The sequence below is a fragment of the Pinus tabuliformis genome, chromosome 6 (assembly GCF_031772625.1).
Source record: "Pinus tabuliformis cultivar Carrire ecotype Pingquan chromosome 6, CPIR1, whole genome shotgun sequence".
Classification (NCBI taxonomy): Eukaryota; Viridiplantae; Streptophyta; class Pinopsida; order Pinales; family Pinaceae; genus Pinus; species Pinus tabuliformis.
The window spans coordinates 2,075,576,636-2,075,720,814 of NC_142292.1; the positions used below are offsets into that span (position 1 = coordinate 2,075,576,636).

Here is a 144,179-nt window from a genome sequence, read left to right on the forward strand (position 1 = left end):
GTTATGTGTTCAAACAGCTCACTGAAGAGCTTCCCCAACCAGGCAATTTCATACGAGATCATAGCTGTAGATATGTATCCGGTCTCGGTGGTGCTTATGGCAACTGACTTCTGCTTCCTGCTCATACACTATATCGAAGCAGAATCCAAAGAGAAACAACACTAAAAAGTGCTCCAGTGATCCTCCACACTACCTGCCTAATCAACATTCGAATAATCACGCAGTTTCATATTTCCAGCAGTATATCTCAATCCATGAGAGATTGTGTCCTGAAGACATCTCAAAAGATTCTTGGCACCAATCTAGTGAGGCTCAACCAATTATGAGCTCACAGTGCTAACTGCAAAACATATGTTCGGACAGAGGTTCACCAAGAACATCAACGCGAATGAGTTTTTGAAACTCAGAGGCATTTCCCAAATCTGGTCCGACATCACTACCATATAACTTCTGAAAGTTAAGATCCTCGAGGTAGTCAAAGGCTTGCAGTCCACCATACCAAATCTTTTCAGAATATTCACCACATATTTTCCTTGAGATAGGAAAATTTCCCTTGGCTTCTGCCACACTTTAAGTCCTTGGTTCTTCATTTCAAATTCAGAAGCCAATTCCCTCTTACATTTGTAAATGAGAGGGCATGCACTTGTTAGAAAGAGGTCATCCACGTACACAACCAACCTGAGAGGCTTGTCATTTCCAACCTTAAGGTAAAGGTTAGGATTGGCTTCACTCCTAGTGAATCCCAACTTCATCAAGTAGCTATCGATCCTCTCATACCATGCTCGGGGTGCTTGCTTCAGCCCATAGAGAGCCTGCTTCAACCTGCATACATGAGATTTTCAATTATAAATCTCAAATCCTTCAGGTTGCTCCACATAGACCTCTTCTTTGATTGAACCGTGCAAGAACGCAATCTATCCATTTGATGTAGGTTCCATCCTTGTGAAGCCACAAGGGATATGATCAAGCGGATGTTCGTATATTTGGCAATAGGTGCAAATATCATAGTCTATACCTTCCTTCTGGGAGAAACCGCGTGCAACAAAACGAGCCTTATACTTTTCCATACTTCCATCTGCTGCATGCTTTATCTTGTAAAGCCATTTTGAAGTAACAATTGTCTTGTCTGGGGTCTGGGAACTACTTCCCAGACATCATTCTCCATAATAGACTCATATTCTATGGTCATAGCATCCTTCCATACTTAATGCTTAACAACATCTAAGAATGACGAAGGCTCATTTTGTATGATTGTGCTCATACTGGTCATGTATCCCTGATACCTGTTAGGTTTCTTACTTTCACGAAAGGTTCCTTGGGGTGCAACATGTCCTTTAGAATCATCAAGTAGCCCCCTAAGCCATGAAGGCCTCTTCCTAGAAGGCTCATGTGGAGGAGGATCAATCAGATCCATGGGTTCTTCTACATCAGGCATTGATTCATCATCCTTTTCTTTCGGTTCCCTGGTGTCGGCTTCTTGAGAGCTCCTCAAAGTCGGAAGATTGTCCACCTTGCTGAGAGCCATATCTTCGTCAAAGGTGACATCATGACTAATCACGACTTCCCTTTGACCGGCTACATAGATTCTATAGCCTTTAGTATTTTCACCATAGCCCACGAAAATTCCCTTCTTTCCAGATGCACCCAATTTATTTCTTTTCTCTTTCGGCACATGAAAATATACAGGGCTTCCAAAAATTCTAAAATGAGAAACATCAGGTTTCTTACCGGTGAACTTTTCTTCAGGAGTCTTGGAACCCAATGCTTGATGAGGGCATCGATTTTGTACATATACGACGATGTTTGTAGCTTCAACCCATAGAAACTTTAGAAGTCTTTGATCATGTAGCATGGCCCAACTTCCATAATTGTGCAGTTCTTCCTTTCCGCCACACCATTCTGCTCAGGAGTATGTGGTGTAGTAGCCTCCCTCTTAATGCCAGCCTCATATATGCCTAAGTGAACCAACTGTAATATATTAGAGGTCTTGCTTTGGCTTGAGGGGAATGGTCCCCTTTTGAGCTTTCCTTCGACACATCCTGGACATACACCTTCTTTCTCTACTCGGAATTCGGGCATCCCTGTCACCATTTGTCTTACACCGAGTAGAGCTTTATAATGAAGGTGGGCAAACCTCCGATGCCAAAGTTTGGACTAAAGAGATGTGTCATAAGACATGACACGTAGCGGACTTCCATCGACCTGCTATAATGAATCAACACGAAACCCAAGAGTAAAGGCATCTTTAACATTATTTTTTCATATACGTACCTTGCCATCGCTGTAGGTTACCTTGTAGCCTTTGTCTTCCATTGCCGAGATGGACACCAGGTTCTTTTTGAGGTCAGGTTCATTTAATACATCCTGGAATTTCTAGCCTTCTTGAATGCTTGTCCTCTTCTCTTACCTTTGCTATTGAATTTGTCATTCCTTTGATTGCCATCAAAGGGATATTGATCATCATCCCGGTGTGAGTCCTTTTTATTAGGGCATTCCCTTGCATAGTGACCTACTTTATCACAGATTTAACATCATCCTTTTCTTTCCCCCTTAGGTCTAGCCTTTCCCTTTGATTTAGTCCCAAAATTATTTCTTTTCTTAGCATGAGAAGAAAAGGCAGCAGGAGGACCTTTAGGCAAGGGAATTTCTTGCTCTTCTACCCTTGTTTCTTCTTGAATGCATCTAGCCATTAATTTTTGAAACCGGGAATTACATTATTGTTCAAAAGAGTAGTCCTGAACACGTACCGTTCGGATGGTAATCCTCCAAGAGTCGTGAGTGCCATTTCTCTGTCAGTAATAGTCTCCCCAATAGATAGGAGATCGTTCTTGATCTCGGTGATTCTTAAGAAGCATGCTTGCATACTCTCATCTTTACCCTTCTTGATTTCCCTCAGCTTATTTCTAAGAAACAAAACTTGATTAGCATCATTAACTTTAAATAAACTCACCAGTCTATCGTAGATTTCCTTGGAGGTGTCCAGTTCTGAGATGTAGGCCACCAAGTGCTTGTCGATAGAGTCCCGGATGATCTTCTATTTTGACTTCTTCGGTTTTCCATTTGTTCCATACAACAACGGATGCATTTGATGGAGGCTCAACAATATTGCCTCTTACATGGTCCAGCACTCCTAGATCTTCTAGGGTTAGATCGATAGACATATTCCATTCATGATAGTCAGCTTTCTCATGAAGCTTATTTTTAGCAGAGTGTAGAGGACCCCATAGTTCTTTTAGGATAACCTCGCCAATCTTCTCTTTGATGATTGCTCTTGCTCTTGCTCGGGCTTTATCTTCAGCTCAGCTCTGATACCATGTTAAGTTATGGTATGTTCTATGCTTATAACAATTTACTTATTTTCCTTATTATATTCCACAGATTAGAAATCACATGTACATAAAGTAAAATGCAGATACAACATTAAACGATCGACATAAAACAAGGCAAGACAAGAGACACAAGATGTGGCTGCTAGCCAAGGACAAACCCCACAATGTGTGGGGAAACCCTTTGATCAAATCTTCTTTTATCTTCAATAATCCAGCAGAGAGAAATAGTACAATAAATATAATTTATATCAACAATAGCAAACCCTAGATCAACAACATCAACATGAGCATCTTCATCATCAAACTAGGGCAGACGATATCTCACAAATCGACCGTCGGATCGACATGATTCCACCACCAAAAGTTGTGGCTTCCAGAGGAGGTTCAGATGAACCTACAACACAGTTCAGATGAGGAGATCTTCTAGTCCATGAAAGTCAAACTTTACTTCCGCAGTTGCAGCTTCAGTTTCAACAACTTCCTTCAAACTAGGGCAGTCGATATCTTGCAAACCGTCTGTCGAATTGACTTGATTCCACCACCAAAAGTTGTGGCTTTTAGAGGAGATCCAGATGGACCTACAACATAGTTCTAAGGAGGAGATCTGATGGTCAACGCTGGTCGAACTTTGGATCTGCAGTTGCAGCTTCAGGTTCAACAACTTTCGACTTCACATGTGTGAGAGAGAGACCCTTTTCTGCGTAGTAGAGAAGAGACTCTTTTCTGCACAGTAGAGAGAGAGATGTGATGAGATGTGTGAGTGCAAATGAGGAAAAGTCCTCCTGTATTTATACACAAATGATGATGTTTGAATAGATGCGTCTGTTGGGCTTCTGAGCCTACATGAGTTGTAGGTCGGCTTGATAATAATTCCATAATCAAAATAAATTCATATCTCCATGAATACTTATCGGAATCAGATGATCTTTATATCAATCCCACACCTCTTAACGAGAGGAATCTAATAAAAATATTATTAGCCATGAATAAGATGACCCACATGAATTTTTGCCCTAGTTGCCAATTTTAACATAAGAAAAGAGAGATTTTTTTTTCATGTATTAACATAAAAGTATAGTATTCTAAAAATTCTTATAAGCATCACTTCTATAAAACATATACACACAGACAATTTTATATCCAACTATCTCAAATCACTTAATCACTTATTTAGGACATATAAATAACTTTAAATCCACTTAAGTCAAAGCATAGGTGTGAACTTTTATCTTATAACAAAGTGAAAAATTAATAAAAAGTATAGATTAAATTGTAACTTAAAACTTACTATAAGGAATTGTTGCACTTAAAATATTTTTTAAAGTAAAAATAAAGTGAGAAACAAATAAACCACCAAACAACACATTATAAGCAAAGTTACAACTCTAAATGTGGTGTTGGGTGACTCATGGTAAGCAAAGAAGATTTTAAACTAAGCCTAGCTAAAAATAAAACTTATAAGCAAACAAAATTCATTTATTTTAATATTTTTAATAAATAATATTATATTTATATATATATTTAATTATTATATATTTATTCAATTAAAATATAAAATAATAATTTATAAAGTTGAGATTTATGCAATAAACTAGTTCTTCACCGTGCTTGCTTATTTCTAAAAATTGATATTTATGCAATAAACTAGTTCTAACTTCTGCTATGCACTTAATTATTTCTAAAAATTGTTATTTATGAAATAACCTAGTTCTTCACAATACACTTACAAATTCAAAAGATCTTAAATATGACATATTATTAATTGATACCCAACATCTAAAACTTTAAGCAACTTCTAATTTATCAACTAACAATATGATGGCTTGATAGTTTGTGTCATATGTATGTGTATATGTTATCTTGATAATTTATTCATCCCTTAAACAATCTAGCTATTTTGGATTTTTTACAAATATAAATTATATATTTTATATGAAAAATATATGTATATGGTTAATATTGTCAATACTCATAAAGTTATTTGTAATTTTTTTTTTTTTTTCTCTCTTTCTCTTAACTATTCAAAATAACTTTTATTAATATGATTTCTTTTAACTAACACCTAAAAAAATTAAACAAATAACTCATTAAAAATATACTTAATAATACACTCATTCCCCATAAATTAAAAATCAACTAAATATTACTAAAAATATTTTTATTTCAATAAAATAACACTTTTTATTACACTTACTCTTCTATTAAAATAAACATCGTTCCCTAAGTTGAAATAAAATAAAATTACATTTCATGATACAATAAGGGTTAAGTGAACCTTGATAAGAGTAGAATTTAATCAAGTAATTGTGAGTATATTTTTCCATCTTCTATTTTATATTTTATATTTTAATTAAAAGAATTCAAACCAGAAGAGGAAGAGCCACTCGCATATTTATTGACAAAAAAATATTATATGTATATACATAGTGTATATACATATTTAATAATTACATTAACATATTTTGTGTATATAAATATGTATATATATTGTGGAAGAGCATATGGTGAAAGGTGAAGAGGGTTGTAAGTAACAGCAGCAGGAGGGCAAGAAGACAGGAAAACGAAGTATGAAGGATCCAGAGAGCGCTACCAAATTAGTGCTGCGGCACCTCCCGCCAACCTTATCGGAAGCTGCTCTCAGAGACCGGATCGATGCCCATTTCACCGGCAGCTACAATTGGCTTTGTTTTCGACCACCCAACTCTAGGTACACCTCCAACTCCTCCACCTTAGGGTTTTTTTTATCGATTTCTGTATTTCTTTATTACTATTATTTTCTGTTTTGTGGAACGAATTTTGATTCTTTGAGCAATTCGTGAATGAATTCAGCAGCCTGAGTCACAGGCACCAACTCTATTCTCGGGCGTACATTCAATTGAAGACCCCCAGGATGTTTTCGAATTCGCTGACATGTTTAATGGCCATATCTTTGTTAATGAGAAAGGTATTTAACTTGATTCCTTTGTAACAGATTGAAAAAATCTATAAATTTGAGGTTATTGCCACATAATTCGATGCTATAGAGGGTAATTTAAATGATCCTGACAATGTGCACTTAGGGTACTTTCGCTGAAACTGAATTTTTTCTCCGAGATTAAAAAAATGTTTATCTATATTGGAAGTTGTTTCAAGAAAATCGCCTTGGGTTCGGGGCTGCACCACATAACACAAACGCTTTTTCCTACGGCATGACTGCCAGGTCTGAGGGGTAGCAGTTCCATCAAATACTTGCACCTTGACTCACATAGCACAGACATCCCTCATCCTTCTGCATGGATGATAGGTCTGAGTGGCAGCTATTCCATCAAAGACTTGCACCTAAACTCACGCCTTTTTTATACATACCAGTACTTGCACTGGGACTCGCACCTTTTTTAGGCATGCTATTCCGGTGGGGCTGATCACCGTGAGAACGGAACCTGGTGGATGATGCCTTAATTGTCGTGGACCTTAGCAGTGAACCAAGACCCTGTTGGCAGGAGTTAAATATTCTGTCATGCATCATTTGAGACTTTGCATGCTTATCTCACATATTTGTCTTATTTTTTATCTTTCCAGGAAGTCAATTCAAAGCCGTGGTTGAGTATGCTCCCTATCAATGTGTCCCTGATACATCTAAGAAAGATCCGAGAGCAGGCACAATATACAAAGGTAAATAAATCTTTATGCTTATTATTGATTCCCGTTAATTCCTTCAATTAGCTTCAATAGATCTCTGTGGCGTTTCTATGCATTTGCATGTTATATTGATAAAAAAATTTATACTTTATCCACGTTATTTTGTTTACAGTTTCTTCAAACTTCTTAGGAATCGTGGAAGTTGGTTTGTTTTCTGTGAAATGTAGTTAAATTATCACGTTTAATTTTATGGTTTCATTTGATTTGAGTGACTTTTAAATGAAATTGCCTGTTATATCGATGAAAAGTTTTACTCTATTCTTGCCTTATATCATTTACAGATTCTGCTAACTTCCCATCAATTTTGGGACATGGTTTATTTCTATTTGATATGTAGTTAAATTATTATGGCTTCATTTGCTGTGCTAGATCCTAAATACGTGGAATTTCTCGAGATGTTATCAAAACCCACTGAGAATCTCCCAAGTGCAGAGATACAGTTAGAAAGGAAAGAAGCTGAAAGAGCAGGTCAGTGATTATAGTTTCTTGGATATTTAATGTTATTTAAAAAAGTGTTATTGTTACCACAACCACCCATTAAAAAAGGTGCTTATTCTTTTGAAAGTTCATTATATCAATTTTTATTTTTCTGATTTTTTTTCCCAATTTTTATTCTTCTGTTCTTTGCTGAGTTATTGGGGTGCTCAGTTTTGTATCACCGTTTTAAAGTTTTTTTTTATCTTTATTGTAGTTGCAGGGAAAGGTGATGCCATTGTCACCCCATTGATGGAATTTGTTAGACAGAGACGGGCTGCAAAAAGTGGGCCCTCGGTATGTCTTGATTTTGGAATAAGTTGGTTTAAATCCATGTTTTCTTTTGATGTTGATTAGTGTTTGCTATTGCACACATGCATACACAAAACTTACCTAAAGCGATTAACCTTAAGTCGAATGTTAAGGTGTCAAAGCAATTTAGTTTAGTCAGTTAGATATCTGTCTCGACTCTTGAATAATTGGTAAGTGAAAAAAAGTTAAATCTAAGTCGTGGGGTTCGACGAATTTTAAGGTTGAAATTCGAAATTCGCCGAACATAAAACCAAATAGAATTTGTGTTTAAATTCTTTGGGAAAATTCAAATTAGACACAAGCGCAAACCTGAAAATAATATTGAAATGGATTTAGCAAGATTTTAATCCTATTTAAAATTTGTTCGTTTATATTCGCCAGCAAAATTCAAATTGAACACAAATGCAAACCTGGAATTTCTGTGTAGTTCAAATCGAAGCATAGATATATGTAAAAAAATCATGTACATAACTTAAAAGGTTTTTAATAATCATAGTTTAAATTGAAATTGAAAGGCACCTGAACAATTTCAGTTGGGAAGATGGGTTTCAGTTAAGCCAGTCTTGGAAGCCTACTATACATTTTTTGTCCTCTAATATCAATCCTAACCATCCTTAAGCTCCTCCCCCCTTTTCCGGACTCTTTCTTATTGTTAGCCCCCCTGCTATCCTATATTATTATTAATATTAAATAATATTGTTAATCCCTATAATCTCAAATTTATAATGTTTCTATCTCTTCCTCTCTTTCTAATCATAATTTAATCTAATCTGATTCTAAATTCTAAATTAATTTTTGTACCAAATTATAATCTAATTTTTGTTCTAAATTTTTAATTAATTCTATTCTATTGTTTATATTAGTTTATAGCTTGAATCAAATTACTTACTAAATACTTTCTAATATTCTTTAATAGTTCGAATCCAATGACTAGCAATTGGTCGAGATCTACTCTATTCTAATATTTTTTTTCAGCCTTTAATGTCAATTTGACCAAATCTTGAATATATCAATCTAACTCTAATTTATTATAATTTACTAAATTTAACTTTATTATATTTTTCTTCCCCTATTTAGTCCAATCTTTAATATATATTTTTAATTTTCTTCCCCTATTCTATTCCATTTCCAATCTTAAATGAGATTAATCTATATATTCAACCTGAATATTCTATATATTTCTTCCCATATACTAGCCATTATGTACTCCTTTTTATTTTGGTTGATAAGTGGGTGAATCCTGAAAATCACGCTTACCCTGTGGCTAAGAGGCCACGACTCAGGGGCATCTAAGCCGTCAAAGTCACCCGGGGATCGCACACGGCTTGAGCCGCACCAGCGGAAACCATGCTGGATTTTTGGTATTGGCAAGACTAGAACCGGTGACCTTTGCTTACGGAGCTCTTTAACAGCGCGTTCCTTCACCGACTGTTCTCCATCTCTTTGATGGCATAATTTACTCACTATCAAAATAATATTAATTTAAAAATATATTATTCTTGATTCCAAAATTTTATATTCATTGTAACAATAATATCAATTTGGCCATATCATAAGATTCAATATTCAATATTTAATAACAAATAAAAATAAAATAAATTAACTATCAACATTTAAAACCTTTTCTCTATCTCCAATGGCTACATCCCATCTCTAACAGTTATGTTCTTGCCCCATTTATTCATGGTCTGACACTCTTCGTATCATCAATTAATCTTGCTGTCCTTGAATATGGGTAAACTGTTCAACCAAAACGTTGGACATCTCCTTGAGAACACAAAGTTGTGAAGAAATCTTCAGCATCATCATCAAATTATGAATAGTGGCAATCTGCATACTAAAATTTTAATAGTTATATATAACAAATTACACATAATAATTAAAATTTTATACAATCATAATATAAATTTATATAATTTAATTTTTATTAATATATAATAATATATAAATTTTAATCTGTTTATAATATTAAGTTATAAAAGTTAATAATATGAATTATAATATATAATTAATATTAAAATTATTTAATGTTTGACTTCTGGTTTGGTGAGACTTCATTTAAACAGCCATTGCCAATTGAGCTATCCCAAGCAAATTTCTTAGATACAATTTTTTTTGTTGTGTTTTGTTTTTACGAAAACGGTTATACTTTGTATTAAAAGAAAGTCAAAGCCTGCTCGCCAGTTACATTCAGATAGCCCAAGAACTGGCTGTCCTCAACAGATAGATAAACTAATACTGTAGCCCTAATGTACTGGATCTTCTTAGCTCCGTCAGCCGAGTCGATTTCCTGAATTTCCCCAAGCTTGTGAATACAATTACAGACAAACTGCTGAAGTAAAAGGCAGTAGAACATGAGAAACAGAATCAAGGGATTGGATCCCAATCTTCAACCCCGTCTCTTATCCGAATGTTGACAGGAAGGAGGACAGCTTTGTTAGCTTCCGCATCCGCTTCCTTATTATTTTGCCGAAGAACATGGAAAAAGTTCACCTGAAGAAAAGAGCCAACTAGCTTTCTTATTCTGGTAACCACTCTTGCTAGCCGAAAGTCACGAGGGGACGAGTTATCCACGAGAATTTGAATCAAGGATTGGGAGTTACCAAGAATAGTCTTTCTCGATACCAAGACCCTGTAAATGCTTTGGGCTCTGCAACAGGGCCATGGCCTCTGCTTGCATGTTGGTACTATGACCCAAACCCTGGGCATACCTGTTCTTTATGCTGCCATCTGCATTCCTGATGACACCTCCAGCCCCGGCAATCCCCGGATTGCCTTTGGCAGCCCCATCAAAAAACAAGGAGGAGCTTGCACGCTTTGTGGAATTTGCCCTCAGCAAGCCTGATCTGCCAGTCTTTCCTAATGTTGTACTGTCTCTCATCATCAGAACACTGGAGACCAAGTTTGCTCCCCCACGCCAGATCTTAAGGATTTAGATTTTTATTCTCCAGCTTCTCAAACTTCTCACCGAGAAATTCCTTGAGCAGGCCATTAACTTTTGACAAAACTAGCTTACCCTTCTGTGCTTTCTCTTGAAAAATCCTGTGATTGCGCTCAATCCAGGTGTGCCAAAAAATGAATTTCGGATAGGCCAACCAGGCTGCCTTCAACCAATTGTTCTTGGGGAACTTCCCGGGATAGAGGTGAGCCCAATCGGCAAAGAAGCCAGTAATAGTGTTGGGCAGAGAAACAGTGGATCCCCATGGGGAAATCGCTTCTGCCCAAATACTTTTGGCGAACCTGCATTCTATTAATAAATGAGAGGCATTTTCCTCGTTTTCCAGGCAAAGGGCGCATCTGGAAGGGCCCAGGAAGCCTTTCTTCTTAAGCCTGTCATCTGTTAGTATGCTGTTGTGACACAATAGCCAGTTGAAGAAATCGTTTTTTGGCACACACTTCTGCCTCCAAAGACCTCTCCAAGTCGCAGGGCAGCAAGGAACATGGGGAATTTTTTTGAGCCGTACATAGCCTTGCGCAACTGTGTAAGAGCCAGTTTGAGAGCCCCATCCTCTCTTATCTTGTTTTCTGAAATTAATCGGGCTCATTCCTTTCAGTTTAGTCAGCAGGAGTGACCACGCTTGATCTAGAGCAATCGCCATTTGAGGCTTCTTCCAGCCTGCCCACGCATTGTCCTTCCAGCTAGAGATATCCCACAGTTTTGATGTCTCTGTTCAATGTCCTGCTTCGAAGCTCAGTGAGCTCTTGGACACCACCTAATGGTTCTTCGTTCATAATTCTGTCTTTCCAGATATTGATGCGCTTGCCATTACCAGGAATCCAAAAGGAATGTTTTTGTATCAGAGGTAAGGCCTGCATGCAAAGCCTGTGAATTTGAAAACCCTTAATGATGGGAGTGAGATCATCCAAGCTTCGTTCCCTCTGACTCCTGAAATATTTCTTCCATAGCGCCTTTTGAGCCCAGCCCAGTTTCGGGGCTATTTGTCTCCACAGAATCTTAGCCCCCATAGCACAATTTTGTTTCCTCAGGTCCTTGAAGTTCAGACCTCCTTCTAGCAGAGGCTTAGAGACTTTGTCCCAACTGACTAGGGGGATCTTCCTGTCATTTAGCTTGCTGCCCTTCCAAAAAAAACCTTCAAATCCACTCCTCCATCTTCTTGAGAATGCTGGTGGGAGCCAACATGGCCGAGAATTGGTAGATAGGCAGGCTGGTCAGAACAGACTTAATAAACACCGTCTTCCCAGCAAGATTCAGCCATGAGCAACCCCAAGACTGAATTTTATTCTTGAATTTCTCAACCATTCGCAGCCAATCTTTGCTAGAGTGACTTTTTTGGAAGATAGGAAGGCCCAAATAGATGAAAAAATTCCAACTAGCAGAGCCAGCGAAGCCCAAACATCTGGATATTGAGGAGAGATCGCTGTTGGAAATATTCCAGCCATAGAAATGACATTTCCCTTCGTTTAATTTACTGCCCGAGGTACCACAGAAGTCATCCAACACTTTCTTGAATCTGGGGTTAGAGTATACAGAGGAAGCACCCAGCAGAAGAGAATCATCAGCGAACAATGCATGATTAATATCCTTGACACCTCTAGCAATCCTAAGACCCATAATCTCTTGATCCACCTGACACTTTTCTAAATAAAAACTCAAAACTGAAGCTTGCAAAACAAAAAGAAGAGGAGAAAGAGGGCAGCCCTGGCGCAGCCCTCTAGAGGCTTTAAAGAACTCCGTTGCTCTTCCATTCACCAGAGGGGCAATCCATGGTTTAGAGATGCAAGCCCGGACCCATCTAATAAACTCCTGACCAAACCCAAACTTGTGCATCACATCAAAGAGGAAATTGTGACGAACTCGATCAAACGCATTAGCTAGGTCCAGCTTGACCACCATACCTTTTTCTTTCCGTTGCAAACTAGAATGAATAGCCTCTTGCACGAGGATTATGTTGTCCACGATCTGCCTACCCTGAACGAACCCCCCTTGATTTTCAGGTATAATGGAGGGCAAGAGGACCTTCAATCTGTTGGCAATCACCTTTGTTATGAGCTTGTAACCAATGTTGCATAGTGAAATCGGATGAAACCTATTAAAAGTGCTGGCTCCCTTCTCCTTTGCCATGAGGGTGGGAAAGGCAGAATTCGTGCTGCCTCCAATTTTCTGGCAGTTTTGAGATTTTAAAACCATTCTATGCAGGTCCTTTTTCACTATTTGCCAACAGACTTGGATGAATCTGGCTGTAAAGCCATCTGGACCCGGAGCTTTGTCCGGCTCCATTTCATAGAGCGCAGCCTTTATTTCTTTTCTGGTAACTTTAGCTTCCAGCTGATGATTCATACTTAAAGAGATCTTGGAGGGGATAACATCCAAGAACTTTGTGTCCTGACTCATAACCTGGACTTCACTGTAGAGTTTCTCAAAATGGGAGAAGGCAGCCCCTTTGATACTTGTGAAATCCTTGTGGGTAATGAGATCTTCCTTTATTTCAGATATTGTGTTAAAAGACTTTCTAGCCTGGGCTTGCTTGTGAAAGGAGGAGGTATTTCTGTCTCCTGCTTTCAACCACAGACTATGGGATTTCTGTCTCCAATATTCTTCCTCTTGCAAGCAAGCTTTGTGGAAGTTTTGCTGCAGGTTTCCTTCTTTGGCTATAGAATCCTCCGAGGGGTCCTCCTCTTCCATCTGCAGTTGGTGCTTCTTGAGGGAGGCATGGGCCATCTTCCTTTCATCAGCCGGCTCTTAGATACAATTTTAATCACTATAGATAGTTTTATTTTCCTAGAGACAAAATGCAAACTATACAAATATATGTGTAATATATATAAAATACAACTATTAGTATAATAAACTTCTGTCCTATGCTTGAAACTTTTCTAGTTATTTTTGCAAATAATTCACCAAAATTTGCATGTGTTTTCATTTATATGCATATATAGGTATCTAGAGTTTGTGATCTCAAAGTTAATTGGAAATTCAGTATTACTTTGTGTCATAAGTCTGGGTAACAAATTTTTGCATAAGCCTTGTTATGTTGTATGCACTCATTTATCGGGAAGTTTTATTAAAACTTGTAATCTCTACTGTTTCTTGCATTGTGTAAGTTTTTCCTAGAATACAGGATTTTTGAAACTCTTTATGTTATTTGCACTCATTTGGAAGAAAGCATTTGTTAAACATGGGTTTTCATTTGGTTGGTTGCTAATATGCAAGGGTTTATCTTCAATTTCCTGCACACATGGTTGCTGTGATTACAAAATCCAGATTTAAATATGTTAACTCTGCTGTATCTTCATATTTAACTCTTTTAGCTAATTTAACTTTTTGCTTGTGGTTTAGAGACTAGCAACTTCAAACAGGAGGTCAGGGGGAAGGGTCAGAGGAGCTAATTCACCTTCAAGTCCTTCAGTTATTAGAAGGGGTTCTGAAAGGAGCAAAATGAGCAATGTTGCGGTAGGTCTACCTGTTTTCTTACCTGCAAAATAAATTAATGCAGTGTAGTAGACTCTCAAGAAAGTCCCAGCTTTCTGCATGATTAAGAAAATAGTAAATAAATTAACTGTAGCATGTGGAGGCATGCATGTTGAAAACTTGTGACCTCTTTTATGGTTCTTCTACTAAAGTAGAATCTCAAGTTACAACTCAATAGCTTGTTCATTGCAATTGTAAAAAAACTATCGATGTGTACATGTTATTTCACCTTGTAATTGAGCATCCTGGGAAAGAGATGACAGAGTTGCCATTATGAATCTTATTGATTACTCTATGTTTTGGTTTCCCCCTGTAAACAATTTTTGCATGATCTGTAGTAGTTGTAACCTCAACAGAATTTTTGGAGTAACACATTGCATTTGTAGTGTAAAGCAATTTTTCTTGTAATTAGCTTAATATTGTAATTTAGGTTAATATTGAAGGTCGTCTTGATTGATCCTGGCATCTTTCTTTGACTGCATTATATCCACAATGTTCTGCTCCTCGTGCTTAATCTTTCTGGCTGTTCTTCTTCTCTCCTGTCCTCGTCTCAGACTCCTAAATTTCATAGATGTGATTGTCATATTTTTGGTCAATATGGTCCAGTGTTCCTTCCAGCTGGTTCAGTTTATTGAAGACTTCAATCTGCTGAGTTTGTCCTGTCTCCACTCTCATGGCTATGGTGGTCTTTGTATGCCAATAGATTTCCACCATTTTCAAGAGTTTGATATCTCTGCTCATTGAAAAGCTGGTGTCTGGAATCCATTTCTTGATCGACCTGCTGAGAGAGTGATTCGTTTCTGTTCTCTTGCCCTATCCTCAATTGCCTACTGCCCTTTTGATGTTGTCCTATGAATATGCTGTCATAGATTGCTTCTACCACCTTTTCTGCTGTCTGTGCTCTGCATTTCCTTGGTCGGCTTCTGCACTAGCTGTTACAGCTGTCCCCATGCTCAGGATGCCTTTTACGGTTTACCTGCCATCTTGACATGTTCTAGATGATGGAATGAGTTTGGTTGCGGGGAGTGGGTACCTGAAATCCACAGGATGTGAGATCAATTCACAGTTTGGAGAACCTCGTTTGGATTATGTAAAGCCTGATACAGTGGAGCGTTGTTACCCACTAATAAATTTATCAGAAGAACAGTCTGAATCCTATGATCAGTGATTGCCCTGCATCTGAGGTAAAGATCACCATAAATGCTAAGGCTGGAGCCATGGAACCACAAAACCGTCACGAAGATGTGTATTGCTTTTTTTACAAGGCACAAAGATCTTCATTGCTGCCTGCATTTACTCACCAGATAAATTCAATGCTACAGGTACCTGAATGAGCCTGTTGCAGGAGGTTAGACTCTGGTTTGCCTCCTGGAGGACTGTCCATTATGGTACCTGTCATCTTCTCTATAAACTGAAATAGTTCCCCATGTTCTTGGTCTATGTGTCTTCTACAGTGAGAAGTAACTTTACATTTTAACCTTCGCATTTTCTTTAAGAAATAAGTTCTGAAATTTTCAATTGTGTATGTGATAGCCCCTAAGCAGCATTAGTATTTAAATGTGTTAATTTTTTGAATCTTTTTTAATGGACAATATCCGTTTACATCTTGTACTGAGGGTTTGTAAACTGATAAGGGTTCATCTTTCTTTAGCTATAGAAAGAAGCCTTCTCATTTTTTTGTTAAAGAATAATAATAAAAAACATATTGACTCTCGACTTACCTTGGCTCTCAGAAAAGCATTTTGCATTTAATATCTCTAAATCTTTTGAATCAATTTTTGGCACTTTAACTCGTTACAATATTTTCTGTCTTATTTAATTTGTTTGATTATTCTCCGAACCCAATACATTTAGGATAAATATCCAGGTAAGTGATAGAAATGGAATCTTGGGAAAGGTGAGAAGGTTGTTATCTTCTTTCAGTGAAACAGCTGAGCTTCAATCAAAGACCAATGAGGAAATGATTATAGGTGGTGTTAGAATTCCAACGAACTGTTTCTAGTCTTGATTTATGTTATGATATCAAATATTAATACATAAATGATAATACGAGTGTGAATTTCACTTTTAAACGGGGAAATTGATTTTCAAATATCGCTTGAGAGAGCCATTTAGTTGGGGAACCATATAAGATGAGACACACAATTTACTTGATTGTGTGTTTTTCCATACTCCATGACCTTTATTTTTGAGTTCGTGATGGTGCTATGCTTGAATATGCCTTGAAAGTGCTGTAGGACTTGGTACTTCTTTTGAAGAATACTTATCCTACATAAGTATCTCTTGGATTGGAACTATGCCAAGTGTTTAACGAATGCAGTGTATTTTCCTAGCATTGCAACTCATAATGGTGAAAGTGATTGAAAACCATACAAACTTTAAAGGGTGAATGGTGAATTGAGACGTGTGGTGCTTAGGGTGTACACTGTAAACATATTTACACGCAATAGTGGAGAGGAAAAATAAAAAAAAAAACATATTTTTCTAGCAACATCTTTATTTTTTCTCGGCTGTGAGGCTGACTCCTCATTCTTCCCATTACTAGGACCCTTCAAACCCTTGTTTGACTAACTAGGGCCAGGTTCTCGTCACCTTCTTTCCTGTTGGCTTTAGACTCCTCTTGAGTCTCTTCTTGGACATATTCATCCCAATGCCTTGTGATCTTCACGAGGTAATTGATAACGGAATCTGATGTGGACGTCTTCTTAGATCTGAGCTTATTCCTTAATGCCATCTTCTTGTTTATGTTCTTGCTCTAGTTGAGACCTTATCAAGGTTTTGAACATCTCCTTTGCCATCTTCTTCTTGGACTTGTGAGGAATCAGATGACCCTTCACTGTATCCAAGATTACCTACATGGCTTCTTGTCTCCTCCTCATGAGCTGCTAATTGCTGTGGATTTGTTGATGAAGGAAGAACTTTGTCAACAATCTCCCATTTCATTCTCCTTCAAAAGCAAAGTAGCTTTTGCTTTCCAGGGCAGCAAGTTCGAAGCTCCATCCAATCTATTTTCAAACCTGAGACTAGTTGCTGCTATCTTTCAGATCTAAACAAAGCTGCCCTGCAAATGTTCTTAATCTTTCAGGCACACATTATCATATTTCAGTATCGATATCTCATGTATCACTTGCCATCTCATATATCGATTTTATTTTCATATTTATGTAGCAATGTCTTTGTTTGATGTTGATGTTGATGTTGTTTTTTAAATTAAAAAAATTGAAAAAATGACATTTTTGTATTTTTTAAGTTTCTCGATAATTTCTGATCCATTTAAATTTTGGATGCATGGCGATAAATTGCCGATAACGATAAATGTAACATTGGTATATACAACCCTGTATTCTTAATACAACCTTTTGTCTTCTCACATGACAAGATCAACAAGTTACTAGCACGAGTGACTGACAACAACCAATCAAAAGCTGGGACAGTGAAGTGTGGAAATGATGACAAATGTTGAGTATGGATAATGTGGAATGCTACCATCAGCAGAGCCTCCTATTTGTGATTGCATATTAACTCCCCACACCCAACCCTCCCTCTTGGACAGGGAAAGAAAGGCCCTGGTCCCTAAGGAAGGTCACATTGGACTAGGGGCAAGTAATAACCACCAAGGTGAAGCAAGGGAACAAGTATACAACCAATAGCAACATATCATCCAATTCAATCTGCGACCCATACTATAATGCCTTCGAACAGTAAATGAAAGCACCTGAATGCAAAAATGGTTGAGTTACCTCACAATACATTACCAACCCTCATCGGATGAACAAGCTGGATGAATGAATGCACTGACAGGAGAGTCAGTGAAAGGCAGTCGAGGCTGGCAATCTGGATCATGTTAGGGCTGCTGGTTGGCAAATTGCATCATAGGAGAAAAAAATCATCTAGGGTTACCCACAGATGTGGGTGGGTAACAGGGATCTAAAGACTGAGATGAGACTAGGGTTAAGGAACATTGGCATCCCCATAGTCAACCACCTCAAGGTCTTCATCAATGGATGCAAGGGTTAAAAAAAACTTCCCTGCACCCCTTTAAATGTCTTTTAAACCCTAATACTGTCTACATCCTTGGGGAAGCCTTAGACATCTCTCCTTTCACCTATTTGCTGACACACTTCTTATCACTACTCTTGAGAGCATTAAAGTCTGGATGTATGTTTCAAGTGGACTTACTCAACAGGTTGACAGCATTTCCTTGCAGACCATTCTCTGTCAAACTCAAATCTACAAGGGCTTTGTGTGGCAACCTGTTATGCTCTGATAACGTGAAAGGAAATATGCGCATAAACCATAGCTGTGCATAAATATGACACATGGAAAATTCTCTTCAATAAAGTATCATGCTTCTTCTAAATCATCATCATGAAGGTGAAGTATTTATATTATTCTGCTACAACTACCTTGAGGGACATCTAAGTCTGACACTCAAACCTCAAAAGTGGTGCCCTTGGGCTCATCCAGATATCTCTCAAGCCCTCTTTATACAAGCGTGCACTTCAATATCAGTTCTATATGTATAGTGTAAGGCTATCAACATTCGTAATATTACTAATCATGTAACGAGTGTTCGTCACAACTAACATGTGAAAGTATTTAACAGGAACTCACCATCACCCTCAAAGACCCCACAAGAAGATGTCTTTAGCTTGTTATTGGGGTTTACAAATAATAACAGAAGCTGCAGAGTAACTGCCAGCTTCATAAAACAGGGGCAACAGATAATATATACAATGACACTTTGATCAGAGAAAGCAGCACTAACACACTTACCACGGGCACTATCACTCTCCTTTGAAAATTAAAGTTGAAGTTTTATAACATTATGATACAACTTCATTGAGGGACATCTAAGGCTGACTCTCTAATATTTTTCTATGGCAAAGGTGGTACCCTTGGGCTCATTCAGATATTCCTGGCAATGGGCAATATCACGCTTCTTCGAAATTTTAATCACAAAGGTGAAGTAGTTGTAGGATTATGCTACAACTACCTTGAGGGACATCTAAAACTGACTCTATAACCCTAATATTTTCCTATGGAAAAAGTGGTGCCATTGGGATCATTCAAATTTCAGACATCTATCAAGCCCTCTTTATACAAACATGCACTTCAATATCAGTTCTTTAACTAACATGTGAAAGTATTTAACAGGAACACACCATCACCCTCAAATACCCCACAGGATGATGTCTCTATCTTGTTATTGGGGTTTACAAATAATAACAGACGCTGCAGAGTAACTGCCAGCTTCATAAAACAGGGGCAACAGGTAATATATATGATGACACTTTGATCAGACAAACCAGCACTAATGGGCACTATCATGTTCCTTTGAAAATTAAAGGTGAAGTTTTTCTACCATTATGATACAACTACCTTGAGGGACATCTAAGGCTGACTCTCTAATATTTTTCTACGGCAAAAGTATTGCCCTTGGGCTCATTCAGATATTCCTGGCAATGGGCACTATCACGCTCCTTAGAAATTTTAATCACAAAGGTGAAGTAGTTGTAGCATTATGCTACAACTACCTTGAGGGACATCTAAAACTGACTCTACAACCCTAATATTTTCCTATGGAAAGAGTGGTGCCATTGGGATCATTACTACCTTGAGGGACATCTAAAACTGACTCTACAACCCTAATATTTTCCTATGGAAAGAGTGGTGCCATTGGGATCATTCAAATTTCAGACATCTATCAAGCCCTCTTTATACAAACATGCACTTCAATATCAGTTCTTTATGTAGTGTAAGGCTATCGACATTCCTAATGATACTGATCACATAACCAGTGTTCCTAACTACAAACACGTGCCAAAGTATTCGACAGGAACTCACAATCACCCTCAAAAGCCCCACAGGATGATGCCTCTAACTTGTTATTAGGGCTTGCAAATAATAACAAATTCTGCAGAATAACTGCCAGCTTCATAAAACAGGGGCAACAGGCAATATATAATTGATCAGAGAAACCGTCACTAACACACTTGTTACCATCAGCCTTGAGTGGATTACAATACAATGCTGGATATTCCTCAACAGATTAACAGTACTTCACTGCAGACCTTTAACCATCAACTCAAACTACAAGAGCTGTGTGTGGAAACATGGTATTCATTGATAGTATGAATGAAAATATGTCTCAAGTGCATAAACAGAACATGTAAAATTTTATTTCATAAACCATCACACTGTTGGAATATTTACCAATACTGGGGGGGGGGTGAACCGATAATGGGCACATTTTACCAATTTAGTTATTTCATGTAAACAATAAACAGTGAACAACACCATTCAACAATGCATAATATCATATAGACAGCACACGAGGTTTTTACGTGGAAACCATTTTGGTAGAAAAACTATCAAATCTTTTTTTAATATACGTCTTAAGCATTACATCAACAGGAAACTCCAACCTCCAAAATTCTCCAGCAGTAACTGGAAGGATGCTCCAACCCCCTGGTTTTATCAGCTCCAATTGAAATGATGTCCCACCACCCTGGTTTTACCAGTTCCAACAGGAAGGATGCCCCGACACCCTGATTTTATATTATCAACTCCAATTGAAAGGATGTTCCAACACCCTGTTAGCATCAATCTGCTGCCTGATAACCACTCTGCCACCTTGAAGTGTTCTCCGGCTCCAACCTGAAGGAGACTTCAATTTCCGCGTTGTACCACCCTACCACCCTGAAGATAGAAGATAAAAGAATAAGATAGATCACACTGGTCACACTGATCAGCTATCACTCTCACTGCTCCAACCACTGCTGTCAATGAAGTTGGTGCCTCTGCTGTCAATACTACTGCTGCACTTTCTTTGCTGTCATTATATTGTTGTAAATGCTACCACTGTCACTGCTAACTTTTATCCACTTGCACAATCCAATGTGCCACAAATCTGTCCTGTGCCCAACTTATGAATTCAATAACATCCTGTAGAACAAACTCTGTCCAAACCCTAACAACAATCTGATCAGCCACAATTCAGGATACTTTTACTGCTCAACAGTGTCAAGCGCTAGCTTGACAATTCTCACACATGCAAACTTGACCATTACTGACAAAACTCAGTCACATATAAATATTTGCAGCAACACTGACTCAACTATACACATCTATACTCGTTTTGCCAAACTTTGGGCATTACGATGCTCATGACAATGAGAGCTAAAGCAGTGCTCTCCGATACCAACCTCAGTTACACTCGAGATTGTAGAAATTTCTATTTTCCCACCCCGGTTTTCAGTTTCTCCTTATTTCTCCCATATAGTTAAATGCCCTTTCCCATAACCATACATTTAACAAGCTGAAAAAAATAAATTTGCTGAAAACACAAATTCTGGAAATTTTACAGAATGCTGGAAAAATCAGCAGTAATAAACAACCATTAAAACACATTTAAACACTGAGATTTTTGGTCAATGTGACTCTGGAAAAACCCCCTACAACTCTTGGGGAAAACCAGTTTGAGAGCTCTTTTTTATTTCTGAAAATTGCCTTTTACAGTGAGAAATTTTCAACAAAAAATCAACAAGCAAATTTACAACTTATCTCTTTTCCCATGCTTTACAACGAACTGAAAATTACAGCAAATAGGACAGCAATAAATGCTGTACGGTCTCCTCGATTTTCGTGCCCACTTTCAGCATTAAATGCTGCTGTATGGCCCTCGTTTTGCGTGCAGAAAAACCAGCGAACTGCTCCTCAATTTTTGTGCAAACCTCTCCTCGAAAATCATGCCAAAATCTGCCTTTCACTGTGTGCTGAATCAGCTGTACAAATCTGCTCAACTACTGCCTTGGAATGTGTGCCAAGCTGCTGTCTCCTTCTCCTCCCTGATCAGAAATCTCTCTTGCTCTCCTTCTCCCAATCTGCTCATGAAAGAATTGAATCGAATGTGATCTTTTCCTTCTTTTCCTCCATTAATATAACTCCAAATGACTTTTGGGTGATCCAAGTGACTTTTGGGTGATCTCTAAATCCAATGGCTGAAATAGATTTAGATCAATGGCTGAGATTAAATGCTCATTTAAATCTCACTTTTTATTTTTTAATTCACCCCACTTTAATAAAGACCCACTTAGTCATTTATTTCCAAAGTCACTTTTCCTTTCTAATTTTTCATTGACTTTATAAAAGTCACTTTAAAATTAGACTTAGTGACTTTATCACTTAAAGTCACTTTTAAATTAGATTTAACTTTATAAAATTATAAAGTCACTTTAGGAGAAAAATTAAATTCTTTTGGACACTTTTCCCTAGGCCAAAGATCAAAGCCTAAGGGAACCACCTGTCCTTCGGTACCAAATTTCAACAGAGATAAGACTTTAGCAACAAGTGCATGGCAATGATGAAGACTCTCTGCAATGTGTACCCTAGATATCATAAGGAACAATGAGCAACTGTTTTCGCTGATTTGTCTTTACACATCATCAACACATCATCAAGTCATCAGGCAGTATAATAGGCTCAATACAACCATGTTATTAGCCCTGTCTATACTCGTTTTGCCAAACTTTGGGCATTACGATGCTCATGACAATGAGAGCTAAAGCAGTGCTCTCCGATCCCAACCTCAGTTACACTCGAGATAAGGCTTTAGCAACAAGTGCATGGCAATGATGAAGACTCTCTGCAATGTGTACCCTAGATATCATAAGGAACAATGAGCAACTGTTTTGGATGATTTGTCTTTACACATCATCAACACATCATCAAGTCGTCAGGCAGTATAATAGGCTCAATACAACCATGTTATTAGCCCTATCACACTGTTAATAATCTAATCAATTTTGGTTTCAATAGTACAAGTAGCCATCATGTGTAATCAGCTCTGCTACAGTATGATCATACTACTGCCTATGTTCATATAAGATGACTGCTGTAGATTTAACCCTTCACTTTAATATTTTCAAAGTACAGTACAAATAACAAAGGGCTCATACCTTAGATCAAATAGTATGGTCATCATGGATTTGGATAGGCTGTCACTGTGCACGTACTTTAATCTGCCCTTTCAAGCAAGCCTTAATCTGATCTTAGTCCCTTTAACTATGACCTTAACTTCCTCCTTTTCTGCTGCCAAAATCAGACCTGATATGCCTGTCAGGATCACTGTGATCTGAGATAGATAATCCTCAAACTCAGCTGCTAATCGGTAACTTATACTGCAACCTAATATGAAAATAATGTGGCCTTTTTCTCAGGATTAGGATGACCTTTAGACAGTAAAAATTACACTTAAAAGATGCCCTTAGATCTGTCATAGATAATCGATTGTATGCCTTTTTCATCTGCCTCAGATATGCCCTAAAATAGGTTTCAAAGCGGCTCAAAAGAGGTCCGAAATCATGCTTCAGATCATGCCGAAGATAGGCCTCAGAACCAGCCGAAGTGTGGCCCAGAACTAGCCTCAGACTTGGCCTTCAATAGTCTTAGAGATGGCCAAAACAGGCCTCAGAAAGAGGGCCGAAACTGAGCCTCAGAATTGGTCTAAATTTGCTTGAAAAGGCCTCAGAACAGCTTCGAAAATTGACCTTAACACACCTCTAACTCAACCTCAGGAACTGTCTGTCCTGACTGCCTCAGAGGGGCTGAAATTGTGCCTTAGAAGAGAATTGAAATATGCCACAGATTGGCCTCAGGACAGGCTTGAAATATTGCCTCAGGAAGCCCGAAAAAATGCCTCAGTTGGGATCCGAACCAACCTCCAATTGTGACCTCTGACCAACGGAAACTACCACAAAAATAATAAAACGTTTAAGCCCATAAACCCTTAAAGAACTTGGCCTACTTCTCAGATTAGTGTGACTACACCAAGCCTTAGAAATATCAGATGGAATTTGCCAGAGACGAATGTTGAATCGAATGCCTTTGAGGGGAACTAAGGCCCAAATTTATACTAGATGAAGGGGCATGAAAGGGGGCCGACTTGCCCTTGAAGCAAGGAGCTGACCTGTCCCATAAATTCATTTTTTTTGAGAAACTGACTTGTATTGCAGCAATATACATCATGTTTTCGAGGGCCATAATTAATCCTTCTCGACATCATTTTCAAAATATGAAAAATTCCTTTTTGAGGGCTGACTTTATTGATACTCAAGATCCATAAGCAATATTTATGAAGTATCTTACGCCAAATTTTGACCAAGCAGAAAGCAGCCTTTTATCATTCATTTTGGGCACCATGGCCACACTTTTGGGGCTTCATCTTTGAGAAGACAGATCTCCTCAACTGTGAGGAGTTACCTGGCATGCCACCTACTGTTGGAAATGGAATGACGAGTACAATCACCCTGTGATGGTCTTGCCAGCAAAACTTATGATTCTTCCCATTCAATTTCCTCACAAATGTGGGGCATCTTGATTTCATTGGTGGGAATAGGTTTTCTTTTATTTTTTCCAAGGTTCCTTGTCCATTGGAACTTCCAATTGATGCAATCCACTGACGTACATTAAAAGCATTCAAGATAAGTCGAGACTTTCATTCACTGGTTCCAAGGAGGATTGACATCAATGACAACAGTATTCAACACACACTCCTTCAAATTTTTTATTACAAGTTGTAGTATTTATAGTATATTGCTACAACTTGAAGGACATATAAGATATTCTTTTAGTAAATTAAAACTGGCCCTTTAACTATAATATTTTCCTATGGAATGTTTTGTGCCCTTGGGTTCATTCCGATATCTTTTAAGCCCTTTTTATACAAACACACTCTTCCATATTAGTTATTTGTGTATACATTCTAAAACTAAAAACTCGTAATATTATTGACAACACGACCAATGTTCCCAACAATAGACATTTGCCACAGTATCTAGCATCAACTCACCTTCTGCCATACACATTTTATCAAGAAGAAATCTTCAAGCCGATAATAACTGTTTAAATGACCTTCATAGATGACAATATATTGATAATATTAACTCGGTTCCAAAATATCTGATTTCTTCCATTTTTTGGAACTTTATTGAAATTTTCAGGTCTGGTTTTTCCAATTTTGTTAGTGTTTTTAGTATGAGTTTATGCTGACTGAGCCTTGCCAATTTTGCTGATTCTCTTAGTTGATGGCCCCTGCCAATTTTTTCACTGATGCCATGTTTTGCAACACAGTTCAATACTCACAGAAAATGTCATTCAACCTTAAAACTGGATGAAAAACCATAGCAGATTTTAATTGTAATTTTTGTTTATTAGAAAATCTTCATAGTCAACAATTCGAAGACATTAAATGATCACATGGCATTTTTTTGTTTTGTGGCACAGGTTCAGTTTTTTTTTCCTTTTTCTTTTTTTTGTAATATAGTTTTAGTTTGTTTCTTTGTAAATAGTAACTTATTTGATGGTCTGTTATATGTAGTATGTCCTGAGGGATAGTGCAAAAATTGCAAGCAACAAGGATAAGTCAACATATGTTTTAGCTTCACAGAGAGAACAACAGCAATGTCGAGAAAATGAGATCCTGATTGAGAAGAATAGAAGAGATGCTGTTGAAGGAAAAGACCGACATATTAGCTATGATTCAACTATTTCCCTTCCAAGCTGGACAGAGATGCTTGAAGACGAGGCTGGCGTTTCTGTAAAAAATATCCAAGACCCAACAGGTAGTGAACCCAAATTTATTGTTAGAACTTATGATGTTTCAGTTTATTCTCTGGACATGCAAACCTGTGCATTTTTTTGGCTTCATATATTCGTTATGATCTTTACCATAAAGAAGTTAAAAAGGTCACAAACTGTTTGCCTTGTTTCCCTTGCAAATGGGGGGCAAATCGTTTGTGCTAATTCTTATTTCTGCAAGTTCTCATGTCAGTGAATCTTTTTTTTAGTTAAACTTTTGAAGAATGTTTATTATCTAAGGGGAAATGGAGAATTATCTTCGGAGGAAACGAAGACTAGCCTTTTATCTGTGCTAGATTTTATGTTCTACATGTAGACTTGAATATATGACTGAAATGATCGACTTTCCATGGGTATTGTGGGTGGCCTTGTAAGATAACAACATTTTTGCAAAGCTTCTTGGGGTTCAAAACAGTTTTGGCCATACACCTCGATTGCCTCCTTGTTTGTTAGTGTATACAATAAAATACTTCTGACTGCAAAAATTCATGACAACGCTGATCATTGTTGAGAATTATCTTGTAGAGTTGTCTTTCATTACGATGTAATTAATTTGTTATGATTACATTTTTAAGAATTCCTCATTTTTCGGTGTTTATGATTTTTTGTGAACATGATTTATAGCTAACATGTTGGCCGATTTAATTTGCTTTTGTGTTTACTTTCCTGTTCAGTTGACCATTTGTTTGCTTCTTTGGTTTTGACTACCTTAAACTCTTCATCCCTAGCTTGTTCCTTACAGCTTTTGGTTAGCCTGTTCTACTTGCTTGGCTGGCGTACAAGTTGGTCACCATTCTTCATATTAATAAACCTTAACAGGTGGTTTCACTTAGTACCTCTTTGACCTCTTTATTATAAGTGTCTCACATTTTCATGTTGACCAGTTGTAATCAAACAATTTAGCTTCAAAGGTAGACTTAAATTTTAACTTGCACTGCTGTTTAGTTGAAAATTGCAGTCAGAAGACTATTGGTTATCAAGGTGCAGGATAGTGTTTTATTGGTATCAGATGTGCACTGGGTAATCACGTACACATTTTGTCTAGCAATTGATTCCCCAGTCAACTCAAACTTGAATTGCTGTATCAATAAATCTATTAGCAGAGGAAGACATACTTGAGCATGGGAAACAGATGTAGATTAGACAAATATTATTTGGTTGAAGAGAATGCTATTTGAAATATTAGTCACTTCTATCCTACTTGATGGCTACAAACTTTGGGGAGGAATCTTATTAAAAGTGATATTGCTCAGAATTGAGCAATCCCAGAATTTTTGATATTCAATACCATAAAATTCAAGAGCAGCTCAATTGACAGATACTGCCTGTTGAAGCTGATATATGGAAGTCAAGTAATCTGCACTATCATAAAAATTAAGAGTTGTGATGAAAGAGGACAAACTACTAACAAATGTATCAGCATGAAGCCTTGAGCAGATAGTCTCACTCAATGATGGAGTAATGTTACTACGGAGTGGTCGAACAAATAGGGACTTCTTTTTGACTTCCGTGAATTGACAAGTTGACTGACCTTCATGAGACTTTTGCGGAACTCCAATGCCAGATCTCAGAAAAGATCCTGCCTGGCCAGTAGACATCCCGACATTTGGTGGCCTCATAGCTGGACTCTTTCAGACATAGCAATGCTAATCAGGTTGGATTGGGCTTCAACCTTGTATTTGGAGATTCTCTAATAATAATAATAATAGAAGATTGTGCTAATAAGCAAAATATTGTGCTAAGTAAGAGAACATGCTCTAATAATAATAAGAGAAGATTGTGCTAATAAGAAAAAGTAAAAAGTACCTCACAAATAGTTATCATTGTCAGAAGAATCTCATCATAACCTAGATGCCCTAGATTCTTCAACATGGTATCAAAGCTAAGGTGACACATCAAGGAAGGGCATCTCAAGAACACAAAGGTTGAAGCATCAAGCTAGGGTTCCAGATCCATCAAAATAAGAAGGACTACCATTATGGGAACAAAGAAAGAAGAAAGCCTTCCATCTAAAGGCATCTACAAGAAGGATCATCCAAGAAGAGTCTCCATCAAAGATTCTTCATCTTCAAAGGAAGGCACCCAAGATCAAGGCCTATCAGTGAAGATCTCTAGAACTACATATTGAGAAGTCTTCATCACCAAGCTGATCTCTCATAAGGCACCTTGAAGGAAGCATCTTGAAGAACTCCAAGATCTAAGAAGTCAAATCATCAAATTTTCAAGGAAGCTGCAAGATCTCTTCACAACAACTCTCTCAAGTATTTTTATGTCCTCTTCTGAACATATCAAAATGTCTTTTTGCAAGGAAAGCAACAAATTGGTTGGGACTACTAATTTCCTTGCATGGAAAAAGAGGATTGATCTACTTCTAAAAGAAAATGAAGTTATGGACTACATCAAAGGGAATGTCACTGTTCCTGCAAAGGAACAAACTCAAGCCCTAGCAAAGTATAATAAGGATGAAACAAGGGCTCAAAGGATTATGATAGAATCCATCAAAGACCCTCTCATTCCGTATGTTCCAAACTTGAAACATCTAAAGAAATCTATGATAAGCTAGTGGAGCTATTCTTAGTTAGTACAGCTGGAGAAGTGATATCGTTGCGTAATGAATTATATAAAATGAAGATATCCAAAGAAGAAGGAATAGCTCCCTACTTCATGAAGATCTCTGAGATGAGAGACCAAGTACAAGAACTAGGAGAAGTTATGTCAGACATAGAGAGGACAATTGTGGTGCTCAATGCATTACCTGAGGAATGGGGCAACTTCACATCAAGTATATATGCCAAGAAGAAAGCTAGCTTGCTGAATGAACTTTGGTCTCTATGCGAAATTGATGAGACTAGACTTAAAGCCAAGGATGATGTGGGATCAAAGGAGCAGGCATTTGCTGCTATGGCCAAGAGAAAAGGGAAATTTGGCAAGTTTGGTCCACAGAGAAAGGGTAAAAGAGACATGTCCAAAGTCCAATGCTTTCACTGTCAAGAATATCAACACTAGAAGAGGGATTGTACTAAGTTCAAGAAGGACAACAATAAGAGGAAACAAGAAGAAGCCCACATTACCCAAGAAGTGAAAGAAGAAGAGAAGAAGCAAAAGAAGGAAGCCCCTCCGGATCTCTACTATGACTGAGATCAACTTCTTCACATAAGTTCTCTTTAAAATTATGGATATCATAGGAATATGTAGTAGCAAGATAGAATACATGATTTATGAGAATGACATCTTTAGGAATATAGGAGTATTATGCAGAGACAACTCAAATAAAGAACATTCAATATAGGAAGGATGTCGCCATTGGATGACCGAATCAATGCATAAAGGAATGATCATGATCAGGAAGAATCATCTTAGAAGGCCACTATCATCAACAGAAAGAAGCATTTGCAAGATAAGGATTATAAGGATCCTCTGGTGGAATCTTCAATAGAAGGTTCATGATTTTCAGAAAAGGCAGATGTCTTAATGGGAATTCCACTTATGGGGATTCAAGAAAGGATGATATGTAGGAAAGGAAGATACAACAAAGCAAAGGAGATTGAGGTAATCTCAATCTAGGAAGTTGTCAAAGGAAGCAGAGATGATCAAGGAAAGAACTAAGATGAGGTATGTATGCATCTATGTTTTCAGTGAAGTCATGTCATCATTTGTGTTAATGAGCATGGGAATTGCTCTGGTAGCATGGTCAAGAAAAAGGATAGATCTCTTTCATTAAAAATATGCATGAAAGACATGGTTCACACTCTGATAAAGGTCAATATGATAAATGTCCTCATATGAAGTATGAGGTGACTGACAATAGAACCTATAAAGAAGCACATGAGATAAAGAGACCATGGACACTAGGAATAAATATCCGATAGATGTGTTAAGACATCTCTTGGAAGAAGGCACGAGAATTCTGACAAAGGAAGAAGAAGATCAAAGGACCATTGACACCTGGAAAGGCCTTGGAGATGAAAACACGCAGGATGCGAATTCAAGCCAACAAGATGTCATGATGAAGAGCCATCTTGAAAGGTACTGTTTGACTCAATGTTATATTTTGATTTTTCTTTAGTAATATCTGGATGGGGTCATGCAAGGACACTGGAGAAAGAGTTGTAAGTGTAAGTACAACTAGCATTCATGTGGTGTATGGAAATTCCTGAAAGGAGCATGATGAGAAAGAAGTAGCCATATGAAGAAGGTTCCAGATATGTACCAAGAAGGCCACATTCCATGAAGAAAGGAATGATATGACAGACCAAGAAGGAAAGTGATCGATGGCTGATGCCCTACAAGGAAGAAGCTCAACTAGATTTCATGACATCAAGAAGAGAAATTGATCAAACAACTGAAGGACCCATAAGAAGAAGTTGCTGATGAAAAAGGAGAGTCCCTAGTTGAAGAGGGAGCTTGGCAAGTTCCTAGTCAGAGGGAACTTAAGTACATTCCTTTACAAGAATGGGCATATCTTCCCTAGTTGAGACTCGAGAGCGAGAGATAGACACAACATTATTGTCTTCATTTGGGAAGAAAGAATGGAGGATTGGGTAATCATTTGGTATTCGATGCTGTTTGAGGATGTGTAGGGCATCCAAGATAAGAGTAGGCAAGAGGACCAATATTCTTTGAGGGTTGGGAACCCAAGATAAGAATAGTCCTAGAAGGTCATACTCAGTGAACACTGGGGTGAGAATGTACCTTGAGAGACAATGATGAAGGTGTCTATAGTCATTGGTCTCACCAACATTGTGCTCTGATCTAATGAGAGATAGAGCCGTCAGTCAAGGCCTTGCTATGGAAATAGTGTTGGTTACTATGATGCACTAACAAATGGATTGCCAATCCAATTTCTCTTATGTGAACTCTTCAGATTGAAAATGTCCAAACACCTTGTAAATGATTTATGAATACCTCCCTAATTAAGAGGGAGTGTTGAAGAAAGTGTAACTAGGTTCGATCTTCATAAATGTAATTTTGACCTTTTTACTCATAAAAGAAAAGAATTATTATTTTTGTCATTATCAAGAATGGGTTTCTTGCCCATTTGATGGGTCAAGCACATGTTTAAAACTTTAATTGCTTCTAGGAAAGTCAAAGAGTCAATGTAATTGTTAAAGACCCACATGGGCATGTTACACTATGTATTAGAGTCAAAGAAAGATGTTAAAGGTGATCCTCCAAAGCAAAGACAAGTCTCCTCTCCAAGTTGGCTCAAGAAATGAATTTTTGGTGCACTTAAAGTCAAGTCAACCCAAATAGGAGGGGCAAACTCCTATATATAGCGCAGTTTGACCTCACAAATGAACCACCAAGTGATCTTTGAAATCAACGAGAAAGAGAGTCAAGAAAGAGGTGCGAAAAAGAGCAAGAAGGTGCTTCTAGGCCAGAGAATACGAAGAAAAAGGAATCCGAGTTTTGGAGGACTGTTTTGGGGCCGAATTCTGTCACACATGTGAATAAAGAAGGTTATTTCTGCGGTCACATCAAATCCACAAGTGCAACAACATAATAGAGTTCGATTGGGCTAAGAAGAGGCTCTTAATAGGCCTCCATCTCAAGCGAAGTAGGTCCCACCTAAAGCAAAGGAAGGGAGTAAGTAAAAGGGTTTATTTCAAGCCCTATATCAACTACACGTGTGAAGAAATCAGATTAGGGTAAGAGGATCAACCTCTAGCTCAGAGATATACCGGAAGAAGAGCCTCATTCTCTAGCCTAAGTATCAAGGAAAAGGAAGATTTACAAGTGAGGTAAAGAAGGAAAGGAAGACACCCAAGAAGAGGTCTCTAAGGAGACCTAGGGTTTCTGCAGTTGCCGGAAAAAGAGCTATCAGTTGCCTGAAAAAGTGCGAAAGAAGAGACCAATATGCAGTGCAGAAGGAGGCATCAGTTGAAGGACAAAAGGAAGAGGGACTGTGTCTTGTGAGGGACAAATAATTAACATCGCCAAAAGAATCTGATCATAATCTAGATACCCTATATCAATGTTTTACAAAACGGAAACGGATTCGGACTCGGCCGAGGATCGACTCGGAAACGGAAACGGAAACGGCAATGACTCGGCCGGCTCGATTTCAATGACTCGGTCGTTGTAAAAAATACATTAAATATTTATTTTTTTTATAAAAAAACATAATTTTAAATAGTTTAAACATAATTTTAAATATTTTCATTCAAGTTTCCAAACACACAACATTATAATATACATGGAAGACAACATATGATCAAAGTAGGCTCATGAACCAATCCATTATATCAAAATGGTACGGTGTACCCAATGGCAATAGTAAATACATAGTCAACTGCATAATTGGAAGTTCGTTGTTTGGTTATGATCTTGCTCATGGCATCAATGCAATGATCTCCACATTGACATGTCTCTTGCTTCAGTTATATGTACGTTATCAATTCTCAGATAAAACAATATTGGTCTAGCTTCCCATATTGGCAAGGATGGGTATCATCCTATATGCTCAGACTTCTTCATTCCTATATGCACTCAGAGTCATTTGAAATTCTTTCTGCTCCTATCATTTCAAGAAGTCTTGTATTCTATCTGCTCTGTAGCGGGTTTTGTCTAGGACTTCTGTCCAGCTTGTTCTTAAAAGAAGACTTGTTGATGACGCCCTTTAACCTCTGCTTCAAATCTGACTGAAAGAGTTTTGATTTATGAAACAATGAAGTATATTTTGAAAAATCTATTTGGAAACTTTATCTAAAAGCTCCTCATGCAGATTTGTGGAACAATTAGCAGGATCTGGGCAAATCACTGTTCAGTATTCATGATGTTTTTTCATTGGTTATTTCTAGGCATTGGCACAACATTATGAGCAATCATCTTCATATGGTTTTATGTAAGCGTCATTGGCTCTATACAGACATATTTCTGTGGAAATCAAGAAATATAAGATGTTGAAGTGTCAATCTGTCCTGAAGATTACCTTGCATAAGTCCCAAAGCAAATTCAGAATTGGACTCTTACATTAGATATCTATTAGTTTGATTCTTGGAATCAGTTATCTGCATTTGAAGGAAAAATATTTTATTCTTCTTTTGTTAAGAATTCAGTCCATAAATCATGTTGAGCCTAGAATAATTTCAGAAAGCCTTGGTTTTATTCTCCTCAAGGGTATACTCTAATAAATTGTTTCAGGATTTGGCTTATGGATGGGCACTTATCTTCTATAATAGCCACATTAGCTAATATAAGTGTCAGCAAAGTCTGCAAAGTAGTAATACTGATGAGTCATGACTCATGTCCGAATCTTTTCAGATCTCTTGATGTACATTGTATAGTTACCTTGGGAGTGACCTAGTTCATAATCTTCAAACCTGACTGTAATCTTTATTATTCCATGACTTTAATCCTTGATAAAAAGGCTCAGCAAGGTTTAGAAGTGACCCGGCCGTTTTTTGAAGTGACCCGGCCGAGTTGACCGGGTCAGCTATGACCCGGCCGAGTCATTGGCTGACTCGGCCGGGTCATAGCTGACCCGGTCACCGAGCCGGGTCAATAGGCCGGGTTGAAATTTTTTTCATCAAAACGGATTGAAACGGCCGTTTCCGGGTTGACCCGGCCGTTTTGTAAAACAGTGCCCTATATTCTTCAACAAATGCTGCACCATGGAGGTCAGAACTGCTCTTTGAATGGGGTACAATGACCTCTGGAGTGCTGTTAAAAAGGATCAAGCCCATCCCTTAAGGGGTCTCTGCTGTTGATATCAATGTTATTAGAACTGGACCGAACCAATTTGAATTGACTGGTCTAATTGATTGGAAGGAGAAACTGGTTCAGACCGGTGAATTCGTTAATTTATGGTATGTTCTATGCATAGAGCCGTTTACTTCAATTCTTCTTATTAGCCATTGTTTAGAAATCACATAAACATAACGTGCAGATAGAACATTAATAGATCGACAGAAAGCAAGCCAAGAAAAGAGACACCAGATGTGGCAGCTAGCCAGGGACACCATTGTGGGGAAACCCTTTGATCAATTCCTCTTTAATATTCAATAGTTCAGCAGAGAGAGAAATAGTACAATAGTACAAATCTGTAATTTTTATGATAGCAGTAATAGAAGCCCTAACCAACACTTGCAAAGTGGATCAAATGATTCACAAATAGCTTAGAGTCAACCTTAGTCAATTCAACCTTCAACAACAATGAAGGACAGCCTGAAACAACCCAAAATAAATGGTCAAAACTGGTCAGCATCTAGGCAGCCCTGTGGTCAGTCCTAACCAGTTAATGCTAGTCACTTCGTGAGCCAAATCAAGTCCATGGACAGTAGATCAGGATTGCGGCTTGCTTGAGGGAGACTCCTCACACTAGGCTGCAGTCAAAATGGCCCCTTCGCTGGTCAACGCAGTCCTTTTTTGCTTGCTGCACCCTAGGTCAATGAAAGTCAACGCAGAACAGACCTGCGTCCTCCTTGCCTTCTAGTTGCGTCCTTCTTCTCCCACGTTAGCTGCTCCTTTTTTAACCCAATCAAGTAAGGAGAGTGAGAGAGAAGAAGACAAGATGAGATGAGATGATATAATGACTCAACCTCTCATATTTATATGAAACGCTGGGCATGTGTGCCACACACTTAGCTGCTGGCCGACCTTGACAATTTGTCAAGTAATTAGAAATAAATTCATATCTCCATAAATACTTGTCGGAATCGGATGATCTTTAGATCAATCCTACACCTCTCGATGAGAGGAATCAAGGAAAAATATCAGCTGCCATAAATAAGATGACCCACATGGAGTTTGGCCCTAGTTTCTAATTTTAACAGAAGTGGATCGTTTTTTGGTGTGTTTGATACCAAACCAACCTTTTTTCATTGAACTATTTGGATCACTACCAGTTTGACTCGTTGGAGGAAAAAATTGGTTTGGACTGGTGAACCAGACCCTTTTTGGCTGCTCTTTGATACCAAACTAACCTTTTTTCATTGAACTGTTTGGTTCGATGTTGAACTCGCTGGTTTTGTACAATGCTATCAAGGACCTTTGAACACAATTTTTTTTTAAAATAATGATTTATGATTGTGGAAGCTTAGTATTTGACAATATTGCCCTACTATCACTACGTAATTAACGGTAATGTTAAATTTTTAAAGTAAAAGTGACATTCTCCTTTATCTTTCATTTTCATCCTTTTACTTAAATTTTTAACATCACCATGAATTGACTCAGGATTTTTAAGAGTGGTGGTTTCGAACTCATTGGATTTCATATGGAGAAAGTAAAATTTTAGATCCCACTCAAAATCCAGTAGGCTTAATAGGTTTTTAGGATTTTAGGATTGGGTGGATTGCATTGTTTCCATTGAATTTTGTTATGTATGAGGGTATGGAACTAGCATTTAGTCAAGAGCATCAATCCCTCTATGTACCTTGACGTTAAGAGCATTGATTATTGAACTCCTCTATCATGATTCTACTAAAAATGTACCCATCACTTAAACAAAATCTTGAATTGACATGCTAAGCATTTTCTATCTTATTTTAATGTTTAGAGGGTGATATTGTTGTTAAAGATCCCAATATAGGCAAATATATTGATGATATGTAGGTATTTGTTGTAGCGTGATTTTTGTGGATGCTAGAGGCCATCAAGGGCCTATTTGTTGATGTACTTTCGGTTTAGAGATGGATTGCACTTGGTGTTATTTTGGGTATATGCACCCTTACATGCTATATAAATGAGAACTTTTGCTTATGCATATAAATGGTTTGGATTCTCGGAGACACACATCTTATTTGATATTGTTTGCTGATTTATGGTTATACGAGTGTTATTGATTGTGAACTAATATACAATTTGTAAAGAATTATGTTTCTCTGTCTATGTATCTTGATTAATGCTTGCTAACAATCTTTCTTTGAGATTCATGTACATTTACTTAGTTGTTGTTATATTTTTTGTATCTTTTGCTATTATATTTTTTTTTGTATCTTTTCATAAAGCTGTTCTAACTTGCATTCTATCAGAAGTCCGATCCAAATTTCCTTTGTTGCACTCACTTCGTCCAAAACCAAATCTCGAACAAACATTGTGGCAGTTGGGCCCACATACCGGATGGGACTCTTATCCCAAACGGTGTAAGTTCTGGTTGGGACTTTCTACTAGGGAGACCCCCTTATTGTTGGCAGTGCATTTCTGTCTGTCCACAATATTATGTTTTTCTTTAAAATATGAATATTTTATGTGTTTTTGGTTGAGTGGTTTTTTGGTTTCGTTTGTTTACTAGTTTTGATTGGTTCATAGTCCGGGGGGTGTACTGGTTTGATGACTAGTTCGATTTTGATAACATTGGTTGAGATAACACCACCTCACAAAAGCCACTCTCAAGATCAAGTGAGATCAATAATCATTAGGGGCATTAAACATTCAAGAATCATAGTGGATCATATCCAATGCTAAAGGCACAATAATACTTCACACATAACTCACCTTCAAATGTCTAACTAGATCAGGACTTATAAACAAGTTACCTCATTTAGATTAGATTGACATTAGTGATGATTAGGTCATTGACACTATTAGATGTTTCTTGCCCCCAAGGGTAGTAACATGTCTCAAGTTAACCCATCAATCCATATGTGGTTGTGATATGATGATTACAGAGTGAGAAAGACTTAATGCAAGTGCCACAACCATGTGACCAATTAATAGGGGTCCAACATCCTAAGTGTATAGATGTAAAGTGGGAGCAATGATTGAGGCATGAGTTAGCTCTTTCCTTTGCTTGCTTTTTCCACCCCTTCGGTGTGCCTTTCTCTTTTAATGATTTGTTTTTATTTGGTGCATAACTTAGGAGCCCAAGCTTGCTTTTGTATCTCAATACCTCTTTAAGATGTAGTGGTTTCTCAATTATCAAGGTTGGGACTTTTAGGAGTTTCTTTATTTAGATGGAGCATTAAATGCTATAGGAATTGGGTGATGGGTAATAGGGGTCCAACCATGTGACCAATTAATAGGGGTCCAACATCCTAAGTGTATAGATGTAAAGTGGGAGCAATGATTGAGGCATGAGTTAGCTCTTTCCTTTGCTTGCTTTTTCCACCCCTTCGGTGTGCCTTTCTCTTTTAATGATTTGTTTTTATTTGGTGCATAACTTAGGAGCCCAAGCTTGCTTTTGTATCTCAATACCTCTTTAAGATGTAGTGGTTTCTCAATTATCAAGGTTGGGACTTTTAGGAGTTTCTTTATTTAGATGGAGCATTAAATGCTATAGGAATTGGGTGATGGGTAATGAGGAGAGTAGAGATCATGCTAGGCTTTTGCCCATGCGCTAAATAATGTCCCAACCGTATTTTTCATCTTGCATTTTCTTTCATTGTGGCTATATATGCATTTAATTTTCCTTTAGTTGCATCAACCTCCGAGGCTAAGTTATTGGGCCTTGAGATGTGGATGAAGGGTGCCAATTCCAATGACCAATCTATCAGTGCAAGGAGTGGAGATGGATAAGAGGGAGAGATGGAGAGTGGTATTTATAGATTGTATCAGACATGCTTCCCCATTAGTGCCTTAGCTAAACCCTTAGGACTTAGAGGAGGTCCAATTGGACTAGAGTCAAAGACTAACCTCTCAAGTCAAGTGTGGGAACTAGAATACAATTAAGATTGGTTAATCATCTAGTTGCCTTGTGATTCATATTAGTATGCCCATAACACTAAATGAAAATACATGATTGTAAGAATGGGTAAATGACCTACTGTTAGATGACCCCTTCCTTCACAAAGAAATGATAGATGGGAGAGAGATCTGGTTGGAGCAATAGGTGGAGGATACAGACACAATGTTATATGTTGACCATCATAGGGCTGCTTGTTGGCTGGTTGTGCGAAGAGGAGAAAATTTTTCTCCTAATAAAGTGGGTAACAATCCACTTGTGATCTTCTTACATGGTATTGATTTGTTTTGAGAGATGAACTCTATTTTTCATCAAGATTGATGTAGCTTACTACATTTGGGAGAGTTTGTATTCTTATTTGGAATAGATGTATGTTATTTTCATGATCAAGTGTGTTTGTTGTCTCAAGTACTTGGAAAGCTTCAAAATTTTCCTCTATATCTGAAATCAAACCCATGGTGCTTCTAGTATCAATCTTGAAGATTTAAGATAACTATTCCGTTTTGGCCAGACTTGTGCGCTGTGGAGAAATTCAAATTACTACATCTGGGAGAGTTTGTATTCTTATTTGGAATAGCTGTATGTTATTTTCATGATCAATTGTGTTTGTTGTCTCAAGTACTTGGAAAGCTTCAAAATTTTCCTCTATATCTGAAATCAAACCCATGGTGCTCCTAGTATCAATCTTGAAGATTTAAGATAACTATTCTGTTTTGGCCAGACTTGTGCGCTGTGGAGAAATTCAAACTGTTCCATTGTTTTCATGGAAATGTCTTCTTATGTCTAGAATTTTAAGATTTATGTTTAATCAATCTGGGCATTAATTATTAAATGGGTAAAACGACTTCAAATCACAATGCCTTGTACAATTTAATAACAGGCGATGACAATTATAAATTATTAATATCTTGTGTCATTAATTATTAAATGGGTAAATTATACAGGGCATTAGTTATTAGTAATTAATAATTACTAATATAAGACATTAATTATTCAATTGTTAATATTCTTGGCTAGTTGTGGTTTAGGGTGATGTTATTAGAACTGAACCGGTCATCGAACAGGAAAACCTTGTTGATCGGGAACTGGGAAAAAACCGGGGAAAAATTAGTTTACCAGAAACACATAAAATGTTCATATTTGAAAGAAAAAACAGATATATTCATGTGCATCCATATGAATCCAAACCATTTATACACAAATATGAAAAAGTTCTCATTTATATAGCATGTAATAGTGCATATAACCAAAATAGCACTTAGTGCAAAACATCTCTGAACCAAAAATGTTATGAGCATCAAGAAGCAGGCTCTAAAAGGCTTTTATAGTCCAAAAGAACATGATAGATCATACTATTATACTACAACCTACAATACTACAAGCTACAACTACAACAAATCAATGATCATATCATCAATCATCATCAAAATCATCATCCAATTCTTGATCATCCTCCTCATCCTCATTTGAAGAATGAGTAGCATCCAAGTCTGCAATGGGATTATGGCTTGATTCCCCTGGCCTTGAAGCTACTACTGGTGCTTTTGATATATCTGCCTCTGAAGAAAACCCAAAGATCTCTGGGAATTTTTTTTTTCTTTGAAGTAGCTCAAAACTCTGCCAACCCAACAACTCCCCAAGACTCCAATCAACTCTTCAAATCTGCAAAAAATTCTCCCTCAGAACAGCCCTGCAAAAAACTCTTTGAATTCTCTTGAGCGACTCGAATGAATAGTGTGAGTGAAATAGAGGAGGTGGGGCGCTAGAGTAGCATTAGAAACTAGGAAAAATAAAAATAAAATAAAAAAACGCGTTTTTTGTTTTGTTTTGTTTATATTCTATGCCCAGGTTGTGCGGCAGGGCCTTGCAGACCGGTGGAACCGGTCTCCGAACTAGTCTGGACCGGTTCAGTACTAAACTGGTCTTTTCCAGTTCAGAGGGTGGTTCAGACCAGTTTTGCCTCCAAACCAGTCGGATTGACCGGTTCTATTGCAATGTCTCCTCCACATTCATTATCTATTGTTATTAGTTACCAAAGGTTGTTTCCGTACTTGGATACCTCTCTAGCCTTGGAAGCTATGCTCTCGGGTTGTTACCCAAGGGCCAAGGCCTTGTTAGATTAGCTCTTGGCGTCTTGCCAAATAATTGTGTGCCTTTGGTATTGTTCTTGTCCTCAGCTTTGGAGTTCATGCAATTGCATGGCCCTTTATAATCTTGCCATGTGGACTATGGCTCGTGGACATGCGGACTTGTCACCTTAGTAGATTGAAGATATGCCCCTTACCACACAAATAGTGCCAAATCAACACAATGCAATGTGTCAATTCCCATGCTAGTAATGCCTTGGCAGTGACCACATTTTTCTTGTCTAACCAACTCCAACATCTTACCACCTTGGCAGGTTCGGCTTTGTTGGCACTTGGATTTTTGAAGATAAGATAAGTATATTAATTTCCATCAAATGAGCACAAAAGTAAGTCAATGGCTGGGTACAATGATGTCAATATAAAGCAGGAGTACTAAGAGGTCTCCCAAATAAAGAACAAGATATAAGTAGAAACAAGAAGTCTATAGGCGAAACATGAGAAAACATGAGAAAATCACAGGACCGAAGTGCAGGCCGCCGCAATGGGAGGGAGATGTGCAGAGCGAAAGGTTCTAGGGACAGGGCCATGATCCATGAGATCTGCTTCTCCTAACAGCTGAGTTCGGATGAAGAAAACACAAGATATGGTGATACCTTGAGGAAGCACTATGGGAAAGTCTGGATCATCTCTTGGGCTGCTGCCTGGTTGCTATAACTCGCTGCGGACGAGTGATCTGGTCAGGTGACATCTCTGAGGTCTCTGGGGAGGGAGAACCCTGAGGTCCACATTGATCCAGAGTTAGAATTACTGCTATCAGTAGCCTTTCTCTTAGTGCCCCTAACTGATGGAAGCACCATAAACAGGAGGTGATCTGCTGAACAGGATCTGGCCTAAGAGGAGGCAGGAGAGTGCGGGTGCGAAACCTAAGGGCCTCCTGCATGTAAAGGGCTAGGCATCTCTGGTCTGAGTACTGGAGGAAACTGGAAAGGCTCTGGATCCCCCTGAACAGACAACGAAATCTCCTACAAATCTCATAGTAAATAGCCATCACTTTCTGATTTTGAATTTGTTTTTAGTGTGTGTTTTTGTAGAGTATGTGTGTGAGTATGTGTTTGCTTATCCTCTACACCAGTGACCATATCCAGTGAGCTCACTGATACAAATCAAATGATCTGCACCATGGAAGCACCATAAACAGGAGGTGATCTGCTGAACAGGATCTGGCCTAAGAGGAGGCAGGAGAGTGCGGGTGCGAAACCTAAGGGCCTCCTGCATGTAAAGGGCTAGGCATCTCTGGTCTGAGTACTGGAGGAAACTGGAAAGGCTCTGGATCCCCCTGAACAGACAACGAAATCTCCTACAAATCTCATAGTAAATAGCCATCACTTTCTGATTTTGAATTTGTTTTTAGTGTGTGTTTTTGTAGGGTATGTGTGTGAGTATGTGTTTGCTCATCCTCTACACCAGTGACCATATCCAGTGAGCTCACTGATACAAATCAAATGATCAGTGATTCTCTTTTCCATTATACATCTAGAGTTTGTTGAACTCCCTCATTTCCTTGTACATAAAGAATAAGATCTAGTGCCAAATAAATAATAGCTTGCTTAGAAGTAATGTAAGGCATAACATTGGTAAATTGAAAGCTACATGCTTCTGCCTTGTATATCTCTCTATTTCATTTTCTTATCTCATTCTATTTGTTACATTATTCCATTGTTTGACAAAACATGGTATCAGAGCTCATTTGAAGATCTGTAGCAAGCTTCCATTATCGATTGAGATCCTAACTGTGTTGTTGCATGCATCAAAAGGTTTCCATGTTTTGCTATTTCTGTGCATTTCTATGTTGAGTGTACTATTCGTTCGGAGTTGCTTTTAGTGGGAAACACTGTTTGTTTCACTCAGAAAGGATTTTAGTGTGCCTAAGATACAACCTTTTGCCAAATATAGAGGTATGAAGTTTTGATTATTCTCTTATTTTATTTTATTTTATTTTTCTTCGGAGTTAATATTTTGGTTTCACTGTTTTTATTCCCTGTTTGCTTCTCCTTTCCATATGCATACCTCTTAGCTGTGCTGTGATCTCAGCAAATCAGAAGCAAAGTGGAAAGTATTTTCTTTTGCATATGCTCTTTGCTCTATGCTTTATGACAGGGTATATCTCTGCTGTTATCTCTGGGACGTTCCCTAGAAGAAAAATCTCTAATCTCACCCAAGGGGGGAAGCCTAAGGAAACTATCTAGTGCATCACTACCTGTCACTTAATGAACCTTCTCCACTCTTTAGGCTTGAAAATTTGAAACCACGGGTGGAATCCTTGTACTAATCCTAATTTTATTGCTGGTATAGAGAAGAAAACTGCCCAGGACAAGTATGCTTAACCCAACTGACTCACTCAAGAATGAAGGAGACTTCAGTGGTAGCTTGATGATGTTCAATATCCAATGATATGATTAAGAGATGGTTCACGGGTACAACCTTTGTGACTTCATGGTATACTCACGGATTGGCCAGTTCCTATCTGGAAGGTTGTAATTTCCTAACTGCCGCAGTTTCTACTCCTGCTAATAGTTTAGTACATTCTTTGCTGCTATTATGGGGTCCCGAAGCACAAGGAGATTTGACTCGTTGGTGTCAATTCATTGATGCAAATGTAGTAAATGAGCACATACGTGTAATCTGAATGGAAATTGCAGTGCAAAATCAAATTTATTAGAATATTTTACATGTGTATTTCATGAAGGTACCCAAAGTTTAAAAGTAAAGGTCTCATTCATTCATATGTTCAGTTCATGATACAACTTTAACCATAACAAAAGTGTGTTGTCTTTAGTGGAACATATGGAAGAGGACTACAACTATTTTAATTTATCAGAAAGATATATCGAAAGATCATTGCATGCGATTAATGTGTCGTGGAACATGGTACAGTGAAGTATATCATATATGCTCATGGAACCCACGCATTGAAATGTAAATGCCACTTTTATGTTAAGAGATCATTCACATATGAATTTATTAGTAATCAACCGATCTATAGATCCATTAGCGTTGCCAAAAAAATAAAGTATACTAGTGTATCATAGATTAGTCAGATGAAATGTGCGTAGGACTCAAATTTGTTGAACCATTTAAACATTTGCCTTGGTCGGAGAAGTGATGCAAATATTAAACTGCATTATCATCATACAAATGCCATTAGGATTTGATTTAAATTTACATACCCTTCCCCAAAAGAATTGGCGTCAACAAATTAATTACCACTGTTTATATCCATTTCGATCATAAAAAGGAATTTAGGAATTGAGACCATGAAATCTGTAGGCATATGAAAATGGAAGAGACCAGTGCCTTGATCTTGACAAGCAAATGCAACAATTGGTTTAAAATAGAGATCGTTCCAGATTACAAATGTTAATTCATTTGAAGTATCATCAGGAAGCATGTATTAGCCTTGACGTTAGCAAAAATTATTTGCTTATTAGAGGTATCATGTGGTCTAGAAATGAAAAAGAGGTTAATGTGTGACAAAAAAAATACCAGATTCTTAGCAATAGCATCATCCGCTATTGCCTTAGATTATGCGTGAGTTGGTTTAACCTTAATAAATGTAATCAAACATACCATTCAAGAAAGTAAACAAATTCACGGGTTTTGCAGAAACTAAATAAACCTTGTCCTGAGTGTTATATGTGTGCAACGTTTCTATCAACATCAAAGGTTGTTCCATACTTAAACATTGAGCCACAATAAAATACCATTCCGAAATGTGTAAACCCTAGCATGCTTCAATAACAATTAGAGTTAAAAGCTAAAATGTGAAGAGATGTTGACTTTAGGCCATGCTTCAGACTTGTCTTGATGATGGGTTCTGGTTTGGACTTGAAATGTGTAACGAACAAAGTTCATATACTCAGACGAATGCTCTGATACCAATGTAATGAACAAGGTTCGTTATAGTAGGCTAAACACTCCAAAAGGCTTGGAATATAAAGATCTCCATTGAAGATACAAGAATATATATTAAAATGTATGAATGTGAATAACGATACAAATAAGAGTGAGGGTCTGCTTATATACCCTAGGCAGGTGTCCCTTTATGAACAGTCGTGTCCTTAGGGACGTACCTCTTCATTAACTAATTAATCACTATTTATTATGTGATATTATTATTTATATTTATATTTTATTCATAACATTGCCTTCCTCCTCAAAAAGCTTTGTCCTCAAATCTTGCTGATGAAAAAACTTGATTTCTTTTTTTCTGGTTCAAATGTCTTCTTGTCTCGGAACTGTTATCTTTGTTGATACAAGTTGATATGATCCTTGGAGTGATATATAAAATTGTTGCACAGAGGAAGGATCTGACCATCCTAAATTAATCTTTTGTGGAATCATTCGATTACTGGAAATTTGTTACGAACTATCATCATAGGATTGGATTGAGCTTACTTAAATATTCTTCGGAACATTAGTTTGTTATTTCTGCTCTGAATGATACAAATACATAGCTTGATTGATTTGTCTACTCTCGTGATTTGGATGTCGATAGGTAATTCTTTTGGTTTGAATTTCCCTTATTAGGTGTGTGGCAATTTTTTGATTTTCTTCTGGTATTATTGTTGTTGAGTTAGGTACAAAATCTTTGCTTGGAATTTTCATCATCTGAATTGCAACATGTGAGTGTGTTTTTCCTTCAATTGATTTATCCTCTTCTTGAGTTGCAGTATTGACTGGTTTGGTATTCATTCTTTTATCTTTAACTGGAGCTGTTACGATTGATGACTTCGATACTTTCTCTTGAATACAATGTTTTAACTTGTCTTTTTTTTAATGAATTCTTGTCCTTCGTAAGCCTCTTAATTTGTGTTAGTAATTTTTTGCTATGGTCCTTAAGTCAAAAGACTTCTTCATTTCTATCAGCAATGATTTTATCAATTTCATTTTGCATATTTTGTAGTGATTTTTTACCTTCTTGAAAAATTACTTTTGAAATATCTTGTATGTTTTCTGGTGTTACTGAATTCGGCTTTAATGTAACATCTTGTAGTGTTATTTCTCTTTTTTTGTATGAAAATGTCAAAAACTTTCTTTTTTGTATTCAAGATGAAGGAACCTAGGGTTTCCATCTAGGGTGAACTTAAAGTAATGTCACCTTGATTGCTTCATAGGGTTTGAACTGAAAATTGTGATATGAATGCATAATCTCCAATGTTTAATTGCAAATTGGTTATGTCATATTTTTTGTTGTCATACCAGTCTAACTTTTCGATTATATTTGACCTGGGAATCACTAATTGGTTTGTGATTTTTAGGTTTTATATAATTTGTATCTTCGGTTGGCGAGATAAAGATAGTAACATCTTTTCTCGCAATAGACCCTTTAATTCTAAATAGCATTGGGGCATAGTTATATGAAGTTTCTTGGAATTTTCTTGTTGTTATTTCCGAATTAGACTCCATTTATTTCAACACTTTATACGAACAAGACAATTGTAGTGAATTATCAAATTTGAATGCGAGTGGTCAATTAATTCAGTGGCTTGTATAGATAGGATGAAATTGTAGTGAATTGTGTTTAATTTCAAATTTATACTCTAACAAGATGGGGATGGTAAAATTCAACGATGGATTGAATTTGGTAGGTGTGATTACACTGGTGCACAGGGGTGTGTGTGACTAGGCGACAGGATGGGAACTTAGGAAGTTTTGGCGACAAGGCAGGTTGGTGGTAGAAGAGGAGAAAACGATTGCTTGTGGAGAAGGTTGTGAAGTTCAGTGGTAGTCACGACTTTTTTGCGACGAGGAGCAAAGATTGTGGGACAGTTGTGCAATAGGATGGCGCAGGTTGTGGGTGTAGGTAGAGTGAATGCAGTGTTACTGCGGTTACATTGTCGGAATTCAGTGGGTGGCTCGGTAGCGGTGGTAAAACATACGACGGTTTGTTGAACGACATACGAGCCAGTGGATGTGGTTGTGTCATGGGGTTGGTAGTGTTGCCGGTCGAAAATTGAGCTGTGGCTAAGCACTTTTGGGGGAGAAGGCGACTGTTTGTTGAGGCGTTGGCGTGGAGCGGAAGCACTGTGTTTTTTGATGGGCTGCAATTGGTGGTCTCCAAGCGGTAGTGAACAGGACACGGGATGTTGGCGACAACGGCTACGAAGTGGAAGGTGCGACTGCACGATATATGATTTTTCCCTTTTTTATTTTGTATTTTTTGTATATAATGTTTTTTTTAATCCCTTGATAATTTGTTTTGTTTTTATTTTTATAAATTTATAATTTTTTTACCTTTTTAATTTTTTTTACCAATTATTATTTTTTAGTTTTTTTAAATTTTTTCTTTTATGGCTAAGGACCAATTGGTGAAAATGGAGAAACTCCAACAGCTTGTAGAAAAATGCTTCAGTTGTGGCGACAACAAGGTTGACATATATTAATGGCCAAAGGCCGGAACAAACTAGCTCTGTGCAATGGTTGTGGCCAGAGGATCGAACAACTCTAATACCAATGTAACGAATAAAGTTCATATACTCAGGGGAATGCTCTGATACCAATGTAACGAACAAGGTTCGTTATAGCATGTTAAACACTCGAAAAGACTTGGAATATAAAGATCTCCATTGAAGATTCAAGAATATATATTAAAATGTATGAATGAGAATGATGATACAATTGAGAGTGAGGGCCTACTTATATACCCTAAGCAGGGGTCCCTTTATGAATGGTCATGTCCTTAGGGACATACCTCTTCATTAACTAATCATTATTTATTATGTGTTGTTATTATTTATATTTACATAATTTATATCTATATTTTAGTCATAACAAAATGTCTATTTAAAAATCAAACTGTGGAGCATATTCCAAATTTTTCTTCTTCAAACTCTACCCACAAAAACCTACAAACAATTTTTTTTAGAACTTTCATTTGCAAATTAGTTATTGAGCGAGGTGTAATGCCAAGGAGTATATGCGATCACACTATGAAATTCCCACCTCAAGCATTACAATTTCACTAGATCAATTCCTTTTAAACGAAGCTAATTTGAAGATCAATAATAACCCTAACTTAGGTAGAGCAAGTTACTTAAGAAATTGAACTTACAAAATTCACACTTGTTCAAAAAAATTCAATGAAGGGAAAGAGTAATGTTGGTTGAAGAAGAGAGGTGAGGTTGGCCTACCATTGGGTCATGGAGTCCATTCTCTCCTTGAAGATGCTTCCTTGTAGATGTGTTGAAGTTTCTCCCACTAATGGAGCCCATTCTTTCCTTGAAGATGCTTCCTTGGAGATTGTATTGAATTTTTCTCCCACCCAGGGTTAGAATTAATGTAATTATTGTCATATTTAATGGTCATTTATGAATTTTAGAAACTTTCCTTGTTTCTTAGTTTACGATTGTTTCTCTTATAGAAACATCATTATGTAGAAACTTTCCCTATTTCTTAGTTTAGTTCAGTTTACGATTATTTCTATTTCTCTAATAGAAATCTTGTTTTTAATTTGTTATTTAAGGAGCCTTTCATCTCCATTGTTACATATCGAAATACCATTTCATGGTATGAGAGTCGTTTTTATTTTCTTGGTATTTTTTAAAACAAAAAAATCGTGGTTGCGACCTGTTCGTGGTTGGTTTGTGTTGCAAGTTGTGCTTTGCAAGATCATGTTTTTTCAAGCTTCTCGAGATCTATGCCAATTAGGATTTGACTAATTTTGACTAGAAGAATCAAACTTTTGTCGAAGTTTGTTGTTGGAGTTTTCCTCGTTTTTTGTGCATTGGAAAATGGGAGGGATGACATTATTGATCAACATCATGTTGAAAAGCAATCAATGCTTGAATGGTAAGAATTACTACACGTGGAAACAACACATGCTCATAATTTCGAGTACTGGTGCTTGGATTAGATCATTTTGGGTAAAATTGCTCGTCCCATGGTGGCAAATAAAGACCAACACAAGTTTGATGAACAAAATCGGGAAGTAGTAATGCACATCAAGTTGTTAGTGATCGGTGAAATGCTTCCAAAATTGTCTTTTGGCAAGACAGTTGTGAATATTTGGATGCATCTAAAGAATCTCCAAGAAACGTCATACAAGGGCGGAGCATTCCTTCTGAAGAATATGTTGTTTTCAATCATGATGGACAACAAGATGTCCCTATAGATCAACTGGAGGCCATTGGTTGCAAGGTGGAAGAAGCAGATATGGTGGTCATCACTCTAAAAAGCTTACCATGATCCTTTGAGCACTTCATTGAAACATTCAATATTACGCCCACAATTGTTGACCTGAAGTTTGATGAGCTATGCAACAAGCTCCTTCAGCATGACAGGTGGAAGCAACAATGAGACAACCATTGTTGAACAAGCGTTTACTACCAAAGAGAAGTAAAGGCAAAGCAAGTCCTTCCAACAAAATGGACAAGGAAAATCTGAGGAGAGTTCTAAGAAGCTTATCACATGTCGTTATTGTGGTAAGCTTGGTCATATGATGAAACACTATAGAAAGCGGTTCGCTTATGAGAAATCCAACCAGGGAGAGTCTCAATAGAAGGCCCATGTTGCAGAGCATACAAAGCAGAAGGAGTTCCATTTATGCATTTATGGCCAAAAAACCTGCGGATCATGTCAAATAATCTGCCTTGTACATTGACTCAGGAGCTTCTTAGCATTTTAGACACAAGAGACATTGGTTCTTGGAGTACAAGGCTTGCTTCGATTTAGTGATCTTTGGCGGAGTTGAAAGTATATAGTTGTTACCAAGGGTATTGTTCAAATTACATTTGGTCGGCGAAATCTTATACTTCTCAATGTATACTATGTTCGGACCATGGAGCTCAATCTACTTTTTTGTGAGTTAGATTATGCGACATTGTCCGAAGTTGGATGTCGTCTTTAGCGCATAAAAATGCCACAATATTGACAAGGAGTCCAAGAAAACAATTGCAGTTGGCCTCGAAAGATCATGGATTGTATAGGTTGGTTGATAGCAGAGAGTTTGAGGAGCTTGCAATGGCTACAAAGAGGTCATTAGCAATCTATGGCATCAACTGTATGGGCATCTCAACTTATCATATCTCTCTCAGTTGGCTCAGGAGAATTTGGTAGAAGGCTTGCTTGAGATTTATTTGCAAACACATAGTGTGTGCAGAGCTTGCTAAGCAGGGAAGTAGCATCAAACTCCATTCTCAGATGGACAAGCTTTGAGAGCATTCAGAGTCTTGCAATCGGTGCATGCATAGGTTTGTGGACCAATGCATATTGCATCAGTCATTGGATCTAGATATTTTTGTCTATTTGTTGATGATTTCAGTAGGAAAATGTGGGTGTTTTTCCTAAAAGCAAAATCATGTGTTTTTAATGAATTCCAGAAGTTTAAAACATTAGTTGAAAGAGAGTCAGGATATCAAATCATAACTTCTAGGTGAGATAATGGGGGATGAATTTTGTTTGTGAGTTCATGTATCAAGCATCAACTTACCACACCATATACCCGTCATCGCAATGGTGTTGGTGAGCAGAGGAACCGTACCATTACGGAAATGGCTCGTTGTATGTTGGAGAGCAAAAATATTCTGAAGAGGTTTTGGGTTGAGGCAATGTATACTGTAATGTACCTTTTGAATTTGTCTTGTTGCTACACAAACTAGCAAGCCTTGTAAAGAGGCAAGAGCTAGAGGGCACAAGAACATCGTGGGACATAGGCCCACTGTCACCACAACCTACGTCCCCTTCACTTCTCAGATTTTCATTGATGGGAGGAGTCCCAGTATTCCTCACTCGTGATAGGTATGTCTATGATAGGCTTGGAGTTAGGCAATGCGGCTGATTCGATGGAAAGGTTCAACAATATGTGAGCTTTGGGAGAAGCTAATAAGGCTTTCCGTGAAAAACACCTTGGAGAAGAGTCTATACTAGACCTAGGGTTGAGATATATTTCGAGATATGGGAACATCCAAGGTCAAGATAAATAGGAGAAAAGACAATAAATGATCTACTCCAATGAGTACTAAAGGAGATGCCTTGAAGAAAATAAGCAAGTTAAAGAATTAACTTCTAGGGTTACCACTTGGTATGGTAGCTAGGGCATCAATTTTATGGTGATTCCATCATTGGAATTCTTTCGAAACTCGAGGATGCCTAGAGGAGACACCAAGGAAGAATCTTATCCAAACAAAATTTAAAATCTCCTCCATGGGAATTTGCACCAAGCCGTAGAGAGGCCTCCTTATCCTTAAAGGGATGAAGAAGAAAAGTGAAAAGAAACTTAGCTATCCTTTATGGAGACAACTACACAACTACTCTAGACTCTTACACTTCGATGACACTTGCTATGGAGTTTCAAGGATGTAAATGCAATCAACCCTCTAGGAACATTCATTCATTCATTATCTTATGAGTAGCGCATGCAAAATTTCCCAATAGTTTCAATGTTTTAAACAATTTTTCATCAATTAGGGCACATTAATAACCATGAGACATATTCCATGCATTAAACATTCATCAAATTATAAATATAGCATAAAATAACACTTACAAGACAATGAAGAATATATCCATCCACAAAAATACCAAAGAGAAGATCCAAGAATGATAGTGAAATTATACAAACATCAAAGTTCATCAATAACATCTAAATTCATCCTCTAATTGTAGGTCCGAAATTCTCAAGAGAGATTGAAGATCCAAGTGATGATGTTTGACATGAGATTAGCTCTCATCTATTTATACATGTGCTATGAGTTCAAATTATGAAACATGAAGCCCCTCCAATGCCTAAAATGTCAAGTAACCCACCCATGGTTATGGGCCAACCATGATAGCCCAAAAATTATATCGAATAAGCCTTCTTTAGCCCACGCAAGGATGACGTGAGGCCTAGAAAGCGTTGAGGCCTCATGTGCTAAGTATGAGAGTGAGGGTGTCAAAATAGATGATAAAGAGGGGGATGACCCCTCCAAATGATGCAAAACATCTCCAAACCCCTATTTGGGCCTGTGGGCTCTAAATGGGTATCATGGGTCTCCAAGTGGCTCATAATCAAGTCAATGCTCAATCAATGAGGGCTAGAAGATGACACATGCTCTCCCATGTCTCCCTAGGAAAGACAACCTCCTATGGGGCCTGGGTCAGTTGCCAAGTGCTGGGTGTAATGTGTAGTTGGTTGGGGACCATCATCTTTGTATAACTGGGGCACAAACAAGCAAGTGGTGGTGCAAGTGGTGGTGCTGTAGAAGCTCATGGTATGGCAATCAATGCTTTGCATGGTTGGAGGCCCATGGCTCTCTATGCTCACACTAAAAATGCCATTGTGATCCTCTAGGGGCTTGGATCCTGTATAGGGAGGCCAAGTCCAAGAAGCAAACACATCTGCAATCTTGTATACGATCCAATGCCTCTCCTCACCTTTGGATGAAATGATTCATTAGTGCAATTGAGTAAATAAGCTTGCCAATCAAGGGCAGAAGTGGACACTTCATAGTGGGTTTCCCTTCCAAATTTGGGGTTTTAACATGCCCTGGCATTTCCTTTCTTGGCAAGAGAGGTTAATAGAGGACCTTATTAGGTGGTTTCAACCTCTAAGGGAATGACAGGTCCAAGGCACACCCATCAAGTGGCAGGTGTCATGTGAAATGATGATGGAACGAAGTGGGGACAAAGGGAATACTCCAAGCCACATGCCATGGTACAAGGGTAGCTATGATGAAGGAGGCCCACAACTTGGGTGTACGAATGTAAGGAGGGAGTAATTGTGGTGCATGAGATACGAAACCTTTGTTTTTCCACCCTTCTTCATTTGCCTTTTACCTTTTATTGATTTTTCTTCACTTTATTGCTCGGGGATCAAGGGGATGAGAGCATGATGTGTAAGATATAGCAGTGATTACCCCCTTGAGGTGAGGCAGTTCATCGCCCATCAAGGGTTGGGACATTCATGGGTTCCTTAATGGTGCAAGGGGCACTGATAGGGGCCCTAGGAACCAGGGTGATGGCCATAATGATAGGGGGTAAAGCTCATGTTTGGCTTTTGCCCACTTGCTAAATTTATTGCGCTGGCCATTTTTTGCATTTTGTGGTACATTTCTTGTTGTATGTGGCCATATCATACTTTATTTTTCTTTTTAGCTGCATCAACCTCCGAGGCATCGTTCCTGGATTTACCCAAGGTGTGGACAAGGGTAGCGGGAGGCTAACAGCTTGTGGACCCAATGGACAAATGTGGACCCTAGATGGGGAGAATGTGAAAATGGTTTGTAATGAGCGGGGGGGATTGAGATATATGGTATTGGGAAGTGGGACCACACAATCAAAATCAAGGTTTCCCATGTAATGCCACTCCTAAAGCTAGTAGCCAATAAAGGAGATTCCATGACCCTATGTTACAAGATTAACCTCTAAGTTGAGGTAAGGAAACAAGAGTACAGTCGAAGCCCTTCCTTCTTCAAAGTCTCCTAGTAATCCATGCCCAAGTGTGTCTAAGAAAAACAAGCATAAATACCCAATTAAATAATGAAAAACCATACCTTCGGGATTGGATAGCCCACCTTCAAACATACCATGATGACAAATGAGTGAGGGTACATAGTGGTTGGCTCAAGTGGTGGAGAATGGTAGCACTTCATAACTATCAAGTGGCTACAAGGGGTTGCTGGCTGATGACTGAAGACAAATCTAGGAGAAATTTTTTCCTATAGGGGTCACCCACTGGTGTTGGGTAATAGGTCTCCCACATAGGTTGTCAAGAAGGTGACTCATGAGGAAGCATGGTCTAGGAGGAAACAAAAATCAGCCATCTCAAGGTTTTTGGTGTGATTGTATATGCTTGGATTCTAGATGCAAAGAGGACCAAACTGAATTCCAAAAGCCATAAGTTGATGCGATACAATGACAACCATAAGGCCTTTTGATTGATTGATGTGGACATTGATTGTCTCGCATACAATAGAGATGTGGTTTTTGATGAAGAAGGTGGCCCCTTTGGCCTTTCTACTCCCATCCACCGTCCTGAAGATTAACCTCTGTAGACAGAAGATTTGGGTGTTAAGCTTCCATTCCACCTGATAGGAGGGATTTTGATGATTCTGAATCTGAACTTGTGGAATCTCTTAGGCATAACATTGTACTGCTAGATTTCCCTCAGGACAAATTGGATCAACATCCATATGGTTTGATAAAGAGGGGGATGCCCCCTCCAAATGATGCAAAACATCTCCAAACCCCTATTTGGGCTCTGTGGGCACCAAATGGGTCTCATGGGTCTCCAAGTGGCTCATAATCAAATCAATGCTCAATCAATGAGGGCTAGAAGATGACACATGCTCGCCCATGTCTCCCTAGGAAAGACAACCTCCTATGGGGCCTGGGTCAGTTGCTAAGTGTTGGGTGTAATGTGTAGCTAACTAGGGACCATCATCTTTGTATAATTGGGGCACGAACAAGCAAGTGGTGGTGTTATAGAAGCCCATGGTATGGCAATCAATGCTTTGCATGGTTGGAGGCCCATGGCTCTCAACGCTCACACTACAAATGCCATTGTGATCCTCTAGGGGGCTTGGATCCTGTATAGGGAGGCCAAGTCCAAGAAGCAAACACACCTGCAATCTTGTATAAGATCCAATGCCTCTCCTCACCTTTCGATGCAATGATTTGTTAGTGCAATTGAGTAAATAAGCTTGCCAATGAAGGGTAGAAGTGGACACTTCATAGTGGGTTTACCTTCCAAATTTGGGGTTTTAACATGCCCTGGCGTTTCCTTCCTTAGCAAGAGAGGTTAATAGAGGACCTTATTAGGTGGTTTCAACCTTTAAGGAAATGACAGGTCCAAGGCACACCCATCAAGTGGTAGGTGTCATGTGAAATGATGATGGAACGAAGTAGGGGCAAAGGGAATGCTCCAAGCCACATGCCATGGTACAAGGGTAGCTATGATGAAGGAGGCCCACAACTTGGGTGTACGAATGTAAGGAGGGAGTAATTGTGGTGCATGAGATACGAAACCTTTGTTTTTCCACCCTTCTTCATTTGCCTTTTGCCTTTTATTGATTTTTCTTCACTTTATTACTTGGGGCTCAAGAGGATGAGAGCATGATGTGTAAGATATAGCAGTGATTATCTCCTTGAGGTGAGGCAGTTCATTGCCCATCAAGGGTTGGGATATTCATGTGTTCTTTAATGGTGCAAGGGGCACTCATAGGGGCCCTAGGATCCAGGGTGATGGCCATAATGATAAGGGGTACAACTCATGTTTGGCTTTTGCCAACTTGCTGAATTTATTGTGCTGGCCATTTTTTGCATTTTGTGGTACATTTCTTGTTGTATGTGGCCATATCATACTTTTTTTTTTTTTTTTAGCCGCATCAACCTCTGAGGCATCGTTCTTGGCTTGACCCAAGGTGTGGACAAGGGTAGGGGGAGGCTAACACCTTGTGGACCTAATGGACAATTGTGGACCCTAGATGGGGAGAATGTGAAAATGGTTTGTAATGAGCGGGGGGGAATTGAGATATATGGTATCGAGAAGTGGGACCACACAACCAAAATCAAGGTTTCCCATGTAGTGCCACTCCTAAAGCTAGTAGCCAATAAAGGAGATCCCATGACCCTATGATACAAGATTAACCTCTAAGTTGAGGTAAGCAAACAAGAGTACAGTCGAAGCCCTTATTTCTTCAAAGTCTCCTAGTAATCCATGCCCAAGTGTGTCTAAGAAAAACAAACATAAATACCCAATTACATAATGAAAAACCATACCTTCGGGATTGGATGGCTCACCTTCAAACATACCATGATGACAAATGAGCGAGGGTACACAGTGGTTGGCTCAAGTGGCGGAGAATGGTAGTACTTCATAGCTATCAGGTGGCCACAAGGGGCTGTTGGTTGCCGAATGAAGACAAATCTAGGAGAAAATGTCTCCTATAGGGGTCACCCACTGGTGGTGGGTAATAGGTCTCCCACATAGGTTGTCAAGAAGGTGACTCATGAGGAAGCATGGTTTAGGAGGAAACAAAAATCAGCCATCTCAAGGTTTTTGGTTTGATTGTATATGCTTGGATTCAAGATGCAAAGAGGAGCAAACTGAATTCCAAAAGGCATAAGTTGATGCGATACAGTGACAATCATAAGGCCTATCGATTGATTAATGTGGACATTGATTGTCTCACATTCAATAGAGATGCGGTTTTTGATGAAGAAGGTGGCCCCTTTTGCCTTTCTACTCCCATCCACTGTCCTAAAGATTAACCTCTGTAGACAAAAGATTTGGGTGTTAAGCTTCCATTCCACCTGACAGGAGGGATTTTGATGATTCCAAATCTGAACTTGTGGAATCTCCTAGGCATAACATTGTACCGCTAGATTTCCCTTAGGACAAATTGGACCAACATCCATATGGTTTGATAAAGAGGGGGATGCCCCCTCCAAATGATGCAAAACATCTCCAAACCCCTATTTGGGCTCTGTGGGCTCCAAATTGGACTCATGGGTCTCCAGGTGGCTCATAATCAAGTCAATGCTCAACCAATGATGGCTAGAAGATGACACATGCTCTCCCATGTCTCCCTAGGAAAGGCAACCTCCTATGGGGCCTGGGTTAGTTGCCAAGTGTTGGTTGTAATGTGTAGCTGACTGGGGACCATCATCTTTGTATAACTAGGGCACGAACAAGCAAGTGGTGGTGCTGTAGAAGCCCATGGTATGGCAATCAATGCTTTGCATGGTTGGAGGCACATGGCTTTCAACGCTCAGACTAAAAATGCCATTGTGATCCTCGAGGGGGCTTGGATCCTGTATAGGGAGGCCAAGTGCAAGAAGCAAACACACCTGCAATCTTGTATAAGATCCAATGCCTCTCCTCACCTTTTGATGCAATGATTCATTAGTGCAATTGAGTAAATAAGCTTGCTAATCAAGGGCAGAAGTGGACACTTCATAGTGGGTTTCCCTTCCAAATTTGGGGTTTAACATGCCCTGGCGTTTCCTTCCTTGGCAAGAGAGGTTAATAGAGGACCTTATTAGGTGGTTTCAACCTCTAAGGGAATGACAGGGCCAAGGCACACCCATCAAGTGGTAGGTGTCATGTGAAATGATGATGGAACGAAGTGGGGACAAAGGGAATGCTCCAAGCCACATGCCATGGTACAAGGGTAGCTATGATGAAGGAGGCCCACAACTTGAGTGTACGAATTTAAGGAGGGAGTAATTGTGGTGCATGAGATATGAAACCTTTGTTTTTCCACCCTTCTTCATTTGCCTTTTGCCTTTTATTGATTTTTCTTCACTTTATTGCTCGGGGCTCAAGGGGATGAGAGCATGATGTGTAAGATATAGCAGTGATTACCCCCTTGAGGTGAGGTAGTTCATCGCCCATCAAGGGTTGGGACGATCATGGGTTCCTTAATGGTGCAAGGGGCACTGATAGGGGCCCTAGGAACCAGGGTGATGGCCATAATGATAGAGGGTAAAGTTCATGTTTGGCTTTTGCCCACTTGCTAAATTTATTGTGCTGGCCATTTTTTGCATTTTGTGGTACAATTTCTTGTTGTATGTGGCCATATTATACTTTTATTTTTCTTTTTAGTCGCATCAACCTTTGAGGCATCGTTCTTGGCTTGACCCAAGGTGTGGACAAGGGTAGGGGGAGGTTAACAGCTTGTGGACCCAATGGACAAATGTGGACCCTAGATGGGGAGAATGTGAAAATGGCTTGTAATGAGCGGGGCGAGTGAGATATACGGTATCGGGAAGTGGGACCACACAACCAAATCAAGGTTTCCCATGTAGTGCCACTCCTAAAGCTAGTAGCTAATAAAGGAGATCCCACGACCCTATGATACAAGATTAACCTCTAAGTTGAGGTAAGGAAACAAGAGTACAGTCGAAGCCCTTCCTTCTTCAAAGTCTCCTGGTAATCCATACCCAAGTGTGTCTAAGAAAAACAAGCATAAATACCCAATTACATAATGAAAAACCATTCCTTCGAGATTGGATGGCCCACCTTCAAACATACCATGATGACAAATGATCGAGGGTACACAGTGTTTGGCTCAAGTGGGGGAGAATGGTAGCACTTCATAGCTATCAGGTGGCTACAAGGTGTTGTTGCCTGCCGGCTGAAGACAAATCTAGGAGAAAATTTCACCTATAGGGGTCACCCACTGGTGGTGGGTAATAGGTCTCCCACATAGGTTGTCAAGAAGGTGACTCATGAGGAAGCATGGTCTAGGAGGAAACAAAAATCAGCCATCTCAAGGTTTTTGGTCTGATTGTATATGCTTAGATGCAAAGAGGACCAAATTGAATTCCAAAAGTCATAAGTTGATGCGTTACAGTGACAATGATAAGGCCTATCGATTGATTGATGTGGACATTGATTGTCTCACATTCAATAGAGATGTGGTTTTTGATGAAGAAGTTGGCCCCTTTTGCCTTTCTACTCCCATCCACCGTCCTAAAGATTAACCTTTGTAGACAAAAGATTTGGGTGTTAAGCTTCCATTCCACCTGACAAGAGGGATTTTGATGATTCCGAATCTGAACTTGTGGAATCTCCTAGGCATAACATTGTAAGTTTGTAACACTAGATTTCCCTTGGGACAAATTGGATCAACATCCATATGGTTTCATACTAGGCAACCCAAGTCATGTTGATCCTCCTCATTTGGAAGAAGATGGATCTACTTTCCGGCCTTTGTGGTAGGAAAAGCTCATTGGTGATGTTTGGGATAATAAACTTGTTGAAGGTAGATCATCTTGAGGCGAGAGCAAGAACACAATGAACTTTGCTCTTATGGCTAACATTCAGAGTGTTTATGAGCCCCAAAATTATTCAGAGGCGAAAGGTCAACCTAAATGGGAAAAAGCTATGGAAGCTGAGCATCATAGTCTTTTGAAGAACAACAGTTGGACTTTGTCAGATCTTCCAACAGGGAAGAAATCCATTGGCTGCAAATGGTTCTATAAAGTGAGGTACAAAGCTGATGGAACTCTTGATAAAAACAAAGCTCGGTTGGTTGCTAAAGGTTTCTTGCTGAAAAAGGCATCAACTGTGAGGAGACCTTTACTCCTACAACAAAGATGAGCACCGTTTGACTGGTTCTAGCCATTGCAGAACAATTTGATTTGAAAGTCCATAAAATGGACGTGAAGAGTGCCTTCCTCAATGGCGTTTTGAAGGAAGAGGTCTACGTGACACAGCCTCAAGGTTTCAAGGTTGCAGGTGAAGAGCACTGAGTATGCAGACTGTTAAAGGCTCTTTATAGCCTAAAGCAAGCCCCCAAGGCATTGTACATCAAGATTGATCAGTACTTGGTTGCACAGGGCTTTCAGAGAAGTCCTTTAGATCCTAACTTTTATGTCAAGAGTGCTGGTAATGACATAATTCTTCTTGTCATCTATGTGGATGATATCATCATTACTGGTAATGGGGCACAATTGCTTGAGCAAATCAGACTGAATTTGTGTTAGGTGTTTGAATGATAGATTTTGGATTTCTGCATTATTGTCTGGGTGCATTATTTCTCAGTCGGAGACATCAGCCAAATCATATTCACCAATGGTGAATGAATCCATATTCAAGCAACTAGCTGGCAGTCTCATCTATCTTACGGCCACTAGATCTGATCTTAGTTATGCTGTGAGCTACATATCTCATTTCATGACAGCCCGTAAAGCAGAAAATTAGGTTGCAGTGAAACATGTACTGAGATATGTGAAAGGGACACATGACATTGGCATTCTGTACATCAGAAGTAAAGATCCTCAGATGATTGGTTTTACAGACTCAGATTGGGTAGGTTCTATTAATGATAGGAAGTCTACTTCTGGGTATGTCTTTAGTCTTGGTATGGGTGCAGTCACATGGACCAGTAAGAAGCAGCAGGTGATCGCTCTTTCCTTGACAGAAGCAGAGTATTTGGGAACTGTACTGCTACGAAGGATGTTTTCTGACATGAAAATGTCTCAAGCAGGGCCTTCACCATTGTTTTGTGACAGTCAAGGGGTGCTAAAACGGCCCAAGAATCTAGTCTTCCACGAGTGCACTAAACATGTAGAGCTACATCGTCATTTCATCTAAAAGCTTGTTGAAGATGGCACCGTGATGTTGCAGTATGTTTAAACCAAGGTTACTTTCAACATTCACGAAGCATCATATTCATATTCATAATTCATTACTAATGAGTTATAGTTGCCAACTTCAAACTTCAAACTTAAATTGTCATATATTGTTTACAAAAAATATCATAATAAATATGAAAGAGTCAATAGCTATAAAAACTATTAGAAACTAGAAAATACATGTAAAATCTATTATCTATTGCTAATGCTTGGGCCTCTTGCCGCCACTAGAAATGTCTATTTTTTTAGTCATGTTGGAAAATCAGGATCTTTGTCATTAATATCACCCTCTAAGTATTATTATCTAGAGGTATCTTTGTCGTTACCTCTGGATCTGTATATGGATCTTTGTCATTAATATCACCCTATATGCATTAACATAAGATAGAAAAAGCATAGCATGTCAAGTCAATATTTTGTTTGACTGATGCGTGCATTTTTAGGAGGGTCATGATAGAGGAGTTCGACAACCAATGTCACTAACATCAAGGTACATAGAGGGATTGACGCTTTTGATTAAATATGAGTTCCATACCCTAATACATGACAAAATCCAACGGAAACATTGCAATCCTGAAATCCTGAAAAACTGATAAGTCTGTTGGATTTTGAATGAAATCTGAAATCCTACTTTTCTCCATATGAAAGCCAATGAGGTTGGAATCACTCTCAAACACCCTGAGTCATAAACATTACCATGAATCACATACCAATACTAGGGGCATAAGCTTGATCATTAGGCTGCCCCACTCAAAACTTATTTTTTCTTTGAAAAAAAATTGCATTTGGAATATTACTGCAAAAAAGTGCAAAAAAGACTAAACGCTCCCAAAAAACCAGGGAGTGTCTATTTTGCTGGGAGCACGCTCCCGACTAGCTCTCGAGTCGCTCCTGCCTAGAGCGCGAATTGGGAGTGGGGGTGTGGGGGGGCACTCCCCTGCAATCCTGGTGCAAACTGAGGACCAGACTGCTGATATTCTAACCAAGTCTCTGACCTCGGACAAGTTTGTAAAATTTAGGGGGCAACTTGGTGTAGTTAGTAGAATGACCATTAAGGGAGGGTAATAAATAATGTAATTATTGTCATATTTAATGGTCACTTTTGTATTTTAGAAAGTTTCCCTGATTCTTAGCTTAGTTCAGTTTATGATTGTTTCTCTTATAGAGACATTGTTATATAGAAACTTTCCCTGTTTCTCTTATAGAAACATCATTTGTAATTTGTTGGAGCGTTTCGTCTTCCATTGTTACATATTGAAATACCATTCCAGTTAGAAGACGAACATCAAACATGAAATCGATGCTGCTAGCACTTAAAGAGGTTTAGATCTAGTTAATTAAATAACCAAAATTTAAGCAAGGTTTCTAACTTAATTATGAAGTATCAGGACAGAATCTGAATGATATTCCTGTTAAATACTTACTACAAATTGATCTTAAAATGTTTGGAAATGCAAAGAAATAGAAAGCTTCATACCTGTTGGGCACTTCCTATCTTTCCATTCCCTTGACCACTTCAAAATACTGGAGCTAAATTAATCTCCTTCAGAAAATGTGAAACATTACATAGGACAAAGTCCTGGAGACAAGGCAAGCTTCTCTCTCCAACAAGTTAAAATGAGTGAGACGACTTCTTTTATAGGAGAAGAGGGGTGTAAATACCATACAATACAATGTGCTTTGATAATACCATTCGCTCAAACTAGTTGTCTTCTAATCGACTATAATTTACTGACGTGAATGTTGAGAAAAAGGGTACTAAAGTGTTTCCTAGAGCTTTTGCCTTTCTGCCTAGGAAAACACGTTAAAACACCTGTTTAGTGAGTGACTTTATGAGTTATTAATGTTATGTGACTTACCTCACTTTATGAGGTACTTTATTAAAGTCACTTTATGTTTTTAAAGTGACTTTATGAGGAAAATGTACAAGGTAAAACTTAAAGTTATAAGAGACTAGTGAAATCATTAATGAGGGGGAACACATGAAAAAGGGGGTCAAGTAAAGATTTGATTTCCACCATTGATCTATGAGAGCTGAGATCAAAAGGGTTAGGGTTTCTCCTCATTATGAGAGACTGAAAAGGAAAAAGGCAAGGAGAGCTCATTCATTCTTCAAGTGTAGAGTTGGAGAAAGAGAAGAGGAGGCTGAGAACGGAGAGTTCGAGGGCCTGAACTCTGTCAGACATGCCCAAATTTCATTGGTTAAATTGCTGACTGTGGTACATATTCCTAGGTCTGTAAATTCTGAAAAGAGGTCTGATTTTCAAGGCAGAGAGTGCTGGAAAGTGTGACACGAGTTTCCAGAACAACGGCTTGAACATCAAGGAAGCTGGAATGCAATTCAAGGGATGAGATAAGTTCGTTGAAGTGATTTAATGCTGTAATAATTTCCTGAGAAAACAAATAATAAAAACTCCTTCTAGACTGGTTTTCCCCTTGTGGGTTTTTCGAAGGTCAAAATTGACCAAAAATCCTAGTGTCTTCTTTGTGTGAATGCTTGTCTCCATTTTCTATAAGCTGAAAAGAAAAAGTGTAGTGGTAGTCCTGTAATGTTTCTTTTAAATTTGCATGAAGATTATATATATACATGATGTGGCGCTGTGGGCATTAAATCATATGCAAAGAAACTGAAACAAGGGATGGCTACAGGAAACCTTACTTTTTTTCTACATTGAAAACTCCACAAGAGGAAGGATCTGGTAGTGTATCCAACAAAGTTCTAATCCAACCCTCTAATAGTCTTTCATACCCTGGAAAAGTTTATAAAAGGAGAAAAGAAGTTTCTCAAGTTTCCTCTAGCAACATTCCTGTGGATCCAATCCCTTCTGTAACTCATACAAGAACATTTATCGTGGCTGATAAAACTTGGGTTAAAAATGTCTACAAAGCACGTGATATGATTGGAATAAATGGGCTTCCTCATGATATGCTCAAAAGTATGATAAATGATTGCTAAAATTTTTAGGTAACAATATAATTTTAACTGGTGTGCATTCAATTCCCAATGAAAGAAAAGATGTTGTTTCTCATATTCCTATAAGAGTGGCAAAACATGGCACAATAGCTTACCAGACAATAGTATCACAAATTAGGATTCTTTCCTTGATGTTTTCATGTAAAGCTGGGCTCTTAGGAAAGATGTAAGATTAATGTTCACATAACTTCATGAGAAGAAAAAAGAGGATTGTGAAATGGTTAAAGGGCTTTGATGAAAAGTTCGATAAATTATTGGGGGATTTTCCTCCTATTCTAAATTCAAATGATGGGATAGTCTTCGAATTCAGGTTTCTGTGATCCATACTTCGAATAGTGAGAAATCTTTAGGCAATAATCACATTAGAAATATTTTGTCGACGTGTTTCAAACCATATACTGTGGTTGATCGTTAGGACAAGATGGAGAAATCAGATCTTGGCATCAGATTAAATAGAGAGAGCAATGTAGAGACAATTATATTTAACAATTAGAATATAACAGCTAGTTTTGAATAAAGAAATATTGTTTATTAATAAAGAATATTTTAGAATGTTAAATCTGATTGATAGAATAAAACAGTTTTTTGTAAAACGAAATAATATTTTAATATAAAAAGTCAAAAACTAACAACACAAATATTTAAAATAAAAATAAAAATAAATAAAAATAAATAAAAATAAAACTAAAGTAATTATTATCTTTTGGTCAAACTTAAAGGATCAGAGGAATAAATTCAATTAATAAAAAGAATGAGTAAATCAACATCAAGACTAAAATAAATAAAAATAATAAAACAAACAATATAAATTTGGAATTATAATAAATATATGTGAAAAAATTTAAAAATATATAATAATAAAAAATAAATAAATAATAATACTAATAAAATAAAGTTAAAAATAATACAAAATAAATAAAAATAAAAACCTTAGGAAGGTACGGCAGGGATCCAACAACTGCTAATTTTCCAGCCATAGTCTATCTTCAGATGACTTGGCCTCCCTAAACTTGTGGTGATGGAAATGACCAATCCTAGCAATGACCCAGGCTGTTTGAATGCGGATGTGATTTTTAGTCTTTTCTGCATGTTTTACCAGAGTTGAAGAGCGAGTCCTCCCATGTTTGATGTTGGATGTGTGCTCATGAATCCTTTGATTTATTGAGTGACCAGTCTCACCAATGTAGGGGGTCCCACAAGAACATGGGAGACATAAACACCTTTCATATTTTTAGGGTCCACCAGGTCATTCATTGATCTTAGGGAGCTCTGAATGGTGTTTAGGGGCCTAAAGGTTGAGGGAATCTTCTGCTTCATGAGAAGAAAAAAGAAGATTGTGAAATGGTTAAAGGGATTTGATGAAAAGTTCGATAAATTATTGGGGGATTTTCCTCCTATTCTAAATTCAAATGATGGGATAGTCTTCGAATTCAGGTTTCTGTGATCCATACTTCAAATATTGAGAAATATCTAGGCAATAATCATCACATCAAAAATATTTTGTCGACGCATTATAGTGTGGTTCATTGTCAGGACAAGATGGAGAAATCAGATCTTGGCATTAGATTAAATAGAGAGAGCAATGTAGAGACAATTAATTTTAACGATTAGAATATAACAACTAGTTTTGAATAAATAAATATTGTTTATTAATAAAAATATTTTAGAATGTTAAATCTGTCTGTTAGAATAAAACAGTGTTTTGGAAAAAGAAATAACATTTTAATATAAAAAGTCAAAAACTAACAACACAAATCTTTAAAATAAAAATAAAACTAAAGTAATTGTTATCTTTTGGTCAAACTTAAAGAATCAGACGAATAAATTCAATTAATAAAAAGAATGAGTAAATCAACAACAAGACCAATAATAATAATAATAATAAAATAATAAACGCAAACAATATAAATTTGGAATTATAATAAATATATGTGATTTAATAAATAAATAAATAAATAATAATTCTAATAAAAACCTTAGGAAGGTAGGGCAGGGATCCAACAACTGCTAATTTTCCAGTCATCATCTCTCTTCAGATGACTTGGCCTCCCTAAACTCGCGGTGATGGAAATGACCAATCCTAGCGATGACCCACGCCTCTTCAATGCAGATGTGATTTTTAGTCTTTTTCGCATGTTTTGCCAGGGCTGAAGAGCGAGTCCTCCCATGTTTGATGTCGGCTGTGTGCTCATGTATCCTTTGATTTATTGAGTGGCAAGTCTCACCAATGTAGGGTGTCCCACAAGAACATGGGATGGCATAAACATCTTTCATATTCTTAGGGTCCACTTGGTCCTTCATTGATCTTAGGGAGCTCCGAATGGTGTTTAGGGGCCTAAAGGTTGAGGGAATCTTATGCTTCCTTATGATCCTCACAATCTTGTCAGTGGTCCCTTAGATAAATGGGAGATGCACCCTTGAAAATCGATCCTTGGGGTTTTTAATAATCTTAGGACCTTTGACAACTTAAGACACTAATGCCTACTATATCCATTATTATTAAAAACATTAAGGAGATGGGTTTTCTCATCATTAAGGCGGTTTTCATTAGAAACTCTTGACGCCCGAGTAGTTAAGGTGTTGAGAACACCCATCTTTTGAGCAGGGAAATGATGGGATTTAGCATGAAGATATTGCTTCGTGTGAGTTTTCGACGTGGTCTCTCTCTACACTAATATCCCTATTAACGAGGCCATTGAGGTCATCAAGCGCATTACAGATCCTGATATGGTTAAATTAGTTGAAATCTGTCTTACCTCTACTTTCTTTAGTTTCGATGGGGAATTCTATGAAGAAACTTTTGGTGTTGCGATGTGTTCCCCCCTTTCCCCTGTAGTGGCTAATCTGTTCATGTGGGACTTTGAATCTAAGGCCTTTGCTCAACTCAATTAAAAACAAAGCTATGGAAGAGGTTTGTGGATGACACTTGTGTCATTTGGTCTCATGGTTGGGAAAAGTTGGAATTTTTTTCTAACATCTTAACAATCAATCTAGCTCCATAGAGTTCACTATGGAATGTGAAATCAATGGGAGCTTTCCTTCCTCGACGTCCTTATTTCAAAGAAGGATGATGGTTCTTTCTCACACCAGGTATTTCGTAAGAAAACTCACATGTAGCAATATCTTCATGCTAAATCCCATCATTTCCCTGCTCAAAAGTTGGGTGTTCTCAACACCTTAGCTACTTGGGTGTTAAGAGTTTATGATGAAAAGCACCTTAATGATGAGAAAACCCATCTCCTTAATATTTTTAATATAATGGATATAGTAGGCAACAATGTCTTAAAGCTGTCGAAGGGCCAAAGATTATAAAAGAACCCAAGGATTGGTTTTCAGGGGTGTATTTCCTATTTATGAAAGGGACCACTAACAAGATTGTGAGGATCCTAAGGAAGAATAAGGTTCCCTCAACCTTTAGGCCCCTAAATACCATTGGAAGCTCCCTAAGATCAAGGTGACCTGGTGGACCCTAAGAATATGAAAAGTATTTATGTCATCCCATGTTCTTGTGGGGTACCCTAGATTGGTGACACTGACCGCTCAATAAATCAAAGGATTCATGAGCACGCATCAGACATCAAACATGGGAGAACCCGTTCCTCAGCTCTAGCAGAACACATGGAAAATACTAACAACATATCTGCATTGAAAAAGCCTAGGTCATTGCTAGGATTTGTCATTTTCATCGCCGCAAGTTTAGCGATGCCATAGAAATTGAAAGGGGGTCAAGTGACCTGAATAGGGACAATGAATGGAAAATTAGCAGTTGTTGGATCCCTGCCTTGTCTTCCTAAGGTTTTTATTTTTATTTATTTTGTATTATTATTATTATTATTTTTTTACACACATATCTATTATAATTCCAAATTTATATTGTTATTTTTTATTATTTTATTATTATTATTGTTTTTACACATTTATTATAATTCCAAATTTATATTGTTTAGTTTTTATTATTTTATTATTATTATTGTTTTTACACATTTATTATAATTCCAAATTTATATTGTTTAGTTTTTATTTTTATTTTTATTATTATTAATAATTTTGGTGTTGACCTTGATTTTTTTTTATTATTTGCATTTATTCCTTTGATTCTTTAAGTTTGAAGAAAAGATAATAATTACTTTAGTTTTATTTTTATTTTATTTTAAATATTTTTATTGTTAGCTTTTAACTTATTATTTTAAAATATTATTTCTTTATTAAAAAACTGTTTTATTCTAATAGTCAGATTTAAAATTCTAAAATATTCTTTATTAATAAAAAATGTTTCTCTATTCAAAACTAGCTGTATATTCTAACTGTTAAAATTAATTGTCTGTACATTGCTCTCTCTATTTAATCGGATGTCAAGATCTGATTTCTCCATCTTGTCCTAATGATGATCCACACTAGATGGTTCAAAACGCGTCGACAAAGTATTTTTGATGTGATTATTGTTGAAAGATTTCTCAGTGTTCACGAGATAATCTTGTTACATCATACAAATGCCTTTGAAGGGCAATTTCTTATCAAGATATAAATACCCTTCTTCTGAGAAGACAAAAAAATAGGCAAGTAAAATTGAGGAAAATTTTCGACTAGTTTGAAACCTGTTTTTCCTATCTAGTCAGACAATTTTACTCTGCATGGCCAGCTTTTGTTGTTGGAGCACTTCATTCTGTTTTGAAAAGTTTGCCTCCATTCTTTTCATTATGTCGGCCAAGAACTACATCATTTCCTTGGAGGATTCCTAGTCGTGACACTTTCCTTTTCTAATTTAGACTTAGATGAAGGGACACCTGCATATTCTCTTGCCAACTGTAAGGTAGTGGGGGATTTACTACTTAACGAGAAACGAAATGGCCTTTCAAGGGCATTTTTTTGGTTTCGGATTAGGGGTAAAATCTCTCAAAAATTTATCGAACAGCTCATCAAAGTCTGTAGCCCTAAGTTGCACGAAACGGGGAAACGGGGAAGCGACACGAAACGCGGAAGCGAAACGAAACGCGACCTCCCCGAATTTTGGAAACGGGGAAACGCGAATATATATAATAATATATATATATATATTAAAAACATTTAAAAATTATTAATATATATATGTGCAAGACTGCAATCATAAAGCATTAATGATACATTTACTTAAACATTTTAACATTAAGATTAAATTTACATCACAATGATCACATTTACTCATGAGTCATCACATAATGAAAATAAAAATATAGGAACTGGAAAATCCAAAATCAGCCTTTATTTATATTAGTATATGAGGCTGCAAGTACAATAAAGACTATAAGGCTGCAAGAACTATAGAGACAAGTCACAAAAGACTAATCCTCATCATAACAATCCTCATCAAAAATAGAAGCAGCAGAATGCTCAACAGTGGATGGTGGTGCTGAAGAAGATGATGCACCAATTCCACTTCCAGAATCCTCCTCAATATTTAGGGCAGCAAGAGAGAGATCCAAATCAGGATTTTCTGCATCCACATCCCATTCTATAGAAGGACCACTGTTGTATTCTGGACCCCTACGAGATGCAAGGCGAAGGTTGGAGTGCACATAAACAAGATCCTCTGCTTTCTGTGAGCCCAACCTATTGCGCTTCACAGAATGAATAAAACCATAAGTGCTCCAATTCCTTTCTGCTGATGAAGAGCTTGCCACTTGTGAAAGAATACGAATGGCAAGGCTTTGCAAATGTACACCATTTGCTCCATGACAAATCCACCACCTAACTGGATTCATGGTGCTTCTCTCCTCCAAAGCTGATATATCTGCATAATCATCTATTCCTGCAGCAAAACTGGCAAATTCCTCCTTTACCTCCCTATGTAGGTGAGAAGGAAACATTCTCATTAGTGCTTTTTTCACCCCAGTAGCCACCTCTCTATCCTTATGGGGTGCCTTCCTCTTCCCATTGCTTTTAGCAATAAGCTCCTCATCATAAAATTTGGGGTTCAAAGCATGTGCTAAAGTGTGCAATGGTGTATTGAAATTGTTCCACCGGTCAACAATGATTTTCTTGATCAAACCAGCAAAATGATCATCAACAAACAGAAGTTGTGGAGACTCCTGCGAAATGATTTCCATAGTTTTCTCAACCATGGAATCCATGCCATCATATACCTCTCCCAAGAAAGGTTGGTCAGTGTCAGCACTCCGGAGAAGCTCAAATGCAGGGGTTGTGAACTTTAGCAAGAAATCTACCTTGCTCCACCAATCCTCATCAAGGCACAATCTACGCACCATAGATCCCCGCTCTGAATCTGCTTGTCTCCACTCAATCCACAGTTGACTCACCACCATACAAACTAATGCATGCTTAACCTCAACAAGGCGGCGCAACATCACGAAGTTTGAGGCATATCTTGTCTCAACAACTTTTAACAACTCCAATTTGGAGTACTCTCGAAATATGGCCTGAGACTGGTGGTGGTTGGTGATGAATTTGATAATCTCCCTTGCATCCCCTGTGACTTCCTTTATCCAGGAAACTTTGTTGTCGATCTCCTCTAAGATCAGATTCAGATTATGGACAATGCATGGTGTCCAAAATATGTTGTCATACCTCCCCTCAATAATCAAACCTGCAGCTTTGCAAACTGGTGCATTATCCGTGATAACTTGCACCACCCTGTTAGCCCCTATTTGTTCAATAGCTTTTATAATAATATCAGCAATGAACTGTGCATCTTTCACCTCTCCTGAGCAGTCTTCTGCCTTGATAAACATTGCTCCTTTGGGGGAAGTGGCAATGATATTTATCAATGGTCTGCACCTCATATCTGTCCAACCATCTGAGACTATGGTAACCCCAGAGCTACTCCAGGAAGAACGAATTGGAGCTAAAACGTCCTCCACAAGTTCCTTCTCATTTTTGAGAAGTTGGGTTCTGACTTTCTCATAGTTGGGCCCCTTGTACCCTTGAGGAGCTTTGTTAACTGCCCTCAACATATCTTGCCAGTAAGGAGAGCGAACAACATTGAATGGGATACCACATGCATAAATGCACCTGGCAACTCTGGAATCAGCTTCTTCTCTTGCTTGCACATTCACCAATCTAGCAATTCTGCTATCCTGAACTGATTGGGATGCCCCTGAGCCTCTGGTATGTTTGGGTGCTGCTTGTTCATGTTCTTGACTGTGACCCAGACCACCTCTCCTCTTTCTTGCTTCAACTACAATCCTTGGCTCAACGTTAGATGTAGCCTGAGTATGCTCATCATGCCTCCTCTTAGTACCATCCGCCTCATCTTGCTCTCTTTGATATGCCCTCCTTACCAACGGATCTGCTGTTTTTGTGCAACCCACAATCCCCTGTCCTCCTCCATGCAACAAATGCGCCTTCACTCTTGGGTAGGAGCCCTTGTACGTAATATTGCAAAGAGTGCATCGCCATTCCCATGAGCCACCACCTCCACATTTTTGAAGCTTCACCACATGCCTCCAAAGAGGATAATATTCAGCCCTTGGGTTGGCCCTAGGGTTTGAAGTTGCAGCTGCACTTTGGCTGGAAGCCATTGCTGCAAAAATAAATTAAAAAAACAAATCTGTAAATAATAAATTTATAAAAACGTTTTTCATATTTTTGGCTGTATAAACCCTAGAAAAATTAAAGAAATAGTAAGGAAAATACTAAGAAATAAATGTGGCTTACCCAAATGAATTATCTGTGGCTGAATCTACCCTAAAATGCCAGAAAAGAGGAGAAATATGGCTGTAGCTGAGCCAAATCTGCTGCAAAAATAAATTTAAAAAAGAATCTATAAATAAAAAACGTTTTTTCAGCAATTTAGCTGCATAAACCCTAGAAAATTTGAAGAACTAGTAAGAAAAAACTAACAAAATGAATGTGGCTTACCCAAATTAATTTTCTGTGGTTGAAACTACCCGGAAATGCCAGAAAAGAGAAGATAAATATGGCTGTAGCTGAGCCAAATCTGCTGCTACAGAAATCTCTTGCTGAAATCTCCTTCTCTTGCTGCTGAAATCTCTTTCTCCCGCTGCTGAAATCTACTTTGCTCAATGCTCAAAACACCAGCTACTGAAACAACTGCCAATCTCCAAGAGAAACTCCTTGCTGAATAGTGTGATGAGAGAATGAGAGGCACAACTCTTTTATAACTTTAGAAACGCTTTCTAGAAGTGATTAGAAACCCTAAGCTAAACCCTAAATTAATTAGGAATTTTTTTTAAAAAAAAACAAGTGCTTTTTTAAAGGAAACGGGGCCCGTACGGCGTGGAAACGAGTTTCCGTCCGTACGGGCGCGTTTCCATCTCGGGAAACACGCCCGTACGGACGGAAACTCGTTTCCACGCCGTACGGTACGAGGAAACCCGTTTCCGTTTCGTTTCCGTACGGAAACGGCCCCCTGCCCAGCGTTTCCTGCTACTTAGCTGTAGCCATTTCACTATCCTTTTTTTTCATCTCATGAAGTTGTGTGAGCATCAATCTTGCATATTTCCTAACATTCCACCTTTTCATGAATACATCATGGAAAGCATCCCATTTTGTGTTACAATTATTTTGGCACTAATGACAACATCTTCACTTTCATTGGGCGTTGAATGCTCACCAATAGTTGTACGAATTTGATGCATGTTGCTTGCTGAAATTACATTGTTAATTGAGACTATAGGCAAACCATTTGTCATACTTGTTGAGCATAGCATGAGGAAACCCATTATTCCAGTCATAGCAAGTGGATGGTAAACATTTTTAATGCAAGGTTTATCACCCATGATGACTGTTCTTGTTTGAGTTGAATAAAGGATTGGATTCATGGGAATTTTGCTAGAGGAAGCTTGAGAAACATCTTTACTTTCTCCTGTAAGCCTTTAGTTGTATTTATTTTTCTTTCTTAACGTTCATTCTAAATTTTAGATATTTTTATTAATGTTTCTTTCTATTTTTAATTTTAATTTTATTTTCAAGGATATATGCATTTATATAAATTATTAATTAATTATGAAGTTAATTTTGTGACTGTTTTTATGTAATTAAATTTGACTTTCTAATGTATTAATTTGATTTTTCCGTTGAACTTTCTAGAGCATCTCCACATTATTTATTTCTCTTGTTAGATATAGTCCTCCATCTATGTCCTGATGATGAACCACAGTGGATGGTTCGAAACATCGACCCTAGGAACTTTGATGTGATTGATCTGAAAGAGCCATTTATCCTTTCATTGATGTTCTTAATCATTTGTATATGACGCAACATCAAGCTACCATTGGAGTTTGGGGCCTTTATCTTTATAAGTTTCTTTCATCCTTGAGTTAGTTGGGTTAAGCATTCTAGGCAACTTTTTTCCTTATATTGGTGATAGGCTTAGGATTAGTACAATGATTCTCTTGTTGGTTTGAAAAAATTAAGGCTTAGGATTAGTACAATGATTCTCCTGTTGGTTTGAGAAAAATTCAAGCTTAAATAGTGTAGTGAGTCACCATCTAACAGGTAGTGACCAACTATTTCTTTAGCCCTCCCCCCCACCTTTGTGTGAGGTTAGGGTTTTTTGTTATGGGGAGTGTTTGAGAGATAACACTCATTATTGATAAACTTTGTAACATTGCTTGCGACTTTGTGTAAATGTTTCAGGGATTAAGAGTTGATCGGAAAATGTATGTAACTTTTAACTTTGATTATATTGAAGATTCCAAATTAGGAATAAGGAGTAAAGCCTAAGTGAAATAACATTGGTACACATTGTTAAATCTGTGGTTGAGATGGCCACTTAGGTTGATTTTGATGGAGGAAGAAGCAAGTGCTGAGGCAACTATGAAGCGTCTTGGTATCAAACTTAGCTTATTATTTTGTAAAGGTCATGTGATTTCAGTTTGTGCTTGTAGCATCCTTGTTAAAACTTCTATAGATGAGTAGATTTTAAATTCAAGGACATCTCACAATATGGATAAGGATAAAAGCCATATTTCTTGCACTTGATGCATGTAAAACCAAACTTATAATTGTTTGTGATGATAAGCACTTAGGAGTTGGAGGTTCATGGACCATTTTGTTAGATGTGGTGTTTTTAACAATGTATTTTGTGTTTCTATTCTATCCTACAATCTTCTCTCCACATATTAGACAATTGATTTTGGTGCCAACAAAACTATAGATTTATTGCAATACAACTTTATAAAACATCCATATGGTCAACTTTATAAAACATCCATATGGTCCTCAACATTTGATAGCTTAAGGAAATGCCATTGTTTTATCTGTTGACAATCTCATTTCATGAACCATGTGAAGTCCAATCTTAGCAATCATTTTGAGATGACAAACTTAGGACACTCACATTATTTTCTTCGTCTTTAAGTTTTGCAGATGGAGGGAGGGATTTTCCTTTCACACCTAGTGTGCATTGGATTTGTTTCACAAACCCAGAGTTTAGCTATTTGCCAACTTTTCCACACCTTAGGGGGATGCCACATTCTCTTCACAATATGATGTTTATAATATATATAGATATTATATTTTAAAATATTAAATACTATAGTTTAAATTATTATATATGTGTGTGTGTGTGTACACACACACACACACATATATATATATATATTTGTGAATTTAAATTGTATTTCCTCAAAATATCTTCATACAACAACAACATATATCATTGTTCATCCTATGTCCGGTCACAGTGTGCCTCAAGGGAAACCATATTTGTTAACCATTGTTTTAAAAAATAGTCAAGCTGGCTCGGATTTGGTTGAGTTGGCCGAGCCATACCCCTGGACGGTCCAACGCGGTAGAAAAACCTATTCAGTGGTTGGTTTGTTACGGAATCAGCCGAGCTTGTCACCTTACCGAACCCGCTGACTCGGCCGAGTCTGTGTTAAACCGACTGAACCGGCCAATGACGGCCAAAGACACCCAACAACTTGTTTTGGAGGGAAAATTGGACCGCAAACGAAATTATAATTTGGCTTTAGGCTTTCTTTAAGGCCATCTACCTCTCCCAAGTCTATAAAAGCCACCCAACCCCCTCACATTTCCTCACAGCTATCTCTTTGCATTTGTGTGAGAATTTGTGAGGAGTTTGTGAAGAGTTGTGGAGTTTGTTTTTGGAGAAGCAGTGAGGAGTCTTGGGCAATCATTGGAGCAACAGTGAGGAGCTTCTTGGGTAGCCATTGGAGCAACATTGAGGAGGCGGTTTGTGCCTAGGGGTATTTTTTTTTTTCACTTCTAAAATCTGTTTTTGTTTTTTTTTGTGCAAATCTGGAAATTGAAAAGAGTAATTTTTGTAAAAGAAATGACATTGAAGCATTTTTTTGTTTTGTTTCATTTTCGGATTTTTTTCTTTCATTGATTGCCAAGTCCAAATATAAAAAATGGCTCCTAGAATGAAAGCTACTACTTGGGCATATGCTGAAATGATTGATAATAAAATGCATTGCAAATTTTGTCATAGAAAAATTAAGGGAGGTGGAGGGGGCATTCATAGGCTGAACCAACACTTGGCTGGTGTTAGAGGCCAAATTGCTCCATGTGAAGCACCATCAGAACAAATTGGGGAGATTAGGAAGGAGTTGCTAGATAAATTTGAGAAATTTTGAGGAAGACAAATCTAGGCAAAAAAAAATATAGGCTGAAATTGGGAGGAAGAGTATATAAAACACATGATGGCTGCCAACCCCAATTTTGATTATGAGGGCTCTTCATCCATCCCTTGCACTGATGCATCCAACCCCTTTTGCTATGTTCCTCCCTCTTTGGAGTCTATTCAAAAAAAGGGTAAGGGTAAAATGAAAAAGAAGGGTGATATCATAAGTTGTTTAACACCCTGCTCTCCCTCTAATAGTGCACATGGTCCTCAAGCTATTAGAGGTCCAATGCAAGCCACTTTAGATGACTATTGGAAGAAAGAATTGAGAGAGACTTCCTGTGATTGCATAGCTAGATGGTGGTATGATGCTGATATCCCCTTCAATGCTTTTCGTTCACCATATTATGAACCTATGTATGATGCCATATTTGCTGCTGGAAAGGGCTTCAAAGCCCTACTATGTATGAGTTAAGGGGATCTCTTTTGCAAAAAGAAGTTTCCTCCATTGATGAATATTTGAAAGATCTCAAAAGCTCATGGGAAAAAACAGGGTGTACCATCATGTCAGATGGATGGATTGATCAAAAGAACCGTACCATTATAAACTTTCTTATATTTTGCCCACAGGGAATCATGTTTCGAAAAGAAGTTGATGCATCTAATAGGGTGAAAGATGCACACTTGTGGTTTAAGCTTTTGGATGAGGTTGTTGAAGAAGTGGAGGTGACTAATGTTGTTCAAATCATCACATATAATGCCTCTAACTATGTTCTTGCAGGTAAAATGTTAGAGGAAAAACACAAAACCATATTTTGGACCCCATGTGTTGCACATTGCATAGACCTCTTGCTTGAGGATATTGGCAAAATAGATTGGGTCAAGAACACTGTAGAGCATGCCAAAAACATAACAAAATATATCTACAATCACTCATGGATTTTGTGCCTAATGAGGAAACGCACAGGGGACATGGATATTACTAGGCTTGCCATCACTAGATTTGCAACTTATTTTTTGACATTGCAATCTATGCTTTCCCAACATAGAAATTTGCAAAGGGTTTTTTGCAATGATGAATGGAATGAATGTCAATGGTCTCGCAGACAGGATGACAAAGATGTGAGAAATAAAGTTAATGAAGAAATGTTTTGGAAAAAGGAAACAGAGATTGTGAAGGTTGCTGAGCCACTAGTTAAGGTGTTGTGGTTGGTGGATGGGGAAAGATTGGCTATGGGCTTCATTTATGAGGCTATGGATCAATTGCGAAAAAGTGCGAAAAAGTATAAGGCTCGTTTTGTCGCTCGTGGCTTCTCCCAGAAGGAAGGTATAGACTATGACGAGATATTTGCACGTTTTGCCCGATATACCACCATCCGCTTGATCATAGCCCTTGCTGCTTCGCAAAGATGGAACCTACATTAGATGGATGTCAAGACTGTGTTCTTACATGGTTTGATCAAAGAGGAGGTCTATGTGGAGCAACCCGAAGGATTTGAGATTTATGATCGAGAATCTCATGTGTGCAGGTTGAAGAAGGCCTTCTATGGGCTAAAGCAAGCACCCTGAGCATGGTATGAGAGGATCGATAGATACTTGATGAAGCTGGAATTCACTAGGAGTGAAGTCGACCTAACCTTTACTTTAAGGTTATAGATGACAAGCCTCTCATATTGGTGTTATATGTTGTTGACCTCTTTCTAACAGGTACAGACCTTCTCATTCACGAATGTAAGAGGACGCTGGCTTCTGAGTTCGAGATGAAAGACCTAGGACTTATGCACTATTTCTTGGGACTAGAAGTCTGGCAGAAACCAGGGGAGATTTTCCTATCTCGAGGAAAATATGTGGTGAAAATATTGGAGAGATTCGACATGGTGGACTACAAGCCCGTAACTACCCCAATGGAGTTTGACTTCAAGAAGTTAAGCGATAGTGCTGCCGGACTTGTTTTATGAAATGCTACAGAGTATCATCAACTAGTTGGAGCATTAATGTTCTTGGTGAACTCCCGTTCGGATATATGCTTTGCAGTCAACACATTGAGTCAACATATGGTTGAGCCTCACCACTCACATTGGATTGGTGCCAAGAATCCGTTGAGATATCTTCGTGGCACAATCACTCATGGGATGAGATACACTGCCGAAGATGTGAGACTACTTGGGTATACTAATGCTGATTGGGCAGGCAATGTGGTGGACCGAGAGAGCACTTTCGAGTGTTGTTTCTCTTTGGGATCTGCCTCGATATCCTGGATGAGCATGAAGCAGAAGTTGGTGGCTTTGAGCACCGTTGAGGCAGAGTACATCGTGGTAGCGTGGCCTCCTGTGAGGCAGTTTGGTTGTGAAAGTTGTTTAGTGAGTTGTTTGGATTTACATTGGATACCACCGTGATTTTGTGTGACAACCAGAGCGAGATCCGTTTATCAGAGAATCCCATATTTCATGATCGCTCCAAGCATATCAATATTAGGTACCACTATATTCAAGATATGGTGCAGCGAGGAGCATTAAGGCTCCAACATATCGGTACAGATGAACAGGTTGCTGACATTTTGACATAGCCCCTAGGAAAGGTCAAATTCCTGACTTTCCAAGAACGATTTGGTGTCGTTGACAGACCCTCTTATGAGGGTCAAGTATGATGTATTGAACTCTTGGAGCTCCAGGGGGCGCGAGGTACTTATTGGAGCGACATGTGACCACAAGGCGACTCACCATCCCCTGGTGGTGCACTATGTAGAAGGCAAGGGTTCAACCTTCCCTTGTGACACCCTGTGGCGACTGTGGAATAGGATGATTAGTTCTCCTGTGGGCTAGGATGATTCGTTCTCCATGGCGATTGTGGAGCAGGATGATTAGTTCTCTTGTAGGTCAGGATGACTAGTTCTCCGTGGCATTCACTGGATATGATGATTCGTTCTCCTGTGGACAGGATGATTAGTTCTCCTGTCGAGGCATCCTATCCATGCAGTCTGGGACTCATGGGAAGTACCTCTCATCTCATCAATGAGGAGGGAAATGAAGATAGGGATCATAGTAGTACTATCGATGGACGCATTGCTGTATCTACTGTACTCCCTATGCTAGGATGACCTCCATTGATCTGGGATCAATGATATTGATTTGGGTCAGTGAGAGTGGTTCACACTCTGAGACTGACTTCGGGTCAGTGGAGGATGGTATGATACATTCTCGATCATTTCTTCTTCTTCATAGTTCGAGCAAAGCAGAGCAGAGCAGAGTGGGGTCAAGCTGTACAGGACAGTGCATTGGATGGATGGATAGCAGCGATGATCTGACGGATTGCAGATGAAGTTCTCCCTAGTTGAGAGGGAGTGTTAAAATTGGCAACTAGGGCCAAACTCCATGTGGATCACCTTATTTATGGCTTTTGATATTTTTCCTAGATTCGTCTCATCGAGAGGTGTAGGATTGATCTAAAGATCATCTGATTTCGATAAGCATTTATGGAGATATGAATTTTTGATTATGGACAAATTGTCAAGGTCCGCTAGCAAAATTATGTAGGCTCAGAAGCCCAACAATCGTGTCTGTTCAACCTCAATATTTGCATATAAATACAAGGAGCATTCTCCTCATTTGGACAATTCAATTCTCTCATCTTCTCTCTCTCTCCTATGCATAAAAGGAGCCTCTCTCTCTCTCTCACACACGTGTGGCTGAAAGGAAGACGTCCTATGGCAAGGAAGACGCAGAAAGAGGGGCGCTAGGGCAACACATCATCTCTTTGACCAGTGTTGACTAAGCGTTGACCTTCCATAAGTGCGAATTGGGTGTGATTGCCTCTCCCAGGCAGCCCACAATTTTTGGCACAAAAATCGAGGTGATCTAACCTCTGGTTTGATCGGTGTTGATTGCCCTTGTTTAGGGCTGCAAGTTGACTTCAAAAATCTGCAAATTGACTGGACTTTTGGGGCTGTTCAAGTGCTCTTTCTTCAGGCTGTTTGAGGACAAGTTTACGGGAAATTGACCAAGTATTTTAGGAGTCAATTTTAGCTAGTTTGACCAAGTTTGACTTTGCTGATCTAGGGTTTGTTGCTGTTGATATAAAATTACAGAATTCAGATTTTGTACTATTTCTCTCTACTGAACTATTGAAGATAAAAGAAGATTTGATCAAAGTGTTTCCTCGCATTGGGGTTTGTCCCTGGCTAGCCGCCACATCTTGTGTCTCTTTTCTTGGCTTGTTTTCTGTTGATCATTTAATGTTCTATCTGCACTTTACTTAATGTATACGTGATTGCTAATCTGTGGCTAATAAGAAGAAAAATAAGTAAACTACTCTAAGCATAGAACATACCATAATTTAATAATGATGGACTCTTTAACGAGTATTTTTGAGAGTATGCAACACTAAAAGAAATTACACGAGCAACCTTTTTTTCTGAGAATACAACAACATCTAATACCAAAATAGACGCATGGAACAAAGAAATCAGGATTTGATGCGCAAGGTAGGAAAGCTGCCCATCTCATCTTTTGATGGGTCATCAAAATGTTCAGCAAGGGCTTCGATACAAAATTTGAACACCTATTTCCGATTTAATCCCATGCAGGAAGTAGATGCAATCCAATTTGCCACATTACATTTGGAAGGGGAAGCTCATGAATGGTGGTACCATGGAATGGTCACCTTGGGACACTCCATCATAACATCTTATACAGACTTCACCTAAAGGTTGATAGAACATTTTGATTGGAAGAATCTTGTTATACATATTAAATAATTGGTAATTAAACAGAAAGGGACACTAGATGAGTACATTGTAGAATTCAAAAGGGCAACAATCATGGTGACAGACCTTTCAGAGTATAGGCAGGTCATGCTCTTCATAGGTCTAGCTAAACCATTACACGAATGGGTTAAGGCCTTAAAACCTACCACATGACAGGAGGCCATCACCAAGACTTGAGAAATGGGAGGTGCAACACCAAAAGTGAAGACTCCACCCATACCACAAACCCATCCAAAAGATAAGGGCAAGAGGACATCTCTAAACGACGAAACTAAGAAGGATCGGTTGGGTGGAGAAGTTCGAAATGAGCTTAGAAGAAAGAAGCTCTGTTTCAGCTGCAAAGAGTTGTGGGAACCTGGGCACCGATGTTTGGGAAAGGGAAAGATTCACTACATCGAAGTGTATTGCCTGATAGGTGTAGTGTGTGAGATACAACACAGACACCAAGCAAGGAGCCTAACATTTTTGAAGAAGCATTATCCTTGAAAGAGGCTAAGAAGCCACACCTGAGAATCATAGAAGGTACTATTGTCACTCTTAGGAGTCCCTAAATATCACAACTTCAAAATCAAGGGTGCTATATGTGGGCAACAAATCATAGCATTGATAGATGGTGGAGCAATTTACAACTTCATTGATGTAGTTGTGGTGGCAAGGAGAGGCATCCTTGCCAAAGGCTTTGAAGGCTTTGAAGTTAGGGCAACTGATGGATATCATATCACATGCACACAGGTAGTTCCATGTTTGAGCGTCACATTAGGTAAGTATACACTTACTCATGATTTTTATGTAATAGAATTGGCATATACTAATGTGGTGCTGGGAGTACAATGGTTGTACTCTATGAATATTTGTAATGAACAACCAAATGATGGAAATGGAATTTTGGGACCCAAATGGCAGTAAGGTAGTAATAAGGGGCATGACTAAAGGGGGTCCTTGAGTTGTAACATCCAAGCAAATGGAGGTCACACCCAAGCAAGGCGAAGCCATTTGTAGGGAAGCTTGTAGAAGTACAAGTAACAACTTACAATCTAATGAGTTGGGATATGAAGAGAGCAATGAGCATGACACATTCTTGAGAGAATGGAGAGCCCATCTCTTAGTAGAATATTCCAAGAATAAGTTTGCTTGCGAATTGTTGGATGGACTAATCCATGATGATAGATACCAGATGGAAGATGGGATCATTTTCTTTGAAGAGCAGATATATTTTGTCCCCAAATTTACACAGAAAAAGGCTATGTAAGCTAGCTGAAGTCACATGGGAATCGTACCCCCAAGAAAGGGATTGCACAAATATGGAGTAGAGCAGGCTAAAAACTGACGAGGGAGGCCACAACGAAGAGCAAAATGCAGCAACAAATTCTCTTGAAGTTGGGGGCAGTCTTATATAAAGAGGGAACCCGAGACATATTAGCCATATGAAGCACCGCTGAAAACATGAAAAGGGAATTGATATTGCACTCCATACTGTTGTTCGCTATGCTGCAAATTATTTTGGGATAAAAAATGCTACGAAAAAGAAAATTAAGGTCAATAAGAATCAAAGGTTTTTCATTTCTTCATGCAAAGAGGAAAACAAGTGCCTCGCAAGTGATGTGAAGACAACAATCAAACAAAGGCAACATGGGGAAAGTACAACAAGATTTTAATTTTTAGCATAAAGATCAATTTTATGCCACTTATTATTAGTACCACTAGCCTGTGGTTTACGAATTTGCGATCCATGAGGCATATAAGTGGTCAAAATCACCCAAGGATCGTACTCGGTTTGGGCCTTTAACATGGTTGGATATTTTTGGTGTCTCCTTTCGTCTACCAAGAATTTTGAACCTTGGTTTCCTTACAAAAAGAAACCCTCGAAATGCAATTGCATTAGTAGGATTTGCAAATATATATATCCAGCCATGTTAAGGGTTGGTGTGGCCCAAGCTGGGTGTGAACCCTAGGTGATTTTGATGGTTTAGATGTCCACGGATCATAGTTTCTTAGACCACAAGCTAGTCCCACAAGTCACTGATATGTTACAAAACAAAAACATAGCACTACTGGGTCACAACAACCTTTAACATGTTTGGATATTTTTGGTGTCTCCTCCCGACTACCACAAGTTTTGAACTTTGGCTGCCTTAAAAATACCTTGAAATGCAATTTCTCTAGTGGGATTTGAATCACACAGAAGATAAGATAATTTTATTAATGTCCTGTTGCACTCAAATTGTCAAAGTTCCAAGGAAGCAGGATTACCAACTTTTTCAACAAGGATCAAATGACATATCATTAGTCCATGTGTCATGGTCATCTCATTCTGCAAGCTATATATTGTAAGTGATCTTAGTAAAATATTGAGGCTATGTAACAACCTAGGTAAGCCTATAATTTGATGACCAATTCCATCCTAGGAGGTTTTTTAACTTCACTGATTACCTGTGTTTCTCGACACGGCTAATCAGAAGAATATTTTCTCATCAGCTTAAACCCCCAAAGCTAGGGTGAAATTTATTGTCGGATTATTAGGTGAGTCCTAATGCTTTAGTTGAGTCTGATGTAAAAGTGTTTGGGAATAATTGAAGCTAATTGGCTTAAATATTTTATTACAAATCACTTGGTTTACTAGATCATATTGTGTCGCAGATAGGTTATGTGTGTTGAGGGTCTAAGACAAATGTGTATTACCTCTTTGAGTCTTGTAAATGAAAAATCATATGTATTAGAAGGTTGGAAAAATAATTAATCCTTTCATGTGTAAATTAATTAATTTTTCTGGCAAAATAAAATTGAATCCTAAGCCAAAAAATTAATTAATTAGAGTCAAGTTAAATTGTCTTTGGAAAATTAATTCTCCAAATGGAAAAATTTGTAGGACTTAAAAGAGACAATTTTTAAAGGGGTATTCCACCTAGGGAATATTGTATTTCTCAAGAAAATTTGGACCCTTGGACCTTGGTGGTTAAGTCAGAGTCCAATTTTTGAGGAAATTAGCTCTAAATAATTAATTTTGAGCTAATTAAAATGGAATTAAATAATAAATTCGGAAATTCCTCAACAATAAAAAATCAAGGCTCAAGATTAAAAGATCTTGAAGTGTTTATCAACTATCAATATTATTTTGATATAGCAAAGAAACTAGCCGTTATTTTTCCATTTGGAAGATTTATCTATAAATTAGAGAGTTAGTTGAATCTCTAGTCATTTTGATCTCTGGCTAGAATTGTTGTTGAAGCATTTTGTAAACTATTATCTTGCTGGGAACTATTTTTTCTACTATAATAAAAGACTTTGGGGTGCAACTCGAGGTGTTCTTGTTGCAGATCTATGGTATGTATTGACTACGAGCTTCCTATGTGGTGCTTTATATTGTTATTTTGAAAGAATACAAAGTTTGTGCAAGTACAAAATCCTTGGTCTCCAAGTTCACAAACTGTGGGCAAGGGTTACTTCGCTTGGATCTCTAGTTTTTATATGGTGGATTGAATCTTTTCTTGGGCTTTAGCGAGCACTAACTTTTCTGAAGTGTTTTAGCCATTCTTTCAAGTAAAAAATATCATAAAATATCTTTTCTCAATATCTATTTCAGAAACCCATGTATATTTTGTAAATTAAATTGTAAATTATCTTTTCTAACTTGGGTTGGGATTTTTAGATTCATTTTGTATATATTTGGGGTTTGAGTGTTGTAAAGTTTATTTTTGCAAGTTAGATCAATGAGTCAAGTGGAAGAAGAACTAGATCTAGGCCCTTGAGTTTAAGATCTAGTCTCTTGGAATTTTTGTGGGGTTTTGACAGAAGAATTTTCAGAAAGTCAAAGCGCTGAAGCATAAATTTTTTTAGAGCAAGGGTCTTAGGCTTTTCAGGGCCCCTAGCACTAATTTTGCCTTCCTACGCCTCATTGTTAGCCTTTCTCCCTCCATCGTCTTGGTTTCGAGCCCTCCTAGGGCTAGTCGTGACCCTTAGGGGTTGCAACTTCCCTTCCTTAACCTAGCCGCAGGCCCTAGAAGCCTTGCGGATCCCATTTTGGCCCTTTGTCCTCCTCCGTGAAGCCTCCTTGGCCCTCCATTCTCCCCTCTGCCGTCCTCTCTTGACTTCCACTCCTCTTTCCCTAAGTCGCAACTGTCTAAGGGCTTGCGGCCCTTCCTTTTGTGGCCTTTAGGCCCCAGGTCATAGGCGTTAGGCCTTGCCCTAGGCCTCCATACCCTCCTCATCCCCAATTCTAGCCTTATTAGGCATAGTGTTCGCCCCTTGTGGCCATATTTTTCATCCTTAAGCCTCGATGTACCATCCTAGTCCTTTTATCTCCGCAAATTCGCTTCCTTTAGCCTTGGTCTCCATTTTATTGGCCCCTTTTGCTCTAAATCGACCTGAAAACCTAATATGAATTTTGAAGGCTAAATACTTGGCAGTTTGAAGGTGTCAAAATTCATATTTTGCAAGCGACAATGTGATCCCAAAGTTTCAACGATTTTCAACGATGGGATCTTCAAGGCCTTGGGCCTAGGGTTTGACTTCTAAACACTTGTTCTGCTTCAGTTTTATCACAGCAGTTAAATCATTAATACCTAAGCCCTAAAATCACATTTTAATTGGTCAATATAGATTAGAATTGCAAAATCTATTTTTTCATAAGTTTTGGTCACTTGGGCATATCTAATTTGACCTAGATCTAACATTTTAACTTGCTGGAATTTACTGCATAACTGTGAAATTCAACTCTGAAATATTTGAAAAGCATACACTTGATAAGGATAAAAAATTTTAAATTTTCAGTTTCCGGTAAAAGCTTACTATTTTTAGACATTTTGGGCATCATCTCAAGTATTTTTGGATCGCTGATCAGCTATTTGTCATCAACTTACTGCTGTAATAAATTTATCAGTTCTGAAATTTCTGAATCACACTCTTTAAAAGTCCTAAAATTTAAAATTTTCAAGTTCTAGTGCATTTTTACTATTTACGGAAATATTGGCCATCTATTTTTAGCATCTTTGGCTTGCTGATCTGTGATTGTTCACTTCTGTAATTTTAAAATCAGATATGAAATATCATTGAATACACCGTCATAAAGTGTGCTAAAGAAGCTAATTTACATTGCTAGTCAAATTAGAAATTTTATGTTTCATGTGTTGGGCAAATTTCATCGTTTGAAGGGTTTTTCTCACAACTGTCAAAGCATTGATAAGGTCTGAATTTTGTGAATTATTATTGCTGATATAAATTGTGATAAATCTGAAATTTTCTTACTTTATCTTGCTCTCAAAGATTGTTTAACTTTGCACACAAAATTCGAGTTTAATCTTGTTGATAAATAGAGTTGATTTGAGCTTATAAATTTTGGCATAATATCTTATGTTAATAATCATTGATGGATAAAGTTCGTTACTTGAAGTTTACAGTTGTATCTATTAGCACTTATCTTGTTTAAGATTGCATCACAATATTGTTAAGTACTCTTGCATTAAGATAAATCTCACATAAAATACTCAAATAACTTAAAGAATCTTAACTCAAGGTAGTCTCACCCATAATCTCTTGCATAAGCATACTAGATTTAGATTGCATTAATAATTTACCTCCTAAGATAAGCTAGGTTGATAGAGATAGAGGGCAACTCCTCTCACTTAGCTTGAGGGGACTCAACAACTCTTTGGTGGTTAACACGCTGACCTTGCAGTCATTAGAGCCACAATCTCTGTAGCGTAGGAGGCATTGGGTGATAGGAACACAACAGAAGCTATCGTTAATTAGGTGTTAGCCTGCTTCCTATTGGCCTCCTTCCCACAACCTACCTTGGAGCCCAACTCCAAAATAGTTAAAGGAAAGTTACATCTAGATTAGGCATTTAATTAAAAATAACCAAGATCTCTGCATCACACATAGGTCATAGGTTTTCATATCATTCAGGTTAGCCAATCATCTTAAGCAGCGGGTGTCCATCCAGTCATTTGGTTCCATTTTACTATAAGCAAGAATTTGTGACTCCATTAAGGCACTGGTCTCATACTTTAAAATTTAATCCAATCAATTATCTTGCTCAAATTTAACCAATTGACTAGACCACTCATTTGTGTCTCCCAATCAAGTTGGTTTCCAACTTGTTTTCCTTCCTCTCATTTCATAGGGACTACCCCACATAGCCTGCTGTTGGGAGACAGCTAGAATAGAGTGGGCATGGACCAGAGTGACAGCCTCCGTCCTGGGCATTGTCGCGGTGCCTGTACAATCTGGGGGACATGTGCGACAAATGACAACAAAAGTAGGTTAGTGGGCCTGAAGAGTACCAGTATGATAGTGCCAGTGCAACACTAGAAAATGCAAGAAATAATATTAGAAAGGATTACAAAATTATACACAAAGATATTGTGATAGAGTGTTTGCAGGTTTCAACATATAATAGAAATTATTTTAGAAACATTGATTTGCAAAGATTGTACTCATTTTCTGCCCCTTCTCCATAAAGAGATGTTTTAACAAATTGGATTTAAAATCATTATTTATGCTTCAATGCTATAAACTTGCAAAACATATTTTTACTTTTTCATTATTCTGTTTAGAAGAAATTATGCTGCCTGGCTGCCATAATCCGTTTGTGATAAAAATGCTTACAGAAATGATGGGAAATTGGGCCACTGATATCACATCTCAAATATGCTGGACACTTGACCAAATAATTTACATAACCAGCCACTGGGTCTCAGGTTTACAAAACATGCATACAGGAATGCAGAATAAATATATTAAACTGCAAAACAAAGATAGAATATCGAAAGTTTATTTAAGTTGGGGAATGCTGGCTACCAGTTATAGATATTGAAAATGTCTGCAAGAATCAGTTTAATGCTTATGATACTAAACAAAGATTTAATGCCCAAAATTTGACTGTTTGACCGGAGGATGCTGGTAAAACAAGTTTTGCTTACAAATATCAGATATTAACAATCAGGTTTTAAGGTAAAACGGGATTGTGATTGTAATGATTCAAGAGTATAATTTCTTATGTTAAACCTTTTTTGTTCTGGCCTTGTTCTCTTTGTCTTGATTTAGTCTGCCTTGTATTTTGTAATTGCATTGCCTACGATTGGAAAATTCTCGTGCTTGATTTATTTTCAGTCCTCTTAGTGTTTTGCTTTGTTTTTTTCACGTCATTATTTAAAATGGGCAGTATGTTTTCTGTGAAGTCTGATCTGTGATGAATTCAGGCCATTGACCTATTCATGGTTTTGTTTTGCGGCTTTATAAATAGCATGAACACGAAAATTGCGTTGTATGCTTTATGACTGCCCTGATATGAGAAATTTGCAGTTATGCACAATGATGGAATGACCGCTGTAGTGGATGGAGCTGGGGAAGCTGGAAAGAAAAGATTGCTACTATCAAAAGAGAGGGAAAAGGAACTATCAAATGTAAGTGAGTCTGGCAATCTAACTAATTGTGGTCTTGCTGGTTGTGTGCAATTAATAATTCAAATCTTGATTGCAGTTTATGATGACATTAGAATGATGATAATTCTTTTTCTTTTGCATATTTGTGTGGTTGTTCTTTGATTAGCAGATTCTAATTATTCTTTGGTATTCTTAGGGGCCTGCCATTGGGTTATCCTCACCAAATGGCATTGATACTGGTGTCCAACTCCAGAGGCGGCATACATCTAGCGTCAAAGGTTCTGCTTCTGCACCACAGACAGGTGGATCATTGCATCAGCATGGCATAACATCTCCTGGAAAAGGTACTCCAGGGAGTTTGACTCTAAAGCAGAATCAGCGTTCGGAATCCAGTGGTAGGATAGGAAGAGGTATGATTTCAACCAAAGATCTTCAGCTACCTGTTACATCATCAAATACAGAGCAGCCAAATCAGTTGTTTTTGACAAGCTCTGAAAAGGACAAGCGACCACCTAAACATCCAGGTCCTCGATGTGGTTTGAAAGACCATGGCTCTGGTCTGGCTTCTCCAAGTTCTTTTGCTGATGTAAATAGCAAGAATTTTCAAGATGAGAAAAGTACACATACAACTGAAAGGCAAGACAGGCGCACAAGGAACAAGGACAGGCCTGACCGTCCGGTTTGGACTCCTCGTCGTCGTTCGGATGGCCCTTCTGTTTCAGATGCATCTCAACCATCATCAGAGTCACTTGTAAGTGCAAAATTTCAAAGTGGACCTGAAGGTCTTTCCAAATTAGAAAAGATTGAAAAGGGCTCTGCATTTCAACAAAATGTAGGGTTTGCTGAAGCAACAGTGGAGGATAAATCTCTGCAAGGAGATAATGTGAGTGATACCTCAGTCACAGTGAAATTCCGCTACCCAGATTTAATAGGGTCTCAAACAGCTCGTCGGTCAAATGCTACTTCTGGTGTTATAGCTTCCTGGAACAACACATCAACCAATCAGGTAGATCTAAAAAGTGAAACTGTGATGGCAAGTGGAGGTGTAGATTTTGAAATCCAAGGAAACGGCCGTATGATTCTTGCAACTGCAGAGAATGGTATATTATGTTTTTTAGGTGCAGGAAGTTTATTGACTTGTGCTTTAAGATTAAAAGGAAATTTTTTGAAGAAATTACTATGTACTTAATTTATTGTTTCGAGGGATTTTTATGCTCCATAACCAATTTCTTGAACAGGGAATCATAGGCAGCTTTTGAGGCGGCCTTCAGCTCCTACAACAAGGGAGGTGGATGGAGCATTGGCTTTGGGAGAATCAAAACCAGCCAAACGGGGTGGTACTGTAGGGTATGGAAGCCAGGAGGTGAGTTATGTAAATGATTCTCGTGATGCCTTTTATCCATTGGTTCCTATTGCATATCAGAAGTTGTTAGTTTTGGGGAGCCTTTATTGCCAATTTAGATGTTTGATAATAGTGAATGGTCTCCATTATTTTGATATCTGATTCTATTTTGACCATTTTTGCAGAAGCAAGTATGGGTTGCAGTACAGAAATCAGGCTCTTAGTTCATAAGTAATTTTTTTTTTTGACCTGGTAAGAATTGTGCAAGTAGGTATCTTTCTCTGGTTTCTTTTTTGTTCAATTATATATTTTATGTTTTTGCATCAACTTTGTTAGCATCACTTGGTCTGAGAGTGTAGTAATGTTGCTTGTTTGGCAAGTCTCTTATCGCACTTTTGGACTCAAATCCAGATAAGCCTCCCCAATATATATGTTCCAAGTTCATTTAGGTTACTCTTGATGGTGGTAGTACTGTGCGACATCATTTCCTATTAGTTTTCTTTTCAGATTGTTACAATACCAGATGGCCATTGCAGTGGTCTATTTCCACAATAACTTATTTCAATCTTCCAGGCTTTCAGTTATTTTATTAGAGGGATTAAGCATTATATTTTTCTTTTTCCTTCTCAGCTGTAGTAGCATTCATAAGGTGGACGATTTGGTTATTACTATTTGAATATATGTTGCTAGAACTCTAGGTTACTGCTTGTAATTACTAATCTGCTCCATATTTGAAATTACTGGAACTTGAGGTTTTGGATTTTATGTTTTCCCTTCATATTGATCAAATTTTGTTGAGTCTAGGTTGATTGCGTGGTTACCAAAAGTTACCTGGAGTTGAGTTTTATTGATGTTAATTATAATACTAAGTTGTCTTTGTAGCATTATGGTTCATACGCTGTTTATATCAGTGTTGAAAAATTCGGCATTGACAAAAAATCGGAGAGGGCCCCGAAAACATGGTTTCGGAAAAATCTGAAAACAGCGGCAAACATTAAAAATGCACAATATATTCATTTTTTTCAGATTTTTAAACATATAAAACACTGATATATATGATGTTGTGGATGTCAAATAAAAATGATACATCAAAGGCGATACTGATGCCTGCTGATCCCTGATTATTGTCCAATTAACGACTCAAATGTGGAGAACCAATACAAAATAGCATCGCATATATAAATGTATCTCATCATCATGAGTTATATATATAATGGCAAAACAAACAAAGCTAGCAGCCAGCTATATGAGATCAGTGCCCTCTCCCCCTTTTGTAGGAAAAAGATGATGTGCTGTTTACTAGGCCTGCCCTAGTAGTAGAAGGCCTTGGCACTGCACCAAATGTTAGATGATGACTGATGGGTATGGAACTGTGCTCTCCTATATCTGTAGAAGGTGGTGTTGATGTTGCCTGCCACATTCGCCTCCTGCTCCTCGTCCTTCGAGTCCTTCTCATCTTGCTGAACCTACTGTTGATTATTGTCCAATTAAGGACTCAAATGTGGAGAACCAATATAAAATAGCATCACATATATAAATGTATCTCATCATCATGAGTTATACATATAATGGCAAAACAAACAAAACTAGCAACCAACGATATGAGATCAGTGCCCTCTCCCCTTTTATGGGAAAAGGATGATGTGCCATTTGCTAGGCTTTCCCTAGTAGTAGAAGGCCTTGGGCCTGCACCAAATATTCATCCTTCGAGTCCTCCTCATCTTGCTGAACCTACTGTTGATTGTTGTCCAATTAAGGACTCAAATGTGGAGAACCAATGCAAAATAGCACCACATATATAAATGTATCTAGTTATACATATAATGGCAAAACAAACAAAACTAGCAGCCAACGATATGAGATTAGTGCCCTCTCCCCTTTTATGGGAAAAAGATGATGTGCTATTTGCTAGGCTTGCCCTAGTAGTAGAAGGCCTTGGCCCTGCACCAAATGTTAGATGATGATTGAAGGGTATGGAACTGTGCTCTCTTATATTTGTAGAAGGTGGTGTTGATGTTTCCACATTCGACTCCTGCTCCTTGTCCTTCGAGTCCTCCTCATCTTGCTGCACCTACTGTTGTAAATTGTACTACTATTGGTTTCTCCTATAGCCATGTAGGTGACTTTTCCATGATGGGAAGCTTAGACTCCACCCTCCACTTAGACAGTACATCAATATTGTCTAAGAAAATGGCATCCACATTCGGTGTTTTCTCCATTTGCTTCAACTTGTAGAAATTTCTCATTTCCCACCCCGATTTTCAGTTTCTCCTTATTTCTCCCATATAGTTAAATGCCCTTTCCCATAACCATACATTTAACAAGCTGAAAAAAATAAATTTGCTGAAAACACAAATTCTGGAAATTTTACAGAATGCTGGAAATTGCAGAAATAAAAATCAGCAGTAATAAACAGCCATTAAAACACATTTAAACACTGAGATTTTTGGTCAATGTGACCCTGGAAAAATCCCCTACAACTCTTGGGGAAAACCAAATTGAGAGCTCTTCTTTATTTCTGAAAATTGCCTTTTACAGTGAGAAATTTTCAGCAAAAAAATCAGCAAGAAAATGTACAACTTATCTCTTTTCCCATGCTTCACAGCAAACTGGAAATTACAGCAAACAGGACAGAAATAAATGCTGTACGGTCTCCTCGATTTTCGTGCCCACTTTCAGCATTAAATGTTGCTGTATGGCCCTCGTTTTGCGTGCAGAAAAACCAACAAACTGCTCCTCGATTTTTGTGCAAACGTCTCCTCGAAAATCGTGCCAAAATCTGCCTTTCACTGTGTGCTGAATCAGCTGTACAAATCTGCTCAACTGCTGCCTTGGAATGTGTGCCAAGCTGCTGTCTCCTTCTCCTCCCTGCTCAGAAATCTTTCTTGCTCTCTTGCTCCCCTTTTCCCAATCTGCTCATGAAAGAATTGAATCGAATGTGATCTTTTCCTCCTTTTCCTCCCTTAATATAACTCCAAATGACTTTTGGGTGACCCAAGTGACTTTTGGGTGATCTCTAAATCCAATGTCTGAAATAGATTTAGATCAATGGCTGAGATTAAATGCTCATTTAAATCTCACTTTTTATTTTTTAATTCACCCCACTTTAATAAAGACCCACTTAGTCATTTATTTCCAAAGTCACTTTTCCTTTCTAATTTTTCATTGACTTTATAAAAGTCACTTTAAAATTAGACTTAATAACTTTATCACTTAAAGTCACTTTTAAATTAGATTTAACTTTATAAAATTATAGTCACTTTAGGAGAAAAATTAAATTCTTTTGGACACTTTTCCCTAGGCCAAAGATGAAAGCCTAAGGGAACCACCTGTCCTCCGGTACCAAATTTCAACACTCCCTCTTATCGAGGAAGGTGTTCCTCACCACACACATCTTGTCTCTGAAGTAGACATGCTTGCCCCGTGGTAAGGCTTTGGTAAGGATATCTGCAACCTGCTCATCAGTGGAAATATACTCAAGCTTCACAACTCCCTTCTGAACATAGTCTCTGATGAAATGATATCTGATCCCGATATGATTTGACCTGTCATGAAATACTGAATTCTCCGTGAGTTTAATGCAACTCTGATTATCACAGTAAATCACTGAAGGTCTCAACGGCTGACCAAATAAGACAAACATCTTGCGAAGCCAGATAGCCTCACAACTAGCTAGACTGGATGCCATATACTCTGCTTTCGCTGAACTCAGTGCTACTGACTGCTGCTTCCGGCTGAACCATGACACTACTGCTGAACCCAACTCAAAATAGCACCCTGAAGTGCTTTTCTTATCAGAAGCACAACCTGCCCAATCAGAATCAGTGTATCCTGCCAATCTCACTCCATCTCCCTGCCTGTAGTCCAGACCATAATCCATTGCCCCCTGCAAGTATCGCAAAATGTGCTTTGCAGCCACCCAGTGAACCTTCCTAGGCTCACACATAAATTGACTCATTGTGTTGACTGCAAAACAGATATCTGGTCTAGTGTTGACCAAATACATCAAGGAACCAATCAGCTGCCTGTACAATGTGGGATCCACCAACTCGGAATCCGAAGCATGAAGCTTCTTCCAGTTGGTGATTATCAGTGTCGACATGGGTCTACAATCTTCCATGTGGAATCTGCTAAGGATGTCCACAATATACTTCCCCTGCCCCAGGAAGAAATGCCCCTCCTCCTGTCACACTTCCAAACCCAAAGAGTAATGCATCAAGCCGATGTCCTTCATCTCAAACTCCGTCGCAAGATCTCTCTTGCAGTGCTCTATGAGTCTCTCTGCACCTGTAATGATCAAGTCATCCACATACAGCACCAGAATGAGAGGCTCCTCACCAATCACAATAAAGTAAAGGTTCGGATCTGCTTCACTCTTTGTGAAACCCATCCCCTGCAAATATGTATCTATCCTGGAGTACCAAGCTCTGGGAGCTTGCTTCAGGCCATAAAGGGCCTTCTTAAGTCTGCACACATGGGACTCCTTCCCATGCACCTCAAAGCCCTGTGGCTGCTCAATGTACACCTCCTCCTGTATGAAGCCATTGAGAAATGCAGTCTTCACATCCATCTGGTGGATCTTCCAACCCATCTCTGCTGCTATCGATATAATGGAGCGGATCGAAGTATATCGAGCCACGGGAGCGAAGGTCTCCTCATAATCAACTCCCTCTACCTGGGAGAACCCTCTAGCCACAAACCTCGCTTTGAATTTCTCAATGCTGCCATCTGCAACATGCTTTACCTTGTAAAGCCATCTGGAAGTAACCACAGATTTGCCCTCAAGCCTCGGCACCACCTCCTAAACATCATTCTTCATGATAGAAGAATACTCCTCCTGCATGGCCTCTCTCCAGACCTGCTGGCTAGCTGCCTCCTCATAGCTAGAAGGCTCAGAGTCAAGGATGCTGGTAACCATCGCCATATAGCTACAAAACCTCTCAGGTGGTCTACTCTCTCTGACCGGCCTCTTCGGCTCAGCAACAGATGTGGCATCGTTCAAGGTGTCCTGAAGCCACTTGGGCTTCCTCTTCCCTGAGCGCACTTCTCCCACTGGAGAATGAAACTCCTCTTCCTCATCATCATTAGGAGCCTGAAATCCTGACTGTCTGTCTGCTGTCCTCCTGCCTGCACCTGAACCTATAGAAGTTGAGTTACTGTGTGAACTTTCCATCAATGGACTCCTTAGTGAACTGCTCTGTGAACTGCTCTGCATGCTGCTCGGAGCACCACCCCTCTGGCTCGGCGAGCCAGTGCTCACTGACGGACCTGACATCCTCATAGATGTACCTCCGGATCCTCCTGATCCCTGCCCACTGGATCTCTGCGACTGACTCAACTGCTGCTGAGGGTCTGGCTGATCCATATACTCTAACTCCCGTGACCTCCTAAAGGCCCTGTCCTCCTCGAACTTCACATCCCGTCTGACAACAACTCTCCTCTGTGCAGGAATGTAAATCCGAAAGGCCTTTGAGGTCTCACTGTAGCCCACAAAGATACCCTTCTCTGCGGTGGGTTCTAGTTTGGTCCTCTTCTCCTTGGGTATATAGGAGTATGTAATGCATCCAAAGATATGAAGATGACCAATATCAGGCTTCTTCCCAGAGAAAGCCTCTTCCGGAGTCATGTGCCCCAAGGCACGATGCAAACTCCTGTTCTGCAAGTAAACAGCTGTGTTGCAGGCCTCTGCCCACGAACAATGGCAACCCCTGATCATGTAACATGGCTTTGGCACCCCCTATGATGGATCTGTTCTTCCTCTCCGCAACCCCGTTCTGCTGGGGGTTGTAAGGAACAGTGAACTCCCTCCTAATGCCTGCCTCCGCACAATAGTCAACAAACTCTCCAAGGGTGTACTCTCCTCCATTGTCCGACCTCAAGGACTTGATCTTTCGACCTGTCTGAGTCTCCACAAGAGCTCTGAACTCCTGAAACCGCTTGAAGACCTCACTCTTGGTCTTCAAAAAATAAATCTAGGTCCTCCTGGAGTGATCATCAATGAATAAAACATAGTACTCATATCCACTCAAGGAAACATGAGACATCCGACCGCTCACATCGGAATGAATCAAATCAAGTATCTTCGTCGCTCTGCTGTCACTGCTGGGAAAAGGGGATTTGACAAATTTGCCCATCGCACAACCTCTGCAAGTATTAAAGTGATCAGTACTGAAATCTGGCACACCTGTAGTGATCTCCCGCAATGTCCTCAAGGCTCCATGATACATATGTCCCATCCTGCGGTGCCAAATCTCACACAGCTCAGAACTGCTAGCTCTGTTGTCGGTACTACTGATCAATGCCAAAAGGGGCTGTAATGCAAACTTGTACACCTTTGCATGGCGTACACCTATCACTCTAGCTGAATCAGCTGGAGTGCCCCTGGGATACATCAACACCTGTCCTCCCCTGAACAGTACCTCATATCCTCTGTCCTCCAAAGCTGAGACGGATATGAGGTTCTTCCTCATTCCTGGCACGCAAAGAACCTCTGACACCTTCAAGGGAGGTTTGGACTCCCTCTGAAATGTCACTGTCCCCACCCCGACTGCTCTAAGAACTCTGTCATCACCGAGTACTACCTCAATATCAGTGCGACTCTGAATGCTCTGAGAAGTACTCACGGACTCCTGTCATATGACGTGAAGCTCCACTGTCCACATACCAGATACCTGAAGATGCTCCGCTAATCGAGGGAAAAGCATGCTCCCTCTGAACCTGTGTGGCAGGTGATCCTGCACTAGAGGACTCACACGTAGTGAATGCAAACTCTCGGTCAAAACGACCAGCAAAGCCCTCAATCTCTGCTGAAGCTGCCACGTCCTGGTTCTTCCCCTTCTTCTTCTTCTTCTCCGGACACACAACTGCATAGTGTCCCATCTTTTGACAATTCCAACACTTCACCTTGGAATAGTCCTTCTGTGTGTTCCCCTGTTTACCTTTACCTTTGCCTTTTCCCCCATCACTGCTTGTGGAAGCCTGCTTCTTCCCTTTGCCTTTCTTGCCTCCTGCCACCAGTGCTACATTCTCATCCTGCTCAACTGGCTTGGCTGCCCCAAGCTGACCTTTCCTGATCTCTGTCTGAATGCAATCATCCCAAAACCTCTCCCATGTGGGAAGGGTCTCACGTGCACAAACCCCATCAGCAAAGTTCAACCATGAACGGGGGAGGCCATTCACTGCAATCCGCACCAACTCAGTGGGTGGAATGGCCTCTCCAATCGCTGCCAACTCATCTCTCACATTAGTAATCTTTGTGAGATATCCAACTGCACTATCATTACCCATCTTAATGTTCTTCAGCTTCTCTTTCAGAACCATCTTCCGGTTCTCATTGGTACTTTGGTAGAGATTGGACAATGCTGTCCACATCTCATGGGCATTGCTCTTTCCTCTCACATGAGGAATGCAATGGTATTTGATTCCGTCTAGAATCAGCCTCTTACCCTTGTTGTTCTTTTTATTATAAGCTGTCAACTGAGTAGCATCAGTAGGCACAACAACATGGTTCTGTGTGGTATGCACCATGATATCCCAGACTTCTGCCTCCTCAAAGATACTCTGCATTCTCTCCTTCCAAACGCTGTAATTTATATGCCCATCCAGCCTATCCTCCACCCTCAATCCCAATGACATCCTGCTGTCCTAAAACTGAAAAATAGCACTGCTGTAGTAAAGATAAAACTGCTGTTTATGAAAAAATCAGCTTGCTGGAATTTTCTGAGTGAAAAATCAGCAACTGTAATTTTTCCTTTTGCTGTCCCAAACTGCCCTTCAGCACTCAAGCTCTGATACCATGTAGAAATTTCTCATTTCCCACCCCGGTTTTCAGTTTCTCCTTATTTCTCCCATATAGTTAAATGCCCTTTCCCATAACCATACATTTAACAAGCTGAAAAAAATAAATTTGTTGAAAACACAAATTTTGGAAATTTTACAGAATGCTGGAAATTGCAGAAATAAAAATCAGCAGTAATAAACAGCCATTAAAACACATTTAAACACTGAGATTTTTGGTCAATGTGACCGTGGAAAAACCCCCTACAACTCTTGGGGAAAACCAATTTGAGAGCTCTTCTTTATTTCTGAAAATTGCCTTTTAAAGTGAGAAATTTTCAGCAAAAAAATCAGCAAACAAATTTACAACTTATCTCTTTTCCCATGCTTCACAGCAAACTGAAAATTTTAGCAAACAGGACAGCAATAAATGCTGTACGATCTTCTCGATTTTCATGCCCACTTTCAGTATTAAACGCTGCTGTATGGTCCTCGTTTTGCGTGCAGAAAAACCAGCAAACTGCTCTTCGATTTTTGTACAAACCTTTCCTCGAAAATCATGCCAAAATCTGCCTTTCACTGTGTGTTGAATCAGCTGTACAAATCTGCTCAACTGCTTCCTTGGAATGTGTGTCAAGCTGCTGTCTCCTTCTCCTCCTGCTCAGAAATCTCTCTTGCTCTCCTTCTCCCAATCTGCTCGTGAAAGAATTGAATCGAATGTGATCTTTTCCTCATTTTCCTCCCTTAATATAACTCCAAATGACTTTTGGGTGACCCAAGTGACTTTTGGGTGATCTCTAAATCCAATGGCTGAAATAGATTTAGATCAATGGCTGAGATTAAATGCTCATTTAAATCTCACTTTTTATTTTTTAATTCACCCCACTTTAATAAAAACCCACTTAGTCATTTATTTCCAAAGTCACTTTTCCTTTCTAATTTTTCATTGACTTTATAAAAGTCACTTTAAAATTAGACTTAGTAACTTTATCACTTAAAGTCACTTTTAAATTAGATTTAACTTTATAAAATTATAAAGTCACTTTAGGAGAAAAACTGTCTCATTCATTTTTGGCCAAAAACCAAATCTTTGTAGCTGTGCAACTGTTTTACTTACCCCAAAGTGACCTGATATCAGAGAAATGTGTGCTTCTCTAATCATTTTTACTCTCTCGGATTGTGGAATGCAGAGTTTTCCACAATGATATAAGAGTCGGTCCTTCACATGATAGTCCAATTCTTCTACCTTTTTGCCTTGACTCAAAGTTGCATATACATCTTTAAAGTCTATAACTTGAGCATATTGTTCAATGTAACTTTCATGTAGCACAAAATTATGCTTAAGTATAGTAGATGCATTTATAATGAGTCTAGATAACATGTCTGCAACTTTGTTATGTATGCCCTTTTTATATCTGATGACCAAATGAAACTATTGTAGAAAACCCATCCATCTGTAGTGTCTTGATTGCTGCAACTTAGTTTGGGAGTGTAGATATTGAAGTGGTTGATGATCAGTATGAATTACTGTCTCTTTACCCATTAAGTAATGTTTCCACTTTTTCACACTCTGAACTAATGCATACAATTCTTTATCATATGTAGGATAGTTAACTACTACAGGATTAAAAGTCTCAGAATGATAACATATGGGTTTACCGCACTGTGTCAACACTGCTCCCATGTCATAGTCGCTGGCATCTGTTTGGATTTCAAACGGTCTTTGTAGATCAGGCAGCGCTAGTGCAGGTGTTGTACTAATATTTTCTTTCAAGGTGTTGAAGACTTTCTGATGTTTACCTCCCCACTAAAGCACCTTGTTCAATCCTGTCAAAGCATGTAAGGGAGCTGCAATTGAGGAAAAATTATAAATGAACTTCCTCCAATATTGTGCTGCTCCTAAGAAGCTTCTCACTTCTGTAGCAGACTTGGGTTTAGGCCAGTATACAATCACTGCCACTTTAGAGGTATCTATTTTCAATTCACCACCCCCTACTATATGACCCAAATAATTTAGAGATGTTTTGCCAAATTAACATTTTGAGAGTTCAATATAAAGTTTTTCTCTTTTCAAAACATCTAATGTCTGCTTAACATGCTTTAAGTGTTCTTCCCATGTTTTACTAAAAATCAGAATGTCATCCAGATGCACAATAACAAAATCATCAAGGAAAATCCTGAGTACATCATTCATTAATCTCATGAAAGTAGCAGGGGCATTGGTCAAGCCAAAAGGCATAACCAACCACTCATACAATCCCTGTGTTGTTTTGAAAGTGGTCTTCCATGTTAGGATATTCCGACACATAGGAAATAGTTAAGTTCAACTTGGTCTAGTATAGAGTTAGGTATAGAGTTAGGTAAAGTGTGTTTCTTTACCGTTGTACATTTTGTAACTTACAATTCGACGGTCACGATATGTAGTGATCCGACGGTTCACTCTCTCCTCGGTATTACCGACACTTGATCCGTGGCTTGACACCTGATTGGTCCATGAGTTCTATCTAAAGCGCATGGAGGGTCATTGTTCGGGTAATCCGTGCATGAGAGAAGCTTATGTAAATTTTCATTCTTTGATTAATAAATTGCCTGTAGTAGCCACGTTGGCACAGGTCATGGACTGTTTCCCTCTTTGAGGGTTTTAACCACGCCAAAAATACTAGTGTATTGATCTGTGATTTGGTTGTGAGCGGTGTCCTTTTGGTGTTCTTTCTGAGGAACTTACCCTGTAAATTCCTACATGGTATCAGAGCTATTTGACGGCCGCGTCCGTTGGTGATCCAAATCTGAAGCCGGTAGAACTGCATCCGACTGCGTTTCCTAGATCTGTTGTTTCTGACTGCTTTCGGGCCGAGAGGACTGCTCTGTTGTGTTCGGAGCATCTGTTCCAGTGAGGAACCCCTTTCGTTTCACGCGAAAAGGTTTCCGGTAGCCCTAGCTGCGTCATTTTTTAGATCTGGAGGTAAACAGTCTTTATTTGCAGTTTACTGTTATTTTCTCTCTGCTTATTTCGGTTTCGGTTTATTTAGCTTTTTTTTAACCGGATCTATACCTTTCATTTCTGCGTATGCTCTTTGCCCTGCGACTCTGTGCGATCTGGGCAAATCAGAAACAGAAAGGAAGGATTTTTCTCATGCGTATGCTCTTTTCCCTGCACCTTAGTGTGATCTCGGAAAATCAGAAACATTGAGAAAAATATTTAGTTTTTCGGCTAAAGCTAACTTTGCGCCGTAAGGTTCATTTTTTTAAAATATCTAGTTTTTTGGGTAAAGCTAACTTCGAGCCATAAGGTTCGTTTTCTTTGCATGTCCGTGTTGGGTTTTGGGTTTTGTGTTTTGTAGGGAAAAAGAGTTTTCTCAAGGCAAGCACGCAAACCAAGGCCCCCCCTCTCTCTCTCTTTCAAATTTTTTGTATAGATCAATTGATTCAAAGCTATTTTAAGAGAGTAGAGGTCTTGGGTTCAAGTCTCCATTTTGTGGGGGCGGATTATTTCATTCCCGCACATTCGCGCACTTTGCTGGCAACTTCAACATTTTTTTTTCAAAAAGCCATAACTTCTTCATCCGGAAGCCTTTTTCAGAGCCGTTTTTTTTTTAAAACAGCCTAATTTTTCAAGATCTATCCATTGGAACATTTACTTTCAACATTTTCAGCTTGATTTTTTTTTTTTTAAATGGAAAGTCCATGCCAAGTCATTCTTTACAGCACTAACTACTTCCAATGGATAGCCTACATGGAAGATTTACTTAGAAGTAAAGGTCTCTACAGAATAGCCACGGACCAAGAGAAGAAACCAAAAGATGAAGACAAGGCTGCAAAATGGAAAAATAGACAAGATCAAGCACGTGGTTTGATAGGGATGTCTATTTCTCCTGATCTTAGATTCCATATTGCAGATTTTGAGACTCCTCATGAAGCATTGGAACAACTCACTAAAGTTTTTGGGATTAAAAATGAAATTAGAGCCCATCAACTTGAAAATGAGCTGCTTACATTGGATCCTAATAATTTTTTCTTGCATTGAAGATTTCTTGTCCAAATTCAAGACCCTTAGATATCTCTTGGAAGGTGTTAAGGTTAAGAAAGAAGATAGTAACCTTATTTATTCCATCCTTACTAAGTTGGGACCAGTCTACTCTGTATTTGTTTCCACTTTCCATTCTACAAGGGAAGTTTTCATTTGTCAAGGAAAATACTACAAGGCCCCTTCCTTTGACTCTTTTTGTGATTCTTTAATAAGAGAACAAGAAAAACTCTTACACCTTGGTCTTCTTAATCTTGGAAACTCTTCCAAGAAAGCGTTAGCCGCCCAGTAGCAACCAAATTCAAAGAATCCTAAGAAGTCATATCCTAAAAAGAATGGTCCTAAACCAAACAAGGGTCCTAAACAAACTCAGCCTCAAAATGAAAGATCATTTCAGCAAAATGATAAGACTAATAAAAACAAATGGAAGAAGACTGATAGACACTGTAACTTTTGTAATCGAGATGGCCACTTAGAATCTAAATGCTTTAAGAAGATGGAAGCCTTGGAAGCCGCAATGAAGAAACATAACATCCATGTGGAGCATTCTTCAACTTCAACTTCAACTTCATCTTCAGGAATGGCACTTTCCGCATGTCGCTGTCAATCATCTCAGTCTGGTTATGCATTAAATGTATCTTCTTCTTCTCATTCTCATGAGTGGCTCATTGATTCTGGAGCCTCTTATCACATGGCCAAAAACCAAGCCATGTTTTCTTATTTAAATGATTGTAACACCAAAAATATATATGTTGGTGATGATAGATCTCTTAATGTTGTAGGGACTGGAACTGTTCATCTAGACAATGGTCAGTTTAATGATGTATTATGTGTTCCAACCTTATCCTGCAACCTTCTATCTGTATATCAGATAACTCATTCAGGTGAAGGTAAAATTGTTGAATTTTCACCTCATGATGTTGTAATCAAGGATCTGAGAGATCCCAAACAGATTCCAGCTACTGGTATTGCTGATGATTCCACAAGGTTATATAAGTTTCACAACTTTGGGTCATCAAATCTTCCCTCAGTATTTGTTGCTCATAATGATGAAGTGAGCAAACTTTGGCATGAACGATTTGGTCACTTAAACTATCGCTCCCTTCAACATCTATGTAAGGAAAATATGGTGACAGGTCTTCCTATGGTATCTTGCAGAGATGGTGTTTGTTCCGGATGTGTACTTGGAAAACATCATCGGGACAATTTTGAAAAACGTGCCTCTTGGCACGCCTCAGCCCCTTTACAGCTTGTTCACAGTGATTTATGTGGTCCACTTCTTGTTGCTTCATTCTCTGGCTGCAAGTATTTCTTAACTTTCATTGATGATTTCTCCAGACGCACTTGGGTATACTTCTTAAAACTCAAGAGCGAAGTATTTAACACATTTTTGGCCTTCAAAGCCTTTGTTGAAAAACAATCTGGACATCAAATTCTTAAGCTAAGAACTGATAATGGTGGAGAATATGTTAAAAACACATTCATCAACTTTTGCACCGAAAATGGAATTCAAATGCAACATGCTATTCCATACACTCCACAACAAAATGGTGTAGCTGAAAGGAAAAATCGCACCTTAAAGGAAATGGCTAATTGTATGTTGCAATCTAAAGGACTCAGTCTTAGTTTTTGGGTCGAAGCAATTAATTGTGCAAATTATATAATCAATCACACTCCTACTAAGGTTCTAAAGAATATCACTCCAGAAGAAGCTTGGAGTTCCATTAAACCAAATGTAAGTCACTTTCGTGTTTTTGGAAGTGAAGCATGGGCCCATATTCCAGATAAAAAGCATAAAGCTTTAGAACCTAAGAGTGAGAAATGTACTTTTGTTGGATATTGTGAAGATGTAAAAGGTTATAGACTTATTCCATTTAAGTCCAAAAATGTTATCATTAGAAGAGATGTAAAATTTGATGAAAATAAATCGGCCTACGAGCCTAGTCCGGCGGATGTGCCACCTCTTCCTATCTCTTCTACTTTTGAAAACATTTCTTTTTCAGATGATGAAAGTGAGGATGACAATCCTCCCCCACCTTCTCAGGATCCTCAACTTCCAAGATGGGTCCGTGCCACTCGGGATGCAGCAGGTGATCTTGCCGGTGATCCTACAGATCAGCGACGTACACGTTCTCAGTTTGAAAGGGCCTCTTTTTTACTGGCTCAAGCTCCAGTAAATCATGATCCTGACACTTTTGCAGAAGCTTCAGGCCATCCACATTGGGAAGCAGCTATGAATGAAGAATATCATTCATTGTTGGCAAATGATACATGTGATCTTGTTCCTCTACCAAAGGGACGCAAACTTGTTAGATGTAAATGGGTTTACAGAACCAAGTATGGACCAGATGGGAAAGTTGATAAACATAAAGCTCGTCTTGTTGCTAAGGGCTTTTCACAGGTTGAAGGCATTGACTACACTGAAACCTTCTCCCCTGTTGCCAAAATGAACTCTATCTGCCTTGTTCTTTCCCTTGCTGCCTCTTTAAAATGGGAAGTCCATCAGATGGATGTTAAATCTGCCTTCTTGCATGGGGACTTGCATGAAGAAATCTATATGGAACAACCCATTGGCTTCATCCAAACAGACTCCAGCCTTGTATGTCGACTTAAGAAATCCCTTTATGGTCTCAAGCAAGCTCCTCGGGCTTGGTATGCCAAAATGGATAGCTTTCTTTTAGAATCTGGCTTTTCTAGGTGTTATTCTGACAATATTGTCTACACCAAGAAAGTGAACAACTCTCTTATCATCCTTGTTCTTTATGTTGATGATCTTATTCTTACTGGTAGTGATCCCAACCTTATAAACCATGTGAAGTCCAGCCTTAAACAGAAATTTGAAATGACAGACTTAGGACACTTACACTATTTTCTCGGTCTTCAAGTCTTGCAATCCAAGGAGGGTATTTCCCTTTCCCAGTCCAAGTATGCTTGTGATATTATTCGTCATTTTCACATGGAAGACTGTAAGCCAACCCCTTCTCCCTTTCAGTCTGGAGTCAAACTTTCAGTCTCTTGTACTTCTCCTGAAGTTGATGCTACCTTATACCGTCAACTTGTAGGAAAACTCTTGTATTTAACCCATACTCGTCCTGACCTTTCCTTTGCTGTTGGCCTTGTTGCTCGTTTTATGCAAAACCCCCGTGAAAGTCATTGGAAAGCAGCCAAAAGAATACTTCGTTATGTTCGAGGTACAATACAGTTTGGGATTCATTACAGTGCCAAAGCAGCTCCTCTATTAGTTGGTTTCACTGATTCTGATTGGGCTGGTTACCCTGATGATCGAAAGTCTCCTGCCGGTTATGTCTTCACTCTTGGTTCAGGACCTATTACATGGGCTTGTAAGAAACAGGCTGCCATTTCTCTTTCGTCAACAGAAGCAGAGTATCGTGGTGCCGTGGAAGCTAGTAAGGAAGCCTTATGGCTTCGTCAGATCCTATCAGATTTTGGCTTTGAGCAGCAACATCCAACCACACTTTGGTGTGATAATCAAAGTGCCATTCAGCTATGCAAAGATCCAGTCCAGCATCAGCGCATCAAACACATTGAACTACACATGCACTTCATCAGAAAGCTCATTCATGACCATGTTCTTGAAGTGCAATATTGTTCAACAGATGATCCGGTTGCAGACATCTTCACAAAGGCTCTCACAGAGGCGAAGTTCACTAAACTTCGATATATGCTTGGAGTTCAGGAAGTTGTCACTAAGGGGGGATAGGCTCTAGTGCCTCCTTCCTTCTCCTATTGTGTCATATTTGTAAATCCTTCAATCCTATCCCAAGTTGTTCTTAAGGGGGGATGTTAGGATATTCCGACACATAGGAAATAGTTAAGTTCAACTTGGTCTAGTATAGAGTTAGGTATAGAGTTAGGTAAAGTGTGTTTCTTTACCGTTGTACATTTTGTAACTTACAATCCGACGGTCACGATATGTAGTGATCCGACGGTTCACTCTCTCCTCGGTATTACCGACACTTGATCCGTGGTTTGACACTCGATTGGTCCATGAGTTCTATTTAAAGCGCATGGAGGGTCATTGTTCGGGTAATCCGTGCATGAGAGAAGCTTATGTAAATTTTCATTCTTTGATTAATAAATTGCCTGTAGTACCCACGTTGGCACAGGCCGTGGACTGTTTCCCTCTTTGAGGGTTTTAACCACGTCAAAAATACTGGTGTATTGATCTGTGATCTGGTTGTGAGCGGTGTCCTTTTGGTGTTCTTTCTGAGGAACTTACCCTGTAAATTCCTACATTCCATGCATTTTGCTCTGCAACTCTGACTTGATGGTATCCACTGTGCAAATCCAGCTTGGTGAAATAAACAACTTCCTTCATTGATCTAAAAGATCATCTATGCAAGGAAGGGGATAACGATTTTTAATTTATTCAATGCTCGGTAGTCAATGCACATTCTCCAGGAGCCATCTTTCTTTCTCACCAAAACGATTGGTGACCCACATGGTGATGTGCTAGGCCTGATGAATCCCTTCTTGAGCAACTCCTGCACCTGCTTCTTGATTTCATCTTTCTCTAAAGCAGACAACCTGTACATTCCATTGTTAGGCAATGGAAGATCTTGCTACAAAATAATATCATGTACTATTTCCTTTTTGGGTGGCAGACCTTTAGGTTTCTGAAGCAGGACATCATACTCTGAAACAATGTTTTCTATATCAGCGTGCTGCTGAGCATTACAACCTTCAAATGCATTGGTTTTATCAGTTTTTTTTTCTTTTACAACCATTAGTAAGAATTGTTTGCATGAATTTATCATTCTTCTCATCTGCGTAGAATTTATGAGTATAATTATTCTTGAGCTTGTGAGCTCTTACAAAGTATTTGATTCCATCTTTAACAAGTAGATACTTGTTCTCAACTCTATAGAAAATAGCTTTTCTATCATACAAGTAAGGACTTCCTAAAACAATTCCACATATATCCAAAGGAATTATGTCTAACTCAACCTCATCTACAAATGCTGACCCAAAAGGAAACTTGAGCTTGCACTGTCTAGTCACTTGTAGTTGCTCTTTATCATTCAACCATCCTAATGGGTATGGTTTCTTGTGAGGTGTAGTTGCTAATCCCAATTTCTTTACAATTGCTTAAAAATCAAATTTACTTATGAGCCACTATCAAACAAAGTATCAATATTTTGATGTTTGGAAATAACTCGAATATGGAAAAGCTCATGTCTTTTTCTCTCATGTTCTTCATCAATAATAGTTGGAGCAGAGTTACTAGTAGATGCTTCAGAATTCTTACCTTTTATTCCTGTGTCTGCAATGATTGTTTCATCTCCCGAGTCTGACACCAAATCTTTTTGAATAGCTGCAGTAGTCTTCTTCTTCTTGCCCTCAGTGTTCTTAGGTCTCAGCGTTGGATGCAGAATCCAATAGTGCTCATCATCATGCCCCTCCTCTTTACAGTGAGTGCATGAAGCTTTGCCTTTCTGTGCAGTGTTAGCCTTCCTTGCTTTCCACTTCTGCTTTCTTTTCTCCTTGCTCTTGCTTATAGTGGGTTGGGATGGTTCCCCAACTTTGGATTTCCATTCTTCCCTCTAGCTTCTAGATGAGTGGCTTGTACGGATACCTCATTTATACTACTAGGATTAAACATGAGGATGGTATGCCTCATGTAGCTGCGTAGACCACCAATGTACTTCAAAAGAGTCTCTAGTGAGTCTAATGAGATCCCTAGAATCAATGGTCTCTTTCTAAATTCTTGAGTATACCCTTGCACTCTTTGCCCTTTCAACTGCCGAAGAGTTTGCCAACTCATCATGGCTTGTTGCATGTAGGCCAATGGATAGAACTGCTTCTTGATTGCAGAAACAAAGTCACTCCAGACAGAGATAGTCTTCCTGTGTCTTTTGATGTCAGCTTGGGTTCTGCCTTCCCACCAAACCAAGGGAGTGCCTCCTAGGCATAGGCTTGCCAGCTGAATTTTGCTCGTTTGAGTCGATGTTTTCCCTTTGCAATACACATCAATTTATCTAATCCAATTGTCCAACTTTTCAACACTTAGCTATCCATCATATATAAGTAAATCAAATTTAACATCTAGCTTGATCAGAGATGCTTTTTTATTATGCACAGGGCTATTAGGAGGTGTGAGAAAGCTTTCTTCTTTCCCTTTTCCTTTTGAATGGTCATGGGAATGAGACTCATCTTCTTCTTTATCTTGTTTAGAACCTGATGAATCTTCATCCCTATGCTTTCTAAAGTCCCTATACATTTATTCTACCATAGACTTTATAGCTAGGAAACTCTCTATGAATTGAGGGTCCGGCGTCATAGAACCTTCCTCTGACATTGTCTTCCGAGGATAGACTCTCCCAATTTTAGGATTAGTTTCAATCAACTCTCCTTCTCCTAATTTGAGCTTTGATCTAGTGAGCATTCAACAACTAAACCAACACAAGCTTGTCTAACCTTACAGCCTAGAGCTCTGATACCACTTGATCTGATAATCATCCTATGAGTGACCTCAGTTAAAGATTTATTAAATGAAGGTATTACAGAGTCATATGTTGGTATATGTCTATGTTATTTAAGCAGCAGATCGATCAGATTGCCAATACACAGACAATTGAATGGAAAGACAACAGAGAAATACTGTAAGCAAATACAAGAACACAAGAAATTAATAAGGAGTTCACCCTATTTTCCAGGGCTACATCTCCGGCTAGCTTTCAGTGGTGGCCTTGTTTTATTGTGTGCCTTTAAGTAGAGAATTACAATACAGGGACTCAATGTGAGTTCTCCTGAAGCAGGTTTTGCTTGACAGGGTGGTTTTTGGATTCCCCAAGCCACTGGAGTACACAAACTCTTCTTCTTCCTACCAGCTCTGTGTCCTTCTAGTCTTCAGTGGAAAGAGCCAAATGGGGTGCTCAGTCCGCACAGATTCCTCTATGGGATGGCTTGAATCTCTGAAGCTCTCTGGTGCTCGATGATGCCGTTGGTCAGCTCGGCCCTCTGTTTCTTTCTGCTTTTGCTTTACTGCCTTCTTCTCTGGTTTCTGTCTCTCAGTGTTCAATCCTCCTCTTGGGGTTCGCTCTGACTGACTCCAACTGTGTATTCTGTCTCTGTTCATGGCTTTTAGCCATTCGTTCCAATGCTTGTTCGGTTCCTCTTCCACCTCTATCGATTCACCTTCTGCAGCTTGCGCTTGGAGTTCCTATTTGGCGTCATCATGAACGCTCAGGGAGTGACCACATGTCTTCCTCTAAATGGCCCCAGCCTGCTTCGTCAGTGTGTTTCTTCAGTTACGTCGTGGATGCGTTCTTCCTCCACTGTGGCGGTCAAACGGATTCCAAATCCTTCTAAAACGTGGCTCATTCCTTCGTCGATTCCACTTCTCCCCGTCGAGCTCGATCTCAGCCGTCCGATCCGAGGCCTCCAGATCCGACGCCATACGCACGTCCCGCGCGGTTGACTTGCTCGACTGATAGTGCACGATCAACGACCGTCTTCTCTCACCTCCGCTTGCCACGCATCGGTCGATGTATGGAATTGCCCCGCTCTCGTCCAAAACCTCTTACTGTTTGTGGGCACCCCGATCAATACCATCGGTTTTCCAGAGCGCGGGTCCCGACTTTGTACATTAGTGCTTTTCGCTTTTCCTCTCGCGGTTCTCCGGTTCCCCCACGTGACCGAGTGCTCGGGCTTTTCCTTCATTATAGCCCTGTTCGCGCAGCGCGATTAGCGCCTCCTAGGGGCTACTTGACCTCCCGCGCAGTCTCCATGGGCCTCGGTCAGCGCGCTTTGACCGAGGTCCTCATCGTTCCATGTTGGCTGCCATTGCCACTGGTTCAAGGTGTTTTTGATCGCTGTTTTGGAATTTTTTAGAGATTTGTTTCAACTTGATACAGTGATAGTTCTTTGACAGTTCTTGATGGATCCAATTTGGATCATTTGCCTAGGCCGAATTTTGGCCTCCTAGAATATGGCCAGAAACTCGGACCTATTGCCCAAAATGTTTGTTGCCCAGAAATTGCTGCCCAAAAGTTCGACCCACTGCGCAAAATATGCTTAGAAAGTTACACATGCGAAGTGAAGGAAATAGAGAAAAATGCTAGAGATGAATTTGTCCTACTTCATCTTTCCTCTTCTTTTCTAATATGCCTGGAATATGTTGTCTTGTGAGAGGTCGAATGCTACGTTGTAGAGGAGGTAGAGTGCTCTCTATATAGTGTTTCGTCTTTTTGAAAGGGTGTCTCATGCAGGCGCTGACTTGACAAGTTCGGAACCAAAAATTCAAAATTCAAAAATTCTCTCTTTTAATTTGGACATGAAAAACATATCTTACATTTTCATCATATATTTCAAGGACTAAAACGTTAATTATGAAGACAGACCGTAGCTACAAAAATTCAACAAGCACTAGCCCAAGGAATAGAATGACACAAAGCTCAGTTGTAGATCTTCCAAACTTGTTGGAAGAAAGGACAAACCGTAAACATATAAAGAGCACTTTTCTAGTTATTTTGGCATAACGAGCACCAACTAGGCACAAATATGAACCTTCTATGAAGGACATCCTAGATGGGAACCTTCTTTATCATAAGACACCACATGAATAATTTTTCTTTTGGGGAACATTTTGATTTCCATACCGCCTTCCATCACCATTTCTGCTTTGCCTCCACTTGATCAACAATAAGATAAATGAAACCAAATTTTCTAGTGTAAAGACTTGAAGGAGAGATGCTCCATATAAGATCATCGAGTCAGTCAGTCAATCTAACATGTCCATCTGAAAGAGCTTGAATGTGCTCGTGCCATATGACCTTGTACTCCCCTTCTAGACTTAGCTGATCAATCGATAGCCATCCTTGTCTCCAAATAGAGGAGAGGTTTGGGTTAGCAATGTGAGCTAGTATATTGAAGCCACAATCCTTGAGCATATTTATTAATGGAGGAGGCAACAAGTGATTCATACCATTGCTAGGCCATGGATCTAAACCAAGTTGCATGGTGCACTCTGTCACCTCTAGCAATCCGACATGCAAGCCCATTTTCAATAATATCAAAATATTTGAGAACAACCCGCCATGTAATGAAAATATTTGATCTCAATCTGTTTGGTCTTTATTGAATTAAGGCTTCTGTGATCCATATCAAGTTTTTGAGACATGTTTTCGGCGATATTCACATCGTTGTTTTTAAAGCCGACAAAGGTGGGGCTGTTGTTATCCTGACAAAGAAGATTATTGGATCACCTATGTAATAGTGGTAGCTATAAAAAGCTTAATAAGAATCCCTTGAAAATGATCTCTAGAACAGTCGCTCTAGCTATAAAGTCTAGTAACACCGTGGGTTTCTTTTGCCACAAGCTTATTGAGAGTTGCCCCATCACTTCGAGGATCTATGGGCTTCCAAAGATCCACAATGAAGGGCCCCCCCTAAGACCCATTGTCAACACCATATGAGGGTCTACCTACCTCCTAGCCAAATACCTTGCCTTGAAGCTTAAACCCTTGGTTGGCCTTACAGAGTCATTTGTCAAAGTCTCTTCTTCGTTTGTCAATGAGTTAAAGGACATAAACGTTGACTCGGGGGACGTTCTTGTTAGTTTCGATGTGGTCTCCCTTTACAGGTGCATCCCCATTAAGGAGGCCATTGAGGTGATCAATTGCATCACTGACCCCGATATCGCTCGATTTGTAGAGATTTGTCTGTCTTCTACTTTTTTTCTGCTTTCAAGGGGAATTCCATGAGCAGACATGGAGGTCGCCATGGGCTACCCCCTGTCCCCAGTTGTTGCTAATCTATTTATGGAAGACTTTGAATCCAAGGCTTTAGCCTTAGCTCGTTTCCTACCTAAGCTTTGGAAAAGATTTGTGGATGACACTTTTGCCATCTAGTCTCATGGCCAAGATGACTTGGATAAGTTTTTACAGCATCTCAACAATTAATATTTCTCCACAAAGTTTACTATGGAGCAAGAAGTTGATGGGTGCTTGCCTTTCCTTGATGTTCTCGTTTCGAAGAAGGATGACAGTTCTTCCTCCCACCAGGTATTTCAGAAGAAAACTCATACTGAGCAGTATCTTCATGCCAACTCTCATCATTTCCCTGCTCAAAAGTTGGGTGTTCTCAACACACTAGCTACTCGTGTGTTGAGAATCTTTGATTACAAGAACCTTGATAAAGAGAAAGCCCATCTTTTTAATGTTTTTGTTAATAATGAATATAGTAGGCACCAAAGTCTGAAAGCTTTCCTTAAAGCCAACAGAGGTCCCAAGGTTAAGAAAGACCCTAAAGATCGAATCTCTGGGGTGCATCTCCCTTTCATTCCAGGAACCATTGACAAGATTGCGAGAATCCTTAGGGAACATAAAGTTCCCTCAACTTTTAGACCCCTTAACACCATTCGTAGCCCCTAAGATTTGTAAAAGACTTTGGTGACCCCAAGGACTTCAAAGGGGTTTATGTTATTCCATGTTTTTCTGGGACCCCCTATATTGGTGAAACTGGGCATTCTATTAATTAGAGGATTCATGAGCATGCAACCGACATCAAGCATGGATCTTCAGCATTGGCAAAACACGTGGAGAAAACGAAGCATCATATATGTATTGAGGAGGCCAAGGTTATTGCTAAGATCACTCTTTTTCATCACCCTAAATTTAGGGAGGCCGTAGAAATTGAAAGGAGGCTGAACAATCTCAACATGTATCACTACTTGAAGATTAGCCCTTTCCTCTTAGCCCCTTGCCCCTTCCCCCCTTTTTTTACCCTTCTTCATTCTGGTTGGTTTTCTTGTTTGTTTTTTCCGTGAATTTCCCTATGTTCCTTTTTCTATTGAATTGTTGTTTTCCCTTTTTTGCTTGGTAATCATTACCTTTATTTATTCATATTTTATTAATATGTTTTCATTCATATAAGGTTATATATATATATATATATATATTTTTTTTTTTTTTTTAAATAAAAAATAAGAGGATAATAAAACTTCCCTTATTATTTATTTATTAGTTTTAATTTCTTAGTTTATGCTTTTAATAATTTTACTTAATTCTGGTTAAACATGATATATAGATAAATAAGTTTATTTATAAACATAACAATTATAAGCATAAACTTAATAAACATATTAACTACTTAACGGATTATTTGATGTAAATTAATGTTTAAATATATAAACTTAATAATCATATTAACTACTTAACGGATTATTTGATGTAAATTTATGTTTAAACGTTATTTATCCTAGAATAAATTTTCTAACTTACACATTTAAATATATTTAATAAACAAATTAACTATTTAATTAATTAATTAATTAATAAATATTTATAATTTTTCTTCCCATAATCCTTCATATAAGAGTTTTAATATAAAATTATATATATTTTAAATGAGGATAATGCACATTTGGTTACATATATATTTAAATAATTAAACTTGGTAAACAAGTTAACTAGTTAATTAATAAACATTTTTTTTTTACCTTAATTCATCCAATAACAATAGAAGTTTATATATAGTTTATTTAGTTTTAAACTAAAAAAGGATAATAAATCATTTATTAAGTTCTTAATTTAGGATCATAATTTCTTTTAATTATGAGTGGATATATTTAATCATTTATTAAGTTCTTAATTTAGGATCATAATTTCTTTTAATTATTAGTGGATATATTTAGTTATCTATTAGATTTAAATAAAAATAATCAAATATAACAGATTAACTAATTAATTATTTAATAAACTTTCTCCTGACTCTTGGTACAGTCAAATTTAGCCCTTGTCCTGTCAGTTGTAGCCATCTCCTTTGGTCAAAAGTAGCTGTTTCTTTCTGGCCGTTGCAATCATTGGTTTCTCTATTTAATTTGTTGCCATGATCTGGTTCTTCATCTTGCTCTGATGATGAACCACAGTTGCTGGTTCGAAACGCGTCAACAAATGAATTTTGTCTTGGTCTTCTCAGCCAGTCTTCTGACGAACAAGACGTTCCACAATTAGCCACCAAAGCTTTAGAAAAATGGAATAAATTCTTTCAGCCCCAACCTACCAAGGCTTCAGAAAAATGGAATAAATTCTTTAAGCCCCAACCTACCAAGGCTTTAGGTTTGGCCATGGAATCCCATCTAACCCATGGAAAAACGGTAAACCCTTCTCTGGATTCCAAGCCCAAAGAAAGAAAGAACATAGTCGTCTAATCTTGTCCAAAATACATTTGGGAATCCATGCCAAGGAGGAAAAACGGTAAACCCTTCTCTGGATTCCAAGCCCAAAGAAAGAAAGAACATAGTCGTCTAATCTTGTCCAAAATACATTTGGGAATCCATGCCAAGGAGGCCCAATAAACAGGAATAGCCTCTAAAACTGATTTTATGAGAACCTTACGGCCAAGTTGGGAAAGCCATCTATGACTCTAGCAATTCAGTTGTTTATCCACCTTAGAAATGAGCCAAGCTCAGTTTGCTTTGCTATAACAATTGGGTTTCCGCTGAACAGCCAAATATTTCAGACCCTGTTTCAACGGCAATGATTCATAAGGGAGAAGCTGAGTCATATGGCAGATCTCAGCATCAGAAAGGTTGTGATGAGAGATGGAAGATTGATGGGGATTTATAACCTGTAGGACGCTCAAATAGAGAGAAATTCCGCTGGCACTGTTAAATCCCTGACATCACTGTTGCAAAATATAAGGATACATCATCAATAAAAAAAAACATACAAGGATACATCATCAACAAATGATTCATAAGGGAGAAGCTGAGTCATATGGCAGATCTCAGCATCAGAAAGGTTGTGATGAGAGATGGAAGATTGATAACCTGTAGGACGCTCAAATAGAGAGAAATTCCGCTGGCACTGTTAAATCCCTGACATCACTGTTGCAAAATATAAGGATACATCATCAATAAAAAAAACATACAAGGATACATCATCAACAAAAAAAACAGATGGGTGATGGTCGAATTCCAAACACTAACAGAGCCATGGAAGACTCCACGTCATTTAGCATCCGACTCAAACCCTCTACTACCCACAAAAAAAAAGAGGAGAAAGAGGGCAACCCGATATTAACGGGAGAAAGAGGGCAACCCGATATTAACGTGATTATTGATAGTGTTGTTAGTATTAAATATACTAACAACAAAAAGAGAAGAGGAGAAAGAGGGCAACCCGATATTAACGTGATTATTGATTATTGATAGTGTTGTTAGTATTAAATAGAAATTATAGTTAATTAATCGTCTATAATCATTAAAAATCAATTAAGTCAGATTTATTAATATATAATTTATTATTAATCATAATTTTGTGTAGTGAAGAGATTTTTTTTTTTTTTTGAATTGATCGGAGAATCCACAGTATAAACATTTTTGAACCAACGTTTTTTGTTGGCTGACCCATGGGAAGGTTTGCACCTGGTATCTCATGGAACATAAGTTATAACACTTCATTATTAAGGAGAGATTGTCAATTGAGCTACCCCATAGGTAAGGAAAATTTATTAATAATTAGTTAAGTTAAAAATGATTAATTAAAGATTATTAGTATTATTAAATAGTTGAGTCTTGTTAATGAAATGTTTGCTTAATAATTATGTTAACTTAATTATTAAGTGATATAGTATTATTATTAAAAATATTATCGTTGATATTAGTGTGTAATAAGTGTTAGTTTAATAATACTATTATTTAAATGTAATTATACTATTAAATTAGTAATAATACTATTAAACTATTTTATTATTTTATAATATTAATACTGGATAAGTGCTATTAGTAATATTATTAATATTAATGTGATAGAAATTTTAGTTAATCGATGATATTATTATCAACGGTTTAGTTAGTAGGAATGATAGAAGTATCATTAACCTTATAAAAGGTAATAATATTATTTAAATAATTATATTAATAATCATGCTGTTAAATTAAAATTGTTTTTAGTGTTAATTAATAATTGTTTAATAGGTTATGACCTATTGTAATATCGTAATGTTTATAGTGACATTATTATTCGAAAAAAAATAATAATCATTTGATATCGTAATGTTTATAGTGACATTATTATTCGGAAAAAAATAATAATCATTTGATATGTTTGGTTGATAACGTTAATAAAAGTGTTATTAGAAATGAATTATAATATTATTAAAATTATTAATAGGGCAAATAATATTGATAAGATTAATTTTATTAATATTTTTAATAATATTAATGAATTTAAGCTTGTGTGATCCATATCAAGTTCAATGAGAAATATTTCGGCGGAAATCACATTGTAATATTTTTGTCAGACGCGTTTCAAACTAATGAGTGTGGTTCATCGTCAGGACAAGTTGAAGAATCAGATCATGGCTACAGGTTAAATAGGGAGAGCAGATCTTCCAATGGCTATATTTGACTAGGAAACAGCTATATTGGACCGGGCAATTTGACTGAGAAACGGCTAAATTTGACTGGTCAACTCGACTAGACCAACGGAGTGGGAAAGTTATTAATGCTATATTCCAATGTTCCACGGGGACGCGTCCCCCAAGGTTGGGTGCGCGCACCCCTCGCACCCCACGCACCCGGGACGGGGAGTCTCTTGGGGGTGCGTTTCCCCACGCACCCTTTTTGGGGAGTCTTGGGGAGACGCAAGGGGGTGCGTTTCCCCAGTGTGGGAGTCTAGACTCCCCACGACTCCCCAAAAAGGGTGCTTCTGGGCGTCCCCCTTTAGTGTGGGAGTCTAGACTCCCCAAAAAGGGTGCTTCTGGGCGTCCCCCTTCAGTGTGGGAGTCTAGACTCCCCAAAAAGGGTGTGCCTGGGCGTCCCCCTTTAAATTTGTCTAATAAGACTTAAAAATAAAAAAAATTCAAAATAAAAACTTCAAAAATCAAAACCATTAATTTTTTTTTAGTTAAAATTAGAACTAAATAACTAAAACTTAAATGTCTAAAAAAATAAATTAAAATTAAAACTAAATAACTAAAACTTAAAAGCCTAAACCTAAAAGACATGAAAGGCAAAACTTAAAGTTAAAAGCTCACTTCATTTCAACCCAAAGTCATTTCCATTTCCACGCAATGCTGATTTGAATGAGTTATCGATCAATGTATTTGAATATTTTATTATTGATTTTTATTTTTGTTTTTCGAATCTCATGGTATGTATGAATAATAATTAATTCAATAATGAGACTTGTCACTTAAGTATGTCATATGAATGATGTATGTATTAAAATGAATGATGATGATGGATCAATGACTCAAATTTCAATTGTCTATTTAATATTTTTATGCTTTCATTATTGAACAATGAATATCAACTTGAATTTATATATATATATATATATATATATACCTCGACGACTCCCCGCACCCCCGAAATTTCCCTAAAATTTGAGGGTACTCCCACACGTCCCCCCTGTGCGTCTCCCCGCACCCACGTCTCCCCGCACCGGAGTCTTGGTGGAACATTGCTATATTCATTACCAACATTTGCATGTTGGTAATGAATATAGCATTAATAACTTTCCCACTCCCTTGGTCCAGTCGAGTTGACCAGTCAAATTTAGCCGTTTCTCAGTCAAATTGCCCGGTCCAATATAGCTGTTTCCTAGTCAAATATAGCCATTGGAAGATCTGCTGTTCCTATTTAACCTGAAGCCATGATCTGGTTCTTCAACTTCTCCTGACGATGAACCACACTTGTTGGCTCGAAATGTGTTGACAAAAATATTACAATGTGATTTCTGCCGAAATATTAGAGGGGTTACAGACAGGTACTGGGTCATTGGGAGGATTTAGAGAGGAAGTGGATGGTGGGTTTCCAAAACTAATTTTATAGCTATCTTCACAATTGAAGTTGTTGCGGGTGTTTTTTTTTTAATTTTTTAATTTATTTTTCTTTCTTTATTTTAGGGTTTCTGTAATGATGCGCTGGAAAGGAGACAGCCAGAATTTTGAAATCCTCAAAATTGATGATGTGACCGGTTTTATGGGAATGCTCAGCTGAGGCAGTTTTTGAGATTTGATTATGATGGGTGTGAGCTATGTGCTCTTTGAGTCCAGCCTTAAAGGACATGCCGATTTATTTAATGTATGCTTTCCCACAGGAGCAGGGAATGTGATAAACTCCTGGGCAAGCATCAGATCTGACTTGTCTTTGGCGGACCTACCTAAATAAATTTTCAAGGGCAGTATGGGACTAAACAGAGTTTTGATATTCTTCTTTGAAAGAATCTTAGAGATGTGATCTGTTATACCTTGGATGTAGGGGAGGAAGATTCTAGATGTGGAGATGGAGAGAGGTTGTTTTATAGTTTTGGCTTAGGTTGCAGAATGGAGGGCTCTTTTCAATCAAGATACACAGTTTCTCCTGAAGAAAAAACAGATTGGCAACACGAATTCTAAGAGTGTATCTACATGTTCAAACTTATACCTCAGATTTACATGTATCTCAGCTCTCTTTGCCCTTACCATGCTTGTAGAGCCATTTGAATTGGCATGAAGGAATAAATAGTGAATCCCCTCAACTTCACAGAACCCAACTTTTGTATGCATGCTTCTCACTTGACACTTGTCATCCTACGAAGTCTTTTCCAACTATTTTTGCACAATTTCCCCAATGTTAAGGCACTTGGGATAGTAATAAAATATCCATGAATCTTGGGTTTGGCCCCGCTGGGCCCCTTCTCATTCCCCTCTCAAAGAGTCATAGCCCCCCCCATCATTCTTAGTCCCTTGCTTTTGGGCCTTGGCCATATCATCTGTCTCACCGGCCTATATAACAGTTATGTACAATTACATTACCAAAATCAGGGGTGTTACAGCTTTGCCTTTATCTCTGATCAAATATTTAAGTCCTCTTAGTAGTTTCAGTTTGTATTCTAGGACTCATGTGAACATTTATTTCTTTTATACTGTTTTCCGATTTCTATCTGTGTTGATGTTCGAACTTCTAGCTTTTTACTGTGTTGCAACAGCGTAATTAAGTTCTCTTAGTTATTAAAGTTGTATTATGAGAGTCGTTCAAGTAGCCATTTCTATTAAAACAATACTCCGCTATTGGTATTCTTTGTTCTAACCTCTAGCTTTTTGCTGTGATCCAACTACATGATTTATGCAGATCATATCATTTTTATATATGGTACTACAATTTTTTTTATTATTTGGGATTAGTTTGCATGCTGGCATGTATCTGTGGTTTACATGTAAATTTTATTTTGTGCAGGGTGCCAAATTCAAGCATCTGGCATGGTATGGGGAAATTGGTTCAAGAGACTATCCTCAGTTTCCACCTTGTGAGTTCTACAAGCTAGTGTCGTAAGTGCATAGAGGAAAGAAACTGGTATGCTTCCGGTTCATAAAGAAAACAGATTCTTTCAGCCATGGAATGTGAACACACAGTTGGGGTCTTGTGGGATGTTTTCTTGCTGCTACACTCCATGCAGTCTGCTTTCTTGTTTTTGGTCTGGGTGATCAAATATTGAAGTTGAAATTTGGCAGCTCACCGATTATTTTATGGAGATCAATTTTTGTCTGGAGGCAACACCATTATTGGTTTAGCTGAGAATATTGATGCTTCATCATAGGATGGTGGTTCGAAATTTATGTAATGCTGGTTTGTGATCTACGGGGACGAGTATACATATTATTATTGATTAACAGCTATTGTTGATATGATCGCTTTTGCCAAGTTCTCATCGGTGCACTGTCTAATTCCCTAGCCATGATGAATATGCATATCTGTTTGAAAGAGCATTATTATGGAGGGTGACAGGTATTCTGAGTGAGCTGAAGTTTAGCTACCGGGTGAATGACTTAACAAGTTGCAGGAAAAATACATGTTACACTGTAGAAACATGTTATGAAACTTGGTTGCTGGGTTCCATTTTGTTCCCAGTCTTGGGAAATGCAAATTTTTCCATTGAGTGCAGGCATTGGTTATCAACATCTTGTGGAATCGAGGAACTGAAATGCTACTATAAACTGTAGAGTTACAGAATTCTGTTGAGTTACACACCAACCTTAGAGTCGGGGGTTTTCATAGTAAGCTCGGTAGTTCTTGATCTGTTGTCCTGCATGCGCTGAATTATCTGTAGTTATGACTGCAACTGCTAAAAAGGTAAGGTAAAAGTTGCAGAGTGTGCAAATATATAAAGAAAAACAAGAGGCTTGCCAGCCTACATGGAAAAGTTATATGAGTTGAGAGTGTCAAAGTACTTTCAATGATTCATATGTAATTTCTGATCTTTTACCAGTTGAGATGCCAATATATATTAAGCATCCATGTTTATGTTATCAGAAATGATGTGAAATATATTCAGGTGTTTTGTAAGGATTTGCTAAGAGCTTCTTGGTCAGTGATCTTTACAATGGTATATCATATATGATTGTTGAGATTGCGATTACTTCTGGAAGGTGGATAGAGCTTGGAGAGGCCATTTTGTCTTTTAGTAGTATTTTGAATATGATAACTAGAGCGGCGAATATTACATCTACATTCTCTAATACCTCCGCAGGTGCAAAAATAAGTTACATCTCTTTGGTATTTTGCTGTATCTGCAATCTTCATCATTACATTAATCATTTTTTCTTGAACTCGTCAAATTTATCTGTTTGCATTGCAGAACATGATGACAACACCCCTTTTATTCCCATCCTTTTTCCTTTCATTTTTGCGCATTCTCTTTAAATTGCTGACTGAGTCATTAACGGCACAGTTATGAAAAAATGTTTATGCCCATCTTCTGAGTTTCTGTCTTCCCTCAACCGAAGACTTCAGTAAATTCTTTGGTCATACCATTGAATTTTACTCACATTCGAGAGCGTTATGGTGATTATTATTATTAAGTTGTCACGAACATTCATCTTTGGAGGGGAGAGGGCATGAATTTAGTTTAATCTCTCGAACCTGTTAGATTATGTTCTCATTTATGTATAATCAAAGAGCACTTAGAAGTTTAACCAGCATTATATATATACATATATTTTCCATTTACAGGTACAACCCAGTATATTCTATATGAGAAAGTCTCATATACTGTCCATACTGTCATGTATCTATCATGTTACTTATGTTACTTGTGGAAATTCACCGAAATTCAAGTTAGGTGAGAGATTCTATTCTTTTATATATATATATATAATTTTATTTAAGATAATTATTTTATTCTATTATATATGCTAAGCTTTCTCTTAGATCACTTTCATGCTGGATCTTTTTATAGCATTAGAGATCACATTCGAGAATCCCAATTAAGAATAGTTAAAATTGACGAGTCAAAAGATTCAAGGTTGGAAGAGGCAAGATAATAGTTTCGATCTTGACTCAGATCTCAAGAGTGTGAAATTTAAATCCCAACTTAGATTGGGATGAGGTTGCAGGTCGCAAATGTTAAAACACCCAGGGAACTGAAGTTATCACTAAGAAACAACGTAATTTTCACACCACAATTTTGCTCTTTATTGAAATCTCTGAGATTTAAAAAGACGCTTATGAAACTCACCATCCACGTTACGCATTGTCGCTTACATAACAACTTTATCATGCTTGGAGCCAAAACACTGGCAACATTTTCATATCTTCATTTCTACATGGAGCAGAAAAAGTTAGCGATCCTAACTAGAGCAACTGATTGCGAACCGCTTTAATTTCCAATGCTTCCAAATTATTATTTTCCCAAATACTTCTTCATAGTCAACTCACGCCCAAAGGGATATGTGGATTTCATTTAGGGGTTTTGGGTACTATGAATGTTATTCAACATCACATGTCATAATGTTATTATCAAAGGGATATGTGGATTTCATAATGTTATTATCAAAGGGATATGTGGATTTCATTTAGGGGTTTTGGGTACTATGAATGTTATTCAACATCACATGTCATAATGTTATCACCCATATCTTATCTAAGTTAGACATAAATAAATAAATAAATAAATAAATATATAATTTATTTATTTATTTATTAATTTGATTTATTCACTTTCTCATTGCTGAAAAAGATTATCTTATTAAGCCATCATTATTCCTGCCACTGCTGTACTTGTCATACCAGTCCAGGTCACAATATTACCTGAAAATGTAATTGGATTAAATAATTAATAATAAGTATTTAATAACTAGAGCATCAACATCACCGGAAAATGTAATTGGATTACTAAAATAATTTACGCTTAATTGCAAGCTTGCAATGCAAAGTTAAGTAGTAATTAAGTTGTTAATATTAATTGAGTTTGGTATACGACATATCTTAGGCTTGGAATTTGTAATTATAATATTAAAAAAGATGGTTTTTATACATATTATCATAATAGTTAATTTTTTGATGTTGGTTGAAACAGATTGGATTAAATCATTTATAATAAACATTTAAGAACTAAAATAATTTATTAAGTAGTAATTAAGTTGTTAATATTAATTGAGTTTGGTATACAACATATCTTAGGCTTGGAATTTGTAATTATAATATTAAAAAAGATGGTTTTTATACATATTATCATAATAGTTAATTTTTTGATGTTGGTTGAAACAGATTGGATTAAATCATTTATAATAAATATTTAAGAACTAAAATAATTTACGCTTAATTGCAAGCCTGCAATGCAAAATTAAGTAGTAATTAAGTTAACATTAATTGAATTTGATATACAACAATGCAAAATTAAGTAGTAATTAAGTTAACATTAATTGAATTTGATATACAACATATCTTACACTTGGATTCCCATTTGTAATTATAATGTTAAACAAGATGGTTTTTATACTTATTATCATTATAGTTAATTTGATGTTGGTTGGTTGAAACAGATATATTACAACTTTTAATGAAATGCAACCTTACCCATATCAATACCTAAATCATATTAGTTTCACAATAACATATTAGATTCACTAGAAAATATATATTATGCACTACACACTTGACCTAAAGTTATATATTTAGTGATTTTGGTTGGAAATATATCATTCTATATATCATATTTTATATATTAAGATTATATATAAATATAATTAATTATATTTTTTATTAGTCTTTGTGTTAAAAAGTTAATGGTTGATTAGTGGACAGTATTAATTATGGAAAATTATATACAAACATGGTCAATCAAGATCAATTATGATTAGTGATAATCAATCATGATTAACCAATGACAAACATGAATATCTAGATTACGGCAGGAGGTTATATAGATAATTGTTTCATACATTACATAATAGGGTTAGAATCAATGTTTGACAACCATAGTGAACTGTTGTAATTGATATTAACCATATAAATATGTTCAACCATCACTACTACTAGTTAAAAGAGATAGTGAAGTATAAAAATAGCAGTAGAGCAACATTCAATCATAAAGGCAGATATACTAACTAGGAAAATCACTTAGACTTTACAACTTAAGTGAAAAAATTTCTATTTAATTAAATATTTTAAAATTTACTTGCATGGAAATATATTTTTAAAATTATATCAACCATATTTATATACCAAGTTAATTAAGGTATACTCAACCATCATTCTTAGTTAAAAGGACAATGAAATAATACGATCAAAATAATATATTAAAGCTACATTCGAACATATATAGTAACTAGGAAAATCACTTTGACTTTACAATTTAAGTGGAAAAAGTCTCACTTAATTAAATAATATAAAATGAATTTGCATGGACATCTTTTTTTAAAACTATTGCAATTGAAATAAAATGAAAAAAATCCATTTAATTAAATAATATAAAATGAATTCCCAAGAATATATATTCTTAATACTATTGCAATTAAATTAAAATGAAGAGTCTTCCTCATCACTGTTCTAGCATAATGTAAAAAAAAAAAAAATACTAATGTAAACTATTTTTTATTAAATTTACAAATACTCGTGTAGTTGTATGGTTAACATTTATACAATTATGTCAAATTGTTAGAAATAGGTGTTTAATACTGTGATATATTTTTATTTTTATTTATTATTTATAAATCCTATTATATGATTATTTACAAATATAATTTATTACATTAAGGGAGGTAGAGTTTATAATTTTCATTCTAAATCTAAAGATATGAAAACAATTAAATAAATAATTTTAATCTCTTAATAATAAAATAAAATTAATCAAGCTTTAAGTAAAAATTAAACAACCAATATGTTAAGGTCGACATTAGAAAACTAATACAATTTTTTATTTGTTTAATTTTTAAATTTGATTTATTCACCTTCTCACTGGTGCAGAGGGATTGAGTCCTATTAGGCAATCATGATTGCAGCCACACTTGTCATACCTGTACATGTCATACCAGTTCCTTTCAAACAATCCTTCACCTTTGTCGACATGGACATGACGTTTCCTATGAAATTGTGTTACTATTAATTGGAGATCCAGATTCAATTAATTTTCAAGGGTTCGTGAATTCATTCCAAACCTTCACCCTTGTCAACATGGACACGACATTTCTTATGTAATTATGTTATTATTAATCTGGGATCTAGATTCAATTAATTTTCAAGGGTTTGCAAATCAACAAAAATCAAGACGTGGCATTACATGGCCAAAGATCATCTTGTTGTGATGAAAATATTTGATTTTGCACCTTCAATACAATTCGACAAATTTCCGGGATGCTATTAAAAGAACCAGTTCACCAAGACTTTAAATGAACCCATAACTAGAAACCCTAGGTAAAAGTTTGTTTGGAGTCCAAAATGTTTTTCAAATTATTTTGACAAGCGCTTTCAAAATATCAGGTTGATACAACGAAGTCACAAGTCATTAACACTTTTTGGCATTTATCACAAGGTAACATGGTTCTAGTGAGTTATGTAAGGCATAAATTAAGGCCTTAACAAATATTTGGACTCTCATTTCTACAATTTTTAAAGCAAGAATTTACTTCAAATTAAATGCTAATATGGCAATTAACCTTTTAAATGGCAATTTAAGTAATACAATTTGTGATTTCAAAGATTTTCTATTTATCCAATTTTAATAAATAGAAGCTATTTATACTCTATTTATAGAATCACTCAACGAGAACATATTTTTCTTTTTCCTTAATCATATAAAGTAAATTAAATTAGACCATTATTAAACAATATTATTAAATTAAGTAATTAAATAGATGTGTTGTATGTAAAAAGTGTATGATACATTGTATGTTGAATATTTATATATTTTTCAATTATTTTTGGGAATATAAATACATTTTAATTAAAAAACAATTATAACAAACAAGATATGCATTTAAATGATAGACATTTCACTGCACTGTTTTAAGTTATTGCTAGATTGTATATAAGTAGTAGATAACTAGAAAATTTTGTTGGATGGCAACTCCTCATCCACGAGCATGGTAACATTCTCATTAATTACTATTCAAAACAATTTGGGTGTTGTATTTCGACTACCATGGATTTTTCTTTTCCGCCAATACAATATTAATATGTATTTCATTGCTAAGCATGAGTGGAAAGATACATTTTACAACTACTTTTACAAAGCATACTAACTAACAATAATGATCTTAAAATTTAACTATCTTTTTATTAAGCGACAGGGAACGCTAGCTACGCTGCCTTGTTGAAGATTAGATGTCATGAAGTTCAGAGTTTTGAATTTTTTTTCCATCATTTTTTGTGATGCAACATTGCCTTATCTCAATCATAGGGGTTTGATCAATTTCTTTTATTACAATTTGAGAATATCTCCACTTAATGCGTAATTGAAATTTCACTTGAAATTGCATGATGTATGCGCAACTAAATCCAATACAATGAAGTTCACCCAATAATAGGTGCATGTCTAACCACAACCTTAAAACATTTCAACTATATTTTCAATGTTTTGTCAACACAAAATAAATTAAGAAACATTAATATTTATACAAATAAATAACAACAATACACAAGTATAGTTGTTAGTCAAGGAAGATGCCTTTAACATGTATAGTTGGCAATTACGATGGATGCCTTAACTTTATTTATCTGAATAATGTTATAATCTACGATATCAGAGTACGATGCATTCTTGATCCGTAAATTGTTGTGGATATTCCACTGGACAGTTCGTCACAACATTTGAGATTCTACACTATTACAATTTATTAAACTTTAAGATATGTAGATTTAATTGTAATTAGTGCATGCATGTGAATGGAAATTATGCAGAAAAGTAGAGAACGAAAAAATAAACTCACACACAATACACACACACATAAGACACAAGATATGCTCTCTGGGAAACCCTTTCGGGAGAAAACCCAGCTGGAAGTTGAGGCTGCTTCACTCTCTTTCTCTTTCTAGAAATATGGCTACAGGTACACATAAGTAATGCCTGTGGTCCGTGGGCTGCTATAGTGCACATATCCTCTTTTTTTTCTCTACCTCCTATCTCTCTTGGTTATCTTTCCTAAGCTAAGGAACAAAATGCTCTCGAAAGAATAGAATGCCTCTTCCTCCTAGTGGCTTGGTTATAACACATCCAAATAGCCTACTAGTCGTTACTTTTGACTACATCAAATCTTAACTAGAGTTAGAATATAAACTCCTATATAGTCTTTTACATCATAATCACGTGGTTAGCTCCTTTTCCATGAATAATGGGGGTTAACGTGACATCCTTCCAAACTATAGGTGTGAAAATAGGAAGGTCAACTTCTGAGTGGCATAACTTTTGCATATGAACTTCGATTGACGCGCTTCTTGCGCAGTTGGAAAAATATCTGTGTAGAATAACATGAAATGGTGTCGTGATAAAGCGAAAAATTTTTACCTCCAAAAAACATTGTTTTAATTCTAAAAACACTCCCGGAAGGTTTCAAATCCTATTTTGCCAAAATGGGCCCCACTGGTAAAAAAGTCCCATGAGTTAATTCCTCCAATTTTTCCACTCCAAATGCATCAAGATAGATAACAAACAATATAATGATCCAATCCGTATCACACCTCCCTATTTTGGGAGGCTTTGGTCCCAAAAAGATTTTACTGAATGAGGTGAGGAAAATTTTCCTCCACCTTCTCTTTGGTGTACCATTTAGCTTTGTCTAGAAGTTGTCCTTTCAATCCAATATTCCAAAGGTCATGTTGCCCATATCTTGTAGCTCTTGTTGGTCAAAGTTGTCATTGATGTCAATATGGCATTGTTGGAGATGACAAATATTCTTGTGATACATGTCCTAACCTTTTGTGATGTTGCCCTAACCTTGTGCAATCCCTAAGAGAAAACCCTAAGCATGAGATGATGTAAATTCCCTAGCTATATACCCCTATATATATCATGAAAATATAATAACCAACATTGTTGAAGCTATATACAAATGGTGTCATCATCAATAGAAGCCCTATTGATGCCTATGATACCCTAGCCTATTGAAGATGCCTTTATTGTTGGAAATAATACTGAGAGGGGGGGGGGGGTGAATCAGTATTATCAAGTTCTTTTAACAAATATTCCTTATTTATACTTTGAATTATTTTAGCATGTTAGTACCATAAAATAATGAGCATGAACAAGAAAAACAGATAGACACACCAAAGAACACCAGATATAAGGTGGAAACCCAACGTGGGTGAAAGCCACCTGCTGCAATATGTCTCTATCTTCTTTCAAATTAGAAACTCCTTTTACAATGATTTTGTACTGGTGCAGTCCTTTACCAGTACGCAGGCTGCAACCTGCAGAGAGCTACAACTCTCTCTCGTTTTCCAATCTCTTCTGGAAGGGAGCTACAACCCCCTACTTCTTTTCTTTCAAGGACCACTTTTCATAAATTTTCAAACTAGATCCAAGAATATCAAATAATCATCAAGTACATGCAAATTACCCAAAATCCTTATACAATCAACCAAGAGTCACCCAACTTCTCATAATGCTGTAAACAGAAAGACAGTACCAGAAATATAAACCCAGAACTCTGCAGCAATAGATAAAAGATAATCAACAAATGTTTTTAAGACAGATCCGCAGTTTTTCTTTATCTGGGCTGCGGGGCTTCGCACTTCACCTTTTGTGCCTCTGTGTATCCCCGCAGAGAGCCTTGAACTGCACTGCGTATCCACGCACTGTACCTTTAAATGTGCCGCGTACCAATACTGTGCCCACGTACCCACTGCTTCTATCGTGCCGCGTACTTTCATTGTGCCTCCGCAATCACTGCTTCTATCGTGCCGCGTACTTTCACTGTGTCCACACACCTGCGGCTTCTATCGCACAACGTACCTCCGCGCTTCTGCTTTCTCTGCACTGCGTACCACCACACCTGGACTTCTGTCGCGCTGCGTACCCACGCACTGCGCCTTCTTCTGCTGTGCGTACCCACGCACTTGCACCGTTAATCACCTGCAAACCTATGATTAGGGCCAAATTGGAAGTCCACCAGTGTGCCACAGATAGTCAGATGCCCAGATTTGATCATGCGCCCGAGAGATCACACTTCATAGATTCACTTTCAACTTCACTTTTATATAGATCAAGATTTTGAACCGATAACCCAATATTTCAGATCTTAAGATATTCAATTTGCAAAAGGTGCCTTAGCCAAGTGATCTCCTTCCCTATTTATAGTCAAGCCCTTATTCACACCATGGGAAAAAACCATCAATAACAAATACAAGGGATCCAAACCGGGGCTAAATTAGATCCTATACCACGGGCCAAAACCATAGAATCAAGAACGGCGAGCTAAATACCACGGGCCAAACATAAGAAACCCCACGTGAGCGCGATTCTCTACCTTGAAGTGAGTGAACTGGGGGTCTGCACCTCATGAACGGGTAACCTGCGGGTATGTACGCACTTTATCTATGATATTCCTGCGGGTCCGCAACTTTTGTACGGTGTACCTGCGTACCTCTTATTTTCCAACATATTTTGAGAGCCTGAACAGAGCATTGCCACTTAAGAGAGTTGCCATCAAGTACAACACCTGTAACATAGAGCCATACCAGAATCATAATGCCAACAATCTCCCCCTTTGGACTTGATGGCAACTTCAAGATCTTCAACGTCATTCTCCCCCTTTGACATCAAGGGCAAAGGGTTATGCTCCCTCTAAGAACATGATCCCCCTGACTATAAACCATATCTGCAAAGAAGAACCATAATCCACCAAACACCATAAATGATCATGAAAGAGATAGAGACATATTGCAGCAATATTCAGACCAACATCCATGATCTCCCTCTGTACTTCCTCCATAATGCCAACAATGCATTATATGCTCCCCCTGAACCTGTGCCATTCGATCTTTGATCAATCCACAACCCAACACATGTACGCATATACCCCAGATGAGCCTTGCGTACAACCAACCATCAGAAGAGATTCAACAACAAGATGATGCATCAACAACCCCCAGCTTTTGCCTGAGGTATTCAAAGATCTCCCTGGGCAATGGTTTGGTGAGTATATCAGCAACTTGTTCCTTAGAAGGAACATACTCCAACTTGACCTTTTGTTCAAGTACTTGTTCCCGGAGAAAATGATACTTGATCGGTATGTGCTTGGTCTTTGAGTGCATGACTGGGTTCTTTGAAATGCTGATTGCACTTGTATTATCACATAAGATGGAAATGGATGGTATACAAGTGATTTGAAAATCCTGCAAGGTCTGCATCATCCAAAGGAGTTGAGTGCAGCAAGATGCAACAACAACATATTCCGCTTCAGCGGTAGACAAGGCAATCGAACTCTGTTTCTTGCTGAACCAAGATACTAATCTGGAACCCATAAAAAATGCACCACCACTTGTGCTCTTCCTGTCATCCACGCTTCCGGCCCAATCTGCATCTGTATAAGCATGAAGTGTGAGATCTGTATCTCTAGGATACCATAAGCCATAGTTTTGAGTTCCTTGAAGATATTTGAAGATTCTCTTTACTGCCTGAAGATGAGTTTCCTTTGGATTTGCCTGAAATCTTCCAACTATTCCTACTGCATGCATTATGTGTCGTCGGGTACCTGCCAAATAAAGTAGACTTCCAATCATAGATCTGTAGGTTGGTTGATGCACTGCTGCTGATTCATCATTTGCACTGAGGCTACATCCTGTGACCGTGGGAGTACATACTGGTTTTGCATCTTCCATGCCATATTTCTTCAAAATTTGCTTGAGATACTTGGTTTGAGACAAAAAGATCCCTCCTTCTTTTTGTTGGATTTGCAAACCAAGAAAATATGTCAGTTCTCCCAGCAAGGACATTTCGAATTCTTTCTGCATTACCAAGGCAAAGCTTTGACTCATAGCTTCTTCATTGCTGCCAAAGATAATGTCATCTACATACACAACAAGTATTAGCAATTTGTCGTTTTCAACTTTTATATAAAGATTGCTATCTGCTGATCCTTTTGAAAAACCTTGTTGATGAAGATATTTGTCCAAACGATAGTACCAAGCCCTTGGAGCTTGTTTGAGACCATAGAGAGCCTTTTTCAATCTGCATACAAGATTTGGATCATTTCCAAGAATGAAACCATCTGGCTGCTCAATGTATACTTCTTCTTCCAAGTCTCCATTCAGAAAGGCTGATTTCACATCCATTTGAAATACTTTGAAGTTTTGAAAGCTTGAGAGAGCAAGGAATATTCAGATGGCCTCAAGTCTTGCAACAGGAGCAAAAGTTTCTTCAAAATCTATTCCTTCTTGCTGCGCATACCCTTTACAAACAAGTCTGGCCTTGTTTCTAATTACTTCTCCATTTTCATTCAATTTATTTTTGAAGACCCATTTTGTCCCTATAACATTCTTATCCTTTGGTCTAGGAACCAACTCCCAAGTGTTGTTCTTTTCGATCTGCTCAAGTTCTTCATCCATTGCTTTGACCCAACATTCATCTTTGCATGCCTCTTTCACATTTTGTGGTTCAGTGGAAGAGAGTAAATAGCTTGAAGCTTCTGCAATTGTTCTTCTTGTTTGTACACCTGCTTCTTTCTGCCCCAAAATCTGAGATTCTGGATGATTCTTCTGAACATATCTGGATGGAGTCTTCTCTTCTATCCTTATCTGCTCCTCTGGTTCTTCTTGAGGTTCTTCTTCTTCATCATTCTGTCTTTGAGGGTAGTCTTCATCTTCTTCGATATCTTCATGATTTACTTGCCTAGGAATGTATCCCTTCTCATCAACCACTACATCAATGCTGTCAACAATTCTTCCAAGTCTTTTATTGTAGCACTTGTATGCTTTGCTGTGTGGAGAATAACCAAGAAGAATGCCTTCATCTGCTCTAGGTTCAAGTTTTCCAAGTTGCTCATCAGTATTCTTAATATAGCATTTGCTCCCAAAGATTTTGAAGTGCTTTACCGAATGAGTCTCACCATACCAGAGCTCATGAGGGGTTTGAGTGCTATTCACCCGGACATTTGTTTTGTTGAGAATAACAACCGCAGCATATGCAGCTTCACCCCAGAAAGTTGCGGGAGTTCCAGACTCATCAAGCATAGCATGAGCCATTTGTTGGACTGTTCTGTTCATTCTTTCCACCACTCCATTTTGCTGAGGAGTTCTAGCTGTAGAGAATTCTCTTCTTATCCCATGTTCTTCACAGAAATCGAAAAATTCATTTGAGGTAAACTCCCCACCTCTGTCAGATCTGAGGCACTTAATTTTGTATCCTGATTCATTTTCAACCAAGGCTTTAAAGGATTTGAATTTTTCGAATGCTTCATCTTTGTGCTTCATAAGTCCTAACCAGACAAACCAGGAGAAATCGTCAATGAAAAATATCAAGTATTCTTCTCCTCGAGGTATCCTTTTCCTGAATGGACCACATACATCTGTATGTACTAGCTCAAGAGGCATGCTAGCTGATCCTTCCTTCTCCGGAAAGTTAGTTATGGTTTGCTTTCCAAACTGACATGATTTGCATATGGTGTTGTCTGGAATTTTGATATCTGGAAGACCGCGAACTGCCTGATATTTGCATGCTTTCCTTATTTGTGAAAAGCTTAGATGCCCCAGCCTTCGGTGCCATAACCAGTGTTCATCATCCTTGCTTAGATAGCATTGTTGTTGTCCTTCTTCAAATATGTATAGATTATTTGGAGTTCTTTCACCTTTGATCACTGTTTTACCTGTATCAAGATCACGAACAAGACATCCATTTGATCTAAATATCACCTCGGTTCCTTGATCACACATCTGGCTGACACTCAGAAGATTATGCTTCAATCCATCAACATACAAAACATTTCCAGCTTTGACCTTTTCTTTTAACTGAGCAGTGCCTTTTCCTTTTATAGCTGCAGGAGTATCATTTCCAAAAGAAACTTTCTTTCCCTTTTCTAAAGCAGAGTATGATTCAAGTTTTTCTTTATCACCTGTCATATGCTTCGAACATCCACTGTCAATGTACCATAGATTTTCCTGTCCCTCTACATAAAATGCTATCCCACATCTTTCTGTTTGTGGTCCCTTTATTCTCCATGTTTTGGTGCTTGAGGCTTGTTCCTTTGTCTGCTGAATCCTGCTCCTGCATTCAGAATCTTCATGACCAAATTTATTGCAAATAGAACATTCAAATTCATTTTCAAGAGCCGAAAAGTTGTTATAGGTCCTTTTTGTAATCCTGGTCATACTTCTTTGTTTTTGAGCTTCTCTCGTCATGATTGTTTTATATGCAACACATTGAGCTGCTTTGTGACCAAAGTTATGGCAAGAGAAACATTGTCCATTGAAGAAACTTCTGCGGTTATCAAATCTACCGGCCAAATGATTGTAATTTCTATTGTCATCCTTTCTTGAACCAAATTGAGAAGATTTTACCTGTGGCTGGTTGTAGCTTTTGTTGACCCTTAAGACGGATTGCCCCTGATAGTATTTGTTTGCAATTCGTCCCTGCTTTACCTGGTGATCTCCATTGTGATTTTGCTCATTCCTTCTTGCTGCATCAAGATAACTTCTTGAGGTGGATGCTTGAGAAGTTTCTCCATTATAACCCAGACCTGTCTTGTTTAGAGGAGAACGTTGTACATTGATGATCTCATCCAGAGTTTCAGATCCTTTGACAAACTTAAGATTAATAGCCTTTGTTTTCTCAATCTCTTTTCTAAGACCAACAATTTCACCTTCTAACTTTTCAAGATATTTTTCTTTTTCATCAATTTGAAGTTGTAGGGTATCAATGATCCTATTCTTTTCTTCTATACATGCCTTGAGTCTAGAAATTTCTTCATAAAAGCTATCCACATCTATAGCATCCATGTAATCATCGTCTTCAAATGCCATTAAAAGTTTATAGTCATTACCTTGTTCATCTTCATCACTATTTGATAGACCATTACTATCTTCATGAGTGTAGTAGCTTTTCTTATTTGCATTCTGTTTCTTGTTCCATCTAGCAGGTTCCTTTCCTTTGTCAATCTTATCCTTATGAGGACATTTCGCAGCATAATGACCTACTCTTCCACAAGCAAAACATTTAAAAGGTAACTTACCTCTGAACCTTCCAGTACCCCGTTGAAGATTTCTGACAAAATTTGATTCTTCTTCTTCTTCTGGCACGTGACTTGCTTCATAGTAGTCTCCTTTGCCTGAAGCCTTGAAAGCAACTTCTCTTCTGTCTGATGGACCTCCCTTTCTCATTTCATAAGCAGTTAGAATTCCGTGTAGCTGAGACATAGTAAGAGTTCGTAGATTTTCCTTTTTTTCTATTGCAGACACTTTAGATTCAAACTTGGGGGACAATGATCTTAGAACCTTTTCAACCACAATAGCCTCTTTTATTTCTTCACCCAAGTTTTTCATGCAATTAACAATTTCGTCTACCCGAAGGAAATAGTTAGCCACACTTTCATCATTATACATTATGAGATTCTCATACTGAATCCTGAGGGTTTGAAGTTTAGCACGCTTTACCTGTTCATCTCCTTCGTAGCTCAAGTCAATCTTGTCCCATATTTCTTTTGCGGATTTATATTGCATAACCTTCACGAATTCTGTTTGAGATAAGCATCCCAACAGAGTATTGACTGCTTTAGCATTTGTTTCATATTTCTTCTTTTCGGCCGGATCTGTAGGAGTAGCTGAAGGAAAAGTGTAGCCTGTATCTATGATTTCCCAAACTTCTGTACCAAGAGATTGAAGATAGGCAGTAACTCTTACCTTCCAATAATTGAAGTTTGTCCCATCAAAAATTGGTGGCATGATTGATGCTTCCCTCTCGTAGTTTCTCATGATGAGTGATCTTCCTTCAAGCGATCAAGCTTCTCTAAAGGACCTGCTCTGATACCAATTGTTGGAAATAATACTAAGAGGGGGGGGGGTGAATCAGTATTATCAAGTTCTTTTAACAAATATTCCTTATTTATACTTTGAATTATTTTAGCATGTCAGTACCATAAAATAATGAGCATGAACAAGAAAAACAGATAGACACACCAAAGAACACCATATATAAGGTGGAAACCCAATGTGGGTGAAAACCACCTGCTGCAATATGTCTCTATCTTCTTTCAAATTAGAAACTCCTTTTACAATGATTTTGTACTGGTGCAGTCCTTTACCAGTACGCAGGCTGCAACCTGCAGAGAGCTACAACTCTCTCTCGTTTTCCAATCTCTTCTGGAAGGGAGCTACAACCCCCTACTTCTTTTCTTTCAAGGACCACTTTTCATAAATTTTCAAACTGGATCCAAGAATATCAAATAATCATCAAGTACATGCAAATTACCCAAACTCCTTAGGCAATCAACCAAGAGTCACCCAACTTCTCAGAATGCTGTAAATAGAAAGGCAGTACCAGAAATATAAACCCAGAACTCTGCAACAATAGATAAAAGATAATCAACAAATGTTTTTAAGACAGATCCGCAGTTTTTCTTTATCTGGGCTGCGGGGCTTCGCACTTCACCTTTTGTGCCTCTGTGTATCCCCGTAGAGAGCCTTGAACTGCACTGCGTATCCACGCACTGTACCTTTAAATGTGCCGCGTACCAATACTGTGCCCACACACCCACTGCTTCTATCGCGCCGCGTACTTTCACTGTGCCTCCACAATCACTGCTTCTATCGCGCCGCGTACTTTCATTGTGTCCACGCACCTGCGGCTTCTGTCGCACATCGTACCTCCGCGCTTCTGCTTTCTCTTCACTGCGTACCACCGCACCTGGACTTCTGTCGCACTGCGTACCCACGCACTGCGCCTTCTTCTGCTGTGCGTACCCACGCACTTGCACCGTTAATCACCTGCGAACCTCTGATTAGGGCCAAATTGGCAGTCCACCAGTGTGCCACAGATAGTCAGATGCCCAGATCTGATCATGCGCCCGAGAGATCACACTTCATAGATTCACTTTCAACTTCACTTTTATATAGATCAAGATTTTGAACTGATAACCCAATATTTCAGATCTTAAGATATTCAATTTGCAAAAGATGCCTTAGCCAAGTGATCTCCTTCCCTATTTATAGTCAAGCCCTTATTCACACCATGGGACAAAACCATCAATAACCAATACAAGGGATCCAAACCGGGGCTAAATTAGATCCTATACCACGGGCCAAAACCATAGAATCAAGAACGGCGGGCTAAATACCACGGGCCAAACATAAGAAACCCCACGTGAGCGCGCTTCTCTGCCTTGAAGTGAGTGAACTAGGGGTCCGCACCTCATGAACGGGTAACCTGCGAGTATGTACGCACTTTATCTATGATATTCCTGCGGGTCCGCAGCTTTTGTAGAGTGTACCTGCATACCTCTTATTTTCCAACATATTTTGAGAGCCTGAACAGAGCATTGCCACTTAAGAGAGTTGCCATCAAGTACAACACCTGTAACATAGAGCCATACCAGAATCATAATGCCAACATTTATATGCCATAGATATAGGGAGAAAGTCCTAAAAGCAATTAATACATAAATGAAATCTTAAGAGGATGAAGATATCTTAAGCCTAAAATATTTATCTATACAATACTACAAATTCAACACCGATGTCTCAAATCACAATATCATCATCACCACAAATGTCACTGTCAGAAACATATTAATAAAATTATAAGAAGGAACATTCTAATCATATGAGACTGCATGGATTTGTTTGTCACTATCATCACCACAAATACCATACGCTTGAACATGCATATTTCAAGTTCCAATAGTATTCCACCAAGGTTTAAAGAAGATGTGTTTTTGAAAAGGGAAAAGTATTTAAAGGCCGCTACAGTTACAAGAAGGAAAATATTGGCATGAAATTACACACAGGTCGACCTATCCTATTTAATAAAATTGAAACTACATGATAAACATTTTAATACATACAGGTCGACTCCAGTATATAGGTCGGATCTCCTTCACCCAACATACACGTCCCTTCATAGGGACAAGCATGTATAAATTTAAATCTAATCTCGTCCATTTTAGCTCCAACAATTCGGTCAAGAAAACACAGAACTCGACGAAGAATTTCAGAGAAGATCAAGAAAAGATAAAGACAATTCAAAGCTGAACAAGGAGGACGTAGAAGATTAATTTTCGGCAAATTTCTGTGTTGGGTAGCTCAGACTACAGATCTTGGACCTGTGGAATAATCACAGTTCTGTGAAATTTTGGTTGAGTGGCCTATGGAGGCTCGGACATACCTGCTATGTAGAAATTTTGAATAATTTAACACATATTCACAGAGATTATCCTGATCATACAATTATAAACGGAACATGTATAATAAATCTCCTCTACATTGATCATGAATTTACAGAAGAAAAAACATTCACAGGCACACATAGAAGCATCAATCAAACTCATAAACACAATATGTATCCCGGGGAAAGCATCTCGCTAAAAACCCCACACTATCTGTATATTATATTGATTGAATCATGTAACAATACACAACATAATACTTCTCACAAGTATCTCCACCTGTTACACACAATACATCTCAGATTTGATCTCCAAATCTCCCCCGCTGCTTGCCTGCCTCCACTGCTCAATACCTGCTCAAGAACTGATGAGAATGGCTTCCCAAACTCGCATTTCACCTCAAAATAATCACTCACACTTTGTTGGACGTGAGCAAAGGCTACAATACTGGGCAAATACGTGAGAAAACTCATTGGCATACTCAATCCCTTGATTGTGCAAGATCTGGTGCACAACTATAGTCACAACTGATTGTAATCTGATTCTCTAACACCTGTCCCTGCTGAACTGAACATGCACTGACATGCAACTGAGTTAACTGATGTATTCTATAGTTGCATTATGAGTTAATAACTTGTGAATTAATTAATAACTAATTCACCCAACTCATCTCTAGTCTATTGATCAGTTAGACTAAATACAACCAGTTTAACAAGGCTAAACTGAACACAACTCCATCGACTGCACCTCCAGTCGACTAAACTCGACTCCCTTGAGTTCTAACTAAAGTACTGCATGCAAATATTAGTCATCCCATAGGTAACCACGTATTTCCTTCTGGGATCTGCATGTACCACATCCGTAGCTCATCCTGAAGTGCTCCAAGAGAATAAGATCAAGTCTATAGTCCAAATATTATTATGAGACAATAATATTTGACTTTTCGATTTTTGACAGCCAGTCTAAAAATAGACTTTGATCACTCACACTTTCATAAAAAATCGAAGTCCATCTATTTTTCCCAACTTGACCAATCATCCATAAATAGCAACCTGCAATCCATAGACATGATCCATATGTCTAAAAATAGACATAGTCTAAAAATAGACTTGCGCCAAAAATAGCCTGCGGGCCCACTTAGTGAAGGTGACTCTTTTCACTAAGCTCCATCATCTTGTTGCACTCTCAACAAGCATTTATTGTTGCACACTTTTCAACATGCTAGAGGGTCAGATTTGCAAGCTTATAACACCTCGGACCTATGAAAGCATTGCGGATTTCAACCTGAAGAATAGTCCTTGTGGAGGCTTGGATTAGTGGCCTATTAAAAGCTCAGACTTGTTGACCTGTAGTTGCATTCTTCTCGAACCTGTGGAGGCACACTTCTAAGGATCCGCAGTGGCATTATTTCAGACAAACCTACTCACATTACAACTCAGATTTGTGACTATAAATAAATCCTTAAGCTCAGATAGTTGGCAATGAAAGGCTAACATGTGGGACAATCTGCCTAGAACTTCTTTGCAAGAGACTACATCTCAGATCTCTCTCTACCTTTGATTACACCTGTTGTGAAGCTCCATTATGTGGAAACTGTGATAGCACTAGTGACCGGTCTGTCACCTATAAAATCTCATATTAATACTCATAATTACAGTGGCGATTCAAGGTTGGAGCTACATGCCTAAACTTGAACTTGGTGAAGATTTTGGACTAGTGGAACAGTCACATATGAGGCACAATCTCATAACTCTGACAACTTGTGAGAATAGTAATCTGAGGTGCTCGACCTTGCTATTTAGAGTCTCTTAGAGACATGTAGTGTCTATAACATCTAAATAGACATTGAGTTGTGGCACATCATTGACATCAAACTTGAAGGAGAATTCATGACTTAAGAAGTTTGGAGCATCATTTCTGAGCAGTCGTATAGAAACATCTTGAATCAACATACTAGGCATAGTTTGGAGAAGTTTTTCTGAGACAACCTTTTGGGAATTCGATAGAAATATTGACGCTGCCTCTTGAGAATTTATGGAGCACACTTGATCATCTTTGAAGCAGACTCAAAGTGGACAGATCTTGTTGTTGAGGAAAAATATTGAAGACTATTTTGGAGCCTTGGAACCTTGTAGATCTTGGAGAGTACTTTGGAGCTATCATTAAAGGGAAATTGGAAGCATAATAAAATCTGATCTTGGAGACATCCTTGGAGATCATGAGGCACTGTTAGAAGCCATCATGAGGTGACCTTGGAGATTTTGTTTGGGTGACATGAAGAGCAGCGACGATACCTTATAAGAAGATAAGGTTGATATTGATGAAGTGATTTGGAGGACGCAGTGTTGAAGATATTGTTAAGACTTGTTGCAGAAGATATTGCGAGCCATAAAGAATCATCAAATTGAAGCTTGGAGCCCTAGAGGTAGGATCCTCATGGAGACAATGTTGGTGCCTTGGAAGATAAGGTAGGAGCCATAGATGATATGAGTCCTCAAGATACCACATTGGATCCTGTACCAGAGATAGGGTTGGAGCCCTAGAGGTTGGTGTCTCAAAGTGACAAGGTTGGAGCCTTGGAAGTCCAAGTCAGTGCTTGGGAAAATACATGTTAGAGCCTCGGAGATTGAAGAATGGTGTCTTCCTCTAGGGTCGATACCTACACATTATTATATTGAATTTATTGTAAAGAAGAGATTAATAAACATATTTGTTCTTATTGTTCATTTTTTGTTCTAATTATAAGTGATCTAACTGGTAAAAATAACAATTGAAAATAAACACGGATTCACCCGCTCTTAGTATTTCCAACAATTGGTATCAAAGAAGTACATTTTCTCAAAATCCTAACAACTTGAAGGTTGATCCTTAGAACACAAATGACAAAACCAAGGAGAAAACCTCCAATCCTTCTAAAGATACATCTTCCTCAACCGTGAAAAATGAAGACAATCAAATTGGGAAAGTTTGTTCAATGAAAACTTAGATGTATGGAAGATAAGGATGAGAAATTTCCTAATGGCTCAAGGCGTTGAAACATGGGAATTAGTGATTACTAAAAGCATGATGGAAGGATAATCCAAGGAGTATAATGCAAAAGCGATGAATGCAATTTTGAATGGGATACCAGATCCTATAAAGGCCAAAGTGGAAAAATTTTCAACAACAAAATATATGTGGGAAAAACTTCATGATATTCACTCAAAAGAAGCATTGACCATCACTTCTAGTCAAAAAGATGATGGAAACCAAGAAGGAAATATAGAACAAATTAAGGAACGTTAAAACAAAAGTGAAGATATCAAGGCCAAAGAAGACCTAGAAGATGAAGAAAATAAAGAAGACTCTGAAGAAAATTTCATGACAAAACTTATAACTTCCCTAGAAGAGATTAACAATTTGAAAAAGGAAAATGGGGAGCTTAAGAAGCAATTACAAGATGATGACCATAACCTTGACAAGACAAGGAAGGAAGTTGACTTATTCAAGCTTCAAGTTCAAGAAAGAGATAAGGAGCTCACCAAGCTAAATGAGGATTGTCATCAAAACAAGAAAAGACATCATGAAGAATTCATATTCATGACAAATCAATTGGATAAAGCAAAGAAAAAGGAAGACACTTTGTCAAGCCACCTTGAACAAAGACATAAGCTCTTGAACAAACTTGAAGAAGAAATTGGTCAATACAAGGAAGAGGTCTCCTCCCTTAAATATCAACTAGAAGAAGCAAAGAAACAAGCACAAGGAGATGAGAAGGTGATGAAATATTTGACACTCATAGAAGGACAAGTTGATGATGTAGAAAAGAAAAGAAACTTCATGATATGCCAACTAGAAGAAAAGGATGATGACATCTCCAAATTAAGATTAGAAATATCTTCACTTAAGGCCCAATCATGTGAAGCAACCAAGATGAAGGAAGATATGAAGATCAATCTATCAAAGAAGGAGGAAGAATACACGAAAATGAAAGAAGAAATTGTCTTTATTAAAAAGGAAGTTGACTTGCTGAATAATAACTTGAAGAGTTCTCAAACCATAGATGACATCCTAAGGCATCAAAGATCTCCTCTTGATAAATCAAGTCTTGGATATGCAAGTAAATCCTCAAATAATAATGATGCAAACCCTAATGCTTCAAACAACAAGGATGTGGAAAATATTGGAAGAAATGTTGATTCTCCAAGTTCCAGCAAAGGCAAGGAGAAGACTCAAGATGACATTGGTAGAAATCCTACTCCAAGAAGACTTTCATATTTAAGATGGAAAATTACTGGCAAGGGGAGGGGGGGAAGTTGGGGTGAATCAGTGATTTAAATTCTTTGTTTTTTCTCAACTTAATATTCCTTTTTTCAAGCTGCAACATAGAAAGGAACAAAAATTTCTTAAGTCACAAATGCTGGTTATCTCATATCCAATTCTATTGTCAAGTTTTCTGCTAAACAACTTCTTTTTACTCTTCTTATATTGCCCATTCATTTTCTGATGCAGACTCCTTCACCTAAAAAAAAATACATCTTTTTCATTCCACATTGTATATATTATAAGAAAGTCCTCTTGGTTGTTTGTATTCTTTAGAGGAATATGAAATGAAGCGTAGTCTTTTGGACTTCCAAAACTGTTCACAAGCTTGTCTTTTCATTTTCAGTTCTAAAAATTATTTGTAATATAAAGTAGAGCTAAACTAACAACTCATTTAGTAATAATTACAAGAGACAAATGAGATTTGTATTATCTACCTTTTCTGTTCAAACAAATATATGTATTTCAACTTTTGTTTCAATGTTTAGCCTTCACATTGATTAACATAGCCTTTGTACTTCACATCACTTTCAGCCTTTTATATTCATCATTCAACATTTATGTACACTTTCCATTCAACATAAATCACCACTAATTTGCTTAGTGAAATCAATAACCTTTATCAACATTAATTAGTCATCTTAACTTGACATCAGTGCTAATATTGCCAACAATATCCCCCTTTGGCATTGATGGAAACTCAACTCATTTGTTCTCCTTTTGTCCTAAAAGATATTTTTCATTGCTTCCCATAGCCTTTGCTTATTTCTCATTGCTACCCATAACCTCTGCTTACCTCCCCCTTTGACATCAATGGAAGGGGGTTATATATGTCTTATAACTTGTAAAAGAGTCCTCAGTGTAGCTGTCGTCATTTCTTTAATGCTTTAAACCTGCAATGTGTTGTTATGACATATAAATGTTGCTTTAAAGATGCTTAAAATGTATTAACAGTACAAGGGGGCTACATAACAATGTTCTGAGAACACTTTGATTTTTTTTTTGGCAAGAACTCATAGAATGAACGCATTGCAGAGCACATTGCAAGAATACTGTTGGGAGAATACTTTGTAAGCATTGAAATTGTATGCATATAAACAATAAATTCCAAATAATACTCTCCAAATAAGAAGTGTTTATTGATGAAATCTTGACTCTATATGGCAAAAATAATTATCCTGTAGGAATTTACAGGGTAAGTTCCTCAAATAGAATGTCAAAAGACACCACTCACAAACAGATCAAAGATCAATACAACAGTGTTCTTGATGTGGTTAAAACCCTCAAAGAGGGAAACTGTCCATGAAATGAGCCAACGCGGCCACTTAAGACATTTATTAATGTAAAAGAAAGAAAATTTATATAAGATTCTCTCATGAATGGTCACCTTACAAATGACCCTCCATGCTCCATAGAGATCATGGACCAATCGGGTGTTAAGCCATAGATAAGTGTCGGTAATACCGAAGAGAGAATGAACCATCGTATCACTTTATGTCTAGAACATATCGTGATTGTCGGATTGTAAGTTACAAAAGTACATAGTAAAGAAACACATTTTACCTAACTCTACACTAGACCAAGTTATACTTAACTATTTCCTATGTGTTCGAATATCCTAACATACCACCCTTAATTCAACTGTGTAACAGTCAAATGAAAAATGACATAAAAAAACTTTGTCTTAATTTCGGTTGATGATCGTATTCAAGATAGTCTTGATAGTTGTGGAAAGTGGTATTCTATTTAATATGCAAGCGAATTTGTGATTATAATAAACAAACGATCTCCTCCAAGATGCTCAAGAGTGCGGAAGTTGCAGATTCATGTTTCAAGGCTGTGACATATTCATATTTTTCTTGACTATGCATTCACCCATGATGAACGAATAGTCTTATAGAAAAACAATCAGAAGACTTAGATATAACGGTGGAATTCCTTCAACATCAAAACAAAAAGCTGTTGAAGGTACCGCGCAATATATATATTTTTTTTCAATAGACAAACTCGACATGGTTAAAAATAAAAAAATATCATAACAACTATCATGTACGGTTGGTTAAGATGTGGTGCTGACTCAGGGTATCATTTGAACTATTTCTTTGAAGAACGAAGAAAACCAAGTCTTCTAGATCTCCACCCTTCCTCTTATTCAGATGTTTCTGAGGGGAATTGAATTACAAAATGACAACTTATAAAGGACTTCCAGGCTGATGTAAGTGGATATGATTCCTCGCGTTATCGAATGAACTATTCTTAGAAGAGCAAGTGATTAACAATCATGTCCCACAGTTGATCAGTTAACACGTTGCTCTGGTGTCCCCTCAAAAGCAGACCTGAAAAATGGCCACCAATGTCTAGTTTCTCAATTGGATCAAACGCTGGCCCTAAAAACTACAACCTATTGTTTCGATCACAACGATGTCTGCAAAATGTTGGAAGGCCAGAAGAGAGTCACACAGAAAGCGCCCATCAAAGGAGATAATCCTAATGGAAAAGCCGCCTCTGCACAATATTCTTCTTCCCCAGTATCATTGTGTCCTAACTTGAATTGTACATTGTTGGACTCGACCTTAGAGGCGGTATTTGATTGCATTCATACGTCAATCTCATTGAAGGAATCTGATAAAACAAGCGTTGGAGAATGAGGCCATTCGTTCCAAATATTACATCGTACCATTAAAATTATGTATATTTATATGGTATGGTTGGGGAGCATGCATGGGGATTAGAATATCGGGGAACAAATATTGCACAGCTGTGTCACTCACGAGTGGGAAATTGTGTACACGGTTATGGTGCCTCTCCTCTTTGTTACCAAGTTGAGAAACAACAACAAATTCCTCTTCATATAGTCATGCCTGCAATTCATGTGAAGTGCATGAAATGAGAAACGGTAATGAACCTAGGGCAAAAAACCCTAATACCGACTCAACGCTCCTCCATTTCCATAGATTGGCATATATGATGGAAACTTGAAATTTTTGTCGTCCAATTCTCAATGTGATGTAATCAAACATGACTTAAACCTATGGATACATTTTTGACAAAGAATGTTTAAATCATATTTCCTTTTCTACAATTGCATTGTAACATGATTTTAACCCAGGGAAAGCCTCAACATAAAACCCCAATCTCTGTATTATCACATAAGATCTTGTTCAAGTTACAAAAAGAGTTATCTTACAAGCTATCGTGTTCTTTGTGCAGTCAAACAATACAACTTACAGACTGAATAAACATAGTATATGTCCTCCTCAAGCCCTCCAAGCCTCCTATTTCCTTGCGCAGTTTTTCTTGGGGTCCAGCGAAGCCACATGTGTGAATTGGCTTCATCACACTCAAAAAACCTAAAGAAGTAATTGCGCAATCCTCAAGGAAAGAATTCCTTCTGCATGTAAGGAATATTCACAATGGAATATTCTAGCAACTAATAGTGCACTGCCCCTCCATCTGATCTCAACTAGGTCTCTGTTTGAACTGTCATGCATGAGTTATTTATGAGAGAATATTTAGTTATTTGAAATGACACAGTTACATGCATGCATGCATTAACTAACTGAACTTACATTAATTCAACAAACTATTTGAATTAATCTAACTGGACTTGACTCAGTTAATTAAGCCAACTAATTACAACTCAATATTACAACTCATCCTTATCTCTTTAACTGATGGATAAATTCCTCAACTAATGGAGAAACTGTTGCATGTCCCCACACAGACTTCCTGTTTGATTTTCCTTAACTAATTAACTCAAGATGAATTAATTAATTATTTTACAAACAGTTGCTAAGATCAAATTCGAATTTTACTTCACTATTTTAGTTCAGGGACTAACTAAAATAGGAAGGTATTCTGAAATACTATTTATAGAATGCTATTTTTAGTACTTCCATTTTTTATTTCTTGTTGTTATGTTCAACACTGGTTGAACTGCGATTTTTAGCATTTCTTGTTGCTATTTTCAACACTCCCTCTCAATAAGAAAGGGATTATTAGTAACCCCAATCCTGTCTAGTGGAAATCGAACTTGCATTTTGACAATGCCTTCGTCAAAATATCTGCATCCTGTTCCTTAGTTGAAACATACAACAACAACATGATCCTCTTGACCACAAAGTCTCGAAGATGGTGATATCGGATATCAATGTGCTTGGACCTGTCATGAAAAATTTGCTTCTTAGAGAGTTTGATACAACTCTGGTTATCGCAGTAGATCACTGTAGGATCCATCCTCTGAACAAACAATCCCACTAGAATCTTCCGCATCCAAATGACCTCACATGCATTCCTGACTAGCAGCCATGTATTCAGCCTCTGCTGAGCTAAGTGCAACTGATCTTTGTTTCCTACTGTACCAAGAAACTGCAGCTAAACCAAGGTTGAAGATTCCTCCAGAAGTTCTCTTCCGGTCGAATAGACTCCCTGCCCAATCCGCATCTATGAAGCCCTGAAACTTCACTCCCTTTGTCCGTCTATACCACAATCCGAATTGAGATGTGCCTCTGAGGTATCTCAGCACATGCTTCGCTGCCTTCCAAAATAACTTGGTAGGCTGAACCATAGCTTGACTCAGCTGGTTCACCGCAAAGCATAAGTCGTGTGTTCACTAGATACATAAGTAAACCCACCAGCTGTCGATAAACAATAGTAGCTACTACCTCACTTGAAGTAGTATCCTCCTTCCTCCAGTTCCCAGCTAGAGGAGTCTGCATGGGCTTGCACTTCTCCATGTGAAAGCGCCTGAGTATCTCATTGGAATACTTGCCTTGAGACACAAATAATTCACCATATTTTTGCCACACCTCCATGCCTAGAAAGTAGTGCATAAGGCCCATGTCCTTCATCTCGGACTCTCTTGCAAGGTCTTCTTTGAAAGACTGTATCAGTTGATCATCACCTATCAAAATCAGATCATCGACATAAAGAACAATGATCAATGGTTTACCTTCTACCATGTTGTGGTAAAGGTTCACATCTACTTCACTCTTGGTGAAGCCCAAACCGGTGAAATAGCTGTCGATCTTGGTGTACCAAGCATGCGGTGTTTGCTTCAGCCCATAAAAATACCTCTTGAGTCGGCACACATGCGACTCACGATCGAAGGTCACAAAACCCTCTGACTGCTAAATGTACATCTCCTCCTCAATCTTCCCATTAAGGAATATTGTCTTCACATCCATCTAGTGGATCTTCCACCCAATCTGAGCTGATAGTGCCAACATCGATCTAATCAATGAGTACCTTGCTACATGAGAAAAATTCTCATCATAGTCGACCCCTCGACCTGTGAGAAACCTCAGACAACAAACTTTGCCTTATGTTTCTCAACATTGCCATTAGCTGCTTGCTTTACCTTGTAAAGTCATCTGGAACTCACCACTAACTTGCCCTGAGGCCTTAGGACAACATCCCACACATTGTTCCAAATGATAGAGTCGTTCTCCTCTACCATTGCATCAACCCAGACTGGTTGCTGCACTGCCTCCTCGAACAAAGAAGGTTCGATATCTACACACTCCCCAACTAGGGCCATGTACCCAGTGTACCACTCGGGCGACCTCCTCTGTCTGCGCTGAGAAGATGGTTATCCCACATTCTCCCGCGCATCCAACATCAACCTGTCAGCTTCCCTTGAGCATTTCCACCCATCTCTGGAAGTATCAGCATGAGTGGATGTCTCCACTCCTGGATCCTCTGCATGCGACTGCTCCGCATCAATATGAAGCTCCTCCTCCTTAGGAACTGAAAGTACCTCCTTTGCATGCAACTTGAGCTCCCTCTCAAGTGACACTTGCATGAATTTATGCTCGTCAAAATTCAGATCCTTGCGTACCACAGTCCTCTGAGTGGAAGGCAGGTACACCTGATAGTTGTGGGGTGTATCCGTTTACCCCACAAGTATTCCCAACTCAGCTGTTGGGTCTAGCTTCTTCCTGGCATCTTTGGTCACATGACAATAAACTGATGATATAAAGATTCAGACGTGACTTACATAAGGTCACTTCCTGGAATAGGCCTCCATAGGTGTCTTCATTCGTAGTATACGGTGCGGGCTTATGTTTTGCAAGTATACCGCTATATTGCATGCCTCAGCCCACAAATGCAGTGGCAGGCTTTGGTCATGCAACATCACTTGAGCTGCTCCCACAATTGATTTGTTCTTCCTTTCGGCCACCCCATTTTGCTGTGGGTTATGGGGTGTCGTCAATTCCCGTTTAATACCTTCTGCAGTGCAGAAGTCTTTAAACTATTGGGAGACATACTCTCCACCATTGTCGCTACGCAAGGCTTTTATTTTCTTTCCAGATTCTTTCTCTGCCAAGGCTTTAAACCCACAAAACCTCAAGAAGGTCCGATCCTTCTTTTGCATAAAGTAAATCCAACATCTATGAGAAAAATCATCAATAAAAATAACATAGTACCTTTGTTTAGCAGCGGAGGCTGTAGAGAAGGGTCCACAAACATCTGAGTGAACTCGCTCCAGGATTGCTCCAAATCTACTGTCTCGATCCGGAAAGGAAGATTTCGCATACTTACCCAAGGTACAACCTTTGCATGTAGTCGTCTGCTCAAGTTTTCCCTTGGGTAATCCGGTAGAAATTTGTTGCATGATCTTCAGGGCTCCATGGTGCAAGTGGCCCAATATTCTATGCCATAGCTCGCCAATATCTTGGCTTTGCACCATCTCAGCTTTGGAACTCAAAGCAATACAACCGTCTACCTCCACCTTGTAGAGATTCTTGACTCGATTCCCTATTCGCTTTGTCTATCCAGTACCGATATGCCTCAGGAATACCATTCCTTTACTAAAGACTACATCATACCCTTTATCTTCTAG

At 38.1% G+C, this 144,179-nt stretch overlaps 1 pseudogene across 1 annotated transcript; it reads left to right on the plus strand.

The window, feature by feature from the left end:
* The first annotated feature begins 5,817 nt into the window (after nucleotides 1–5,817).
* LOC149267551 (regulator of nonsense transcripts UPF3-like) lies at nucleotides 5,818–116,854 on the plus strand (annotated as a pseudogene). Its single transcript, XR_016261076.1, has 12 exons — nucleotides 5,818–6,036; nucleotides 6,159–6,273; nucleotides 6,888–6,980; nucleotides 7,377–7,475; nucleotides 7,699–7,778; nucleotides 14,092–14,205; nucleotides 25,604–25,847; nucleotides 85,276–85,376; nucleotides 85,552–86,455; nucleotides 86,594–86,718; nucleotides 86,883–86,964; nucleotides 115,686–116,854. The product of XR_016261076.1 is annotated as a regulator of nonsense transcripts UPF3-like (transcript).
* The last annotated feature ends 27,325 nt before the right edge of the window (nucleotides 116,855–144,179 follow it).